The 141,377-nt window shown below is 34.3% G+C and overlaps 19 protein-coding genes and 1 pseudogene across 26 annotated transcripts in view; 11 read left to right on the plus strand and 9 right to left on the minus strand.

Annotated features, from left to right (window-relative positions):
* The first annotated feature begins 1,489 nt into the window (after positions 1-1,489).
* Positions 1,490-1,900, plus strand: LOC108220099 (uncharacterized). Its single transcript, XM_017393769.2, has one exon. The coding sequence runs from the start codon at positions 1,490-1,492 to the stop codon at positions 1,898-1,900; it is 411 nt and encodes a 136-aa protein (XP_017249258.2).
* Positions 1,901-3,792: 1,892 nt separating this feature from the next.
* LOC108220100 (uncharacterized) lies at positions 3,793-6,209 on the minus strand. Its single transcript, XM_017393770.2, has 3 exons — positions 6,050-6,209; positions 5,812-5,931; positions 3,793-4,048 (listed from the first exon to the last, which is right to left on the minus strand). Exons 1-3 carry the CDS (start codon positions 6,068-6,070, stop codon positions 3,932-3,934), a joined length of 258 nt encoding a protein of 85 aa, XP_017249259.1. The 5' UTR covers positions 6,071-6,209; the 3' UTR covers positions 3,793-3,931.
* Positions 6,210-7,944: 1,735 nt separating this feature from the next.
* Positions 7,945-15,709, plus strand: LOC108223692 (protein disulfide isomerase-like 1-4). The gene is made up of 12 exons (XM_017398070.2): positions 7,945-8,638; positions 9,398-9,527; positions 12,170-12,335; positions 12,420-12,538; positions 12,642-12,722; positions 13,668-13,754; positions 13,861-13,935; positions 14,060-14,128; positions 14,217-14,297; positions 14,401-14,535; positions 14,883-14,939; positions 15,035-15,709. Exons 1-12 carry the CDS (start codon positions 8,067-8,069, stop codon positions 15,206-15,208), a joined length of 1,746 nt encoding a protein of 581 aa, XP_017253559.1. The 5' UTR covers positions 7,945-8,066; the 3' UTR covers positions 15,209-15,709.
* An 815-nt stretch (positions 15,710-16,524) lies between these two features.
* On the minus strand, positions 16,525-21,792 carry LOC108223962 (uncharacterized). The gene is made up of 9 exons (XM_017398446.2): positions 21,651-21,792; positions 21,448-21,556; positions 19,372-20,022; positions 18,827-18,986; positions 17,886-18,183; positions 17,662-17,746; positions 17,491-17,587; positions 17,265-17,344; positions 16,525-17,096 (listed from the first exon to the last, which is right to left on the minus strand). The coding sequence occupies exons 2-9, from the start codon at positions 21,532-21,534 to the stop codon at positions 16,968-16,970; spliced, it is 1,587 nt and encodes a 528-aa protein (XP_017253935.1). The 5' UTR covers positions 21,535-21,556; positions 21,651-21,792; the 3' UTR covers positions 16,525-16,967.
* Positions 21,793-29,869: 8,077 nt separating this feature from the next.
* LOC108223498 (zinc finger CCCH domain-containing protein 24) lies at positions 29,870-40,481 on the minus strand. 3 transcript variants are annotated; one of them, XM_017397797.2, is made up of 14 exons: positions 39,894-40,481; positions 35,988-36,080; positions 35,599-35,910; positions 35,381-35,453; positions 34,977-35,109; positions 34,751-34,904; positions 34,160-34,243; positions 33,782-33,904; positions 33,027-33,200; positions 32,812-32,946; positions 32,250-32,345; positions 31,439-31,744; positions 30,849-30,892; positions 29,870-30,250 (listed from the first exon to the last, which is right to left on the minus strand). In XM_017397797.2, the coding sequence occupies exons 1-14, from the start codon at positions 40,389-40,391 to the stop codon at positions 30,004-30,006; spliced, it is 2,472 nt and encodes an 823-aa protein (XP_017253286.1). In that variant the 5' UTR covers positions 40,392-40,481; the 3' UTR covers positions 29,870-30,003. The 3 variants fall into 3 exon arrangements, with proteins under 3 accessions (XP_017253286.1, XP_063949564.1, XP_063949565.1); XM_064093494.1 differs by having other exon boundaries at positions 33,782-33,937; XM_064093495.1 differs by having other exon boundaries at positions 33,782-33,937; positions 35,988-36,076; positions 39,890-40,481.
* Positions 40,482-43,579: 3,098 nt separating this feature from the next.
* On the plus strand, positions 43,580-45,742 carry LOC108223811 (uncharacterized). The gene has a single exon (XM_017398236.2). It carries the CDS (start codon positions 44,114-44,116, stop codon positions 45,524-45,526), a length of 1,413 nt encoding a protein of 470 aa, XP_017253725.1. The 5' UTR covers positions 43,580-44,113; the 3' UTR covers positions 45,527-45,742.
* A 4,731-nt stretch (positions 45,743-50,473) lies between these two features.
* Positions 50,474-52,388, minus strand: LOC108223897 (F-box/kelch-repeat protein At5g60570). Of its 2 annotated transcripts, XM_017398350.2 has the most exons (3): positions 52,222-52,388; positions 52,023-52,081; positions 50,474-51,925 (listed from the first exon to the last, which is right to left on the minus strand). In XM_017398350.2, the coding sequence occupies exon 3, from the start codon at positions 51,778-51,780 to the stop codon at positions 50,590-50,592; it is 1,191 nt and encodes a 396-aa protein (XP_017253839.1). In that variant the 5' UTR covers positions 51,781-51,925; positions 52,023-52,081; positions 52,222-52,388; the 3' UTR covers positions 50,474-50,589. The 2 variants fall into 2 exon arrangements, with proteins under 2 accessions (XP_017253839.1, XP_017253840.1); XM_017398351.2 differs by lacking the exon at positions 52,023-52,081.
* Positions 52,389-54,608: 2,220 nt separating this feature from the next.
* LOC108223899 (uncharacterized) lies at positions 54,609-56,216 on the plus strand. Its single transcript, XM_017398352.2, has 2 exons — positions 54,609-55,268; positions 55,355-56,216. Exons 1-2 carry the CDS (start codon positions 54,824-54,826, stop codon positions 56,071-56,073), a joined length of 1,164 nt encoding a protein of 387 aa, XP_017253841.1. The 5' UTR covers positions 54,609-54,823; the 3' UTR covers positions 56,074-56,216.
* A 3,654-nt stretch (positions 56,217-59,870) lies between these two features.
* On the plus strand, positions 59,871-61,283 carry LOC108221734 (uncharacterized; annotated as a pseudogene).
* Positions 61,284-64,641: 3,358 nt separating this feature from the next.
* On the plus strand, positions 64,642-69,566 carry LOC108220900 (DNA polymerase II subunit B3-1). The gene is made up of 4 exons (XM_017394786.2): positions 64,642-65,260; positions 66,738-66,822; positions 68,264-68,305; positions 69,202-69,566. The coding sequence occupies exons 1-4, from the start codon at positions 64,718-64,720 to the stop codon at positions 69,255-69,257; spliced, it is 726 nt and encodes a 241-aa protein (XP_017250275.1). The 5' UTR covers positions 64,642-64,717; the 3' UTR covers positions 69,258-69,566.
* Positions 69,567-70,420: 854 nt separating this feature from the next.
* LOC108220897 (fasciclin-like arabinogalactan protein 12) lies at positions 70,421-71,383 on the plus strand. Its single transcript, XM_017394781.2, has one exon. The coding sequence runs from the start codon at positions 70,499-70,501 to the stop codon at positions 71,219-71,221; it is 723 nt and encodes a 240-aa protein (XP_017250270.1). The 5' UTR covers positions 70,421-70,498; the 3' UTR covers positions 71,222-71,383.
* A 2,915-nt stretch (positions 71,384-74,298) lies between these two features.
* LOC108220096 (zinc finger protein BALDIBIS) lies at positions 74,299-76,419 on the minus strand. Its single transcript, XM_017393762.2, has 3 exons — positions 76,053-76,419; positions 75,548-75,944; positions 74,299-75,323 (listed from the first exon to the last, which is right to left on the minus strand). Exons 1-3 carry the CDS (start codon positions 76,177-76,179, stop codon positions 74,603-74,605), a joined length of 1,245 nt encoding a protein of 414 aa, XP_017249251.1. The 5' UTR covers positions 76,180-76,419; the 3' UTR covers positions 74,299-74,602.
* A 1,889-nt stretch (positions 76,420-78,308) lies between these two features.
* LOC108220019 (syntaxin-71) lies at positions 78,309-81,284 on the minus strand. Of its 2 annotated transcripts, XM_064094407.1 has the most exons (9): positions 80,667-81,281; positions 79,909-80,034; positions 79,479-79,641; positions 79,251-79,361; positions 79,132-79,193; positions 78,991-79,035; positions 78,825-78,887; positions 78,673-78,749; positions 78,309-78,525 (listed from the first exon to the last, which is right to left on the minus strand). In XM_064094407.1, exons 1-9 carry the CDS (start codon positions 80,820-80,822, stop codon positions 78,513-78,515), a joined length of 816 nt encoding a protein of 271 aa, XP_063950477.1. In that variant the 5' UTR covers positions 80,823-81,281; the 3' UTR covers positions 78,309-78,512. The 2 variants fall into 2 exon arrangements, with proteins under 2 accessions (XP_063950477.1, XP_063950476.1); XM_064094406.1 differs by lacking the exon at positions 78,309-78,525 and having other exon boundaries at positions 78,669-78,749; positions 79,132-79,204; positions 79,280-79,361; positions 80,667-81,284.
* Positions 81,285-82,424: 1,140 nt separating this feature from the next.
* On the plus strand, positions 82,425-85,435 carry LOC108220017 (disease resistance protein RPP13). Its single transcript, XM_017393649.2, has one exon. The coding sequence runs from the start codon at positions 82,592-82,594 to the stop codon at positions 85,187-85,189; it is 2,598 nt and encodes an 865-aa protein (XP_017249138.1). The 5' UTR covers positions 82,425-82,591; the 3' UTR covers positions 85,190-85,435.
* Positions 85,436-87,097: 1,662 nt separating this feature from the next.
* On the minus strand, positions 87,098-93,971 carry LOC108220018 (rab GTPase-activating protein 22). Of its 2 annotated transcripts, XR_010292258.1 has the most exons (6): positions 93,746-93,971; positions 90,583-90,718; positions 90,454-90,503; positions 89,245-89,298; positions 87,480-88,863; positions 87,098-87,227 (listed from the first exon to the last, which is right to left on the minus strand). XR_010292258.1 is itself a non-coding variant. In XM_017393651.2 (5 exons), the coding sequence occupies exons 1-5, from the start codon at positions 93,874-93,876 to the stop codon at positions 87,648-87,650; spliced, it is 1,587 nt and encodes a 528-aa protein (XP_017249140.1). In that variant the 5' UTR covers positions 93,877-93,971; the 3' UTR covers positions 87,265-87,647. The 2 variants fall into 2 exon arrangements, 1 of the variants encoding a protein (XP_017249140.1); XM_017393651.2 differs by lacking the exon at positions 87,098-87,227 and having other exon boundaries at positions 87,265-88,863.
* An 11,213-nt stretch (positions 93,972-105,184) lies between these two features.
* On the plus strand, positions 105,185-111,654 carry LOC108219737 (auxin response factor 4). The gene is made up of 12 exons (XM_017393241.2): positions 105,185-105,940; positions 106,057-106,119; positions 106,857-107,042; positions 107,118-107,202; positions 107,271-107,361; positions 107,842-108,006; positions 108,619-108,738; positions 108,830-108,905; positions 109,818-109,974; positions 110,134-110,873; positions 110,962-111,152; positions 111,269-111,654. Exons 1-12 carry the CDS (start codon positions 105,617-105,619, stop codon positions 111,372-111,374), a joined length of 2,304 nt encoding a protein of 767 aa, XP_017248730.1. The 5' UTR covers positions 105,185-105,616; the 3' UTR covers positions 111,375-111,654.
* Positions 111,655-112,637: 983 nt separating this feature from the next.
* Positions 112,638-117,609, minus strand: LOC108224062 (uncharacterized). The gene is made up of 7 exons (XM_017398610.2): positions 117,290-117,609; positions 116,281-116,336; positions 115,280-116,196; positions 114,141-114,339; positions 113,691-113,876; positions 113,243-113,619; positions 112,638-113,096 (listed from the first exon to the last, which is right to left on the minus strand). The coding sequence occupies exons 1-7, from the start codon at positions 117,439-117,441 to the stop codon at positions 112,956-112,958; spliced, it is 2,028 nt and encodes a 675-aa protein (XP_017254099.1). The 5' UTR covers positions 117,442-117,609; the 3' UTR covers positions 112,638-112,955.
* A 1,809-nt stretch (positions 117,610-119,418) lies between these two features.
* LOC108223750 (E3 SUMO-protein ligase SIZ1) lies at positions 119,419-136,556 on the minus strand. Of its 2 annotated transcripts, none has more exons than XM_017398153.2 (17): positions 136,420-136,556; positions 136,067-136,201; positions 135,828-135,908; positions 134,927-134,969; positions 131,318-131,375; positions 129,333-129,489; positions 128,050-128,183; positions 126,994-127,062; positions 126,019-126,106; positions 125,861-125,936; positions 125,628-125,701; positions 125,315-125,422; positions 123,415-123,576; positions 122,184-122,288; positions 122,010-122,090; positions 120,781-121,930; positions 119,419-119,891 (listed from the first exon to the last, which is right to left on the minus strand). In XM_017398153.2, exons 2-17 carry the CDS (start codon positions 136,088-136,090, stop codon positions 119,722-119,724), a joined length of 2,580 nt encoding a protein of 859 aa, XP_017253642.1. In that variant the 5' UTR covers positions 136,091-136,201; positions 136,420-136,556; the 3' UTR covers positions 119,419-119,721. The 2 variants fall into 2 exon arrangements, with proteins under 2 accessions (XP_017253642.1, XP_017253641.1); XM_017398152.2 differs by having other exon boundaries at positions 131,318-131,378.
* A 962-nt stretch (positions 136,557-137,518) lies between these two features.
* LOC108222990 (pentatricopeptide repeat-containing protein At2g27800, mitochondrial) lies at positions 137,519-140,681 on the plus strand. 2 transcript variants are annotated; one of them, XM_017397014.2, is made up of 4 exons: positions 137,519-138,967; positions 139,644-139,723; positions 140,242-140,312; positions 140,437-140,681. In XM_017397014.2, the coding sequence occupies exon 1, from the start codon at positions 137,684-137,686 to the stop codon at positions 138,947-138,949; it is 1,266 nt and encodes a 421-aa protein (XP_017252503.1). In that variant the 5' UTR covers positions 137,519-137,683; the 3' UTR covers positions 138,950-138,967; positions 139,644-139,723; positions 140,242-140,312; positions 140,437-140,681. The 2 variants fall into 2 exon arrangements, with proteins under 2 accessions (XP_017252503.1, XP_017252502.1); XM_017397013.2 differs by lacking the exon at positions 140,242-140,312.
* A 526-nt stretch (positions 140,682-141,207) lies between these two features.
* LOC108222989 (magnesium transporter MRS2-I-like) overlaps positions 141,208-141,377 on the plus strand; it is a 2,777-nt gene continuing 2,607 nt past the window's right edge. Inside the window, exon 1 of the mRNA XM_017397011.2 lies at positions 141,208-141,377. This exon is cut by the window's right edge and continues 221 nt beyond it. Within this exon, the coding sequence (XP_017252500.2) occupies positions 141,350-141,377 (28 nt within the window). The 5' untranslated portion in view covers positions 141,208-141,349.

The raw sequence follows: 141,377 nt of genomic DNA on the forward strand, positions 1-141,377 counted from the left end.
ACTACTTTCCTCCACTATCCCAAATCTATTATTAAAAATAAATGGGTCCCACCACTTTACCTACTTTTCATCTAACTTTACTCATTTCTTACCATTTTTCTTGGTCTCCGTGTCCCAACCATTTGTATACAAATGATTGGGACGGAGGGAGTACAAGAACCACAGTTAATGAAAATCTAATACGTTTCTCAAGTATTCACAACCCTTCTGGATCAAGAGGTGCAACATAATAGTATCACGAATATTTATCAAGGCTTAATAACGGAACTCAAGCTTCTTGTGCAAACTTGAGGCATGACGAGAAGGGCATGATCATAATTAAAGTACAGAGAAGAAGAGGAGTGCATTGATTTCAGCTAAGCTTCAGCACGCGCTCGAGACTCTGATGATAATTGCAATTCATAAAAGACTGCAACAAAACTACTAGTATAACAATATCACTACACTCCCCATCACATGACTTGTTACTACCATTATGACAACTTTGCTGCCCCTTCAAGCTTAAGCTAAACCCCATAAAGCTTCCCCCCTTCTTTTTAATTCCCTGAATTAATATCATCATCACTTCGAAATGTAATTATGCACACATAAATATATATTATCACTAACTAATTGCACACATATAACACGTATATTGGTTCATCGCCTTGTTAATCTATATGATTGATGATTTACTTAACATAATCCAGATGCCCTACTCACTCAATTATCCATTTCACTAAATACTCAAGTTGGGAGCAGATCTGGGAACAATGCCATTCATGATTCATCATACCTGTTTAATTTACAAATATACCCTCTTCTATTTGCGATATTATAACTCTAAACATATACTCCCTCCGTCCTTCTCATTTTTATACACTTTCCTTTTTTGGATGTCCTACTCAATTCTATATATTTCAAAACCTTCCCAAATTGGTAACCTTTTATAATATAAAAATCTCAACCACCCACTACTTTCATCCACTTTTACTAATTTATCAATTATATATTGATGGGTCCCACCACTTTACTCACTTTTCCTTCTCTTTCCTCTCATTTTATATTATTTTATACATTTTTCTTAATCTCCGTGTCCCATCCAAACGTATACATATCAAAGGGACGGAGGAAGTACTCTATCAGTTTCTATAGGTTTTCACCCAAGAATGACTTGATTACTCTATCAATGAACCTGCTAAACTCAGGTATCATTTCCATGCAGTAGCAGTTATTCATTTCAGGATAACACTCACATATGTAAATTAAGTTGACCTCAGGGGCAAATTGGGTAAAACATATTAACCTGCAATGTTGTAGAGCATAAGTGCATAACCCCATAATTGTGTTCCTTCTAAAAAGATAATGTCATCACCAGAATTGAGGACCAAGCAACAAGTAAAAAAGCAAAACACACCTCCTACGGGCCTATAAAACGCAGTTCAAGACATCCCAAATGATTCAAGACAAAACATATATCACTCACCAACTCTTAAATAGCACAGCACTGATGTCTCCTCTTCTCCTACTCATCGGCTTTGCCTTACTGTCCATCACTATAGCTCAAGATCAATCAAGATCCCCTCATGGTCTCACTTACTCCAGCCCAGAAGCCTTCTCCCCAGCTGCATTTGAATTTTTCCACCCGAACAATCATCAGCATCCTAGCATTGAAAACCCATGCGCTGCATCAGGTTGCCCCCCACTGCACTTATCAGCGACTGTGCAGTCAAGCCTGGCATATGACAGCAGATTCACACCAGATCATTACAGCCGTGGCAGACGATTAACTGCTGCTGGCATTGCTGGAATAATCTTTGGCTTCGTATGTGTTGTGATCCTGGCAATGGGTATCTACTATGTCATGACCAAGCGACAAGCTAATATGAGTAAGAGTAACACCGCTCAAGCTGAAGCTTGATATGCTGCCAAAAGTCTCAAACCCAGGCTAGAAATTCCTGCAGAGTCGTCCTATTTCTGATATGTGTGTATTATTAGTATCGGAAACACAGAAGCTGGAACATGTTTGATGCATATCTACTGTCCCACTCTTCTTATTTAGATGGTTCAAATATTTATAATTTTCTAGACAGACAAATTATTTAACTTAGAGAAACAAACTCAATGCTTGTACGAATTGTTATCAAGTGTAAGGATTGTATACACCACCAAATATGTTTGTCCAGTCCTAATGTCATGTGATGGTGTTACAAGTCCAATTCATACTTCACTGGTATTCAATTCATACTTCATAAGTATTAGATCTGCAGAACCCCCACAGTTTGGTCTTTTAATATAGACAAGTCGCATTATATGACCTACTTGTTTCGTGCTAGTTTGAAGTTTTGCCACATTGCGGCTCCGCGACACTAAAGGACCTTCACGCCGCAGCAGGACCTTCAGAATGATAGATCAATGCGGCATCTACTAGGGCGTCCTGTGTAGCAACTACTGACTACCATGAAGACCCGTATTTTGCCAGTGAAGTTACACAGTCAAAAACCATATACCGATTTACATACATCAATGTATAATATTGCGCATGTTAGTTATAAACAAATTTTGCAAACTTTGTTAAACAGAAAATACAAGATTAACAATTTCTCTACAGGCTGGTAACCACGAATCGGAATTTAGATGGTTGTAAACCATTAACCAACTCTGAATCATAATTATTATTTACAGACTAAACAATAAAACATAGTGATATAATGAGAGAAATAAAAGTTATATATTTTTATTCTATACAATATAAACTTACCATGCATATAATACATCACAGACACACACATATACACATACTAATTGGATCACTATTACACACACGCATATATATATTTGCTAGATCATCTCTATTAAGATTAAGTTCAGTGTAAGATCAATTTGTAGGCAATTCTAAGATTTGTTGAACAATTTGATCCAGAAAGATGTGTGGAACAGGTGACAACAATTGGTCTCACGTGTTCTCACACAAACTGCTTCTGTTCTTATTTGAACAGGAGCCTAAACTAATAATACTCCTTCCATCCCAGAAAAATTTGCAACAATTAAGACTTCTTTATATACGTGAAATCTTCAAATGGGACATGTAATTTGGGATGAAGCAAATACTATTTAAGCAATTACTTAAATGCAATCTATAGTTTTGATAATATATTATATAAGAAAAGAGAGTCACCGGAAGAAGAGAGTTCATCACAACAAAAAGAACACACAACTCTTAGTGACCCAAAAAGAATGGAGCAGTGTAAACATGAGGGAAGAAAAAAAGAGATTGTTGTGGGTTCGATCTGAACTGGAGAATAATATTGAATTGCAGACAAAAGAGAGCTAGATTAGAGGTGCAGGAGCTGCAGGTAGGATTATCATAGTCTGTTTATTTTTTAAATCGCCTCATCTTGTAACCCTTTATGTTTGATAAAAAAATAAAATAAAATAAAATCAATTACCCTGTTTGGTCTGAAGAGGGTAGCACTTGTAGGGTGAGGCATAGGTAGGTGCTATAAGGCGTCAATAGCGGATCGCAGTGGGGCCTCAACGACCGCATCCTTATAGAAACTTCAATGCCATATTTTCATGGCATTTCCACAACCCCAAAAAAAGCATATGAAGAAGAAAGAACAAAGTGCACCAGGAATAAAAGCTCAGTTATTTTCCTGAGTGTTGAATAAAAACTGAATTCATCAGATTAATAAAATGCAATACGTCGAACACTAGCCACTTCTAGAACTTAAAATATTTGACACAAACAGTGGTTGCCAAGTGTATAGATCATATAAAGAGTAAAGGGTTTGAGTATTACATTACAACATCTGAGTTTTAAATTGACGTTATTTGTGAAGAAGAGAAAATTAGCAATTCCTTACCTCAAAAAACCAAATCAGGCAAGGAAATATATTACAATCCACAGAAAGGAAAGGGACATACAGCTCACTGAAATTTAATTATAGTTCTACTTTCCACGTGAGCTAAGAGACTCGATCACAGGTCCAAATGTATGATCCACTGCTTTGTTCCATAGGTGTGCAAACTCCAAACGAGAGCGTTTTTCAAAAATGGGCTCTTTTGTCTGAAAAGATAAGCACGGAGACTATCCGGTCAATCATTATAAAAAAAATGAGAGTGATCAACCTGAAAATTTCATGTTTCCAGAACATTCGAGTGCAAAGAACCTTAATAAACTCCGGCTAGTTCAAAACAAAAAATTGATAATATGTATCTAAAGTAGGCAAATTGCCTGTTCAATTAAAAAAGGAGTCAGAAATCAACAGCAGGCATAAGTGCTCAACATCAACCTGTAAACTGCAGATAAAGATGGTTGAATATTTCTCTGGTTTACATAAAAGGAACTTTCTATAAAATATAAACAATGTGTCGTATCTTTGGCAAATAAATTTTCTTTAAAGCACGCAGTAATAGAGATTGCAGCAAAGACCAACAAACAATTGTACACCACTTCAATTTAAGAGCAAAAAATTCAAATTCATGCCAGTTTCTGCATGAATCTTCTGATTGTTGTCGAAAATAGACAATTGCAAATTTTCAATAGATTAGAGAAATTTTCTACTACTCAGACTTGCAGCTAATATCTGATGCTAAAGATTTTACTTTTATTTCTCTAATAATCCCATTTGTAACCCCGTACTTATATAAGAAATCCTTAAAGAACTGATTCAGAAGTTGTACCTTCTTCTCTTCCAATTTATTCCTCAGTAAAGTTATTAAGAGGAAGGCCCCAGATGTTTTCATGTTAAACGATTCATCCCAGCATTTTTCATTTTAATGGTATAAATGTACTTGGGTACACATAGAAAGCCTTAAATACTATACATGATTCACAGAGATATAAGTAATTCTTTACTTGTGAAGCTATCATCCTCATTCTCTACCTATATATGATTTAAGTATACAAGTATATTGAACAAATAAATAACCTGATAAAAAAAAGTGCCAATATGAGGCAAAAAGAGGTTTCAGTGACTCAACTTAACTTTCAATCAATAAAATTCTAAGGAGGTTTCTGTAATTGCTATCACAAAATAATTTGTTTGTGAAAAAGAAAGTCCAGATCTGTCAGAGGGGAACTGAAAGCACTAAAGTAAAACTGGTTCATGCAGAAGTGAGGGAAGACGATATTGTTGAAGGACAATTTGAATATGCAAAGAGTGATAACTTCTGAAGTGTCAAATTGCAATGTTCGATGCCAAAAATGATATTTTAAAAACAGAGAAGAAGATTGATGGATATAACTTCATTACATACTGAATACATAGAGCTTAATACTCCACAGCACAGTATGCGAATTCAGAATGTTTCAATTAATGGTCTTAGGTGTCACGAATTTAAATCTCTTCAGAACAACATATCTTTAGTTCAGAAAAGTTTATTCAGCTCCTCGAAGAAAACTTACAAATCCAAAGCACTATATATAGCTACAAAATGGTTATACTGATAAAAATATGTCTACATGACACTCAATCATTTGGAATTTGGTTTTACCGTTTTAAGGGCCCTATGTCGAGTTGCGCATTCCCACATCATAGAGGATCCTACAGGCAATTTCTGGTCACACTCGTTACGAAATAGTACAATACAAATGCATACAAATTGGAACCAAAACCCTGTGTTAATACTAATTAGTAAAACAGTTAATTCTATTCCTTGGGCAAATGAATGCCATACACTTGGCTCCGGAATTGTCAAATTCATCACAACAAATAAGCACGCATTCATACTGGGAGAAAAAAATACAAACAGAGACACTCGTTTAATCATTCCTGAATAAATATTAACTTTCATATCAAATATAGCAAATAATAATGGATAACATACCTGAGTAAGAGAGGCAAATTGAGCTTCATTCTCCGAAATAGACTTATAAATACGTCGCCGTTGCTCGAACACGAGAGCTCCGGTAAAAAGAGCTCCGAGTGCAGCGCCAAGCAAGCGCTCCTGCGTAACCCTAATTCTCATCACATTCTCCCCAAATAACAAACACGTACATATGTGTGTGTGTGTGTGTATGTGAACATAGAGAAGAAGGAAATGAAGATGTAAAATGTTGAGGAACCTGATTGATAACGCTGATCATTTTCGCCCTTGCCTCCCAAACTTCCGATTGATCTTATTATCGGGAATTGCTCAAATCTTACCCGATCTTGATTTCTTTTGATTTTACAGTTGGCTTCGGTTAGTAATTGTTACTCCCTCCATCCCAATGAATTGTATACGGTTTCCTTTTTGGGACGTCCCATCAATTGTATACATTCCAAAAGTAGTAAATTTTTATAATATAAAATATCATTACACCAACTACTTTTCTCCACTATCTCCATTTTATAATAATATAAACACTATTACACCCACTACTTCCTTCCACTATCTCAAATCTATTATTAAATATAAATGGGTCCCACCACTATACCTACTTTTCATCTAACTTTACTCATTTCTTACATCATTTCTTGTCATTTCTTACATCATTTCTTGGTCTCCGGAGGGAGTAATTTTTCCAATTCTTGACTAGAAAAATGCTAGTAACAAAATTTTTTTCTATAATAATATATGATATATGCTGAGCTTGCGCAATTTGATCAAGGCATGTGATTCTAATTATTTAGTTAACATGGAAATGTTAATATGTATTTGGAAACAACTTGTTAAGATATTTTGTTTTTTTATTACATTTGAAAATTTTAAAATAAAAAAAAATTAATTCTAATATTCCTGAATTATTGACATTTTCTTTTAATGTCTCTCAATTATAAATAAAATGAAAAAGTAATTGAGTTTTTGAATTTTTCCTTTCGCATGCCTTTCGTCACATTTTTGTAAACATTCATTAGACAATTTATTTTTTTAGAAAATAATATATATATATATATATATATATATTATTTTCATGTCAACCTACTTCACAACACAACTCAATCAAAACTCATTTACATTTATCATTTTTATCCTCCCCGCTGGTGCGATTGAGACACATGTGACCGTCGAGCTCGCCAGGTCTGACAAAACTCCGACCATCAGTCCCTTGTACAATCCCACTCGACCTCCTATCCTCTCTGATGATTTTCCATGTTAGGTAATAAGTCGTCGTCGCAGTTGTAGGCTTGTAGCCATCAGACAATGCCACCGCGACTTACCTTTAAATCCCCACCGAAAGACACGATAAACCGACTGGGTATTCGATCTCTAGTTTCAGCCAAACCATACCAGGATATGACAATTTGCATATAAACACAACGTAACCAAATTTTGTTTCAATCGATTGATTTCTATGTATTCTTTTCTTCCCCAATTATCCAAGTCCTAATTTTCTGTTGCCTACCTCTGATCCCTTTTTATATTTGTTTTTTTGCCTTGTCAAATCGATTATATTCGCTTTTGTTAAATCATGTGATTTTTCGGAAGTAAACATGTAATTTGAAATAGAGAGAGTCAGATTTAGATATCAAATTTGTATGGAAGGGGAGGGGTGCTTTCGATTCTTTTAAATATTACTCCCTCCGTCCCCTCCATTTATATACACTTTCTTTTTTGGGTTGTCCTATCCAATTCTTTATATTTTAAAAATTATCAAAAGTAGTCAATGGGTTCCGCCACTTTTCCACTTTCGTTTCTTTTCACACTACTTTTATTCCACTATATTATTTTTAAACATTAAAAATAAATTGGTCTCACCACTTCACCCATTTTTTTTCCCACTACTTTATTAATATTTTTTAACCTCCGTGCCTAACCATTCGATAAAAAATGAGAGGGACGGAGGGAGCATCGTTAAACATTCCACTATAATCATTTTTTCTGAATGAACAAAACAGAGCCGAGAAAATACATTCCAAAAAGAAAACAAAAAACAAAAAGAAATAGCGGCAGTGTTCTATGACATGACCTGATAATTAGCTGCGGCCAAAGCATTGAAATCATGACCGCGCGCGATTAGTGCGTCAACTTGACCCAAACGACATCGTCTAACGCTGACTTTCCTCCCTTTCTAAAAAATAAAACAAGCCCTCTTTTAAACCCTACTCCACTGAGCTCAGATCTCAACTCGCTCTGTCTCTCTCTACCTCACCTCCCCAATGGCGAGTCGACTCGTTCTCGTCTCTCTCATCTCTCTCCTCCTCTTCTCTCTTCTCGTCTCACCTTCCCTCTCTAAATCTCCCGCCGGCGACGACACTGACGACGACGAAGACCTCACATTCCTCGAAGATGACGCCGGCGAAGATGACGCCGCGTCTCATGACGACTCCCACTTCTCAGATCCAGAGCATTCAGACGCCGAGTTCGACGACGACTTCAACTACGACGACTTCGACTCGCCGGCCGGATCGGAGTTCGACGAGTACGGATCGAGCGCCGAGTTTGACGAATCGGACGTTGTTGTTTTGAACGGAGGCAATTTCAGTGAGTTCATCGAGAAGAATAGGTATGTGTTGGTGGAGTTTTATGCGCCGTGGTGTGGTCATTGTCAGGCATTGGCACCGGAGTATGCGGCTGCAGCAACAGAGCTGAAAGGAGAGAAAGTTGTGCTTGCGAAAGTCGAAGCGACAGAGGAGAGTGAATTGGCGGAGAAATATGAAGTTCAAGGATTTCCGACTATTTATTTCTTCGTCGATGGCGTTCATAAGGTGTATGCTGGCCAAAGAACCAAGTAAGCTAGTTATATTTTGCCTTACGTGCAGTTCAAATCAATAATATGGGATCCAGAGAATTATAATAATTATGGGTGGTTATTAATTAGTTGAGAATTGAGATAAAACCTGTAACTTACGAAATGTATATCTTTTACTGATCGAATACTGTATAGTCTGTATTTGTGTGTGCACTTTCTAACGAGTCTAATTGAATAAATGTTTAGAGTGTGGAGATATAGTGTTGTCTCCTTATTTGAATCATTTTAGGATGGAGATCTTGAATATACGTGCTAGATTAATAATCTGTACATGATCTTACACATTTATCCCACTTATTTATGCCTACTACCTTTGTTTTGCTGATAATTTCATTCAGTGTGCTGTTTCTATTGATATATTTGTGATATGTGATAATGCTCTGGTCCTATTCAAAATGCAACATAACTCATAGCCAGATTTCTTAAAAGTCACCTATTAATGTTCTTAATCTTTACTTTAAGGATGTAGTTACTGCCAGGTATACAGTAGATAATCAATAATCAAGTATTTATATTTTCCTACTTACCTGAATTATTAGTTTTATATTTAAAGTCTTCTTTAGTCAGATCAGTCCTGATGTTTTTGACACTGTATTTAGCAAATGAAACACTGTTGTAAAATGAGACATCTGAAAGACAGGAAAAGTAGCTGCCATATGACCTCCAGTTTTTTTTTTACTTTTTCTGTTTATGCGGAGTGACTCCTTGGTCAACTAATAAGCTGTATTTACAATGCAGAGATGGTATTGTAACTTGGATCAAGAAGAAGGTAGGACCTGGTATCTACAACATAACCACTACAGAGGATGCAGAACGCATATTAACATCCGAGGATAAAATTGTTCTGGGATACCTTAACTCGTTGGTGGTATTTACTCATTACCTTCAATCTATTCCATAGTGGTTATTTATTTAGTTTATTGTTGCCAAAGGCACTGCAATGTGTTCTAAATAGTATACTTGTATGTTGAGAGTGCAACATTTTTATCTAAATCATCTGTGTTTTTCTATCCAGGATTAGAAGCTTAGCTTGGTCACACAGCTAATGCCTTACTTAATATTAAGTCAAGTATATTATCTCCTAATATTTAGAACTGTAGAAAAAGGTTGCTTGTTTTACTATCAACTAAATTAGACCAACAATCAATTAAAAGTAAGGATTTAACGTTTTAGAAAATAATTTAAGAACAAGGGTTCTTGTTTTGCTGAATGTCCAATTTATGTAATAACTAAGCCCTTTCTAAAAATGATCCTTCTAGTGTACAGGTGCTGTTTGGCTAACCTTCCCCCCCCAGAAATAAGCCCTATTTTTTTTTTTGTCAAATCACAATGTGAAGCACCTCTTTAACATTTATATCTTAAAAAATATATAAAAAGATGCATTCTAAAAAAAATAAGGACTTATTTTTTAAAAGTAGAGGTTGCCAAAACATGCCCACAATGTAATACAATATAATGCCTAAAACTATATGTTGAATATTACTCCGATGATCAATCAATATAGAATTGCAAACCATTAAGACCCAAGATTCAGTTGTTTCATAACCCTCATATCAATCTCCCATTAACCTTCATATCAATCTCCCAGTCAAATACTTGAATTACGTCTATTACATCATGTACTAATATTGTAAATCCTCTCTTGAATCTTCACAATTCTTATTAATTACAACTTAGGGTTCGCGAATCCCTTAATTGTGTTAAGCCCTCAATAATATAATAGCTAAAGCAAGATAATCACATATAATCAATCAAACAATCATGCTAATCAATGAATACTACCCAATTACCGGATTGCTGAATTAGCTACTCATAATGTATGAAGAAAAAAAGAATATATTAATAATTAAACCATGTTTACAAGATTTTAGAGTGTAGAATCTCTATTTAATACTCGGATGGGCTTTTACAAATAATTTACATGGTGTAGAAAGCCTGATTAAAATGAAATAAAAATGTTGGAAACTAGTAATTTTGGTCCCGTTCAAGGCTTGAGCTTGTGCTCACAACCCCCTGAATGTGTGCTCTACTCTGCAGTCAGGACCCCTGAACATGCTCCCTAAGCCCGGACATGCTCCTAAGGCCCTGAGTAAGGGGCTGTTTTGCTCAGGGGCCTTGATTTAAAAACTCAAGGTCCTTAGCTCCTTCTTAATTCCCTATCATATATAAAAAATCACCACTTCAGCAAGCATCCAAGCTAAATTACTACTAGTAGTCTAAATATAGGATCAAAACATTGTAAAATTAGGATACCACGAAGTAGAATATTGTGCAAAAATTATATGGATCAACCATGCATCAGATATGCAAATGTTTGGGAACTTGGTCGGGTTTTAGTGAACATCTTGCTGCTAGGATTTCATATAGAACTGACAATCATAAGAAACATAAGTAAAGAAACACTTGTATATATGTATATCAGTTTTGTTTTAAATGTTATCTTTTGCTCATTTTCTCTAAGTTGATTTTGTGAAGTTATATAACCTTTTATGGAGTAGGACAAGGGAGACATGATAAAAATGCTCGGGGTTCTCCTTGATTAAATTCCAACACTTTAGGACCTAAATAGAGTTTGATGATGAATGTTATTGTATTATGTTTACATAAAATGTTCTTTTGTGGCCTTGACAAAAGTTTTTTGTCTTTGTACAAAGGTCCTACTTCTTAACATGTCAAAAAGAATGAGAAAAATGTTTTTAATTATCACTGTTGTAAAAATATGTGACTGTACTGGTCTGAGTACTTGTTTATAAGGTTCGAGCCGACTTATACTTGTTAAGTTCAGAATTCAATCTTTATAGAACTTGGTCGAACTGCTAAATACTCAGATTCCTCATTTTTAGCTTATTCAATTATTCAATTTTATTTTTAGTGTTGTCACACTATATATAGCTGATCATCATAACTTGCAAGAATTATCAACCAAGCAGGCGGTATTGATTTTTGAACATTATGTTGCTAATGCATTGTTAAAAATATTAAGTAGAATATTGGTATTTATATTAGGTTATTAGTGAATAGCAAAAAACTTTTTGCTTTTAAGATTTGTACGTCTAAGAATATGATAGGTTAATTTAATATTTGAATTAAATTTCACAAATAATACCCGATCGATTCTCGAAGTACTCATTTGAGTACTCCCTATTTTTTCATATAGTGATTTCTTCGAAACTAAACTGAGTTTAACTGATTTTCAATTTTTTCAACTCGGCTAAATTTAGATGTATAAGAATGTGATAGTTGTCAAGTATGCGGTGAGGTGTACCAGTGTGAAGCACATATGTTGGTGTTAAGGGGAGTAATGGGCACCTCAATTAAACCGTAAATATTGTGATTTGATTGAAACAGTGTCCTTTATGGACCAGAGATGCTGCCAAAATATCATTTTGCTGAAGCTATTTTTAATCTTCCTGCTCTCATTAATTATTCAGAGTCATGATTCATACCATAATTTGGGATACTTGGATAAAATACAACTATGGTTTTTAATTAATTGCTTTTGTCCTGCAGGGTCCTGAAAGTGATGAGCTTGCAGCTGCTTCAGTACTTGAAGATGATGTTAACTTCTATCAAACTGTGAATCCCAGTGTAGCTAAGCTTTTCAAACTTGAAGATAATGTTAAGCTTCCTGCTCTAGTCTTGCTGAAGAAGGAGGCTGAGAAAGTGAGCCATTATGGTTAGTTGCTAGATTTGCATGTGCTCCTCAAAAGATTTGTTTTGCCAAGGAACATTTTTCTCATCCCAGATTTTGTATCTGCAGATGGTCCTTTTGTCAAGTCAGCAATAGCTGAATTTGTTTTTGAAAACAAGCTTCCTCTTGTCACCACATTTACTAGAGAAGCTGCTTCTTTAATATTCGAAAGCACCATTAAGAAACAAGTATTTTTCACAACCATTACCCTTTATAGTATATTTGAACTCTGCGTATACTGGTACCAAGATTTACTGGATAAGCTTTTGATATACCCTTAATTTTTGTCAGCTTTTGCTTTTCGCCACATTAAATGATACAGAGAAGGTTCTACCCATATTTCAAGAAGCCGCAAAACATTTCAAGGGGAAGGTGAGTTGATTTTTCCTCCTATCAAATTTGATCCACTCCTTTAGTTTTTATAATCTTTTAGATAACTTGGTTGATATCAGTTGGATTTTCTGCCAATTGCTACCATCTCCTCTATCATGTTCTTAAGTTTTTTCTTTTAGTTTCTTTATGGTGTACACAACTGTATATCCTTGACTGCAGCTTTCATAAATTATACATGGATCAGATATTTTTGTCATTGTTGTGGAGTACTATTAAAATTAACTTGATAATCAAAGAAGTCTTTCTGTCTCTTTTAATTCTCTCCGACTCGTGACTTCTGGCCGCCATACTGATGGGAGGTGTCGACACGATGTGATACAGACCCAACAAGATTTGGCTGTCAAAAGTCAGGCATGAGTCGCACAATGGGAAAAATGGAGTAGCGGAGAAGATGAAGTTCCCATTGTTGTAGCACATCAAGTCAATTAAAATAAAGTCTGGTTGTGGTGGGAAGTGGAGTAGAAGGAACCCTAGGCTTCATTCGCGCTGCTTCTAAAATTTTTATAAGCCCAGATTTCATTAATTGTATTTGGGATGTTTTTTATATACTATGAATAATACAATTTATTTGACAGCTGATAAATTGAAATAAGTTATAAATTTTAGAAGTGATTTCATTTACAAAAAAAGTTATAATGTTTTCGTGAAGTATTCAAGCTGATTAATTAATATTACTGATTTCATTTCAAGTGTATCGTTTTATTTAAAGAAAATTGTCCTGTGCTGCTAATTCTTGCAAATCTTAAATTCGGCATTCAGATCTTATTCTTGCTCAACACTCTGAGAAATTAGGTTTTGCTTGCTATGCTTTAGATGTTAAGTTTTTGTATACAAATGTAATAAGTTATAATAAGAGCTCGTAATTATCAGAAATAAAGTGCTACAATTAAGGCTAATATTATGTTTATTGGTTATTATATCCAGCTTATTTGTGTATATGTGCAAATGGACAATGAAGATGTTGGAAAGCCTGTCTCAGATTATTTTGGTATTACCGGAGATGCTCCTCAAGTATGTTTTATGTTCAATTTTCATTAATGTTTATTAATACATTCATGGAATGACAACATCTTCTTTGATATTAAGAGAGTTCAGCTATTATTCCATTTTTGTGCAGATTCTTGGATATACAGGTAACGATGATGCTAGGAAGTTCTTTCTGTCTGGAGAAGTAACTGTAGAAAATATTAAGGTATGTTTTTATGTTTCAATCTGCTTTAACAGTCTGCCATATCCGGTTTTTTTGCCTTCTTACTAATTTGAGAAAAAATGTAATTTCATCTATCAGTTGAATATTTTATTTATCTCTACTTCAGGCTTTTGGGGAAGACTTTGTGGAAGACAAGCTTAAACCATTTTATAAGTCAGATCCAATTCCGGAGACTGTGAGTTGTGGTTACTATTTTCCAAGTAAATTTTATAGTAATTTATTGTATGTCATCCAACTTTCCTTCCACGTTTTAATCAACACAGAATGACGGTGACGTGAAAATAGTAGTTGGAAACAATTTTGATGAACTTGTGCTGGATGAGTCAAAAGATGTCCTTCTTGAGGTACCATTTGAATTAATAAATAATGCTTCATGGTATTTTTTCCCTTCATTCTCCTGTCTGTGGCATTTCTTCCCCATTCGTCAAACCTATGGCTTTGATACAGATCTATGCACCATGGTGTGGACATTGTCAATCTCTTGAACCAACATACAACAAGCTCGCGAAACACTTGCGGAGTGTCGAGTCTCTGGTGATTGCTAAGATGGATGGTACCACAAATGAGCATCCTAGGGCAAAGGTAATAATAGGATCCTAGTAGTGACTACTGACTCATAAACTTGATAGATCTTGCTACCTCTATCTGCCCATATACCTGGGACCTGTTAAACTTCGAATTGTCACTTTTGTTGCTCAAATAGTCAAATGGGTTCTATCTGCTATGTTAGAGCTTAGGTCATGTAAGTTATCCTACTGCCAATTCTCGTCCATCTCACACATGTATCACCAGACAAATTTCTAATCGGCATTAATCTGAACTACTTCTATTACCAAGAACATTGGCATATTTGCTACTTTATATTTTATGGACAATAGCATGCTTATATCAGTATCTTATGTGTGGGGGTTCCTTTGTTATTTATGCAGTCTGATGGATTCCCAACGCTGCTCTTCTTCCCAGCAGGAAACAAAAGCTTTGATCCAGTATGTAAATCGTTCATCTTCACTTGTCACCGCAATATTATTTTATGTAATTGGAGTAATGAAGTATATTAACCTTCTTTTTTGTGCTGTATCAGATTACTGTAGATGTTGATCGAACAGTGGTTGCATTTTACAAATTCCTTAAGAAACATGCATCTGTTCCATTTAAGCTCCAGAAACCGGCCACAACTCCAACATCCCCGGACGCGGAGCCTGAGGCCAAGGAAAGTACAGAAGCCAAGCCCAAGAATCTGAAGGATGAATTATAAGTACTGTAACATTCCATATTTTTGTAACACTAAGCTGTTTAGAATTTACCTGAAATGAGATAGAACAACAGATGGACAAAAGTATATAATCTGAGGAAAAGAATCCAAATATAAATTATATCTAGCATGTTACTCAGGTTCAACTCTAAATGGTCAGATGTCCAAAAACCATGTACAAGCTAATAACAACTCTTGTTCCTGAGTCTTAGATACATTTTTTTCCTCACCCCCATATGAGTATTATGAGATTTAAACAGAGTTCATCAAACTGAGTTTCTTATCGTCTGGAGCAGGGCATAGGATATCTGAGACTGTTCTGGTATTGTATTAGCTTCCATGATAGTCTATGGCTTTTAAGTTATGGGAGTCGAATGGTGCATGTCTATTTTTGACTTGCTCCTCAGCAAGGAACTGTAAAAAAATTAAGTTCCTCCAGATTTTTGTATGGTTAGTTGACTCCTATAAATTCGGAACTAGATATGTCAACTTTGTTGCTTCTGGTGTTCGTTTCTTCTTTTCCTTTTAATCGTCCCACTGATCGTGGTGCGCTAATGTGCTATTTGCCTATTTACCAAACATTGCTTGCTCGGTCGGTAATAGATAATGGACGCTCCGTTATTTGTGATTATAGTTGCACTTTGTTTATAGAGTTAGTGTAGACAGTCATCACTAATTGTCTAACTTTAGCCGAGGCGTGAGGAATAAAATTTGTGCCTTGAATTTCAGAAATTATAAATTATCTTTCATTACAGATTCATTTCACTAACAAACAATAATTCAAAATTATCTCTATATGTGATATATCGATTTCAAATATACCACATATACTTTATATAAATTATTAACAACTAAGGGTATTCCCAGCGAAAAATTGACGATATTATTATTGACATGCGCAATAATATATTATTATTTTAAGTTGATATAATAAAATATACTATGTTAATATGATAGTAATCCATATGGAAAGATGAAAAGGTTAAATAAAATTATAGAAAATGATATTATTCTCCTGGAGTACTCAATTTTTATAAATTTTAGTTTTATTAATGCTAGCCAGATATTTTGCTAAAGAGTTTCTGATGGATCGGAGATGCTCTTCAGTACCGTTGCAAGAGAAATCATCTAGCCACAAGCACAAGCACAAGTTGCAGCATTCAACAGTCTATTGACTACAATATTTACATGTAAGTTAAGTAAATCAAACAAATTTTGTTTATTTATGAACATTCTCAATCACACTCGAGCACAACGAAAACATTAAGATATACAAGAGGAGTACTTCAGTTTCACATTCGGAATGTAATATGGCAAAATAGCGGAACAGTCGAGCTTCGACTAATCAAACCAAATCAAACATATTTGTCATCGACGAGCATTAAATATACAGAAATTACCCAAACTTCAACGAATAGAGTGTAGTTTCCCTGACTTGAGAAAAAAATCTCATCGCAGGCTTAAGCAGCACCTTACACTCTTCACTCACTAAACAAATGTTCCTAACAGTATAAGGTCGTAGGAAACTTGGAACTTACAAGCCTAAATCATCTCAACCTCGCACTCTATAGTAAAACACTTATATCCTTAATCTGTCTGATAATATAGCGGACAGTGAACTCCAGCTGCAATAACACTCGTTCTATCAGAGGCTGATTAGTTCGAAAAACACGAATTGAGACTTTTATCTATGTAACACCATCCTCTTTACAGTTTCTAAAATTTCTGTCCGTTTTCTTTTTTCAGAGAGAATATCGTGGGGCTAATTTGACGAGACGTGCAACCTCCTTCTCCATTTGAGGAGCTCGAAAAAAATAATGCTACCCCCCATTGCAACACCAAATCCGGCAAATGTTGCTAGAATAATCAACAGAATGGGTTCCTTATGCACCTATATATCAACAAAACAGAAGAGGAAAGAATTATAAGCTGCTACGTGATTTCTCCGTTACAACATATTCAATAATGTTGCCAGTTTTAATAACAACTAACGCTAAGGATTTCTATTAGTTTACATTGTCATCTCCTCGTGGCAATAGGAGAGCAGATTAACTCTTACCATGAAGAAGAAAAGGTGTGCAAATATAACTACGAGCGAGAATTGCATTGCTGCGTAAAGCCAAACAAATCTTCCCTTGACTGTGCCAATATTCAGAGGTCATAGGTTTAGACACAGCACAAAAATTAGAGTCCGTCAAAAGAATTTCAGATAAAGTAACATGTGCTTGATCACATATATTTATATGTAAATAGTACTACTTCTTTGAATTATTATTGCTGCGTACCCATGGTTGAAGAGGTCATGGCAGCAAGGAATCCGAGTATACAAGAAAATGGAATAGATAGAGCTACTGAACCCATGCCCATATCTGTGGTTTCTACCTGCGAATAAGAAGATGACATATTAGAGAAAAACGGTGGCATATGTGATTGTCAATTGTATGTGATAATCTTACCAGGAGTTCTTCAAGAAAACAAAAGTACAGAAGTATGCTGACGATGACAAGAATTGGCACCTCTTGCCAAACCCTGTAGAATTCACTGCAAGCAGGATACTTAAGATGTTAACGCATCGCGTATAAATTTCTTGAGATGCGGAAATCTACCATTATTCATGGGTAATGTGTATCAGTGTCATTTGACTTGTTTATGAAAACAAAAACTTAAATTTATATATTACCTGAATCCATTAACTTCCATGTAGGGGGCTCCAATTGCTCCAGTATTTCGGTTTTGGACACTTTGAACCCGTAGGAGCTTGACTGGTAGATTTTTAACTTCATGTTTGCATACTTCACAGGTTTTGCAACCTTTTATGCTAAACCATTTTATTGCGCATTCCTTGTGAGCCAAAGCAAGTTCACCTTTGCAATTGCATTCCAACTTGAGGGTCTCTCCCCCTTCACATACTTCGACTAGGCAGATCCTGCAAACAGCCTCTTCTTCTGGTATATCTTCGCCATCAGTCTCGTAATTCTCTGAACAACAGCATATTATAATTATTATTATTATTAGTTACAAGAAACGTGAAGCTCATGCCAAAGAACAATATCATGGATTACATGGGGAAGTTTCAGGTAAAACTGGAGTGTACAACTTCTGAACACCAGAATATTGTTGCACCTGTCACTTATCTGGTTGGAGAAAAGACAGAACTCTGTTTAAACAATATTCTTTGTTACTCAAAATAATCCCATTTACCAATTCAGTTTAGGCCTTTATTTTTATATATGTTATCATGTGTGCTTCTAGAGAAAGGAGCTTTCAGTAAATTGTATGCATCTAGGTGGCTTTCTCCTGACAAATGACAATTAAACTACAGCACCAAATGTTGACGAAATCATGTCATTCTGTAAACCATCAACTGGAATAGGGTCTTTTTGGGGAATAATGTCTAGTTATGGAAGAGTAAAAGTGGAATCATATGGAGAACGAGTCTGGTATCTGACTCACAAGGTAAGGAAAGTGCTAGTGCCTTGCCCTGAAGGACTTTAATTTACTGGTAAAGTTGGTAAAGGTCGATCTCCTTTCGGCAGTCAATATAATGAACCACTGAAGTTTATATAAAGAACACGGAAAACATGATTTGATGCGTAAGACATTACAAATACAGCTGCGTACCATCATCTTCTGCTGCGGCTGTAGTTGAAGTCTGATTTCTGTCTCTCGTCCGAGGTGATGGAATTACACGGATAAATGAATCCATTTTCCTAGTGCTTGTTAACTTGTTTAAAGAAGGAACTGAAAGCGACCGAGCTATGTGACTGTGAGCTCCTTTGGTCTACAAAAAAAGTGAAACAAGTTAGTATACCATGGAACTGGACTTAATCCTGAACCAAAAACCCGAAGCAAACAATATGAACAGCTAAATACTAATCAACATATATGGAAAAGGGAATCTGTCTGTGATTTTACAAACAAACTTATTCACTTATGCTTACTACCAGGTAAATGTTAAACAAGCGTAATGTGAAGACAAGTAACTTTACAATTCCTTTCTTATATAATACTAGCAACAATTACCTTTTGAATGATAATGGACAGATTACAGAGTAAACTTAAGTATTTAACAAGAACATAAATATGCCAAGGAGATGACTTAAACCGACCTAGTAAAAATCATAGCGAATGAACAAACACAGAGCAGTTGTAATATGATCACTTACATTCTGTGTACCAGTAAAGTTGGATCCATATATGGTTTCTGAGTTTGCACGAGATATTGGATTTGCAGGTAGCAAGTTTCCCTCACGCGTGGTTTCTGAGTTTGCATGAGGAACTGTAGCTACAGGTGCAAAGTTTTCTCCACATATAGATTCTGAGTTTGCACGAAGGACTGAACTTACCGGTAGTAAGTTTCCTCCACATATGGTTTCTGAATTTGCACGAGCAATTGGAGGTAGAGGTAGAGACGATGTCCTATTCATCTTTGGAGTAAATATTTTCGAAAGTGACCAAGATCTTAATATAGAAGGTTTATCAGATGGTTCACCTGGACCTAGACTGGCAGCCTTCTCCATATCTGAGCTAGAAACTTTGTACTTAACGCTCCGCTTTGGAAGAATATGCTTGGTGGATGTTTTAGCTTTGGGCAAGGATGGACCAGGAGATGTATTCGTTTTGGCATTAGAAGGACTAGGCTTTGGGATAATATTAACTTTCTTAAGGCTGGAAGTAGGAGAGGGTGGCATTTTTATTTGGACGAAATCCTGAGAGGAGATATCCTGGTTTCTTGCTCCCATCTCAGATAAAAGATATGGCTTCCTTAACTGCTTAGTATTTGGCGTGTCTTGACTCGATCCAGCTGACGAGTTAAGCTGAAATAGAATACAACACATGAGAATTACCAACTGTAAAATGATATATAGAACAGACAGATAATTAACATTTAATAGCAGAGAATTTAGTTGCAACTTAATACAGCATCTAAGTATAAGGATAGTTCTAGCACACATTATGATGTTAGGTCATGTTGCGTTTTAGCACCAAGTCTTAAACAATAACATGAAGGACCATATTATCATGTTTCCATAAAACTGTTCTTCCTTGTCTTTAAACAAATGACAAGCATCAACTTTATACAAGCATATTTTCATCTAGGGGTCAAGTCGGTATATATAAACTAGTATAGTAGGCTTGTAGCAATATCCAATATACAGAGAATATATATGCAGGAACTCTGGTAATAATTCAATATCTATTATCTTAGTTAATTTGTCTATATGACTACATTATTCCCTAAACAACTATTAGTATCTGCGTCCCAATAAATTCGAAGATCAAATATTGATTACAGTATATATGGTGTATTATTGTCTTAGATCTTTATCAGTTCACCAACATACGAACTCAGAACAAAACAATCCGTAAATGAATATGGGCACAATCCGATGTCAGCTCAACAGGTATCCCGAGGTCTCTCGATGCCTTTTGGCAATTCTTAGGGATCAAAAAGATGTATATTGTACTTGATCTAGTTACTAAGCTTTCAAGCAAAGATTTGTTTCTTTCCTCTTTTCTTCAAACTGTTTTTAAGTTCACTTCCCAGAAAGTGCTCATTCATTTTTTATAATTGTCCCACTTAATAATGTATACGACAAAATAACAGATTAACTTAATATATGCAATTGTGTCTTCCACCGTGAAGATTAAGTAATGTCTACACAAGTATTCTCATATCACGTAAAGACATGTATACCTTACATAAATCGACCTATTAATCCCAGACTCTTCATAAAGTTATGATCAATTGTAATTGGAGAAAGGTTAAAGAAGCTGAGTGTATGACTAGAGTTAACATAACAATTCTTACAAGTGACACAAGATTTACCAGAACTCCGCCAAACTAAGACTATTTCATAAAACATGTCAGTACTCTCTGTGGGGTTGAATCCGAAGCCTGGAAACATCTTAAAGTTTCATACATAGTGGAATTCTTACAAAAATCTCCAGAGGACCAGAACGAAAGAAATATCAGTTCTTGTTGTGTAATACTCGTATTAATTAGAGATGAGCTAATTCTTTACGGATGAAAAATTCGGAACTCTTGAGAGACTATATCTACAGGCCTTAGAGTCATATTTATTCAACAAAAAGCATTTTTGCCCAGATCTTACACATATGCTTTGAACACACATAATTAAAACCGAAAAACAATATATACCAACAACAACAACAAAAAATCTATCTGAAAGATCAAACTCATCACAAGTAATAAAAGGGATATCAAGAAAATTTTGTACCATATGGAGTGGGATGAAAATCTCCTTTTGACATGCATTCCCATCATTCGGGTGATCACCTAAAGTCTTGTTCTCATGAGTTTTCATCTTGTCATGCAGCAAAAGCCTTCTGTTATATCCAATGATTCATAAATAATCAAAACAACAACGTTGTCCAAGTCTTTTACAAGTCACAGTGGATATAGCAAATATAAGTAGAATACCTATAATGATGAAGGTTATGGGCACTAGTTGAAATAAGCTAGTTGCAACTACCAGAAAGATGGAAAGGGGGGAAATAGTTGGCATTAACGTCAATATTTATAGTACTTGAAAGCTGCATTCCTACTGCTGGACTTGCCACTCCCATGTGTCGTGCCTAAAATGTACTTTGAAATAATATCAAGGCCCCGTCCATCCTGTATTCACATAAAAATCACGCATCAGACATATCACGTATCGATTCTCTAGTTCATCTTGTATTCACGTAAAAATCACGTATCATGTATCTTTAAATTAGTTCCTAAAAAATTGTGTGAAGCCATGGAATGACATGATCCCTACGTTCATATAAAATCTTGTATTAATTTTTTTTAATAATAAAATTGTGAATAAATGGAGAGGTATAACAGTAGCATACCAGAGATGAAGAATATAAAAGTTTCACGTGGCTCTTTAATCAGTTGGGTCCTAATTTCATAAGAAAGTGGCATTGCACTTAGCTGGTATCAACCACATGTGTCAAATCCGTTATTTTTTACTTGTTTCTCTTTCATTACTATTTCTTCCAAGATCTGATACAGGAAAAAAGGGTTAAGTGGCAGAATTATTGAAACATCTAAGAGCAAAAAATACCAAATCTGTGTTGTTTATTCAGATTTAAAAGCATGAAGATGCGTGTAATCCACTAGCATGTATGTACACTTGTTTCAATCTATGTGATCCCTGCTTAATTCTACCGAACTAAATCAGTTATTTTTACTATAAAAATCTTCAATTTCACCTTTCAAATTTTATTTTAACAGTATAGTTTACATAAATGCATCAAAAAATTAGTTAATCTCATCTATGGGTTCTTGACATTTTGGTATCAACCTCATCCTCTTTATGTTAAGAAATTCGGCTTTTTCAGAGACAAGATAAGCGTGTAAGTATGATTAATCACGAATAACACAATTTTCCAAAAATTTTATAGCTGATATGAGCTAAAAAATTCATTCTTTGGCTTCTCATATCTAACGCATATCTAAAAATACCAATATAACTTACGAGTTCCTGACATATCATGTTAACAGTATACATTCAGCGACAAAATAAGCTCGATAGTTTAATTCAAACTTTTTGATGTATATGAAAGAGTGTTACAGTATCATTGAGCAAAAAATGTCTAACACTAAATTTTTTTTCGTTTTTTCCTGTCAGATTATACTAATAGTTAACATAAGTATATTTTGGACCATCCGACTAAACTAAGGGGGTGTTTGGTTGATGGTTAATGTGCTCGGTTAATGGGAATCGGAACCTCAATCCCATGCATAGGTGTTTAGTTATTTGGTGGTATGAAATGGGAACTCCAATCTTACGTGGTTAAATCATATCCTTCCTATCACTTGGGTTTCTATATCATTCTCATTCCCGTTAACCTCATTCCCGATTCCAATTCCCAACCTTAATCCAAACGGCCCCTAAGACACTAACATGTGTCGTTTATCTTATCGACAAAATTAAAGAAAAAACAAGATTGCAGGTTACAGAAGCAATGTATGGTGTCCAATGATGCTGATATGACTGTTGTGATAATCATAAATACTTTCCCCATACGACAACAATAAGATTTCACCGTTCATGCATCATGTCTCATCTTTAACTGGATTATCCATCGTTTCAACAACATTTAATCAGTTCTTTTGGACGCAACTTCAACCGCCACTCCTATTCTGTGATAAAGATTCTACTTTCTGGTTCTGCATATTGTTCGTATTTCTAATCACGCCAATTTTATGTTTATCGAAAGTTTGGAACTCAATTCAGGTCGATCGCATATAAAACTCTTATTTGTTCACTTGAATGGAACGAGTAGAGAATGATATGAAATTTATATTTTAAATTAGAAGTGATCATAATAATTTTCATTCGTTCAATAATTTCATTCTAACTAGTTATTTGAACTAAAAATATAATCCACATATTTCGGAAAAAGTTCTCATTCCACTTCACCACATGTTTCCTGCCGCTGCAATCTTCGTCATTGAAAATTTAGACTTATTCATATTGATTTTTCATACTTTCCAACCTCTTGGATGGACACTCCTCTTTCTTCATAATTTTTCTTTTTATAATTTTTCATTTTATTTTCTTCTCATTCAAATCCATCCAAATGGACACAATAATATTAATTATTACTAATGTTTAGCATCATGACCAAGTGTTTATTTACCATCGTATATGTTATATATTCCAAATCCGAAAAATATAATAAAATTACGTGCATCCATAACTTCCCAAAAAATTGAACTGCTTTGCAAATCCTTCTAAAGCTTAAGAGCATCTCCAAGAGACTCCTTGTTGGCTCCTAAATATAATATAAACAATGTGACTCTTAGCAATTTAGTACAAAGTTAAGAGTGTACACTCTAACAATGCTCTCTATATCTCTTCTCTATTTCATATTTTATTCATGTTGGGCTCCACTATATTGGGAAACAAAACAAAAAGAGAGGGAAAGATGAAGGTGAATTGGAGGGAAGGATTTTTTTATTGTGAAAAAATAAGTTAGGAGGCATGTGGTGGCTCTTAACTTTGAGGAGAGAGGAGAGAGAAACAAGAGGCTCTTAGTGATTTAAGAGCCACTTAAGAGTCTCTTGGAGCAACATGTTGCATGTCCCTCCTCAAATCTCAAGTTAGGAGTCTAAATGAAGAGTCTGTTGAAGATGCTCTAAAGCTGAAACATGAGTTAAGTGATAATTCTAAGTATAAAAGAAAGCTGATTCAGCTCAAAAGTAATAACTAAGACGAAAGTGAAATAAATAAGTGCAGGTAGAGTGTGAGTAGCGTATGAGCAAGGAAAGCCACAAATATAAACGTGAAGTCATACATATATCTATCAACTTTTGCCACATAAACACAACTCACTTTCTTGTCACCATCTCTCTTTAAATGCAAATCTCCCATCGAAAACCTGTGGGGGATAATCCCCAGCTACAGAGCTAGCTACTGCCACTTCCACTTCGATAAAAATACAATTTCTTACGTTTGTGGAAGTGTCGGCCTCGATACACAAATATATAATCGAATTTCATGAAGAACCATTTAGACAAGAGAATATGTGCATGAGTAATTTTTCTTATTCAAAATTTTATTCTCAATCTTTATTTGGAATATATTCCAAATTTCATTCTCAATTTTTTATTTAAATAACGTGACAGATGATCAATTAAATGAATAATTAATGTGTATACCGGGAGTCTTGTTATTATTAATCTGAATGAGAACAAATTTGAAAACATTTTTTAAATATCTAATATTTTTTTATATAGGAAGGACTCAGTTTTAATGTTTATATTCATGTTTGTTACATTCAATATAATTTTTGTGGAGGGCATAATTTAATTATAATTTATGAAAGTTTGACATATTAGGACTGTAGAGTAGCAGATAACGCTCATCACCATTTTTGCAATTTAATTATCGAATATAATACATGTTGGAAGATCGAGTAGATTCTATAGATGGATATAAAGTGACAGTATGACTGGATCTCGAATAATAATGGAATATCCAACTGTAATGAAAATGGTGGTCAAATCTTTCAAAGTAGTGGAACTATACATCACCTTGGAACATAAGAGATGTCGATTTCAGGTAAACGCAAATTTAAACACTTTGTATTCGAAAGTGTTGGATAACGTTCACAATTGAGAAAGAGCTAAATAACGAGAAAATTAATGCCTTGTATGTGATATACGCAATTTCGAATTTACACCGACTCGAATCCTTAATAATTCAGTGGAGAGATAAAATATATAATTCGATACCTGAGCTCAGATCTCACCCTTTTGCTAGCCAAGATATAATGTTAAAAGGTTAATAATTTATGCGTCCAATATTAAATTGATCGCTAAAATAAAAGCACATATCATTTGAGCAATCGATTTTAATAACAAAAGTATCCATTGAATCATTAAAATCATCTTTATGTTGGAAAATAAAAATAAACTTTTGAGTTTTTCTCATATTTTCTTGCATGCTACACAATCGATCAATAAAATAAATTATATTTGTGTTCAAATTAAAAAACAATATTATCATTTGCATGCATTTAAAATATCAAACCTAGAAAAACTCTAGTTTCTTTTTCACGTTACCATCTATTAACAAAATCTATCGATAATTCAATTATCCATTATATTTTTAGATTTTATTAATTTTGAATTGTATTTTTACTCATTTTTTTTATTTCTAACGTGCATTTTTTATTTATGGCGCATACTTTTTCATTTACAATGTGCCAATAATATATATATTAATTCAATTAAAATAAGAACTCGGATCAAATTTTCAAAAAAAAAAAAAAAAAACTCTGATCAAAATTACTTGCAATCTCCACTTCGGTGATCGGTTTAATTTTAACCCACTTATTTAAAATGTAGCGATCTAGAAAATAATTTTGATTTTCGGTACAAGTGAATCATTTTTTCTTTCAAATAAAGGTAACAGTTAAGTATAATGTTACAACATTCATGCAATTTTACTAGTAGCAAGAGAAAGTAGTAGGAGAAAAGCAGCAACAAAGAAAAAGGAGAAGACAAGAGAAAATGTGGTTCAACAAAAAGAAGAATTCTAAAGCTTTAAAACTCAAGAGTTGTAAAAGTGACTTTGTTGAAACGACATAATTAGGTTAATACAAAGATGGGTCGAGTTTAGGTCTACTGTTACGACAGAAACGACGGGTAAGCCGGTAAGGTATAGCGATAGACACACTTGCACGAAATCAGAATCAGTATATATTGGAGCGCATGCACGTGGCATCGAAAATACTACAGTACTTTTACATGTAATCTATATATACTACTCCCTCCGTCCCAGTCATTTGTATACAAATGACTGGGACACGGAGACCAAGAAATTGTGTAAGAAATGAGTAAAGTTAGATGAAAAGTGGGTATAGTGGTGGAACCCATTTATATTTAATTATATATTTGAGATAGTGGAGGAAATTAGTGGGTGTAATAGTGTTTATATTAGTATAGAATGGAGATAGTGGAAGAAAGTAGTTGGTGTAATGATTTTTTATATTATAAAAGTTTACTACTTTTGGAATGTATATAATTGATGGGACGTCCCAAAAAGGAAACTGTATACAAATTCATTGGGACGGAGGGAGTATATTATTTCAAGAGTACGGCCCCCTTCCAGCGGGAGAAATGGTTACTCCCTCCGTCCCAATCATTTATATACAAATAGTTTGGACACGGAGACCAAGAAAAAGTGTAAAAAAGTGAGTAAAGTTAGAGGAAAAGTGGGTAAAGTGGTGGGACCCATTCATATTTCATGATAGATTTGAGATAGTGGAGGAAAGTAGTGGGTGTAATAATGTTTATATTATTATAGAATGAAGATAGTTGAAGAAAGTAGTAGGTGTAATGGTGTTTTATATTATTAAAAGTTACTATTTTTAAAATGTATAGAAATGATGGACGTCCCAAAAAGGAAACTGTATAGAATTGACTGAGATGGAGGGAGTATATACTTATCCTAATTCCTAGCAGATTATTTGCATTAATTAATTACATTTTTTTGAGACACCATAACTATAATAAGAGTAAATTTCAGAGTTGTGATCAAAGTTTACATCGATTTTCAAAACGTTGGCTAGAGTTTAAAATTCTCAAAAAAATGGCCAAACTTTGGCTTCACTTTTTAAAAGTGTGGCTCCCGTTAAATGTTACTAACGAGAGCCTAACGGAAGCCACATATTTAAAAAGCCACTTTTCTGAGAATTTGAAACTCAGTTTTACCTTTCTGTTCGTTCCAAATTCTCAGAAAATTGACCAAATTTTGGTCCGCTTTTAAAAAATGTGGCATCGTTAGACTCCCGTTAGTGACATTTAACGGGAGCCACACTTTTAAAAAAACGAAACCAAAATTTGACTATCTTTTTTAGAATTTGGAACTCTGACCAACTTTTCAAAATCAGTGTAAACTTTGACCACAATTTTGAAGTTTACTCTTATAATAATAGAAAACACAGATGAAATTATTGTTGTAGTTATCATTCTATATATAATCCTTATTTTTAGGAATCAAATTATTGGTTATATATTCAGAAAACCTCACTCGATAGGTATGAAGATACTCTTGTGACAAATTCATTTGACCAGAATATAAATTTTTCTTTTGTGCCCACTCAGCCCCGCAGGCCTGGGCACTAAACAATAAACTTATAAACACCGCTATAAATCTATACCATGCCCGACTGGCTGACTGTATCTCACATCATCTAATATCTATATATAAAATCTTGTCTACTTTTGAACTTTAGTACTTTAAGACTTTAATTTAGTGTAGACTAACAATTGGATCAACTCCTTGTATTGTGCAAGAAAGTTGATCATTAATCTGTGAAAAACAACCATATCCTTCACAACTTTATACGTCACCAGCAAATTAAATTATATTTAACACAGAAGATGTATCACAAAGCCTAGACTAGACTATCATCTCTTCGCATACTCTAGATTAGTAAAAAAATTGCATTTAATTCAAATTCGTATAAGAATAAACTACAAGAGGGCGTAAAACGGATTTAAGGATCAAAGCGATTATTATCAGCCTAATCCATAAGTTCTGAAAGCTAGATGTCACAAAAAGCAAGATGTCTCCCCACTTTAGCTCTACACAGTGCTTTTAAGTTCTCCAAAAGCAAAGACAAGGCTGAGGCTCTTAGTTTGTGTATCTCATGTACCCCTAGTACATGTTCATGGTTTGTGCAGTTATTTGAAAGTGCAGGCACCATCTATCAATCTTTCTTTGTTAATATCTTAGGTATATTATTATTGTGCCAGCTCTATCTGAAATATAACTAATGCTAGCATAAAAGTTATCAACAGCCTACCAGATAACAGGTTTAACAACAGTACCGTATTAGTTGTAACACGTAACGAATCAAGAACACTGACATTATAGTCTGCAACATCTAAAGTATTTTCTGCAGCCCAAATCAAGATAAGATATGTTGTGGTAATCTACTAGCATCAACGCTCGAAGTAAACCAGTGGAAACATAATCTCCAACTATGAGCAAAAATATGTAGTACCGTGAAAGAGTCAAAAAAAAAAACACAAGCACTCCAAGGACAGCTTACAGCTGACTCATTCAATTCCTTTACCTTAAAAGTATCAAATCGCTGGATAGTGGCAAGAGCACCTGTCGTGCAATTTCAGAGAGATAATCTACTAATTTGTCAAGTGCATGATGTGCATCTAAAAGTGCTGAAATATTTCTTCCAAATTACTCCAATCATCATAAGTTATAGTGGGGCATCTAGTCTGCTAATAAGTGCACCTTTCTTTGCATAAAGAACATTATACTTCAATAATTAAGAGCACTAGACAGTTAGTTACCCCACCCGGAATTTAAGATGCACTAACTCCAAATTTTCAAATAATACTTAAACAGCAACTATCTAAAGATAACTGCATAAAATTAGTATTGCACTAAACAAAGACATACGAGAAACTGGTACCACTTTTTCACATAAAGATAAAAAATTCATTTCTAATCTTTAACAAACACGCAAGAAAATGTGTATCTTACTCACAGCAATAGGCGTGCAAACTTATAAGGTCATCTATTGATGCCCAGTCCCAAGAAGAGAATGTGCAGTTTAATTGTATATATTTCAGCAAATTGCATATTATGTCCCCTAGGATTGGATAACTTTGAGAAACTTTCGTCAATTATGAAATGGTGGGATTTTCTCTTAAGTTCAAAGGTTTTTCATTTATATCCAGAATTACAATTATCATGTCAAGAAATCCAGAAGTGCATTGAATTTGAAACTAAACACTAAAGTGCAGGGTTTGTTATGTAAACATACTATAGGCATTGGATTGAAAACTTGCTACATTAGAGAGTGAACCACCTAAGAAAGTACTCAAACATACTATGGACAAGCATAAAAGATAGTCTTTGGAGGAACAACCATAATTATTGACTTGTAGGCATGTATAAACTGGAAGGTGTCCAGTACAGCCATAGGAACAATAGACACTAAAGCACTGGTACCACTTCATGGACAGCAGTCGTTATCTGTCATTGGGAGTTTTAGAACATACTACACAGGTTCAAAAATGATGTTGGCACTGCCAACGAATAACTTACTACATCACCATTATACTTCTCCGAACATCAAAATTTCTAAAATTCATTACAGAAAGTGGAGTTATTTTACGCATGAAGGAATAAATTTTCATTATAATAAAATATTATAGCAACATTTTAACAAATAAACAATTATTGGTTCTGCATCCAAACTCTATCAAAAATCTGCCACATAACATAGCTTATGAGTGTATCTTACCTCTCCAAAAGCATAACCAGCTCACAATGCGGAGTATGAGGGAAAAGATCAACCGCCATTGCTTTTATTGGCTGGAAAGGCTCTGAATTGGGCATAGATTTGGCACGATGGCGTGCCAAACCAGCACTGCTCATATTTCTCCAACCTCTATTATTTTTATTCCCCTTTTCAGTTTTATCAAAAGATGGTGTGCATAGCTCAATAGCATTGGCCACTAAACTTTCAGGATTGCAAGATATGTATCTGCAAAAATATTATATGAAGGTTTAGGTTAGAGAGAAATAATACAAGTGGAACATAGAAGGGCTTAGAGACAGCAACTGATTAGAAGAAGCTAAATATATCAAGTAGGTTATCTTGAAAAGAGAGTCTTGATGTGTTCATCATAGTAAGAATCTACATTGTCATTACTAACAGCATTTTTTGGGGAATTTTTATGGAGATTGTTTGCTCGTGAGACTGCGTTCAAAACTCACTGTCTATATATACAACTTCCATAGTAATAGGCCAATAACTTCTGATCATGAATCCATAGTAAGTTTTGTGAAAGGCCTTTGGCTATCTCTTTCAGTCTTTCCTTTCTTTAACCGATGTAATACAGAATTACAGATATAGCAAAGAGTTCTAAGATTAGCGCATATTATGCGAGTCGACACTTGTAAAAAAAACCAAAAATTTTTTAAAACCAAACTAGTGAAATTCCTTTTTTTTATATACATAAATCATAAAATAATGCAACAGAGTCACATTCATCTCCCATTTCGAAAAGCTAATATTCAGATAATTGATATTTAATCAAATAAAAAAGCAAGAACACAACTTATTCAAGGTCAAAACTTACACAAGCCTCCGTAAATGTGGATGAGTTCTCAAAGCTTTAATCACCTGCAAAAACAAAGTTCAATAACTAACTGCAACAAATTCATTGTAGTGATTGACTTGAAAGAAGTCCTCCAAAATTTTTTGAATGAAACCAGATATATCTAAAAGAAAGAAGCACATAGTTATTATGAACATGAAGTTCAATAACTATGGATAAATCCACAGACATGTTATATTCAACCAACCTAATTCGGAATCATTACAGTATGCTATCTCAATTATGGTCATCCCTCAAATATCTACCTATCTCAAGCGCGCCCAAGAGAAAGAACTCTAACCTCAAACAAAATTCCATGGGACAGTGACAAATTATTTTTTTCAGATGCTTATGGACCTACATTTACAAATAGTGTTCAGGATATATCTTTGGTAACAAAGACAATTTAAATATGAGGGAGGCCCAACAGCAACACATCTGGTCCCAAAATTATAATTGTGCCCTAAGTATATTTTCTAAGAATCTTAATAACCACTGTTCTGGTGGATCTTCAACTTTAGCAGTAGAATTTATCTAGAATGTGGCTACATAAATTTGAGGTTGCTACTTACGGTAGGATGAAGTCCAACACGCGGAGGATCAACAATAGCAACAACATTCTTAAAATACTGCACAGGTTTAGCAGTTGCTGAACTGCAACTCTGTTGTGAATCACTTTTCTGGCCTCCATTTGTGTCACACTTGGGGGCACCATCACAATTTTCTAGCTCAATGATCAAGTTCTCTTTTGTGTCTGTTGCATTCTCAGTATGAGTAACTTCCCCATGAACTGTAACATCATCAATTTGTGGAACATCGACGGGTTTCTGATGCATTTTTAAATACTCTTTCAAAAGAGACCCCAGCGCGTCTTCTGCCTGTCACTCATGAATTGCTTTGATTAATTTAAACAGGCAAATCAGGAAAAAAATATTTCAAGAACAGATACACATACAATTTAACAAACTAAAAACAAAATACATTAATCATCATAATAATATAATATTACCAAATCTGTTACAAAATGGATAGAAAAGTTCTTATGAGAGGCACTGTAATTTAAAATAATATTATCAAAAGAGTTCCTTCTCTCCTACAAAATTCTCATCAAATATGAAAGAGATTATTGAATTTTCAACATTATTACTGGAATGGGGATATCGGTGGTAACAGTATGGAGGAAAATTTTAGGCTCTTCTTACTTTTATATTGATTGGAAGCTAACACTCTGGAAATCAGATCACGATTCCCCGGTTTTCCCCACAGAAATCACTCTATATTATATAGAAGGTACAAATGATTCTGAAGGCATTTTTTCCCAGCAAAAATATGTCCAAACACAATTTAGGCACTTTAGCAATATATGACAGCCAGTTATCACACCTTCGAACAGACAAATCTGCAGTTCTTTATCCCATTAATCTCAGCATTGCGAATAGCATCTGAAACAGCTGAGGCATTCATCTCAATCCCCACAACCTAACAAGATGCCAAAGTTTAGAACAGCATTATCATCTGTGGAAAGCCAAAAATGATAATAACAGAAAACGGGATGTAAAATCGATAGTGAGACTTGTGGTGTTAAATTGTTGATATTAATCATTTTATTGTCCTTATATGCAAAAGAAGTATTTTTGTAATTGGGAATACAGAAACCAAATACCAGCGAGACAAAAAAAGAATTGATCATAACTGACATATACAGGGTGAAACCTTTAAACCGAGTATTTCACAATCACTTTTTCCAGTCATCCTAATCTCTTATTCCCATCATATTAATCTCAATTTGCAATCACGTTAATAAACATAATTATAGCCCTGACTAAGAACCCTCAGCAAATGCCCATTTTATTTACAAAGCCTCAAGTTCTTTGCAATCATCTGAAATTGAAATTAATCCTGAATGAAAAGAAGAAATTTTGCAAAAGTTCATTAAAAACATTACCATACCAACACGATGAGCTAATGTTAGGCCAATGGTACCCGTGCCACAGCAGATATCAAAGAGCAAGGTATCAGGACCCAGACCAGCCCAATCCCCAGCAAGAGAATAGAGCTTCTCTGCCGCAAGGGTGTTCACCTATGACATTCGAACTTCTTAAGATTTTTTATGTATTTAAAAAATCAAGACATCTAGATTTTAGAAACAAGGAAAAGAACCTGGAAAAAAGCTGTTGCAGATATACAAAACTGAAGATTGCTAATATAATCATGAATCCTTGCTTCCACAACATCTTTCACATCGTCTTGTCTAGTTTCACTCTTTTCATTTGGAATAGTTAAAGAGCGCAATGGCGCATCCGCTGGAGCTACGTTTGATATTCCGGTATGATCCTGTACGACAACAGAACACCAAATAGAACAATTATGGTCTGTTTGAGGAACTTAATAAATTTACTTTTGACTTCAAGGAACATAATGTCAAAAGTGGAATTTTAGTCTCAAGTCTCGGATAATTTTATTGTTATGTGTAATTAATGACTTATTAAAAATAGTTTTTAAATTTTTTTTGAGTTGTACATGGGAGTAACAGTATTACCTTTTATCAAATAAAATTACAAAAATATAATTGAGTCATTCGCATTTGCCTACCACTAATATATATGAGGAGCTGTGTGCTTTTAACTTTATACCCCCGTTACTACTAAACAATCTGCACTGTGTAACGAATCATTGACCATATATCAGACTGGAGTCCCTCAGTGACTCCTATTTCATCATCCATGTCAAGCAAGTAGATGAAGCACAAGTCCAGTGTAAATTTATGGAATTGGAAATTACAAATTCACCTATATTCATTTTATTATCTATGTTCATTTATTAGTCAAGCCCACTAAGACGAGCAACAAACCCAGGCACCTCAAACTACTTGTAAGTAGGTAAACACTGATACATGACTAGTAGTTAATAAGTACCTGAATTAACAAAGCAGTTAGAGGCAATGGAGGAGTATTCGCTGAAGCTCCTGTAGCAAATGCATTAGTCATCTTCTCGAATTCACCATTTACCATTCCATCATCAAATCCTGCTGTGGAAACCTGAAAACTCACACACAAGACAAGAAAACAGATCTGAACAGAACTATACAAGGTCTGAAATATATATATATATATATATATATATATATATATATATATATATATATATATATATATATGAACATCAAGACCTCCCTGGGAATACGAACTACTATAATTTTTGCTTCTACAGCACAAAGTAAAGTTCGTAATGCCAGTGTAATAAAATTTAGATGGAGGATAAACATTTACTAAATCCACTTAATAAAAAAAAACCTGAACCATGAGCAAGACTTCCGCAATATGGGCTTCAGAATCTTCAACTTCAGTGCTCTGCCCAGGCTTCCTGCCTTCTCGGACCTAATAAGTAATGTTATAGAACAGACAGGCAAGTTCATTAAGACATTTGGCGCTGTATGACAGAACTAAGGAATCCAAGGGTGAACCGGGGCGCGGTGGAAGGCGCTCGCCTGGATGGCCATTCACGTTCAAACTTTTTTGGGCATATGTTCATATGTATAAATTATTTGATTATTTTTTTTTATTTTTTCATTTGATTTTTAAATGTTAATTATATTAATCTTGATTGTTCTAATAATTAAAACTAACAATATTGTAAACAACTAAAGCACATTCAAATTATATATTAAGAACATAATCAAGATGTAGCTGAACACGTAGGCGGCACCTACAATCCAATAGGAGTTGACTACCCAACTAAGATCAATACAACTGATCACAATTCCGCTCAGGCGTTGCCAATGCCATGACAACTATCAATGACTTCGACCTTAGTTTTGACTTAAGTGATTCTGTACCGAATGATAACAATAATTTGACCATCATACTAGTAGTTTGAAAACTTACAGTGAGCTGACGCCAAAATCCAGTGTTATTTAATCTGTTCCAGATTGGTAACTCCGAATGCTGCAGAAATTCTTGAAATATGGCGGCATATTTACAGGCAATTTTTGAAACATTTGGACAATTCAGAGGTTCTTCAACTGCTATCACACCCTCCCTAGAAGAATTTTAAGACTCTTACCAAAATAACATAATTAAAATTGAAAAAGCTTGAACTTATTCCAAATACCTGAAATTTCCAAGCGAAAATCCAACAGTAACTTTAGCCTGTAAAGAATAGCCAACAGAGAATTCACACTTGTTTCGGTAACCACTAACAAGTGGTGATTCAACTATACCTTCAAGCTTGCATGCAAGGCCACCTACAAAATTAATAAAGACCAACAACATTACTATTTGCCAGGTTGGTTCATATCATTAATTACATTCCTGTATGAAGTATGTTTATGATGGTATATTTGTGTGAACAAGAAATATGTTTCAGTAACGTGAATTCTAACATACAGTCCCGCTATCAAATTGTTCAAGCATAATTGCCTCCCAACAAACTCATAACACACACACATATAACAGATTGATTGTCAAAATAAAACAAAAAAAACATCTCAGTTTCTCAGACTAGTAAGAGCTGACCGATTTCCCTAGAATTAAGAATCCATTCTGGAAGTGAAACGCCATTTGGACATGCTTTACGTGCATTTCGAGTCTGCACATGGACAACAGGTGGGGGGTTTCATGTCAGCTCATGATAAACAGGAGGCAAATAACTTTCAAACTACACATATAACATATCAAAAAAAAAAAATCTGAGTTCCTAAATGAATTGAAAAACTTAAAAGAAGAATCATAACTAGTTTCTTAAGCATTTGAGTTAAAGAACTCTTCTTGTGCTCCAGCTGATCAACATAGGACATGTGAGCAAGTGGTGTCACTGAGTCACGTGCACTTCTACTCTTCGAGACTGTACTCTCCACAGTCATATTGTCATCATTAGAGTCAGTGTTATCAACACCAATAGAAGATTTGGGGGCGTCCGAGTTTTCAGAAGTATTTTGAGTACTCTGTGGGAGAGAAATTTCCCCTGCTTTCCTTTTCTCATAGGCCCTCGGGGTGGCATCTACAATCTTCAGATCCTTGTTCCCAATGGATTTGCCATTCAACTCCTGTAACAATATAAATGAGAAAAAAAAAAGCTACTACAAGTACGCTAGAGATGTTATTAACACGCCATTAGTTATACCTCAACTGCACTTTTCACTTGTTCAGCGGTCTCAAAACTCACAAATCCAACAAGCATGCCCTTCCTCTTCTTGGCTGATTTAAAGTGAACTCCCTGATATATATCAAATTTTATTAGTCTAATAGAACCTGAGTCTCTGTAATAGCTTACAGCTACTGAATGTCTGGATATAAGATTCGACAAACTACAGCAAATATTACATTTAGAGAAATGACTAAAGTAGCCAATCAGATGTACCGTAAAGGAAATATATACTCAAAACTTTATGTATCAGGGTATACCACAATGACTGCCGCTATTTAGCAAGTCCAGAAAGTTAATCCTTCATTTAGACAAATGATTGAGCTGATATCATTCTTAGAAAGTATCTATTTCGTAGATTGCACAACCTAAATCATTGGAAAAATAATTTAAAGTTCTTTGCGGAAGACTCAAAAATGCACTGGGCCAACAGCCAAATAATATTGTTTTACTCTATTGTGATAAATGCATCACATCAAATCTGTGTTACTTTCTTATATGTGGTATGGCCTTCAACAGCCTATTATTATAATTAAATATGACATGGCCAGTAGGATTAGTATTATCTCCTTGCATAACAGGACGGTAACTATGAGAAAAAGTACATCTTTCATACATGATCCCCTGAACTACTAAGAACTGACGAGAATTGAAAAAGTTCAATTGTACTTGGTTCCAGTTCCTGTTTTGACTTTCATGATAACATCACAAGTTTGAAGGGCCATATGTCTCAAAGGCAGACATTGATCCATATATTTAAAGAAAAAGTCTTCTTCATATAGGGTGCATATATGTAAATATGCACTTCTTTTTTCTTTTATTATTACACTAATTACAAGAGTATGGAACTAAACGAGAATATATATTTTAGACAGATTATTTCTTCCTTCATGGCCTTCAAAATTATTCCCTCGTAAAGTGCTTACTATGCCCTCTTTTACTATCATAAAATAGTTAGAACAATGTGATAACCTAAACAGAGCATCACAAACCGCATGCATCTTTAAGTCTGAAAACACCGTAAGAAAAGGAGTTCAAACTGACTCACAACTTGAATTTGAAAAGTAGTAATGAAATACTCCTTTTAGTTATTTTAGGGCCCCCGTCTAATTTACGTAATATATTTCCCACATTTTCCACTGCTTGCTTGGGCTACAAATTAACTGATTAAATCAACAGAGAATCTTAGCAGTCAACTACAAAAAAAGGATACGACAAAGATAGTTGAATTTGGGAAAATGCTCTAGTGCCATACTCCATCATCTCTTTGTCCTCCCTCCGCCGTCCACTTCCGCATTACTAATCCAAGTGAACAAATATCTCAGTCCCGTAACTGTTGTCACCTATGGCGCCAAATTTTGTCTGTATTCTCCTGACTTCTAATAGACTGGAACCAATTTTATCTAAATTCTAGAAAGAATCGAAATTGAGTAAGTCTGCACGATGGTGATAATGGCTGGTGTTCTGTTGTTCTATTTGGAGTAGCCACTGGAAGGACTACTTAATTGAGAAGAGGTGGTACTGAGAGTAAAATAAACAATGTAATATAGGAGCTTGGGTCTTGAGGGAGAGTCTTGGGCAACTAGTATGTATGAAGACCTGTCAATCATATCATGTCGTCCTTTCGTGTTTCGTGTACTTGAAGGTGAAACCCATATCCGACCCGTTTAGGATTCATGTACCTAATCTCAACCCCTTATCCATTTCGAAACGTATCATGTACTTTTCGTGTTCATTTAATATAAATATATTAATAAAATTTATTCAAAATACTTTTTTATGTAGTATTTTATGGAATATATATTAAATATTTATATTTGCAAATAATTTGTACAAATTTAAAGATGTATCATGTATATGGCCATGGTTGTCACGTCGACAAGTCGAGTCAAGTCGATATAGGTCCAGCTTGTCGACTAGTCGGCTAGTCGTAGACTAGTCGAAAAGTTAATATAAATTAAATAAATATTATATATTAATTAAATAAATATTATATATATTAATATATATCTTATATAAATGGTTTCCTACAACAAAATTATACCACTCCAATTCTCATATGTATATCAATCACAAAATAGATATGCTAATTACAAACATGTCTTTTTTTCCCCTTTCATGTACACACATTAACATACTGACTTATGCATACATAAAACATACACAAAGATCTATAAACTTAAATTAACATGTTCATTATTGTTGATTTTGAGCAAGTTTATAATTATTTATTTTTTCATTTTAATTTTTGATTGAATTTTGCACTTGTCGACCGACTAGTCGACCAAGTCGACCGACTAGTCGACAATTCGCAAGTCGACCTCTCCAGTCGATTTTCTTTACCCGACTAGTCGACTAGTCGCGACTAGTCGAGCGCCGTGACAACAATGTATATGGCATTATATATATGTATGTGTGTGTGTGTAAATATATTTTTACATAACATATTTCTTACATAATAAATATACTTATTTATTTAAAAATATATTTAAATCTATGCAATAAACATATTACATTAATTATTGTAAGTTATTACGGTGTTTGGAAAAGAAGTAGAAATTGTAAAAAAAAAGCCAGCATTTTCTAAGTTATGCTCCGATAAAAATATTAATTATAGCCATAAATATTAATTCATAAAGACAGAATTCATGGTCTTTAGTAGCAATTCATAGAAATCCCATATAAAGAATGTATCCATATTTAATGTCAGGTTAGGATCTGGTAATGGGTTAGACTCACTGTCTCTTGATCAAAATTCAATATGAGCATATACATAAAAATAACCCAAGTCTCTCCCTCGTGCCCCTTCATATACCACCTCTTTCCGCTTCCTGGTAATCGCCACCAGCCTACCATCATTGTTGACTTACTCAAATTTGTCACTATTCAAAAGATCAAAGAATTGACTCCAACCTAGCACATAATAAGAAGCTACTGAAGAAATTGGTGCCATGCTATAAACAATTATGTTTAATATAGGTGAGATATTTTTTCCCCAACGTTAGAACTAGTTCAGTCGTCGTCATGGTCGAAGATTACAAAGTATTTTACTATTTTACCCCATCTTAATGAGTTGGTCTTTTATTATTATTTAAAAGTTGATTATATAAACATCTTGTAATCGTTGTAAGGTTTATGCCTCCTAGAATGAGAAGTAGTTCATTATGATGAAGTCGTATCAATGTAGATATACTACCGGTACTCTTTTTATTATCCGGATCAATTCTTTCTCCATGTCAAGATTTCAAATGCATTCACACATTTCTCTCCATATATTACGTAATTCATCAAAATAAAACAGTCCTGTAGCATCATAGGTTTCCTAGATATACAATAAGTATTCAATTTTAAGTAAGTTAGAACGTTATATTGAATAATAACTCCATCAACTATCCCTGTTGATGGACCCTATGATTATAATATTAAATTTGAAAGGAAAATAATGTGAAAAAGGTGCAAAAGAGTGTGAATAAAGAGGAATCTAAACATTTCATTGTTAAAATCAAAATGAGGAATGGTTAGCCATTGCTTAAAAATAAGAAAAGGAGTGAGTATCCTAACGTTTCAAAGAATGGTTAGGATCCTATTGAAGTAATGTTTTACATCATACTACTAAAAATTATAACTTAGGAAATCGTAATGCTAATCTCTTGGAGATGCTCTCATAGCAATACTTATGAACAACTTTTTGATAAAAAAATAAAAAGTTCTAAGCATATTAATTTAGATATTAATAAATTTGAAATATTCAAAAAATTTAACGAACAATAATATATACAAATCCAAGTCATGCTCAGACTACAACTTATAAATTAAACATACACTACATACTATATTGTTATATGCATTAATTCAAAAGTAATACGGAGAAACATATTCACTTACATTATCAGTAAGGAAGCTGCGTAAATTATCAGAACTCCACCTCATCGGCAAATTAATTAAACACTTCTCCAACACATTGTCAGAACAGCAATCCTCTCCAATCGCCTCGGTAATCGAAACCTCATCAGTTCCTCTCTTGACCTCTACACTCTCCCCGTTCTCAACCTTCATCTTCTTCCCCCTCTCGGATGTCGGGTCCCACGTGTTATCCGGCCGTTGTCTCAGCTCCTCTTCGCTATGCGCATATCGACACGTCTCGCCGTGGCTACACTCACCACCTGTTCGACGAAAGTACGAGCACAAACTCGTTTTCCACAGCGGGTGCTTTGACTTTTCCGGCGGTGGTGGGGTCGGGGCGGAGTCGGGTTCGGGTTGTTTGCGCTTCTCGCCGGGTTCGGGTACGGGGGCGGGTGGTTGGGTGGACTCGGGTTCGGGTTGTGCCGGCGGTGCTGGTGGGGAGACAATTGGTTGGTCGGAGATGGAATCCTGGCCGTCCATTGGAGACTTAGGGTTTAGAGTTTGAGATGGGAGAGCAAGGGCGGAGACTGGCGTCAGGTTACGGGGGTTTATGGTTTTGGAGATTACGCATGTATCCTGTTATTTACTTATTTAATTACATTAATATATCATTAAATTATTGTTTTAATAAAATACAGCGTTTGTCTAACCTGTGCCCTCAAGGCACATTTATTGTATTTTGTTTTTATGCACAGGGCACTAGTACCATTGTTAATGTATTAATTACTGATTAGAAAATTCAAATGTTCACATCTATCAAGAAAACTTGATAAGTACTTATTTCATTTACTTTTGTATTGTATTATATTTTTATTATTTATATTATTTAATAATATTAAAATAATAAAAAAAATCATACATTTGCTATTAAATATAAAATTGGTTGATTTAGTTAGGAGGCTGATTTTAATTAGAAAATTAATGTATATGCAGGGGGGCTTGTTATTATTTGTGGGTTGAGATCAATTAAAATTTGTTTTATACTCGATTAAAATTTAATAAAAAAATTATCTTATAATCCCCACATTTTTTGAAATAAAATAATATTTTGTCATAAGTATAAAATTTGAAAGATAAGTTATAAATAGATATATAATTAGTATATATACACATAGACTGATACTTATGCAAGTCAAAAGAATATTTAATGATGATAATTATGACTTGTCCTGTGCCCTGAGGGCGTTAGACATTCCGTAAAATATATACTTACATAATTGTAGATTATTGATTTTTGGGACAAAAAATACAAGGATGGAGATTGTGATAAAAAAATGTATAATCTTCATAATAAAAGTTGAGTAACAAAAGTTAAATTATATTGTAACATTATAATTTTGGTTCATTAAATCATATCATAATATATATAGTTATGAAAACTAATTAGGATAGACAAAATTTATACATATGCATGTATATAACTTCTTTAGAATAGTTGATAATATAACCATTGTATCAATTAATAATTAATTATATCATTGATATTATATTCTAACAATATAATTTAGTGAAGTTATTGTAATTGTGACGATTAGTCGATTATTTGAGTATTGGTCATTCAAAAAGACGTATCTTAGAGATAACGTGAACTCAGATTATAATGAATTTGTGGTCGTATAATGACGGATGATATACATATTGAGACTGACGTACGTTCAGTGTTCTATTTTCAAGAAAGTAAAAGAACGACGATCATGATATTACTTGATTTTTGATAAATCCGATTGGCAACGATATATAAAAACGATCAAGTCAGGAGTATAAAATAAGTCAAACAATATCATTATCTGATAAAGCTGATTGACAATAATATATTAGAATAAATGGTTGAGTTAGGGACTCAATTGTATAAAATGGATCAAATGTTGATGTTTTTCTTATGTACAAGTAAATGCACATATATGTTTTGTCAAGAAGCAAGTACACATATAGTTATAATACACTTATGCACAGTAGATCCGTTATATTAGCTTATATGTCTTATAAATTAGCATCTATTCTAATAATTTTCGGGATGAGTCAGAGTCGAACTCGGGTGTCTCAGAACAACAGAAGATAAACCCACTATTGGGTTATCCAATGCGTGTAAGATCTTAAAATGATCATAAATAAAAGTATTTTGATTATGAGCCACAGTGTTATGATCATGTACATAGTGAAAGATCAATGTAATGTGATTATTAAAAAATTTAAACTTTAAAATTTCAAGTTGTCCGAATTCAATCCGACAATTGTTGAAGTGGATATTTGGATTTAAATATTTTTGAATCTGGGAAAAATAAAAATCTGAACGTAGATTTGATTTGAATTCGGACCAACATGCCTGACCCGATTGTTACACGTACTTTATAACAGCAGAGTGCACAATAATGGGATGGCAGTTTTACCCGACCCGATGGATACCCGACCAGTTCCGACCCGATTGCGTCGACCCGAACCCGATTTTTTTGGATTTGGATCCGGATCTGGATCTTATTTTTGGACCCGAAAAAGTTTTGGATCTGAATCTGGATCTCAGATATTCCGAACCGAGACCCGACCCGAAACCCGATTTAAACCCGATTCGAACCCGAACCCGATACAAAATAATATATACATATATATATAGAGAGAGAGAGAGAGAGAGAGTTAAGTTCTATGGAGTACAAAAAAATTGGAGTATTGGAGTACAAAGTTTGATAAAATGTAATCTAGTCATCTAAATTTCAATTTTTTTTGTCCAATAATATTTGTAAATATTTGACAACCTGCACATTATGTTCTGCGACATAAACATCGTGATCAAATGGTAAAATAATTACTTTTATAAATCATAGGACTCTATGTTCTGCAATAAATTGCAGAACAATAATCTTAATACTTGTTAAAATTGAAAGATATTAATGATTAATTGACAATTATGTGCAAGACAACTTATAAATGATAGATTATATCAAAATTTAGATAATCAAATATATTATATAGGATCAAACTAAAAAATTATGATCTGTACTCCAATACTCCAATGTTTTTATGTACTCCATAGAACTTAACACTATATATATATACATATATGTTAATAGTAAAGTATATATATTGAAATATTATGAATTATTATGTATGAATATTAACGTTTTACTTGATTTTATATTTTTAATATAGAATTTATATTTATTTCATCAATATTTTATTATTCTCAATTATTGCGCATTAAAAAATCTAAATACAATAAAAAAAATAAAATATAAATGATAAGTTGAATGATTGCATGCAATTGAGTTAACATGTTTCACATGTTTATTGTAATAAATGAAGCCTGTAATATCTTTTTTTATATTTCAAAAGTAAAAAAAAAAATCCATAATCACATTTTTTATAGATATATAATTTTTAATTTATATTTAATTTTATTTTTTTAAATACCCGAATTTGATCCGAACCCGAAAATACCCGGCGGATCGGATCTGGATCTTCATTTTTCGGTCCCAGACCCGGATCCGGACCCGACCCAAAATATTATGAATCGGGTCTGGATCTTAGGAAACCCGACCGATCTGACCCGTTGCCATCCTTGTGCTGGAGTCAACGGTAATGGTTTTGATCACAACCGAGTCCAACTGAGTCAACAATCTCAATAATACCGAGTTCAACTAAATCTACCCGCCCTCCACGAACTCGCCACGTGTCCAAAATAAGTCAGCAATTAATCCACGCACTCTTACCCCATGTTCTTCATTAAACCCCTCCCCATATCACCCGCTCCTCAACTCACAAGTCACAACTCTCTATCTTCAGATCTAATCTCCATCTTCAAATATACTCTAACTCTAATTTACTCACACCCATGTAAAATTTCCCAATTAATTCCATCCAATTGTGTTTGTGATAATGTAGGGTTCTTGATTTGGGTTTGCTGGTCGGGTCAGAAATGGATCCGAATTTGTTGAAGTGGAGAAGGGTTCCAAAAAAAGCGTGGTTAGGGGGTCAAAATTCAATGGGGTTGCTCGTGGGTGGGAATCACACCTCCTCCAGGTTTTGTACTCGTTAGTTTGTGATTTGTATGTATTTTGTGTGTATATTCAGCTGATTCTCGTGGTAAAAATTGAATCTTGATCACTGTTTTTAAGTATACTGGGATAAAAATTGAATCTTGATTACTATTTTTGAGTATATTGTGTTGGGTTTTGGAGGGTTTAAGAGATTTGGGGTATTGGGAAGTGGGGATGGATTTTAAGGTTTTGCAATGGCAGATTCTTCGTGGGTCGTTGGCGAAAAGGTTGTTTATGAGGGCTTTGTTGTTTACATTAGCTATGGGAATCATTTCGTTTGTTCAAATGAGTAATGATATTCGAAAAGGGGGGCTGGTTTTGTTGGAATCTGGTGATTGTGAATTGGATGTTGGTGTATCGGATTTGGATGTGGATGTAACTGGGTATTGGAAGCCTGGGTTTTCAACTATGTTTGAGTTTTTTGGGGGTTCAGTGAGGAAGAAAGAGCGTAAGGATTTGAGCAGGAGTGTGTTTAAGGAGTTGATGGCGAAGAAGATGTTGGATACTCGTGCTAGAGCGCTTTGCGTTGGGGAGGGATCGGATTTGACTGCCTTATTATTGCAAGAAATGGGACTCTCTGATGCGGTGGGTGTTCATAGCCACCCATTCTTCTCATTGTGGAAGAAAAGATTTGTGTATGAGCTTGGTTTTGAAGATAATTCTTTCGATTTTGTATTCTCGAGAGATGTCGATAGGGTATCTGTTCCAGCTCTTCTCGTGCTAGAGATTGAGCGTGTTTTACGTCCAGGTGGTATTGGCGCAATGCTCATTGGTACGTCAGCTTCCTATTCGGGTAGCTCAGTACGGTCTGCTACACCTGTCTCGTCATTTTTAAAGAGCTCTAGTATTGTGAGTGTATGTGGAATTGGCTCATTTAAACTTGTCACATTTAAGAAAAGATTTGACAATGTTGCTCTATTCGAGCATTACCGGCTTCCTAACAAGTGCCCGTCAATTACAAATAACAAACCGTTTATGAAGTACATGGAGCCTCTAGCAATCAACCAATTGGGACAGCTAGAAAGTGAAATATCGTACTTATCTAAATTCATGAATGTTTCCTCAAGAAAGAGAGTGGTCTATATTAATGTTGGGGCCGGGGAGTTGGTCAACTCTAGTATAACAGAAATCTTAGAGCCAAATTACCATGTTCCGCTGCAAACTGTAGAAATGTACGTTCTTGATCACAATGCTTCCGCTCTCTCATTATATGTGCAGAAGGCGGGTATTACTTTTGTTTACCATCCGGATCTTGTTGGTTATACAGTTCCTCAACTTGTATCAGATGAAGAATTGAGTGCACCTCATGAGGTAGATGAATTTGAATTTATTCGTTGGTTCAAAGAAACGATAACAGAAGATGACTTTGTGATCCTTATGATGACTGCACAAGCGGCAGAACTGAAAATTCTCTTCGAATTGTTTGAAAGCGGAGCAATATGCCATGTTGATGAACTCTTTATTCAATGCTCTGATACTGCAGACTGCAAAGATAGTGTATGTGGGGACTGCAGAAGCCTCTTTAGAGGTCTCAGAAATGGGGGTGTCTTTTCCCATCAGTGGTGGGAGCCTGAAACTCTCTTCTAAAGGAAACGGTGCCTTGGGGGAGCCTAAAACTCTCTTCTGAATAAAATGGTTTGTGCGCGTGTATGTTTCTAGTTTACATTTTCGTGAATAAATTGAGGTGGATTGCATTGACACTCTAGTCTCTAGCAGTACACCGTTGTAAAACTTTTACTTGCTTCATGTGTTATTGAGTCCTTCTCAAAGGTCTGAAAATAGCATCTATATATGTGTTTACTATATTGCAATCAGGTGCAATCGGGCAATAGTCCTATCTTTTGTTTACGGGAATTTACCAAAAATACCGTATTTTTTAAAACTTTTTTGCAGTTTTTGTCAAGCCTTTTTTCGGAATATAAAATAGTTGTCCCAATGTATTTTTTTTTTTTTTTTTGTCAGATTGTCCCAATGTAAATTAATCGGAGGGAAAGATAGAATATTTTTTTAAAAACATTTATAAAAATAGTGTGCATCTCAGATTTGTAATCAAAAGCAAACCAAATAAAATATTTCGGGAAAAAATGGAATTGCTGATTGAATTAGATGGTGATTCTGGTTGTATTGTTTGCAACACAGTAAATCTACAATTTTTTTAAAAAAATAGTAGTATATTTACAATTTTTTAAAAATGAAAATATCTCTGTGAAAATTGAAAAATGGCACTGCTCTTGTTGAGCTAAGATGGCGTTGCAAAATCAGCCTTGCTCTCTTGATTACTGCCTCCTCAGTTGTGTTATGCTGCACCTTTTCCGATCATTACTCCCTGCGAGAAGTTGATCAGCTTCTTCATCCGAAGCTACAAAACTCTCCGGCTACATGATTTGCACTCATTTCAGGTTTAACCATCGACAACAAACCAGTTATATTGGTTAATGATATCAGCCCAGGTATTAATTACACGGCCTTGACTATCAACTCTGGAGGAGAGGTAAAAAAAAAGGGCCTCATTGCCATTTACACGTACTCTATCTCAGTTAACTGTGGCCAACATTTCTCAGCTTTAACACTATCAATTTTACAGCCCTGCCCTTATATACCCCAAAGAGATTGTTCAAAGTTTGAGCTGTCTAATAGCAAGCAGGCATTTCACGTCGAGCACTAGATTTGGTTATCCAAGCCACCGCTGAACAAAGGTTGATAATATAAACAGAGGGACTACTTTGGTGCAAGATTTTTAACAGGGACTAAATTTTTTGAATTCACTTTAACTATATGAATTTTCATGTTACCACGTAATTTTTCACAACTGACGGTTAAACCGCAAAGTCGCAAACAAATTTTCTGAAAAAGTGACTGTAATTGTTATTGTAACTGATTTTTCTTTAAAAAAATTTCTTTTGTAATCTTGACATGGAAGCTGGGCTTTGTAAATACTCCTGGACTAAAACATATATTTACATGCATATGCAACTTATTGTTTTTTCCGAAACCACTGTCGTAGAAATTGAGAATCAAACTTAATTAATGAAGACATACGATAAAAATTAATCAGAAATTAATTAGATTGATCAGATATTAATCAAATGAATCAGAGATTTAATCAGTTCGATAAATTACGAAACATGAATTAATCGACAATTAATCATAATAATCACCGACTTTTACACCAATATGCGAGTGACAAAACATAACTACTGTCTCTTACAAAAAGAAAAGGGCGAATTTTCTGAAAACGTGTTTGCTGCAATGAGCACAGTAATTAGTTGCTGTAAATTGATGAAACCAGTCCTTTCATAAAGACAGACGAAAAGAGAAAAGGCCCTTAAATGAGTTGGGTACAGAAAAAGATGCAGATGACCACTTGTACAAGAGTAACCTTTTGACCAAATTTCACAACACCACCCAAGCAGTAACTAGTTGCCAAAAATAACAAGAAGATTGTTGTAAACTGGTGGGGCTTCAGTTATCCCCATTCACATGTTCTTCTGCAATCTTCAACTCTATCATTGCCCCCAGTCCCACACCCAGCCATCACTTAACCCTACCCACGTCTCATTCCTACACTATTGCTTTTTTGGTATATCCAGCTCAAGCCATATTCTTCAGCAAACTAGCATGATGGGTCGAAAGATAATACTTCATTTTCAGTTCTCTCTCATTACTTCATGTCGGCAGATGACTCGGATTTAAATAGTGTTTTCAAAGATATTCGTGTCATTTTTATATTTTCTCGTATAATTCATGTTGACAATGAGTCATATCATTTTCGATATAAATTATGTGGTTAATGAGTCAGATTAATATTGTGTGTCGAAACGCGTCAGGAGCTCAAGTGATTTATTCTGGATCATTTAAGTCCAATAAATCTTGCCAGCAGTGGAGATGTGATCTACACTAAAAGCAAATTTGGCTTGGTCTGCTTGGATGCTTCAAAGATGAACAAAATGGGAATCTGTTACGAAACTAACATGTTAATCTTGCACTGGCATGATTGAGCCACAAAAGCAAGCAAATTTTGTCTGCCATTTCTTAAAAACCAGCAAGAGTAAAGTTAAAGAAACACAATGTTCCTGCCAGGTTTTTCCAACTCAAGGACAAGTTTACACATAAAAACAGGTTTTCCCCCCAAACCTTTAATCCTTATATAACCCCGTGTTTTACGTTACCTGGTAAAGAATATTGTGGAGTAGAAACTGGTTCTCACTAATTCTCGGAGCAACAGAGGATAAACACACCACATGGCAGGGACGAAGCCAGGGGGGCCAAAAAAATTTCTTCAACACAGTGAAATTTTTCGTCGACACAGTAAAATATTCAATATAAAATAAATACAAAAATACTAGTAAAAAATTTATAATAGAACCTTGCGCTCTTTTAAACGAGGAAATCAAATATATAGTTGTGTCAATTAAAATATTTAGCTATTTCTCTTTAGATATATAAGAGTATAAAATATCAGGAAACTCATCATAATAACTCTAAATTATACGATAATCTTTAATTAGCAAGTAACACACATTAAATGAAATTGTGCTTCAAAAAAATGATATTGTATTTTAAACAAGAGTAAGTAAATTTTTTACAATATCTCAAAAACTAAATATTATGCATATTAACCTTACAAAAAAAAATATTATACTTATTTAGAAGATGACAAACTATAGTTTAAACAAGTTATAAAAATATTACCTGGATGATGAAATTTGAATTGACAATGAGTAGACAAATATTAATATTAATTAAAAAAACTGATAATGCATGAGAACTAACTCTATTCTACGAAAATGAAGGAGTGGGATATAAGTTTCTCGGATAAGAAAGATCTCCACCAAAAATTTCTTATTTTTGTAAAAGAATTATATTGACGGTTTACTTTTATCACATATCACATTTCACGATCTTTTTCTTAAATAATATAATTGTATATATATCCATATTTTTGTTTATTTTTATTTATAAATTTGGTCTAGTGCATAAATTAGCAAAATCTAAAAATCAACACTTCATCTTACAATGTTAATTATCTCTTAAGAGCGAACAAATTTTTTTTAGGGGGGCCAAACTTTTATATTTATATAAATATACAGATAAAATACAATTTTTTTCAAAATTATATAACATAAATTATAATATTATAGAAACCCTGGGGTTTCTGGCCCCTATGTAGCTTCGTCCCTGCCACATGGGCTATCTACTTACTTTCTTACATTATTTAGATTTTGCACCTTAACAGTCTGCATTCTTCCATCTTTGATCACTATCTCTACAATTTCGATTTTCTTCAGAATTTATATTTTCATTTTACCTCCTTCCCTAGTTCCATACCTTTTAATTACACATGGCATAAGAGTTCTAACCTCAGTTTACTCTGGTTCTGCAACTACAGTTCTGAATCTTGAAAAGAAGTTCTAAAAATTAATGTGTGTTCAAGAGGATCTCATACTAATCCATATACATGCCCGAGATACCAAAATATCCTCACCAGAGAGAGTAAGAGATCGAGTCTATCACTTATCAACTTGCCCTTTATATATGATACCATAACACTGAGAGTTTGATGTATAAAATGAGCTGCAAGCCGCAAATAAGATATCTAATACCTAATATATATGAATTTTTGTATAGGTCTGAATGACAAGGTAAGCAGTAATTATATATTATATTTGTGCACACGATGTTAAACTAAACGATGAAAGAAAAAAGAAAACATATGACACAGCAATGAAGTAAACTCACTCTACAGTGTACAAACAAGTTGTTGATATGTCACAGTTGGCTCGGCTGGTACTTTGGCGCCAGTAACACAACTCGGAATAATATGAAACAATAAACTACCAGATTCTCTTGAAAACCGAGGCTAAGAAAAACTGATGTGAGGAACACTCAGCACCGGAATGTTACAAAAAAGTTGTGTATTCTCCAGTGTTCTAAAAATCGGTCTAGGCGGCCGCCTAGGCGGTGCCTAGGCGCTAGGCGGCCCCGAAACGCCCCGATTCGGTGCTAGGCGGTGAATTAGGCGTTTTTTTACAAAAATCGGTCCTAGGCGGTCCACATACCGCCTAGGCGGTCCAGGCGGCCAATAACAAAAAAAAAAGATTTTTAATAAATAAAATCGAAAATTATGATTTTATTATAAAAAATTAAGTATTTACTTGTACTTAACTTAATATCCTATAAAACAAGTAAAATGATTAATTTTATTTAATATTTCTTACATTATTTATAAGATAGTGGTTGGTATATATTTGTTTAATCAATGATTTTGTATTACATGTATCAAGTATTTAATTTCAATATATGATATTATATTGTTTACCGGCTAGTAGTGAAAAGTAGATAAAATCATTAAATTATGTTTAATTATAATAATTTAAAAATAATATATGTCCGATTAATGCTCCGATTAATCTTTCCGATTAATCCCCGATTTCCCGATTAATCGCTAGAAGGTACCCCGACCGCCCTGGGACGCCTAGCGATTTCTGGAACATTGGTATTCTCAGATAGAGAAAATTTATGCCAACAAGAATAGAACAACTTGTAAACAATCAAATAATTGTGCCTTCAAACATTTCAAGGCCATTTCAAATTGAAAAGAAAAACTGTTTTTGTGCGTGAATCAAAGAGTCAACCTACAAAACAAATCTTTAACAACCCATGACAGCACAATTGTAAACAAACACCCCTACTTTTTCCTTCACGCCAAGCACCTTCCAATCCAAAGTTCCATTCTTGACCCCTGATTTTGGGCACCAAGAATTTAACACAATAGCTTCACCTTCTTGGCTCCTTTGGCCGCCTACCACTAGAAGTTGCTTCCCATAGGCTTTGAAAGCCAGCCCCCAACCATTTGAATAATCAGCTCTAACCGGAAGTCTACCCAACACATCCCACTTGTTCTTCTCCTTGTCATACTTAATTACTTCGTTGGACAAGTACTCAACTGCATATAATTCGTTCTCAACAACAGCAACAAGAGGGGGGGCCTGGGCAGCTTTACTAACATTTGGATACATCCCTTCAATTCTCCTCCATTTTCGCGTCTTAAGATCGAACTCCTCCCCGCAAGTTAATGAATCAGTGTGACTTGTCATCCCTCCTATCACGAAAAACTTTTCATTCATAAAAAAACCGCTAGATAATTTACGCGGTGAGTGCATGTTTGGCAACATTTCCCATCTACCAGTTGATGAATCATAAAGCTCAGCCGATTTTAGGATATTCCCATTCTTGTCACTCCCTCCTGCGACAATGGCAATTGATCCTAGACTACCTGAAGCAAATAAACAACGAGGACGATTTATTCCTTCACACTTCAACCAACTATTTTGAATCAAGCTATACTTCCACGTCGCAAATCCAAATAGCTCACGCCCAAAAACTAACAATTCACTGCCTACAGCCAATGACTCCTTATCGGCATGATTAAAACACTCATCACATGGAATTTTAGGCAATTTAACCCACTTATTCCTCATTGCGTCGAATGCCTCCCACCCTCTTGGATCACAAACCATATAGACCCAATGCTCCACAATCTTTAATTTCTTGCGCAGCTCATATAAGTACCCACTCCTCACTAATTTATTAAACCCCGTATTAAGACAAGATAACGAACAATAATCCGATCTACTAGCCCAAGCAAGACAATTCAACGCAACATCATCGTGAAGACCAGGAATTAAAGAATCCTCCAAACCAATCCTCAAACCACCATCACAATCTCCTCCATGTAGTCTCCTATCCACAACACCTCTAACCCCTCCTTCCTCCAATAACTCATTGTCATTAGTCCTCGAAGTGGAACAACAAAACTTCTTCTTCGACTTAAAATCCATTACTACCTAAACTCCCCGTTCAACACGAAACAAAGTCAAACCAATCACACAACCAAAAAAAAAAAAGTCTCAATTTTTGCATGCCATCATACTCCAACATTCATCCACCCATCAATGATCCATCCACTACATCAAACCTTTAAACCTAACAAAATTAATCAAACTTTTCACAAATTATATAAAAATCAAAACTTTAAATCAATTCAACCAAAACTAGTCAAAATCTCAAGCAAAGATTCAACCTTTCAATCAAACAACACAAATTCCCAAACAAATCCAATCACGAAGCTACAAAAATCATCTGCATATCATACATATACACACAAAGTTCAGATAAAAACACTAAAGACTAGGTCAATACAGCTGAAGAACATATACATACAGCAACAATTATGTATGTATATATAACAGAGATAGAGGTTTAGAGTATGAGATGAATACCGGAAAGTGAACTCATCGCCGAGAAGTGACGAAGGCCGATCAAAATTAATTACATGGCCGGAAATATTTAATCGGCGACGCGTGCGAATATTAAGTAGATGGATGTATGTATAGGTTGGTTGTTTGTGCGTTAAAAATGAATGGAAACAACTTGAAACTGAAATTTCTAAAAGCAGAAACAAATCAAACAATAAATGTTTTCTTTTGTGTATTTGCAATCAAGCCCTTCATTTTATTTAATTCTTTTGTTGCAAGGACATTACTTTATTAGTTAACTGAGGGGACGAAACCGAAAATGCCCAAATTTTTACACGAGGACTAAGTTACAAATTATAATTTAGTGTATATTTTTAGTTGGAAATAAAAGTATTTAAAAATAATAATTCTAATTATACGATTAAAAGATCTTGAAGTGAAACTAAATGATTTATGTAAAAAATGGAGGTATTATAATTCTTTAATTCAATCTAGTTTTACATAAGAATAGTTAAAAATTTTAGTGTTGTCTTTTACGATTATGTTGATAAAATTAAATCAAAATTATTGTTTAAAAAGATTAAAAATAATTTGACATTTTGGAATGATTACATGAATAACTAGAAATGAGGACGAAAAATTGAATTATAATGACAACCGAAATCACAACTAACTTTGATATTTGACCTTCTATCGGTTGTTCGGTACTCAATGCAAATTTATGCTATTGAATTTGTAATCGGGCTATTACAGGATGTTCAACCATCACAATGAATCACATGTATGAGATATCCTCGTCTAGTCACCTTATAATTGAAGTCTTTGCAACTCTGCGAGTCATTGCTTATGCTACTAATCCATTTACAAGTTGCGACATTCACGCTAACAATGCACTGTAAATAATGATAATTATTATTATTTCAATACCTTTTTTTTCCAGATTATGTCACTACTCTAAACAGAGATGTGAGTGAAAATCCAAGTGGGGGTGTGAGGGGTACCATACAAATAACAATTCAACAGTGTGGGAGTGTTCCACTGACAAATGTTTGATGGCCACCATGAGGATTCAGGAGGACCAAAGACAAGACATTTACACAACTTCAATTTCCATTCATTGTTTTTGTTTCCATAGGCCTCGATTCACAACTTAGAGGAGACACCACTTAATCAATACATTCAACTTCAATCACAAATACAACCAGGCCCTTCTCTTGTTTAAGTCCGCGTTTTGCCTGGTCAATCTCGGATTCACACATTGGGCCTCAGCTCTCATGCAGAGAATAAATCGATACACTATAATTGTACATTTCCTTATGTTGAGAAAGATGTGCACATGCAGCTGATCAGGAGATCGAAATGCTTTTTCTGTGGAGTGTGAATTAAATAAGGAGAATAGAGTATAATTTGAAACTTGTTTAACAAGGTACAACGACCGCGAAAATAGCTAAGCTATGGCATTTTCACTTTGCTGAGAACTTAGAAGTACTTTGCAATCAACTCTCAGCTAAAGAGCGTTCAGGTTCCGTGTAACAGAACATTGAACAGCTTAAGTTCCAAGCAAAGTGAGAATAATGACCCTTATTACCTTATTCCGCACTTGTAACTGTTCTGAAATTCTCCTGGCTCTGGAGGCATTACCTTGACATAGTAACTTATTATTAATGAAGGCATCTACATCGGAGGATGTTCCCCGTATCATTTTCCTAAATATATTTGTCTTGAATGCCGCAATTCAAATATTTAACCTTTTTACCAGGGTACAAACCTTCGCATCCTATTGAGAACTGCATGTATGAACAAAAAGATTACTTAAGAGTAATAGACTGGAAAATAAGATTTACAAAACGATGCTTTCTTTCCAACATTCCCGGCCTGATAGGCAGAAAGCTAGTGGATACCATGACTGCAAATTCAGCAAAGCTAATATTCCCATGCGACGTCGGTTTATGGCCTTCTGCTGCTTCTGTACTTCAAGATATATATACCTAATAAATTGGATATCAACACTTATATTTTAGATAATCAAGACAATTAACCAGAAACTCAATTAATTAAAAGATACTTACTCGAATTCCACTTGTATGATTGATCATGGTTTGTTACTGCACTTAGTATTTGGTCGAATCTAGTCTTATATTGTGAACAAAGTGTGGAGCATGTTGCAAATTTAAAGTTGTATTAATATGAGACCTGAGTGTGCCTGGTAAAAGTATATATAAATGACTTTTAAGTTTTTCAACAGATATATTTGTGTTGGTAATTCAGTCTCCAGTTGAAGAGTTATAACAACAGCTTGTTATAATTTACTAGAGTTTCTAAAATAAGACTGTTCCTTCTCATCTACTCAAAGATGAACTACAATTATAAATCCAGTTCCTTCAGAAGTCAAACTCAAGAAGCCACATGCATTAGTAAACTTACCTGGCTCTCTGCTGGTTGATTACCCTCAGAAGGTATCTTAGCAAGAATGGAGCCTTAATACAAGGCTTAGCTACTTGCCATGCAACTATAAAAGCCCCTTTCGACCTCTTTGTGTATTCATATTCTCTTCATAACAACAATCAAAAGAAAGTCACAATACTCAAACAGATAGAGGTGCATATTAAACAATCCGAGTGGCAAGATGGATAGAAGAAAGGCATTCATTGTAGTAGCCATTCTTCTAGTTTTCATCTCTATGGAAGCTGCCACTGTTCTAGGTCAAGGCAAAGGTAATGACGATGGAAACAAAGGAAAGGTCAGTGGAAATGGAAATGGAAATGGCAACGGAAATGGCAACGGAGATGACAAAGGAAAAGGCAAGGGAGATGACAAAGGAAAGGGGAAGGATAAAGAGGACAAAGGTAAAGGTAATGACAAAAAGGATAAAGATGATGATAACAAATATGACAAAAAGGATCCAGTACCAGGGACTGGACAGGAACGAGGGCGATGCAAAAATAAAGGTGCATGTTACAACACGACCCTGACCTGTCCATCTCAGTGCCCTGAGAGGAAGCCCAAAAAGAACAAGAAGAACAAGGGATGCTTCATCAACTGCGGTAGCAAGTGTGAAGCCACTTGCAAATGTAAGCATATTGATCTCATCTTTTCATCTCTTTGATATATGTTTAAACTGAATACTGAAAGCTAACAAGTAAATTTCTTTTAACAGATAGGAAACCTAAGTGTGATGGATATGGCTCTCTGTGCTACGATCCTAGGTTTGTTGGTGGCGATGGAGTCATGTTTTACTTCCATGGAGCAAAGGGAAGCGACTTTGCAGTTGTTTCAGACAGCAATTTGCAGATTAATGCTCACTTCATTGGCACTCGCCCTGAAGGAAGGACACGGGACTATACATGGGTTCAAGCTCTCTCAATCATGTTCGACAGCCACACTCTTGTCCTTGCAGCAAAAAGAGTTTCACAGTGGGACGACAAGGTTGAGTCTCTTGCTGTGAGGTGGGACGGGGAGGAAATTAGCATCCCCACTGATGGAGAGGCCGAGTGGAGGATCGATAGCGAACAGAGAGAAGTTGTTATCGAAAGAACTGATGACACTAACACAGTAAAAGTCACTGTTACTGGACTGGTAGAAATGGATGTAAAGGTGACCCCGATAGGAGAAAAAGAAAACAAGGTCCACAACTACCAGATACCATCCAATGATGCTTTTGCTCACTTGGAGACACAATTCAAGTTCTCCAACCTATCTGATCTTGTTGAGGGAATCCTGGGAAAGACTTTCAGGCCAGGCTATGTCAGCCCTGTAAAGAGAGGAGTGCCCATGCCACTTATGGGTGGGGAGGACAAGTACCAAACTCCGTCTCTTTACTCTCCCGTCTGCAAAGTCTGCAGGTTTGAGAGACAATCTTCTGTTGCTACAATGTAGTTTTCCTATATGCTGATAACAATCATGTTATCTTCTACATAATGTGAATAAGGGCCACAAATGTTTGCCCAAGCATTATCATGTAATCTTACTTATTGTGTTTTATTAAAGGGTTCTGAGAAATGAATTGATTTTTTAATTCATTAGTAGCTTTTGATAACAGGTAATATATTAAAAGCCTCCACAATAATACATTTATCAGTAACTCTACAATTATCATTTGCTTTTAAAGTAAGGTGATCCCATCCAGGTTCATGAGCAGTTTAGCGATGCAAGTGTTTAGTCCTGTGCCGTGGTTCCATACATAAGAACTATTCACTATTGTACCCATTCTCTTCATTCTGACATACTAATAGGATCCTAAAAACCGCAACTTATTGTGCCAGCTTTTCGAAATAATAAAATTCACAGAGGATGATCAGGGTATACTTCGGGTTCACTAGAACTTGCAGTACTCTATAGATAGACATTCTAGTGGAAAACTGAAATTTGTGATATTCGGGACAATTATACCGGTCTCATTGCATTGTGTACTATAATTAAATGGAAATAAATTATAAACAGATTTGATTATAACTTACAATGTTCATCCGTAGCAGTATCATAATCATAGCCGTTAAATAAACGATCCACCAGAAGACCGGCTAAAGTTGTTACTTTTCCCTGATAGGATATATAGAGAAAAACTTGATATGCACACAACAACTGAGTGATATCTCATCATCTGACATCTAAAGCAGATTCCTCTACAGCCAGAAGGAGTTCATCGCTTTAGGGTTTGGGCCACTGGGGTATAGACAAAACGACGTCGGGATCATCCGCGTTTACTCCAATAACGGCTATATATGTTCCTAATCCTGTCTATTGCTCCGAGTTCTTTTTTTGAGAATGATTGCTCCAAGTTGTTCAGAACCCGCGCGTTGCGGCGGCTTATAAAAATTATATTAATGGTTCAATATTAATATTTGTAGAATAAAATAATTTTGTGGATGTTTATAAAAAGTATATTAATGTTTCAAAATTAATATTTGTAGGATAAAATAAATAAATTTATATTATAAAAATCTTGATGTAATACCAATACTAATATAGAAAATTGCAAAATTGGACTACAATTCACGGTGAAAAAATGAAAGTAAATTTATACACGTAATTAACAATTTGAAGCATGACGAATTTTAATTTTATTTGTTTTTTTAAAAGTAATCATGTTCTTATTGTCACCTTCTTCCAATTTTTTTGGATTGATTGTGCACAAAAACATCTAACTTAAATTTATGAGATAGCGCATAGCGGTCTATAACTGCCCTTGCTTGTAACCACCCTTATTTTTTAATACTGTATAAACAACCTTTACTTAAAAGTTGCTTGAAGGAGCAAACAGATAATGCATGAATAATTTTTTATTGTATACAAAGTAAATCATATAAAAATTAACAACAACAAACATGTCCGATGAATAAAACAAATATTATAAAAGAATAACCAACAAACATACATAACTAATAATTAATTTATCGATATCAACCATCAACATCATGTTAAGACTATATTCTTTTCCCGTGTTTGGATTTGTCGACTTCAATATAGCGGTCTATAACTACCTTTGCTTGCAACAACCTTTATTTTTTCAATACTGTATAAATAACCTTCACTTATCGTCGTTGCAGAAGAACGGCACCTCCGAGTTAAAAATCGAGCAAGAGAACTATCAATACAGAGGTAGGATTGTGGTATTGAGAGAGAGGAGATTGTGTTTAGATAATACAAAATCCTACAATCTACAGGGGTATTTATAGGTGCAGAGAGACTTGTGTGCTACTCTTTCCCATATTTAAATAATCTAAAACAAAATCAGATTAAAATTTTCAAGCTATTATATTCCATAAATAATTTGTCTTTTCCATAATTAAATAATCTGAAACAAAATCAGATTGAAACTTTCAAGCTACTATATTCCATAAATAATTTCAAACAAAATCAGATTCTGAAACTTGCTTCTAATATACCTGAAACTAAAAAAGGTAGTTCTAATTTTTGATATTTTTCATCCTAAAATTCCGAAAAAATAGAAAAATAGAACGGAGCGATGTGAGAGGCGCCACCTACACGCCCCTCGCTTCTCCTTTATATAAGTATATTGATTTTGATATTTTTCATCCTAAAATTCCGAAAAAATAGAAAAATAGAACGGAGCGATGTGAGAGGCGCCACCTACACGCCCCTCGCTTCTCCTTTATATAAGTATATTGATTATAAGTAAAAGAAATTTGGTAAATAGATATTCGTAAATTTTGATAAATATTTATTAAGAATATTTTGACACGAGAAAAGTTCTATGCAGAACACTATTTCATCGGAAACCTTGAAGACCATTTATATTTTGCAATTAAAACACTACAAAATTTATTATTTTGCGAAGTACATACTATAAATATCACTATTTAATTGAAAATGTTGAAAATTATTTATGCTAAACAAGCATAACATTATGTTATGCAATATCAACAAATGTTCTGCACACTAAATATAATTTTGTAAAATAATATGTTTTTAATGTTTTATTTGTCAAATGTATAAAATTTGCAAAATTGTCAATAAAATGATGATCTTTGTAGAACATGATTCGAAAAATAATATGTTTTGCAATGTTTTTATGGAATATTTTAGTTGCAGTACATGGTATTCAAATCTCCAATGAAAAAGTGATTTCCATAGAACTTATTACACAAATCTTTAAAAGTTATTTCTTCTTTCAATCTCTACGCAACTTACTCCATTCTAAATTATTAACATATTATTATATATAAGGAATTTTTTTGGGGGATATATTAGAAATATAAAGAGATAGTATAATTCAATTATGATCGTACAAATTGTCTAATTCCAGAATCATAACTAAAAATCCATATGAAAAATTATTTAATATTTTTAGTATTGACAGTAAGATCTATAACAGAAATATGTAAACATTATTTTTCTAAAAACAATTTTTGAGCTAAAATCTATTATCTTAATAAATTATTTTAAATTAATCAATTAGCTTTTTACGTAATATTCATAAAAAATTATTGTTGCCGGTCAAACCAAGCTTACAAGTATTACAAAAACAATACCACCGATAAATTGTTCTTTCCAACACTCCCGGCCTGATAGGCAGAAAGTGAATACCATGACTGCAAATTCAGCAAAGCTTGATTTACAGCTAATATTCCCATGGCGACGTTGGGGCCTTCTGCTGCTTCTGTACTTCAACATATATCTACCAAATTGAATATCAAACCAGAGACTCCATTAGATACTTACTCAGACTTGCTCATAATTCCACTTGTATGATTTATCATGGTTCATTAATGCACTTGGTATTTGATCGAATCTACTCTTATATTGTGAACAAAGTGTGCCAAAGTTGTATTAATATGAGTCCTGAACGTTCCTGGTAAAAGTATTATATATGACTTTCAAGTTTTTCAACAGATATATTTTGTTGGTAATTCAATCACCATTTAAAGAGTTATTACAAGAACTTGTTATAATTTAGTAGCGTTTCCAAAATAAGACTGTTCCTTCTCATCTACTCAAAGATAAACTGCAATTATGTATCCAGTTCCTTCAGAAGTCAAAATCAAGAAGCCACATGCATTAGTAAACTTAGCTGGCTCTCTGCTGGTTGATTACGCTCAGAAGGTACCTTAGCAAGAATGGAGCCTTAATACAAGGCTTTAGCTACTTGCCATGCAACTATAAAAGCCCCTTTCGACCTCTTTGTGATATCATATTTTCTTCATAACACAAGCAAAAGAAAGTCACAAAGTAATACGTAAACAGATAGAGCGTGCATAGTAAACAATCCGAGTGGCAAGATGGATAGAAGAAAGGCATTCATTGTAGTAGCCATTCTTCTAGTTTTTATCTCGATGGAAGCTGCCACTGTTCTAGGTCAAGGCAAAGGTAATGATGATGGAAACAAAGGAAAGGTCAGTGGAAATGGAAATGGCAACGGAGATGACAAAGGAAAAGGCAAGGGAGATGACAAAGGAAAGGGGAAGGATAAAGAGGACAAAGGTAAAGGTAATGACAAAAAGGATAAAGATGATGATAACAAATATGACAAAAAGGATCCAGTACCAGGGACTGGACAGGAACGAGGGCGATGCAAAAATAAAGGTGCATGTTACAACACGACCCTGACCTGTCCATCTCAGTGCCCTGAGAGGAAGCCCAAAAAGAACAAGAAGAACAAGGGATGCTTCATCAACTGCGGTAGCAAGTGTGAAGCCACTTGCAAATGTAAGCATATTGATCTCATCTTTTCATCTCTTTGATATATGTTTAAACTGAATACTGAAAGCTAACAAGTAAATTTCTTTTAACAGATAGGAAACCTAAGTGTGATGGATATGGCTCTCTGTGCTACGATCCTAGGTTTGTTGGTGGCGATGGAGTCATGTTTTACTTCCATGGAGCAAAGGGAAGCGACTTTGCAGTTGTTTCAGACAGCAATTTGCAGATTAATGCTCACTTCATTGGCACTCGCCCTGAAGGAAGGACACGGAAGGACACGGGACTATACATGGGTTCAAGCTCTCTCAATCATGTTCGACAGCCACACTCTTGTCCTTGCAGCAAAAAGAGTTTCACAGTGGGACGACAAGGTTGAGTCTCTTGCTGTGAGGTGGGATGGGGAGGAAATTAGCATCCCCACTGATGGAGAGGCCGAGTGGAGGATCGATAGCGAACAGAGAGAAGTTGTTATTGAAAGAACTGATGACACTAACACAGTAAAAGTGACTGTAACTGGACTGGTAGAACTGGATGTAAAGGTGACCCCAATTGGAGAAAAAGAAAACAAGGTCCACAACTACCAGATACCATCCAATGATGCTTTTGCTCACTTGGAGACACAATTCAAGTTCTCCAACCTATCTGATCTTGTTGAGGGAATCCTGGGAAAGACTTTCAGGCCAGGCTATGTCAGCCCTGTAAAGAGAGGAGTGCCCATGCCACTTATGGGTGGGGAGGACAAGTACCAAACACCGTCTCTTTACTCCCCCGTGTGCAAAGTCTGCAGGTTCGAGAGACAATCTTCTGTTGCTACAATGTAGTTTTCCTATATGCTGATAACAATCACATTATCTTCTACATAATGTGAATAAGGGCCACAAATATTTGCCCAAGCATTTTCATGTAATTTTACTTATTGTGTTTTATTAAAGGGTTCTGAGAAATAAATTGATTTTTTTACTTCACTAGTAGCTTTTGACGACAGGTTATATATTTAAAGCCTCCTCCACAATGATATATTTATCAGTAACTATTCAATTATCACTTCCTTTTAAAGTAAGGTGATCCCATCCAGGTTCATGAGTAGTTCAGCAATGCAAGGGTTTAATCCTGTGCCGCAGTACCAGCTCCAGGGGGAGCTGGCCTAGGCTGGTATCTAGGGCCTCATTATTATTCTATATATTTTAAGTGGTTATTTGGATGAATAGATACTTGAGGCCCAAAAGTAATAATTGATTATATTTGGGCCTCAAGTATCTATTCACCCAAGTATTTTACTCTATTAAAAATCAATCAAGTATTACTTTTGGGCTTTTATTGATAAAAAACTACCATCGATCAACTATGTTACCATAGAGGTTAAATGGTTTGGCTATGTTATCTATAGAGAAGAAAATGGAAGCTCAATATTTGACTCGATCTTTTGCGCATCAAAAAACAAGAAGAATTATTTAGGGGCCTCAATATTTTTTTTTGCATAAGGCCTCCAGTACGCTGGAGCCGCCTCTGCTGTGCCGTGGTTCCATACATAAGAACAATTCACTATTGTATCCATTCTATTCATTGTGACATACTAATAGGATCCTAGAAACTGCAACTTATTGTGCCAGTTTTTTAAAATAATAAAATTCACAGAGGATGATGAGGGTATAATTTTTGGGTTCACTAGGACTTCCAGTATTCTAAAGATAGACATTCTACTGGAAAATTGAAAATTGTGAGATATGGAACAATTATACCGGTCTCATTGCATTGTGTACTAGAATTACATGGTATTAAAAATATGAACATATACGATAAAAACTTACAATGTGCATCGATAGGATTGTCATAATCATAGCAGTTAGATAAACGATCCACCAGAAGACCGGCTAAAGCTGTTACCTCCCTGGTAGCTTCATAAGAATAAAAAACACCTCATTATTAGTCGGCGTATGATTTGAGTCTTAATCTTAAGGGTATTGGTTTGATGATAAAAGCTCCTAGCATAAATGCAAGGTCTGCAACAGGTCTATGCAGAATGGCACCAAGTGCAAGAGACCTACATAATCCAAGTGACAAAGAGGTAACGTTTTAGTGGCAGCAATTAACTTTTATTGCACTTGACTAAGCAAAATATGATTTTCATCCCCTCCAATTTTCAGTATACATTTTTTTCCCCAGTAAATATATGTTTTACACGGATAGGATATATAGAAAAACTTGATATGCCTACAACTAAGTGATACCTCGTCTTCTAAAGCAGATCCCTCCACAGCCAGAAGAAGTTCATCGCTGTCCGGTTCGGGCCACTGAGGTATACGCAAAAACGACGTCGGAATCATTCGCGTTCCCATGGATACTCCAACATGATCAACATCCTATATGTTCCTGTGGCGGATAACATAATTATGTTTTGCAGGAGTATTAAAATTTGTGAGTTTCTGATTATTTGTAAATAATCAGAGGGCTAAAATATGGGTGCTAATTACTGGTCATTCACCGACCTATTATACATTTGTCGCTTTGAAGAGTTAAAAGTGTCGGTAAAAGAAATATTATTATAAAAATCAAATACAGTTTGTCAATTTATTAGTATTTTCAAATTTTGAATTTAGTACACAAAACAATTTTTTGGTAACTTTTGATCGTGAAATCTGTGACAGTTTTACACAAAAATTAAAAAATAAATTTTTCCAAAACTACAGAGATTGTTTTTCCTAAAAGCAATTTTTGAGTTAAAAATTATTGATGAAAAAAAAATTAATTTTAGATTTATCAAACAATTTTTCACAACTATTATTATCTGTAATAATAATGACAAACGATGTCTTACTCATGGGATCTTTTACTTTCATATAAGTACAATTATTTTAAATGTCAATGATAAGAAATAAACGCATGTATATTCCAAAAATAAGCGATCATATCTTTGTTATCTTAATCCAACACTGAAATGTTAGTATGAGTTGAATTATTCACTTATATATTCCAAAAATAAGCGAGCATATCTTTATTATCTTAATCCAATACTAAAATGTTAGTATGAGTTGAATCATTCATGAGTCTGTATACTAGCATTTTTTATTATGTCAATACTAGCGGCTTTTAAACAGTCATTCAGGAAATAAGGTGCAGAGTATTCTATTACAATATGAAATTGGATTATGTATGAATCTAGGTATTTCATCGTTGGAAGAAATATTGAAGGATGGATTGATAATGAGAATGAGGATGCTAGTTTAAAAACTTTGAAAACATGATATTTGTCAAGTAAAATACTTATGTCCATTTCTTGTTGAAATACTTTCAATACCAAAAATATTATTTATACAAAGACGATTCTTACAGATCTAAGACGTTGTTGATTAAATGAGAATTTGGTATCTTCTTTTAAACATTAATCATAAAAGATTGTGAAAGATATCATTATAAATATGCTAATAGTAAGTTTGAGATTTTGTTGGAGGATAAATATGGAATCGCAAGTAGATTTTATTGATATTTTTAAATTAATTTGGTATCATCTTTTAAACATTAATCATAAAAGGTTGTGAAAGATATTATTATAAATATGTTAATAGTAAGTTTGAGATTTTGTTGGAGGATAAATATGAAATCGCAAGTAGATTTTGTTGATATTTTGAAATTTTATGCGAATTTAAGATTTTGAGACATTACTTAAAAAGTATGTCATTTAGATCGTTATAAACACGATATCCATAAGTCTTTCGAAACCAATAAATATGATTACGGTATTCTTGGGAATGCCGTTAGAAAATGTCGTGTTTTTAGAAAAAGTGTTGTCATAAAAATTAATTAGTACTCAAAATTATATTTATTTCTTATTGATTTCAAGTAATGCTCTTTTTGTTTAGTTATATATAATTGTTTGATTATTTTTTTATTAAATGATTATAATATTAAATAATAATATTTTTGATAAGGTCTGGTAATGAAATTTATAATAGTTTTCCGTAAAAAGTAAATATCAGTTTTATTTTTTTGTAAAGACAATTTTGAGTTAAAAACATCTATTCAGAAAAGTTTTTTTTTTGAAAATAATCTATTCAGAAAAGTTGTTTTAAATTTACTAAATAATTTTTTACATATTCGACTAAATTTTGTTGCATAAAAAACAATACCAACAATAAATTACAGCCCTGGGCCAAGAGCCCAAAATCCAACCTAAGTAATTGACTACCGTGATCCTGGGCTCAAACGAACAAAATGAGCCCAAATTACTCGCACCCCTGGCCCGTGCTCTAGTATTCTAATCTGCGCTTCTATATAAACCAACCGAAAATCCCACCCAATTGCAAACACTTTCAAAATACAAAACTCCATCATACACACTCCTGTTCTATCACCAGTCTCAGAAATGGCGAAAAAAACCCTAGAATCTAACCCTAAGAGAAAGGCCGAAATAGAGCATGTTGACCTAACCGGAGACGAAGTTCTCAGCTCCCTCACCACAAAGAAGAAGAAAATCGACACCACCGGTTCAAACAAAAAGCCTAAACCGACCAAAAAACCGGAGAATTCGAACAAAGTTGCGAAGACGAACAAAAAAACCGGAGATTCGAGCCGGAAAGTCGATGCATCGAACAGAACTGCTAAGACGAGCAAGAAAACCGGAGATTCGAGCCGGAAAGTAGATGAATCAAAGAAGAAAGAGAAGGCGGCGAAAAAACCGGAGAAGAAAGTGAAATTCGAGAGTCCGGTGAAAACATCTGGTAAAAAAGAAGAGGCGGAGGAGAAAAAAGTGAAGAAAAGTAAGCCGAAGAAGGAGGAGGTTGTAGAGGAGGAAGGGAATGGTCCGCTGTATGCTTTTCCGATGAATCGTGTAACTCGGATTGTTAAGAGTGAGAGTTCTGATGTGAAGCTGTCTGCAGAGGCTGCTTTTCTGTTCAACAAAGCTTCGGTATGGTGCCTGTTTCTCGATTTTGTTTAATTCTGTTACTAGTGATTGTTAATTTGGGTTTGATGATTGGTGAATTGTTTGTTTGTAATGTCATGTGTTTGTTTAAATGTGCTTTCTTTATTTTTGTGAGTTTCGCGGTAGTGATAATTTATTTTTTCTTACCAAAATAGGTTGGCATTAGTATCTAGGGTTTACATGATGCAGTGGTGCCTGTTTTTCGATTTTGTCTGATTCTGTTACTAGTGATTGTTAATTTGTGTTTGATGATTGGTCAATTGTTTGTTTGTAAAGTCATGTGTTTGTTTAGATGTGCTTTCTTGATTTTTGTGAGTTTCGCGGTAATGATAATCTATTTTTTCTTACCAAAATAGGTTGGCATTAGTATCTAGGGTTTACATGATGCAGGGGGTGTATGCAATCAGGATTTTCCTGGATTTTTTTAATTCATGAAATCCCGATATATTAAATTCGGTTTTGAAAAATACATCGGAACCTAGGGGTATTCGGTGAAGATTTTAATTATCTTTGAAAATACGGTGGTATTTAATCGGGGATTTGATTTTAAATTAAGCTTAAAAATCCGGTGATATTCAATTGAGTTTTTTTTTTATAAATCCATCAAACTCTAATGGTATATAAAAGTTGATGAGTTTTTTTGGACTTTATAATATGATGAATTATGTGGGATTGTTACTGTAATTTATGTTTTTAGAGATCTCTATACAATCCATGATATTTTAAGGGATTGTGTTTAAATCCTAAAGACTTTGCAGTAACTCTACCACATCCTACATATTTCACCTCCACTATGCTATGCTTTGGTGTAGAACCAAAATCAACTACAATCTATTATAATCTCTAAATTATTATTAACCTGTTAAAATCTGATTAAATACACCCCCGTATTCTTTGTTGCCTAAGATTCTGTTCAAATCTTGTGTAAATACTCAAATGAGAGCGCTTTTTGAAATGTTCTTCGCTTTATTAAAGCCAAGCCTACAGCATGTGCTTCGCTGCGGTATGACCACTCCTTGAATAACGGTGCTAAGTAACATATAGTTTGAAATTTCTTTATATGCATCTCTGTTTAGAACTATGTGTTACTAACTTATTGGCTTTTATTGATTCGTATATAATCTTTCCAATTATTTTTGGTTTTATATTGTATTCCATTTTGAGCAAGCATGAGGTCTATGTTGACAAAATCGATCTCTCATTGGTAGGATTTACTAGATTGCCCGTCTTTATATACACTAGATACTCATGCCACTGTAGAAAGAAGTGTCCCTTCGTTATTTATGATTACTTAAAATGTTTATTAATTAATATGATATCTCTTGATGACATTTTTGGAGAACTGTAAAATGGACTGATTTCAGTTAGGACTATACATCACAGTCCCTGTGTTTCATTAGATCTATTTACTCATATGATTTTTGTTGTTGTATGTTTTCTAATATATTCTTGTTCATTTCAGGAGAAGTTTCTTGAGCTATTCTCTAAGGAGGCTTATTCTTGTGCTTTTAAGGACGGGAAGAAAAAAATTGAGTATCAACACCTATGTAATATCTCTTTCCTACTTAATACATTACTAGAAATTAGTTTTGTTCTAATCTGATCTAGGTATAGTTGCAAATTTTAAGTGATTTTTTTTATTGCATCATGTTGGAGGTCATAGACCTTCCTTATTTAGTTTCATTTTTATAAAGTATTTTTTACAAATGAAATGGATAAATAGACATTACTTAGCACCAGATTACTGCAGCAGTATAAGAAATTGTCCTTTGAAACCTGCTTCTTTATAAAATTTGTCACTAAACTTGATTTCAGAGTCGTCAAGGGATTTGACCACCTATTCTCTTCCCTTGATTGGAAATGGAGATTGGTAGCCTCTTCAATTACATGGTCAGTCATATAAGTTTCTTTAGTTCAGGTGCTGCGGCCATTTCTATATGCACAACACTTTCATCCAACTTTTAAGGGAAATGATGGGAATCTATAATAGGCTGCAAACATATAGTAAAGTATACATTTTGTCCATCTATATTTTTCATTCTCTAATCTATATTGATATCTAGGGTCTAGGTCCCAGGTAATCAATACTGTCCCAGGTAATCAATACTAGTGAGCTCTATTGTGGCCAGCTGATTCTCCTCCATTAGATCAACTTTTGGACTGTTAAGTTTGAAATTAAGAAAACCTTCCCTTTTATATTATATGCGGAGCTGCTTTCCTTGGCTGTCTGCCCAAAAAGGGAAGGAAAGCCAATAATTGCCAAAAACCTAAATCTGAGTCCCGCTTAGAATAAGAAGTGGTGCTTTTCGTTTAGAAGGAACTTGGTGCAAATTTTGAGAGAAGTGGGAGATCTTCTACGCACCTGTATGGATGTATCTCAACTAATACATGCGGACAATATGTAGTTTTGCCCCCACCCCCAGTCTCTCCTCTATATAGAAGTAGAAAACTGAACCAGGAGTCACTTGCCTAATTCATTTGTTCGCACACTGATGTGTGCTGTATATTAATGATGAATTAAATTTTATTAGGTGAATTCACAATATTACTCAGACAAAGTAATTTACTATATGTCGTTTAGGAATCTGTGTTATTGATAATTTTATTGAAAGGGGGACATTTTTGCGTATTTTAATGGTACTTATAATTACATCTCTCTTGTAGACCTTGTGAATAGATAGTCTACAAGATAAGATTGTTACACAGTATATGCAGTACATATTAAATACATGGTATTGATTTGCTGGATCAGATTCCAAGGGTTATAGCTAAAAAACTTAATCTATACATCTTTCAGAAACTACCATCAAACCTACAAAACAATCTTATCAGTTATCACAGTTTGATTTTATAGCCTGAAGGTTAACTAATCTGGAAAATCTCTTGGGGTGACAGTATCTCAAATTTTGGCTGATCATTGTACCATGGTCTTTTCTTACTCTTTTCATTTGATTGGTTATCTAATATGCTTCTTTTGTTATGTTTCAGCTTCACTAGTTCCTGAAAGCAAAAGATTTGACTTCCTTGCAGGTACCTTTTTCCTCTTTAGTTTAAGGTTTTAGTTCTTTTTTGTCAATAATTTTAGTGCTTGCCTGCTTGCTACTAGTTTTTTGTTCTTTTCCGAATAATATTTCACACACGTACCCACACCCACACTGCACAGGCACCCCACCCATACATATTGTGCACACCCTGCAAATACTCTATTAATGCAACAAGTTGGGTCGCACAAATTGGGAAGTATGCTGAGTAGAGTATCGTATCCACATGAAATAAACAATATAAGTACCGATTTTTAGTATGATATCTTTTATTATTTATTTCAAGTATGATATCTTTTATAACTTTGAAGTTTGGAATAATTGGGTGGGAGTTTTAGTTATCAACGAAATTCTTTATTAAGCAAGCAGAAGTACCAATTAACAATGAAAAAAAGTAATCCAAAGAATTAGGTTTCTTAAATGGGGCAATCATCAATCCAAGAATTTGGGTATCATGAATGTCTATTATGTGTCTTTTGTTTTACTAAATACAATTCTTTTAATGTTAGCCCTATCTGGTGTTTACAAATTAACCCTCGAACCCCATAGTCAATTAAAATATATCTATTGTTTATTCCTTCTCTATATAGTGCGGCTCTCTGATAATTATATATAACATGTTATGTATAATGTGTAAAACCCTATTTTATAGAAGCTTAATACTTGCCTGTAATTAAAATTGGACTTTAAATGTTTATCTCAGAGTCTTAACTTCCAATCACCCACTACTCTACTGCTGTAAAATTTTGAGTCTTACTTCCAAACACGCACTGCACCCACACACACACATCACACACACTGCTGTACTGCTGAAGCAATTTATTGTTTTATTGTTCCTTTCGGCCAAGTATTGATTCCTCATTGGTTGCGTGTTTGTATACATAGATTTCGTTCCTCCCAAAGTCAAGGTTGCAGATGCCTTGAAAGAGAGTCGATCATGAGACTTAGCTATGCTGGAACCGGGATGACAAGATGCTGAAAGCTTCAGATGATGTTGTAGCCTGGTTAAAAATCTGTTTGCCTTGAGACAATGTTTCACCCTGCATCCAGAAGCCTGAGTAGCCAGCAGCCAGCTCTTGCATTTTTGCTGGCTCTATAGGTTCTCCTGTTTGATGATGTAGCCTAGTTTGTGTTTTTGCTCATTAGACTATAGCTATACATGCTGCTGCTGTTTCTTTTTATTTTATAAAAATCTTTCAAACTAATTTTTCATATTAAAATTGAAAGTATATCATATTTATACTAGTTAACATTATTAAGCATCAAAATTCTACGCGTGGGTGGAACCAAGGCTAGAGTGCTGAGGTAGTACTATAAAATACAACGTTGATTTTAATGAATATTTAATCAGATATTTCAAAGGTGGTTAATATTTCCCCAACAAAGAAAGAAAAGGAACACATTCCCACAAGCCTATGTCTTTGTTTTCTTTTCTCAAGTAAATAAGTAATGTATGTATCTGCTTCAGACAATAAGATACCTATGTTGCGGTTGTCCAATGGATCAGATCAGTTTATGATGATCAGAAGGAAAAAAATATGTTGTGTTTCGTTGTGTTGAATGAAAATCAAAAGGAATAGTATGAAATTTGAATTATAACCATGGGTTCTCCTCTATCTTGGTACTGATAACCAAAACTGGCTGAATTAGTTTGCACAACTATCTTGAAGAGCTGTATATTCTAACTTAGTGATCATGACATTGAGACTAGAACCCAGAAGCACGCATTGATCTGATAATGATATGGGGTCCTAAGAAGTTTGATTCTGAAGCTAGACCAATCAATAATGTCCCTCTAGAATATATATGCAACAAGTTGTTAAGTAAATTCAATGATGCACACCCAACCTTTTTTGTTCACCTCAACCACTTGAGAATCCCCTCTGTTTTTCCTTCTTCCCAAAGCAAATCATCAGTTGTAATATTCACATGTAAACACTCACTAATTGAGATGTACAACAGGTCTTCTAACAAATATTGTTACTTCTTACCAACTTAATTAATTCATTTGATTTGATCCTCCTTGTCTTTTCACTTTCCTCAACATTTCCATTTTACCAAACATAGATTTAGATCTCTCCTCTACTTTATAAAAACCTTGGTTTCTCCTCTCTTAAAGGACATCATTCCTACTTCAACACATTCTCATTCCCTCAATACAACACTTAAACAGAATTTCACTATGTCTTTTCCTCTCACATTTGCCATTCTACTCCTCCTCCAATGCAGTACCACAATCCTAGCTCAACCAGCCGCGGCTCCTGCCCCTGCTGGTCCGACAAACGTCACCAAGATCCTTGAAAAAGCAGGCCAATACACGACACTCATACGCCTCCTAAAAATCACACAAGTAGGTGATCAGATCAATACTCAGCTCAACAATTCAAACCAAGGCATGACTATATTTGCACCAACAGATAATGCCTTCTCAGCTCTAAAATCCGGAACCTTAAACTCCCTCAATGATCAAGAAAAAGTCCAATTAATCCAGTTCCATGTTTTACCAACTGTTCTTTCCACCTCACAGTTTCAAACTGTCAGCAACCCTTTAAGAACACAGGCTGGAAACAGCAATGGTGGACAGTTTCCGCTGAATGTGACTACTTCAGGAAACAGCGTAAATATATCCACTGGAGTAAACAATGCAACAGTTGCCAACACAGTTTACACTGATAGTACCCTTGCAGTGTACCAGGTTGACAATGTGCTTCTTCCCCTGGCCATGTTTGGTCCCAAAGCACCAGCCCCTGCACCAGGGCTTGCTAAGAAACCCGAGAAAAAGTCCGGTGCAACGGATGGTCCAAGCTCTGATGAGGGCACAGCTGATGCATCAGGCACAAGTGAGCTAAGAGCTAAAGGTTTGGTTGTGGGATTTGTTGCTTTGGTTGCTGGAAGTTTTTTGTAACATGCAATTGATGTTAGTGATTGCTGGAGTGAGGTTGGTTTGCTTGGCGGAGTGGTTGTTAATAATTTCATGTTTTGTTTCTGTGAAATTGGTTACTCTTTTGTAATGAAATTTAGGGAAATTTGGTCCCTTTGAATGGAATTCAAGTTTTTACGGTTGTAATGTAACAGTTCATGATGTATGTACCTATTTTTTAGATGTTACGTTATTTGATAAGTTTCATGTTTAATTCCATTACGTGTAGTTACATGTACCTGGTGAAGTTCAACACTGTACTTGATTATAAATTTGCGTTGCCGAGTTCATATGATTTATCATTATTGTGTCCTGAGTTCATATGATTTTATGTTGTTGAGGTGCTGCAGATTTTATAAAATTATAGTTTTATCTGATATTCTGTTCTTTGCCAAGTAGAATCTTCATCTGTTGCTATTTTAGTCATCAGGAGCACACACTTCTGATGAACTTCATATTTTACAAAGCATTTGCACTTGGTTTATTTTACAAAGCATTTTACAAAGCACATACACACTTACCTTCCATCTTTTACATGGGGCTGTATTGTAATGACTCACTTTTTGTCACTGTAGATGCCATTTCATGCACTAAAACGTGATACCTGGTCTATTTGAGCACTCGAAAAATGTATCTTAGACTCTGCAGTTTTGTCAATGTGGACTAACAAAGTTTCCGGTCAAGTTCTTTACTCTGCAGTTCATTCAATTTTCTGAATTTTGGCTAAACTACTAAATTTGTTCGCAGCCAGATCTGAACCTGCATCTTAGACTGAATGCGGCTTCATCTTAAATTTCTGATATTGTTCAAAGTGCTTTATTCCCTGACGCTGGCTTGGAAAGTGGACTTGGTCATGCTAGAGAAGTGGGAGGGCTTGTAATAGTTCGGAATCTTTGACCTCTTCTTGGAGAATTTTGTATTTTATTTGTAAATTATGAAGGAGAATTAGTAGTGGCCAAAGTTTGGATTTTTTTGTAAATTTTTAATATTTATTATATTTGATTTAGTTACTACTAATTTGTGTAATGAAATGTGAAGTATGCTATTGACATGAAATTAATCCATTTGTCTATTTGATTTATAAAATCTGGAAGTTAAAATTTTATATGAAAAAATTTGATAAAAAAAATAATTAATTACCATTCCATTCCTTTGAGTAACCAAACAACTCAAATGAATGGAATCGTTCATTCCATTCCAATTATAAAAAAAATGAACCAAACAAGAGTTTTGAATTGATCATTCCATTCAACCTTCTTTCCATTCTCTCACCATTCCATTCCTAATCTCATTCCATTCTTAACAAATTTTATTCCTCCCAACCAAACACAACATAAGATTAAACAAGTCACAAGAGTAGGGCTGAATTAGGTGGCGGAGGATGGAGGATCTGGAAATCGATAAACGGGGTCTAATCAATTTTTAAAAACATAAAGATATTGATATTTTTTGATTGTCAAATATAAAAACATATATATTAAATTTATTATAAAATGTTATTAACTTTTTAGGAATTTATTAAATTTTATTTATTTTTGGGTCTGGGTGCGCCGGTTGAATGGATGGGAAACACATTCTTATTCTGCTTCTCTTTTTTCTTGCTTAATTATGCTGAACAAGATATGAGAAATCTTAGTTTATAGATTATTGTACCCAAAATCATAAACTATCATACAAGTATATAGCACTAATAAGTAATATCCATGGCCTTGTAATTTTTATATCGTTCAAATGAATTATCCATTTAGGAAAGAATACTATGAAAAAATATTTATAAAATACACACATGTCTTGTACGGAACATAATTATTATCATGTTAATAAAATTCATAATATTATTCATTAAATATTGACATGTTATGAAATTTAGTAGGCCGAAGTTATTAATGAGTTAAATGCTCTACATATTTTACCAATGGGTCTTGCTATTGGGCTCTGAACTCTGAAGTCCATTAAAATTGAAATTTGAGACCGAATAAAAAAGTCACAGAGAATATGGCATTATAATAGAATACTGTTATACAGATCGAGAGTGTTACGTAATCGAAATTAATATCGGATATATTTTGTGACGGCCAATAATATTTACCGGATAATTTAAAGTAGACGCTATTTTGTTGATCTACCAGTAGTATCGTATGATATGAATTATTTTTGTCATATACTCGCTCAATTTTCAGATGGGTGACATTTGACTGTGTGACATATCGTTTTAAATGTATTGATTGTATAATTATATCTATTAATTTTCATTTTTTGTGTATGTTAAAGTATAGATTTTATTATTTTTGTTCAAGAGAAGATAATTTTATAGATAACAGTTTTAGATATACGATTGATGTTTTAAAAATATTATGAAAAAAATAGTCAAGCCTGAATACTTAAATAACTTTAACATAAATATTAAAAATTATTTCATCTAAACTCAAAAAAGATTTGAAAAATAAAAGGGTTAATTATCAACTTGATCACTGAAGTGGGCTTAATGTATCAAGTTGGTCACTGAACTCAAAACGGTATCAAGATGGTCACTGAAGTGGCCATAAATATCAAACAAGTACCTTGAAATATGAGTTCAAGCACTAAAAATATTATTTATAAAGTTTTACACATTATTTTTGAATGTTACCAAAACCAAGTAAAATGTTATGACTTCTAATATTTATGACAAAAAATTTAGATTTTATCAAGTTTATTTATTATTTATTTTTAATTAAAACAAAGAAATAACTATATAATAAAATATAAATAATAAATAAACTTGATAAAATCTAAATTTTTTGTCATAAATATTAGAAATCATAACCTTTTACTTGGTTTTGGTAACATTCAAAAATAATGTGTAAAACTTTATAAATAATATTTTTAGTGCTTGAACTCATATTTCAAGGTACTTGTTTGATATTTATGGCCACTTCAGTGACCAACTTGATACCGTTTTGAGTTCAGTGACCAACTTGATACATTAAGCCCACTTTAGTGACCAACTTGATAATTAACCCAAAAATAAAATGTCCACCAGTTAGCTGTAATCACTGACGCAGACTGACTATAGTCTATAGTGCATAAATTATCTTCCAAGAAGATAAAAATAAATATATATAAACATGAATGTAGCGCGAAGTAAGAATAGAGTAAGATAGATGGCCCTATCTATCCCTTTATATTATTTCCTGAGCTTGTGATTGGCATGTTCCTTGCTGCTGTCAAGTCTCTTCTTGTTTCCGACATGCAGCAGCCTCATGGTCCCTCTCCTTTCCTCACATTTCATTTCAACCTCTTCTCTTTCCTCTTGTGTAGTAGTCATGATCACAGTTTCATCTTCTATTTCCTCATCCCTCCATTATTCACTTGCAATTCATTCATTCATTCTTCTCCATTCGTACCAGTAACACTGTACTGCCTCGTGTCCATGTCCGAACCCAACTTACCAACCTCTTGCTGTAATAAAACCCTACTATACTTATTATAACTTCCATTATTATTACTACCTCCGACTCCGAGAAAGTCTCGGGTCATGTTTCCTTTGTCACAACTCAGTAATTTCCCATGCAGATCACTCTCAATATTGTGGTTACTTTCTGTGATATCCATCATTTGATTATCGGAATCTAGTAATTCATCCAAGGTGTTGGAGTTCATGAAAACGAGGCCGTTGGCGAACATCCCAGCCGAATGGCTCCTTGTAGATCCCATGGTTGTTGCTTTTTGCAGCAATGCTGTGGCTGACAGGTGCGATTTGCTTGTTTCCTTGTTGTAATACATCGAATTCGTCAGGCTCTTGATATTGCTGCTTTCTAATTCTTCTGCCTTGAGTGGTCTTGCTTTAGTGTTTGAGGATTGAATGATTTCTGACAAGGCGGTAGAACCATTTAACTGATCAAAAGTGGCGAGATCATCCTGTCCCAACATTGCGGGGAATAATGGGGTCATGTCTCCGGGGGTTTGAGGAGCATTCAGTTGCAAGGAGCTGTTGATTAGTTCATTACTAAAGTTTAAAGTGGGTGGTGGAGCTGGTGTGTTGAATTTTGAACTTTCATCTGTTAATGCATCACAGAAAGCCCTGTGAGTGATAAAGCTGTCCTTCCTGTTACATATACAAACAAATTTAAGACACAATGGTATTGAAAATTGTGTCTAGTCTCGAATTATGATCTATTAGATAAGTTCTGCGCACATCTTACCTTCTCTGATTGTCTAGATTCAATTGTAGAGTGCAACAACATGTATGTGTTTATAAAAATATTTGTACACAAATATAATTACGAGCATTTAATTAATCACCAAAAAAAAAGAGATGAGGTCGAATACCTGCAAAATAGTGTTCCACACTGGCATTTATACTCTCGAGTCCCACATATCTTACTATGGGCCTTCCAATCCGACTGAACAGCATACTTCTTGGAGCACTTGTCGCACTTCCATTTCTTCTCTCCGTGTTTTCTGAAGAAATGCTTCTTGATCCCGGTGAGGTCTCCCAAGGCTCTCGAAGGATCGTGATGAACACAGCTCTCCTCGGGACACAAGTACACTTTCTTCTTCAACTCTTTGTTTGCTCTTTGCTTCAGTTTCCACGGAAGATTGTGGCCTCTTCTGTGCAGCTGCAAGTTCTGGTCTCTCTGGAAACCCTTGTTGCATATCTCACACATAAACCGATTAGTCGCCGTTAGAGACTTGGGTGACAGTGCTATCACTTCTGCATCCGGATCTTCTCCAATAAAAACAAAAATTTTAAAAAAATAAAAATTACCATGAAAAAATGGTGCAACTAGAATATATATATAATTCAAAACTAGCACTCAAATATTATTATTACCTGGTGTGCCTGCGAGATTTCTCTTTCGTTTACCAGATGGTTTGGAAGTAGGGCCGTTAGGGTTTGAATTCGGCTTCGGTTCTCGAACGAACTCTACAGATGAAGAAAGGCCATCAGGGGACATCATTTCGGAGCTGAAGTTGATGAAAACAGGAGAGAATTTCGGAGCTGAAGAATTATGTGTGCGAGGCTAAACGGTGTTACAAGTGTTGAAAGTTTTATGTGAAGAAGAAAGGAAGAGCAGAAAAAAAGAAGACAAGTTGGGATCTATCATCCATCACTATTGCACTAGCCTAGTCTACCGACCAGCTTCTCATCTCAATTATTCTCTCTTCAAAAGTCTTCCCCTCACTTTTATTTGAATCTTGAAAAAAATAGTCTTTCAAAGTTAGCTAAAATGGAATTTCGTTTACTCCATCTTTCTTTTCCTGTTTCTCACGCATGTTCCATTCGTCTTCCTCATCTATTTACGTATTTTTTTATTTGTTTATTTTTTAAACAAATATTTAAACTATATATAACATATAATTTTATAAATTATTTTAAATTCTTTTAATAAATATTTAATAAATTATAAATTTAAAAAAACCTATGAACCACACTTTATAAGAATTTTAAAATGGACGTCAAGCCTCTGTCTATCAAAATAAACTACATAGAGAACATTGAAGTATTATTTAAACGACCGAATATTCGATGATTGACATTTTGTATTAATTTCTGAAAATCACGCTTTTCCATGTGTATGAAATATTTCAGTGTTACCTGAGTAATAATTTATGTGGTTTCTGCATCTATTTTGTTGCACAATTTTCGTATTTTGCATTAGTAAACGTGACGTGTATTTATGTATAGATCAACAGCTTCGCTTACTCACTGGGCTCTCTTCCAAAGTCGATCAACCATATTTATCTCCTTTTTTATACGGATCACGTATACATAATCATGGTGTCGTTAATAATTCACTTGTTTAAGAATTAATTAAAATGTGTAAACATAAATTTTAAGTCTGTTATATTCTTTTAATTTAACATTATAAAAATCAAAATAACCAATAAATAAGTAAAAGTACTATACAACATGTGATGATAAAACATGTTAAAAAATATACAGTGTAGTTATCTAAATTTTAGATATAAAAAATTACAATTGATCCAAAAAAATGATGCCTTTTATTATTAACTCTTTTTTCTAAAAAAATAAATCCCTATTTAAACCAAATAATGGGGGCCGGCCAAACATGCCAAACTCATCTGTTTTTCCAAGAGAGTTTTACCCGCAAGTGGTAAGTGAAACTTCTTTGTCAAAAGGGGAAATAAGTAAAAACTGAGAGTGATGGCCTTTAGTGTTGTTCTTTGTTGTTAAATTTGCTCAATTTTAGTAGTGTGTTGGGTTAATATATAACACATTATTATAGGTGTATTGATTTCAAACGAGTTACACTCGTGTATAATCAAGTGGGGTTAAAATGAAACACTGTAAACAATGATAAAAGTAAAAGAGAAGATAGAATCTAAGCTCGATCCCGAAAGGTCACGAAACAACAAAAGTTTTATGACTTTACAGCCATGCACCATGACCAGGCATCTATAATTGCTGTAACTAGCTTGTACTAGTAACAATCATGTAGATGTATTCAGTTATCCACAGAGAACTGGTCTGGACCTTTGAAAATCAGAATAAACTACGATAATTTAAGTAAATCCGCAATGAAACACTTTGAATGTGAAAATTACACAATTAGCTATGTGATATTCGCAAAATGAAATATCACGAGTAACAAACGGGAAAATATTTGGGTCATTTCAATATGGCGAAATCTCAACTTTCTTCGAATATAGTTATTGTTCTTAATTATCTTACTGGACGAAATCTTCCGCATCTCAAAAAAAATTTATTCGTTTGAACACGAAACGAGTTAGAGTTGCATTTGATGACAAAATCTCTTCTATCTTAAAATTTTCTACCAATTTGAAATAGGAACGAGTTGGGAGTTAGGTAAAACCAAGACGAAGATGAGGTGTTCGTAATATTATCTTGAATATCTTCAATATTATCTTGAATATCTTCCTATCTTAATGTTTATTTATTTTTTCCAAAGTAAACTCTTATTTTCGTCATTTAAAGCAAAAAAGACATGCTCAATGACCGAAACATGTACGTGAACTTTCTTCCGGTATATATACTCCTATGTAACATGAAAATTGAAATGATATACTGTAATTAATAGAGTCCGAGTTAAAAAATTATGCAACGGAACCTCAAGTTAATTATGCTTATCAGTTGAAATCCAGTACAAGCGTGCTTCAACATACTGTTTACTTGCAATATAACAAACAACAAGAGACCAGCTTGCTTCTGAGCATAAAGATTAAAAACTCGGCTGCTCTGTCAAAACATTGTAAAAGCAGCATAGAGGAAGAACCAGCGGAGAGTGCAGTCATCACGAGTAGCCAGCGCTTAGCTCAATATGCTGCAGTTCATTTCAAAAATTTATTTTATAAGAGTCTTGAGATACGTGCCGCGTCGAAACGTATACAAATGGTCGGGACAGAGGAATATGGTCGGGACAGAGGGAATAATAAATAAAGAGAATGATGTGACTTGTGAGCGAGCTTACTCGTACAGGTAGCTTGCAATTCCCAGAATGACACATAACAGAATTATGTCCATGCAAAAGTTTCGGCTAGATCTTAGCTGAAAAGTTCATCACAATTAACAAATTAGCATTCATATTCACAAGAACTCACAAAACAATTCCACTCTACTTACTTGATCAAGTTGTTCCTTCAGCCTGACATTAGTACTTTTCAAGGCCGCGGAGTTTTGATCCACCTGAAACAAACACAATGATGCACATCAGTATATAATCTGTTTCGCAGATCATATTTTCAGCCAGAGATAAAAACAAAGTTGTAAAAAGGTGAGAATTTTGGACCTTGGTTTCGATATCATCGATCAGTGGAACTTGTTTATCCAATTCCTGCTCAAGATGCAATACTATTCTGTTAGTTCAGTTGTTCAAAATACAAGGCAAAGATAGAAAACCGAAGGGGTTTAATTTAAGTATTTAACCAACCTCGTTCATGTCATTGGCCAGATTTTTTAATGTGTCTAAACCCTCAGATATAACATCCAAACCTTCATCCTGCAGTACATATCAGTAACCAAAAAGAGGAGAGCACTGATCGGATAGACTATAAAAATAAGGAGAGTAAATTTCCTGTTTCTTTTTCCTCGTCTCATATTCATTTCGAAATTGGCTTGATTCTTCACTCTCAGCAAAATATCCTTCAGTAAAGTTTCCATCTGCGAGAATGTGGCAATCATAGATGATATAAGTACTGAAACAACAATCTAACATGAAGAAAGAAAATTCTCTTTCAATTATGACAAGAGAGTTGACATATGTATATCAAGAAGCACCTGTTTCAAAATTGATGTTGTTCTTATTAGATGATGTAACCCGGCCTCCACTTTTACTGGCTGCGGCGGCACCAGTTCCATCAGGAATTGCTTGTATTCTCTCGGGCATTGCCAACACCAGATCACTGCGCCCAGCTAAATCGTCTTTCGAAAGCCCTTTAACCTATTGGTTACATACTTGCTTTGTAATCAAACTACCCTCAGAAACTTAGCATGGCCATGTTAATACCACAGACTACATGGATCATGTACACCATTCTATTTAACAGTTCCGAAGTATGTCTTCTAAACTTTAACACCAAAAGACTACCAATAATATTTAGCAAAAATGGAAAAAGAAAAATCACTGTTGGCAATTGTAGATAGTGAACATATTCCTTTATTATAATAAACACGAATATTGAAGAAAAAAACTGAGGGGGAAACGGACCTTCTTTTGTGACAATTTAGCCAATTTGGGAACTTCATCGAGTAAGCGTGCCTTTGTTCGACGAATCTCAGCATTCATTGCTACAGATTTAGCCCTGTTTGTTTCCATACTCGCCATCTCAGCTTTCTGAGATATCGATCCAAATTAACATAAGCCACACTATCACCACATTTACATACCAGCATCATATGTACAAGTCATCTTCACAAACAGCTATAAATTAATCACCTGGTTTAGGTCTTAATCTCATTGTTTCGATGACTAGTTTCTTCCGAAGTTTACCTTGATAGTTATCTTTTTGTTTCTAAGCTGATTAAGTAGTTTCTTTCCTTTTTCTAGTTGCTTAATACTTAATAGATACCTTCTTAATTTTGCCTTAAATCATACCAATAATTTACGAATGTCTATGTGAACCTTGTAGGATAGTTAAAATAGATACCTGGAAATTCGAAATAAATGAACTTATTATATCTGGTTCAAATTATTATTCAGGTCATAGTACTGCAAAGCAGAGCAATGCACTTGTGACGGTACTACAAATTACCCTTTTCAGTAACGTAAATGAACATAATTTTATTTTCATTCTAATTCAATATGTACCCTCATAGTTACCGACTTAAGGAACTGTATTTCACCGTCTCAGTACTACAAATCACTCGGCTCACTAATACAAATCGACAACAGCTATATATATATGTGCTAAATTAGATTGTATTCAAATCAACACACATGTTTATACAATGAACATGAAAAGGAACCTGGATAGTGGAGTCAATTTGATCTTCGAAGGTGGCGTAAAGGCGAGCAAAGGCATCGTCACCATGGGCGTTGAGCTCTCGTTGTTTGTCAATGTCATACTTGTCGTACTTCTTACAAATTTCATCGATTCTGAATATAATATCAAACAGACTCATTTTTTATTCTCCAGGACAGTATGCATTTTGTAAATTTCTCTTTCATCATTTGATTTGTCTTACAAAAAACTAAGCGTCATCCGTGCATACAGGAAAATGGAACAAGTCTTGGCGGGAGTCATTATAGGAACTAACGACTTTACTGTCCTTATGTTTATTTATATTATGTAATAATATTATTTTAAGATTTACACTAGTTTTGTAATTTATTTTCAGAAAGACGCCACTGATATATATCTACCAGTACAAACTTCTTACTGTACCAACGTACAAACCAATGATTATCACAACTCTCTCTCTCTCAACCACCCACCACCACCACCAATGCCAGCAGCTCTCTCTCTGGTTGTTTGTCTTCACTGAGCAATGCTATACATGCACACGATATCACCACTGCTTTTCTCCTCACCCTCAATCGTGTCTCTCTCTCTCAATCGTGTTTCTAGCACTGCAGCCGTGTTGGCGTCGCGGCTGCTGCCGGCCGCGCTGCATCACCACGCGGCTACGCCGTCCCCTCCCCTTATCTCTCCATCAGACCCGCCTGGTAGATTTAGTGATTCCATTCAAACATTTAGTGATTATGTTTAACACATTTAGTGATTGTTTGTATATTTGTACGATAAGGAGTTTGTATTTGAGCACTTGTCTATATATATATAACTAAATGATAATGCATTAAATTGTTTTGTTATTAGGATAAAGAGCTCCTACTTGATGGGATTGGGAATCACTATTTAATAATTTTTTTACACATTCCATGTGGAATAAAAATTCACATAAAAATAAATATATATAATTTATAACATTATTTATAAAACTAAATGAAAATTATTATTTCGATATTTTAAATTGTATATATTTTGAAGTACTTTTATTATTATTTTTATTCATAATTTAATATCTTATAACATATAATATCTAAGTTATTATATACACAAATTATTAAGTACTTTCCTCATCTGTATAACTAAATTTATAATAACATTGTTGAATATATTTTTAAAATCACTTAACTATATAAATAATCTATAATAATATATTATATTATTTCTTAACAAGCCCTTGCTGCGTGATAAAAAAATAAAATCTTCTTTATACAAATTACTCAATACTCGATCATTATATTAATAAAATTTATTTAGTATATATATCAAGATATAAGTTGATGTTAGAGTAATGATTAATAAAATTATAATTTCAACCAATTATTACACATATTTTCTTTTCTTCTATAAATTTCATTATTATTATATACATGTTTTCTTCTATGAACTTCATTACGTACAAAATTTTGGGTTTAGTAGTCTTCCAGGATTTTAACAAAAAAAACATGGGAGAAAGCTTTCTGTACGATGCAGCAACTTGCTAGTAATTATTTTACTTAAAAAATTTAACTATTTTTACAGCTATTTTGACATCTTTGTATAGATAAATTAATAATGAGTAAAACAACTAGCCGACTACATGGTTTCAATAATTGAATTTGTTAATATAAATGAACAAAATCAATGACTAATGATCAAAAAACGCTTATTTGTCATCATCACTTTATGAAAAAATTGTTAGGCATGAATATTTTAGATGCCATGATGTTCACACGGAAAGTGGACGAGGTTATTGTTACTAAAAGTCTAAGTTCATCGACCTTTGGTAATATTGTATTCATGGTAGGAGCTGTGCTTTACTATATAAAATGACACAAAGTCTAACAAATAAACCAACATTAAGAAGTTCTTTGAACTAGTATCCTGTTCCCTAAAGAATCAAGAATGGTTGATGCGATTGTATCCGTTGCAATTCAAAAACTTGATGATTTTGTTACCCAACAAGTCCACATCAGGACAGGAGTTACCAATGGAGTAGAGTGGCTCAGAGCTGAACTGACATTCCTTCTAGCTTCCGCAAGATGTGCAGAAGCAAGGCAAGAAGAGGAACTAATCCGCTTATGGATAAACAGCATCAATGATGCAGCTAATGAAGCTGTGCTTATCCTTGATAGGTTTGATTCCCAACAAAAAGAAAATGCAGGCTCGCATCAAGGCTTTCTTGATCGGATGCGGAGCTGTGTCTGCATCTGCAAGAAAGAAGCTAATCTTTATGATATAGGCAAGGACCTCGAGTCACTCAAGGAAAGAGTCGTCCTGATCAAGAACAGACGAGACGAGTATGGTATTGGAAACATATTAGCCATTCCCAATGTGCAACGGAGAAAGAGATCTTTACTAAGAGCAACCTCCTTTGAAAATTATGTGGAGGTTGTTGGTTTTAAGGACGATGTTCAGACTCTGATGGCTCAGCTTCGTAAAAAGGGTACCCTTGGCATGATTTCCATCCATGGGATGGGGGGACTGGGTAAGTCTACACTTGCCAGTAAGTTGTACCACTCTAGAGAGTTAAGAAATTTTACAAGGCGTGCTTGGGTTTGTGTTTCAGAGGATTATAGCATCGAAAATGTTCTCAGAAAGATAATAAAATGTTTCAACGAACATGAGAAGGACTCGTTGCACAACATGGAGGAGGAAGACTTGCTACGCCATCTGCGGGAAGTACTACAAGCTAGTGGTTGTTATCTGGTAGTGATTGATGATATATGGGATCTGAAGGTTTGGGAAAAGATTAAAAATGCTTTTCCCCACAATGAAGGTTGCAGGGTTATCATAACCACGCGTGATAAAAAAGTTGCTGAGGGAGTCGACGACCAATGTTTTGTACATAAACTCCGTTTTTTGAGTGAAGATGAGAGCTGGCAATTATTTTGTAAGAGAGCGAAACCAACTCAGAATTTAGAGGAGATAGGAAAAGATATGGTTGGTAAATGTCGAGGTTTACCACTTGCAATCGTAGTTCTGAGTGGACTACTTTTGCATCAGAAAAGCTACACGGATTGGTCAAGGGTAAAAGACCATATTTGGAGACGGCTGAAGGATGATTCCCTCGAAATTCAAGAAATTCTAAGCTTGAGTTATGAAGATTTGCCGTTCAAGATGAGACAATGTTTTCTATATCTTGCAAGGTTCCCGGAAGACCATATATTTGAAGTTGACCGATTGATGCAGTTATGGATTGCAGAGGATTTCATATCTGAAGCTGATGAAGGAGATGGAGTATTCATGGAGGATGTGGCTGAGTATTATCTGAGTGAGCTGATCAACCGCAATATGATTGAGACAGCAAGATTCCGATTTGATGGAGTAGTTTTTAGTTGCAGAATCCATGATCTTGTCCGTGATCTCGCCATGCAAAAGGCCAGGGAGCAGGGGTTGCTGGATATCTTCGACACCAGTAAACAACTTCTAAATCCCAGTTCACTACGTGAAAAACGGCGACATGTGGTTTACAATGGAATTGGTGAGTACCTTCTACTTGAGCCTAGTTCTGATGATTCAAAGTTACGTTCAGTAGCACTAATTAACAAAATTGATAGTTATGTCAAAATAGAAGTAATCAAGTTGACGTATGTCAGATTTAAATACCTCAAAGTGCTTGATTTAACCCACGTAGAATCAGATCAGATGCCAGAAGAAGTAGGAGATTTAGTTCTGCTAAAGTTCTTAGGCTTAATGGCCAGTCCTGATTATAGAGAACCTTTAGTGATTCCACCATCTATAGGGAAGCTGACAAAACTACAAACGTTGCGTGGTTCCGACGGTTCCAGTTACGAAGCTCCCAGAGAAATATGTGAACTTAAAGAGTTGAGACATCTCAGTTCTCTACGATGTATGCCGGAACCAGAGGGAGGGGGTTTAAACATTGGTAGTAACCAGACCAAGCTTCAGACTTTAGATATTTGGTGGCACGTGAACTGGATACACATTGAAACCACCAAATTGACCAACCTCCAAGCTCTGTCTATACAAGACGAATCACCAGATGAGCACCCTTTGGACTCTATATCTGATTTAACAGGTCTCCAAACATTCTACATCAATTTTGCTTGTGCTAATGTTGTTCCAACAATCAAACCTCTTTCGTCTTGCAAACGTCTCAACAGCGTCTTCTTGAGATGTACGATAAATGACCCATCAGAATTAAAATTTTTGCCAGATTCAGTCACGATTTTATCGCTGACGCATAGTGAGTTTAGAGAAGATCCGATGCCCGTATTGGGAAGTTTGCCAAATCTTGCAACTCTTTTCTTGGTTGAAGCGCACAAGGAGAAGGAAATGGTCTGCAGTCCTAATTCATTTCCAAATCTTCAATTCTTAGTGTTATCATATCTCTCAGTTTTAGAAAAATGGCGAGTTGAAGAAGGGGCTCTCACCTCTCTCCAAGGGCTTGATGTACATCGTTGTAAAAATCTTACAATGATTCCTCCACAAGTAGAAAGGATTCCTCGCGTGCCTGCTACGTTTAATTATATGGAATAGGAGGTAAAGATGTTCCAAAATATCTCTTAAATTATCAACTAGCTAAAGAAGTTGTAGAAGACATGCAAAAGATCTGGAGATATTTTGTCTTGTACCATTGTGTAGAAATGTATTCGAATTTTTACATAAAAATTTCATGCTTGTATAGTCATTTTACAGTACTATTACATATTTCCCTTCCAAAACAGATGATTGAAGGCCTTTGATCAATCATAGGATATAGTGCCATACCAAAAAGGAACTACGAATCCCCACTTAATAGCAAATATATTTTAATGCTCTTTGCCATGTATTTTAAATTTATGCACCAAGCATAAGAGCTGATAATTGTCCTCAAAATATTTGATCAAGAAATTGAAATTGAGCCATATAATCCAAGCAGAGTGGGGAATTTAGTGAAAAGTTCTCCAAAGCTGAAACATGCACTCTCCTCTTTTATTCATTGGATACACAGTCTGCTGACCTTTTAGAGAATCGGACAGATGCATGTTCAGGAAGTTGGAACTGGTAGCTTAATAACTGAATAGAGTTTCAACACATGGTCCAATGTCCAATATTCATGTTACATTAATGTTTTTAATTAATCAAAAATTGATGAAGGTAAACAGGAACCTTAATAAAACTTATAAATTATGAGAGCGTTTGGTTCATGGTTAATGAACCCGGTTAACGAAAATCGGAACCTCTAACCCATGTTGTGTTGGTGTTTGAATTAGTATGAAATAGGAACCTCGTTCCCACTTGACGGGTAAATCATTCCTTCCACAGTCATTGGAATATTCATTCTCATGCTCTTCATTCTCATACCCCACTTTCTCATTCCCATCTACCATCCAAACGCCACTGATTTCAATAATTATAATTATAATATAGAGTAACTATTATTATTATTATTATTATTATTATTATTATTATTATTATTATATAAATATCCATGCAAATAAATATACAACTAAAGTTCCAACAAAGTAGAGTTGTATCCCCGTATTCGTATTATTAGTTAAACTTCCTAATTTCTTTATCAAGCTATTTAAGTTTAAGAACTCCAACCCATGTACAACTCATTTTTGAAACATTCCAGGGATTCCTAGTTGCAGAATAACGGATGTGGATGCAGCAGGCAGTGGCCTTGATGGTATCACACAGGCATGCGATGCTTACTGCTTACTGCAACCACAGTAGCGTTGAGCTTATTGCACAGAGAAAAGAGAGAAAGGGAACAAGAAAAGGAGCAAATAATATAGAAAATGAAAATAGAGTCTCCTAATTCAGTGCACTTGGCAGAACAAACGAGTGAAAGAAAGCTTGTCAGATAAATATCTAGCCACGTTCTTGCAGTGGAGTAGGAGCTTCGAAGACAAAAATGAGAAATAGCGAGCTGTGGTAAGATTTAAAAACATGTATAGTAACTGGTGAATAACATAACATTGTTTTCATTTGTGGTGTTAACTTGATCGAGTTCTGTAATCTATGTAAATATAGCCATGTGAACAAACGTACCTGTCAGGAAGGATTTCATAACCAGAGAAGTCATTGCCCAGCCTGATGATTCCTTATGATTCATGACTGATATATAGTAAACCTTCGTTGAATCCCCTAAATATTAAATCTCCATTACTATAACAATTATGTAATATCGAATATAGTGGTATGGGGATTGGTTCAATCGTGTAGTTCTTGCTCCAATAAGCACATTCTTCATGAAAGAAATAAATATCCACTGACCTTGAAGCAGAACTATCGCGATGACAATCGATCCGTTTATGTCACCATAACCCTATTTATGTGCATTTCATCCAAAATTTATGTGCATCATTATCAAACATAAATGGAATGCATTTTAAATCACCGCCAACCAAACGACACCTAAGTATATACTACTAATTGGTATTATTAACTTAACACATCTTGATCAGAAACATTGATAGATAGTCTCTTCTCATCCCCGGTTTTGGGTTTTCTCATCCCGAGATTTATATAGCTTGCCTACTCATCCGAACACAAAAGTATCTGCTTCAGCACTAGTATTGGACTAAATCTGAGAACGATCATGTGTGTCAATACGAGGACATAGGTTTCAATAAATAAATGCTGGATATATAATTTCAATGTTAAGTGTCTTATCAGAGTAAGAGATTAAACTACATCTATAATACACAAATATAATTACGATATATTATACTAAATCGGTTTTCCTAGATTTGTGATGAAAGTATTTGGGAAACAAGGAGCACTATCAAGTGGACACCACGCAGCAACGCAAGGACTAAAAAAGTAGCATATAGTGTACCGTGTTTATCTTTCAGTGGTTGACATGATGTAATATCACCCATAACTCCTGAGAAACAAGGGCCCAAGATTGAAAAGTCCGTACAACTCGTGCTCTAGGGTATTGCCACTTCTTGCATCAAGTTGATAAAATTTAGGCATATTTCCAGCTTCAGCCATCAAAAGGGAGTTAAGGAGTTTCAACTTTATCATGGAGACTGAACACCAAGTTATGAGCATCATCTAAGAGCTTCCATACATCAAGATGTCCTGCCATGCTGTTGCACTCCCTCATTATCTCGTCCATACTACAGTATCTTTCTATTATTAGTTTCCTTCTCTGCAGTATAGATGCTGCTATGGCATAAAGCAACAAATCTTCTGTTGGCAGAGCCAAGTGCCTTATTCTGCTCCACACAGAATTCCTAATACCAGCCCTAATAGCTGCCTGATCTGCCCACATTACCTCCCAGAGACAGATTGTTTGCTCAAACGTCAACTCCCTCCTGAAGAGAACCACCACCATCCTATACACAAAAAAACAATCCTCTGCCTGAAGCATCTCTAAGTGCTTAAAGAGTTGAGAATCTTTGCACTTAATGATCATGGATACTTTACTCAGTTGTCGTCTAATCCCCACCTCGTCAAGCTTAAAATTATACCGAGCCTTCTTCATAAAACCAACAAAACACCAAAAAGCTTCATCGTCCTCTGTCATCACTGTTATTATTGGAGAAAGTAGATCACTCATTCCCTGACAATATCCAACTTCAGGGTCATATAGGCAATAAGCTTCAAGAAGAGCAACAAGTCGAGCAGCATGAAAGATCATGCATGGCTCAAGGTTAGAGTAGTCCTTTAGCCCAACAGCCTCGGCAAAACCCCGTGCCCTTTCATCTGATACTGCGGCCAGTGCTGGAGAATATGATATCCATTCTCTGTTAGCACGAATTGCATCTACACGAATGATCTGCTGCCAAGTAATGAAATCTTCTTTTTTAGTTAATTTTATTTGGGCTTCTGTAGTAGAAATATTCTCGTTGGATGTCACTTCAGAACCTTTCTCCTTGTTGTTCTCTGTTGAGGTAAATGGTCGACTCTCTTCAACAGAGGAGTCAGAGTTTAAGTCTGTAGTAGAAGTATTAACATCTGTGGCTGTTCTCGAGGACAGATCCTTTTTCAGCAAGGCGCTTGTGGGGTCATCTGAGTATTCAGCAGAAGGATTCACCTCATTTCTAGGAGACTCCCTGCCACTGTCTTCTTCAGTGTCAGCAGAACCTGTGACATTATTATTATTGTTCTCATCTTTTCCACTCTTATTGGCTACACCGACTTCATTGACTTTCAAATTGTTATTGAACTCTATTATTTGTTGACACCGTCTCCTTAGTTTATCATATTCCCCTCTGCAAATAGAACTGTATATAAGATGCATTTTCATCTAAAAAGCAAAATGAAAAGAATAGATCCACCTATGCTAGTAATAAGTATATATTATCCATTTGAGCTGTCATACTTCCATGCGATTTCAAAACTTGATCAAATAACGGGAAATAACTATGGACTGCTTTACTAGTACTCCTTGGTAGTTCATTCAACTTTAAAATTGCCTAGTCTATCTACTTCAATGATTGATTTATTATTGTATATGGCAATATTAGTAGCTTCCAACAATCAATGCAAATATTAGGTAACTGTGAACAAAGAGTACTACCATAAGATAAAACCAGTTTTCGAATTACTGAAAATTTAACTTAAAATGAAGGAAAATAGAGTTTGATGTTTACCTCTTCTTAATTCTTAATTTACATCTGTCGTCTTCGGAACTATTTAATTCATAGCTGCAATAGAGGAAAAATAATAGAAACTATTAGCTTAATCATCAAAGTCTCAGTTCTTTATTTTGTGCTTCTTTAAATATAACAAGACCATATATTGGTACTAATGCACAGAGCATAGGGCACTAGCAGATATAAGCAAATACATCCACTTTAATCGTTTCTTGGCTTTTCTGTAGACTTGTTTTAAACATCAACTTCTGGGTATCAAAAAATATTACACGCGTGAAAGTGAAAAAGAAAAACACTTTCAGCAGTAATAAATATATCCGAAAGCGACACAAAATAGAGAATGAAAAAATATATAATAAAAATCTAATGTTACAAGGACTTTTAATATCCCGCACTTTTTGGTCGCAACAAGGTATAGATGGTCACATTAGTCTCAACGGTCAGCACCCAGCAAATTGTGGATAATTGATATCAAACTTTATGCCTGACAGTCTATTTCAGAAAGTAAAGCACAAGCCTGTAGAAGGCTTGGCAATAAAATGTTTTTTAATCATTGCTTGCAGCCGAACATTGACACAGACACTTGACTACACCACGGCAAGAACCTTGGTTTAAACTTTATTTTGATAAATATATTTTAGAATGTAACGCACACAACTGCAAAAGGCTTAGCATGGAACTGGGTCCAAATTTTTGCTCATGGCACGTTTAAACTTGACCACACTGAGGCACTGAAAGCTTTTTAATGTAATACTGTTAACACTACTCAATCATCTATTTAACAGGCCCCTCATTTACGAACAGAGAAAAACAGACTGGTAATGCAGGAAATTTTTCAGATTATTAGGGAAATAAATGTATAATTAACTTATATGACTATGAGACATACAATAATATCTTACTTCACAAAGAAAAAAATACCAAGAAATTGACATATTCAAGTTGTTTTAATGAAAATAAGATGACTCGATAGAATTCCTTTCTGAAAGCACAATGAAGGAAAACATGCTAATTATAAAGGGACTTCATTTTTGACTGCAAGTTTACACTTATCTGGGCATTGGGCAACTTCAAAATTTTATGGCTTGCATGAAATACCAGGAGTTGATAAGCCCCACGTAGTTATATGTATACTTTTGGATACAATTTAAAATTTTTAATTAAAATTGCCAAATTTGTAAATAAAATCAAGGGAATATTGCTTACACGCCAAGCAAGAACGGCCAGACCTCGGCCCTGATACTAGGAGCAACACCCTACAACACAATCCATGTTGTAAGTTTAGCAGTCAACTAGACAAAGAGGAAAATAAATGCAAAATTATAATGCAATTACCTCACTGCGGACCTTTTTCAAAAACCTAACTCCGCCATCATGAAATCTTCCCTCCAGTGTAAACAGAAGTCTCCATTGCTCAGGTGACAGGGCCTGCCTTCTTTTCGAAAGAGCCCATGGAGATTTAAGATGGCCTCTGATATTGAATAATAACCACACTCAAACAAGATTCTCAAGGAACAATTATATTACAAGTACTTGACAATCAAGGTATTTATGTGAAACTTAAAGGCAAGCACTGCATGCTATACACGACACAGGCAACTTGAAACCCATTTACAATTATCAGACATAGTATATGGCAATAAATAAGTGATCTTAGTGTTTTAAATTAAATGGACGTCTTTTTAACGAAGTTATCCCCCTTCTATGTATGTGTTCAAGTGCTTGCATCTAGCTGGATGCTAAATCATAATCTACATTATTAATCCTTCTTTTGACATACAGAGCAACTATAAGAACTACCTACTAAACAGTTATGGCTGACTAGAAGTTTGAGGACAGAAATTTTCTCCAGATAAAGAATACCTATAGTCCTACCACACTTAAAAACGTTTAATAAATATAAAAATATGTGTGTGTGTGTGTGTGTCTCTTAAAGGAATGTAGATCTGATATGCAGACACCTAACCGATTTTCAAGAAATTAACACATATATTATCTAACAAGCTCCCACGTGCTTTTTTTGACCTCAAATAACTGAGAATTTACAACTGTAAGGGATGATAATTGAATGAAGCACATTTCAAGGAATCCCCCTAATTTACATGGTGGCAAATGATAAATTAGAACACAGGGAATATGAACGAATTAATCCCTAATTTAATATTTTCCATAAACTTCAGTAACTACCAAATTGCATAAGACATTCATAAACTCTATGGTCGGCATTCTTGGCTTAAAGTAATCCAAGGACCATAACAAACAGATTGCAACAACTCGTATGTTATGTGCATTTTCTGCATAAACCTAAAAGTTTAATCATTTTCTGTCAAGTACTGTGGCACTTTGGACACTAATGAAATGAATAAAGTAGCCTGAATAGGATCCCCCCTATCTTCATCCCCAAAATATCAAAGATACATCTCTTTCTTTATTATAGGTTTAATGGTTTATCTCTATGTTAGTATATGACTATATTCTTTTGACCACTCAATTCTACCACATCTTCTGGACATAAAAGCACATTCCTCTAATCTTTGTGTGGTTACCTATAACATATAATGCATATATCGTAGCTATGCTCTTGTGTTGGCCTGAGTTGCCATTCCAACTCAAAGGAGATGTGCATATGAAAGAAGAGAACGGTAATGAGACGATGAAGATGAAGTGCATGAGGAAAATAATGGTGCTTATGAAGGTATAAAGCATTGTGTTTGGTTGGTTGGAAGAAGTCATTAATATAGATTTGTCCGGTGTTTCACTCTACAACCACAAGTTTAAATGAGAGTCCATCCATTCTGGTTTCTTCATCCCACTCATATTCTTCGCATATCTTATAATATAAAATAAAATAAAACTATACTCTAATTGCTCTATTCACCCACATCATCCATCCTATCCACTTCTGATGATCTTTGTATATATCAATTAACTCCAATTTCCACTTCATTTACCTGAACCTGACCAGATGGAGAGTAGGCTTTCCTGGTGGACAAAAGCTGATCTATGTAGTGACCTCTGCGAACACGTGCCCCATAAAAACAAAGGTTAACACTTATTTATTACTGAATTATGGTATAAATGTGTATTTTATGAAGTGCCCCTACTGGGCACTGAAAAAGGTTAACTGGTTAAGTGCCCCTATGGTAATTAGTCCTAACTTGAGTTGTTTTCTTGTTTTATTTATAGTCACATGATCATAAGTTGGAGAATAAATGGTTGAAGTACTTAATTTTTAGCACTTAAATAGCAAAATGTATAAATCTACATTAAATTATGATAACCGAACATAAGGATAATTTGTAGTAGTTAGGTTATATATTTTTGGTCATCCTAAATATCTTTTTCTGTTTTAAGAAAGAATAAAATTATATAAACAACAAGAGACGGACCACCATGTCTGTTCTTAATTTTAACGTGCTCTACTCCAAGACAAACACGAACCATCATGTAACTCTTCTCAACTCACACGAACCATCATGTAACTCTTCTTAACTCTAACGTGCTCTACTTCAAGATAAACCAAGAAGTCAATACAAAACAAATAATATCATTTTCTTTACAAATGAAGAAATAAGAAATATGAAATATATGATTTATAATTAATCAAAAAAAAACACTAACACATAAAGTATTAATATTAGGAAAACGTTTACAAATAGATGATAAAAATATTTATTGCTTCTACTATACATTTATAATAGAAAAACATTGAAAATCTAAATCTCTAAAGCTAAATCTCTAAGAGAAAATATAATCAGTCGGTTAATAACATTTAATCAAAATTTAATACATTATCATAAAATTTCTTATGTAAAAAATGTGGGCAATCCAACAATACTAAACCACTAATAAAATGATGTGAAAATTTAAATTATGAATGACAAATTTCAAATTAAATACTCATCCGTCCTTGGCACGATTTAAGGTTAGTACAAACTTTTTGTTGCGATAGTTTTGATTAAACTTCAAACCACAGATACTGATATTAAGACATGAGAACCAGTAGAGAAGGGTTGTAATCCAGCCATTAGTGATTCAGTACGAAGCCCACAAAATGCAAAACATAATTGTTAAACATCAGCCATATAGCTGGTCTAAATCTTAAAATTACTGTATTAAAGTTGTAAGTATAACTGTCTGGCACTTGAATTATTGTATAGTGTCCCAATCTTTTACCTTGTTGCCTTATTTTCTTCCAAAATAAAGTGTCTTCTGCTGATTCTTAAACCAATGTAACTAAATGAAGTTAATAAGTCTTATCATCTCAAACTAATTACAAATAATTTTTGCCCCAGCTATTTCACAACCCTGGTTGCATCCGTCACATACATATATCAGAGCATTTCAATAATTTCCAAGATTAATTCGACGAAGATTAAATTCGCCGCGAACATTTCATCGTTACGTAGTTACTAATTGATCAAATGACAAAAAGCCTAGGGTGAAGAAATTGTTCACAAATGCATACACATATTTTATATATGCGATAGTTTCGTACCTGCTATTGTAGAAGACGGCGGCGGCAATGACAATTCCGACGACAGCAGTGAAAGCGACAACTAATCTGGCGTCAGCACTAACGCCGGAGAGGATGTCGGAAAATTTAACGGTGAGGTATTTTAACGACATTAGCGCCGGAGGTGAAGAAGATGAGAGAGAGCATCACGTGTTGTTTTCTTCGAGATGAAAGAGGAGGATAGTTTGTGAGTGAGATTACTAATCATTTTTATTAATTAAATTAATAATCGCGATTTAACTAATCATGAATACACTCTTTAAAATTGAGTGCAATATGAAAAAATAGACAGTGATATACAAATAAATGAAAATACCAAATCATAACATTAATATTTTTAATTAACACAGTGCATTTTCATAGAGATTTTATTTTAGGTGTTGAGAGATTTTATTAGAAATCTTCAGAATTTCAATAAATATAGTTATTATAAAGAGATTAGTTAAAATTATAAATAAAAAACATTAAATTTTATTTTTTTTACATTATTTCTACTCCTAGTATCTTTTAATAATTTTTAATTAAATTTTTTTATATAAATAGAAACATTCCTATCGGATCAAATTAATAATATTTTCCCAAATTTAAGTCAAATCAATCTTTTTTGAGTACATGATTAATACGAGTAATATTTCCCAAAATTTAAGTAAAGTCAATCTTTTTTCGGTACATGATTCGTCTAGGTCCGTGGACCGAATCAAATCTGGATTATGTTTTTTGGATTAACTTTTCCCTGATTTTTCTCAAATTGGACATGTTTCTGAATTCGGTTCTTGAGTGGGGCTGAGTCCTGGGAGGGTCAGAAAACAAATAATACTCCCTGGCAGGCGAGTGGGTGATGTATTGTGTTAATCAAACAACAGTGCGCAATTGGTAACTAGTGTCAAGGTAGACAAGTTTGGCAGCATGAATTTCGAGGGCTTTCTTTTCTTTTGTTTGAATGTGGCAGTATCTGCATGTATCACTTTATACAAATGTGGGTACATATTTAGATAACTGCTGTTGTCAGTGATTGTTATAGTAAAGTCGCTCTTGCTATTTTTTCCTCTATGGTGACATCTCAATCTCATACTCCCTCCGTCCAGGCCAATTCTTTACGTTTGGTTTGGGCACGGAGGTTAAGAAATATGTATAAAGTAGTAGGAAAGAGAATGAAAAGTGGGTGAAGTGGCGGGACCCATTAATTTTTAATGTATAAAAGAGAGTTAGTGGAGTAAAAGTAGTGTGAAAAGGAAGTAAAAGTAGTGTGAAAAGGGAGGAAAAGTTGGGAAGTGGTAGGATCCATTTACTATTTTTGGTAAGTTTTGAAATGTAAAGAATTGGATGGGACATCCCAAAGAGGAAACTGTAAAGAATCTGCTGGGACAGAGGGAATACTTATCATATCATGGTCTTAACATTGACAGTGTCTTCGTATCATCCTGCTATAAATTTTTTTGCAACATACTCCTTCCGTCCCTCCCATTTCTTATCGTTTGGGTTGGGCACGGAGGTTAAGAAACATGTATAAAGTAGTACTCCCTCTGTCCCTCTCATTTGTTTACAGTTACTATTTTGGGATGTCCCTCTCAATTCTTTACATTACCATAAATAGTAAGTTTTCTCATCATTACACCCACTATCTTCCCCCACTATCTCATATTTAACAATAAAAACTACTATTACACCCACTATTTTCCTCCACTATCTCAAATCTATTATTAAATATTGATAGGTCCCACCACTTTACCCACTTTTCATCTAACTTTACTCATTTTTCATACATTGTCTTGGTCTCCGTGTCCCCCTCCAATGTAAACAATTGAGGGGGACGGAGGGAGTAGAAAAGAGAAGGAAAAGTGGGTGAAATGGTGGGACCCATTGTTTTTTAATGTGTAGAAAGAAGATAGTGGAGTAAAAGTAGTGTGAAAAGGAAAGAAAAGTGGAGAAGTGGTGAGACCCATTGACTATTTTGGATAAGTTTTGAAATGTAAAGAATTGAATGGGACACCCAAAAAGGAAAGTGTAAAGAAATAGAGAGAACGGAGGGAGTAACGTGGTAGAAATAGAATTAATAAAACTTAACGTTTGGGGTTGTTGCAGCAACAACAGTTTCTTGAACACCCAAACGTTTGGGGTGGTTGTGATTTGTGAATACTAGTCTTTACTTCAAATTTTGGTTCAAAAAGTGATGTGACTTTGTAATTTTTTGCAAAGAAAACACTGTTTTTTCAGTTTTTGTGATTTGGGGGATGCTGATAGAGATTTTACTATTTAACTTCATAAAAATTGTTATTATATTTATACTATACCTCAAAGTATATTAATTTTAAACATATTATCAAATAATTATAACATTTCTACAACACACTTCTTTTAACATCACAATAATTTTAAATAACAATGTAATAGAATATAACCTGAAAATAAAATGGAGGGAGAAACAAAATGATGTGAAAAGATAAACCTATCATTCAGCTTGCCTTAGACACAATATTATAGGAAATGAAATTGAAGTCGGTTGGTGAGACATAATTATCAGATACTTGGGATTTAACGGGAATAGTTAACTAAACCATTAATCAGGCTTGTAAATATCGATATACATCCAATCACACATAAATAAGAATTTATCATTAATTTATAAATAATTTTTCACTTATAAGTAATAAGTACCTTTAAATTAAGTCAAATTACCCCATACATCATTTTTAACTTTTCTTTAATAATTTAATTCAATATTCAAATTTCCTTTTTTTTAATTGATCAATTATATTGATTAATACTTGATCAGAATTTTTAAAAAAAATAAAAATTGACACGTTTAATACATGATCGAGACATTATCCCGTCCGAACAACGATTAACCAGCAGTTGAATTCCAGAAAATAGCCTAGTTCTATGTTAGTTCTATATTTGATCCGAGGGAAATTCTAACATTAACAATTTCAAAGACAGGACAAAGTGTGGTTACATAACGTTTTCATTAAATAATATATGATGATAAGTATACTTGGTACCATTTTTTTAATTGATGATTGGCTTTTTAACACGTATATTGAGGTGTAAAAAAATAAAATTTATTTTTAATAAAAAGTTTACTTTTTTTATTCAAATAAAAATTTAGATTCTAAATTTTATTTTATATAAATTTTATAAAAAATAAATGGTTAGATGTAATTTTTCTAACATCTTTAAATATGTGCAGAAAAATAAAAAATAGTTAAAATGTGTTGGAGAGAGTATTATATAAACTCTTAGTGGAGTTTATAAATTAATATTACTAATCTTGTATTATTTTTTTTAGAAGTCACATATTTGATTTTATTACATAAAATTCATAAATTTTAATACTTATCATATGCTTTTCGGCCCTAAATCCTACTCTTTCCGTCTCTTATTAGTTTTCCTATTTGTTTTGACACGTTTGACAACGCACACAATATTTTTAGTTTCATATTAATATTAAATATAAAACTTTTATCGTATTAAAATACTCATAAATACGAATTAAACAAAATCACTCCTAATTATATTTGATTTTATAAATTTAACGTAAATTAGTCATTTATCTTATGCTATGAATTTCCTTTCGAGTGATACAGTCTGTACAGATCTGCGTTAAAACTTAACGCATAAAATGTGTACTCATCAGTCATGACTCATGAACTTAATTAATACAGTACTACATAATATCATTGATGTATTTAAAATACAGTGATATAGAGTATAAGAGTATATACTAGTTGTATTATTTTGACTTTAGGTTACATTTGTAAATGAGAATCCGTAACTGATGTATGTGCAGGCTCTGGCGCTCTGCTATCGAGCACCTACCTATAAAAACCGTAACATCTGTATTTAAAACTCAGAAAGTACATATATTCCTGGGAACATTTCTGCCAAACTAACAGTACATTTTATTCAATGAAATAGTAGGGGTCTAATAATGGAGTGTTTTTTTTGCTCATATTTTTAAGTAGACTGTTTGAAAAGGAGAAAAATTCTTGCAAGAGTAACTATCGAAGTGATGGTTAAATACTCCCTCCATCTCCATGAGTTGTATATATTGGGGAACGGAGAATATAGTTGTGCAATCTATTTTTAAAATTTTTCTTTTCTGAATTAAAATTTGGATATTATATTTTTATACAGAAAAAGAAAATCTCAAAAATAAGTTACGGAACTATATTTTATAAGAGCATTGAAATGCGTGTCGAGCAGTTAAAAGAAACGTATAGAATTAAATGGACAGAGGGAGTATGCAATAAGGCTCGACAAAGTGACACTGTCGCTGTGCGCTAGGTCTAGGCCGTTTGGGTGAGCTTAAAATAAGTGCTTATTGCTTAAAGTAAAAAAGTGAAGTAAAAATTAGAAGCAAGTTAAGATGATAGAAGTGTTTGGGAAATAAGTATAAGTCGTGAGACAAAAGCTAGTATTTGTAGCTTTTTTTAAATACTTCTGGACTTCTTACACAAACGATACAAATAAGTGCTTTTAACTTATAATTACAGAAGCCGGGTTATAAGCCCGTGCCAAACACCCATCAAATGTTTTTTCTAAAAATAAGTAATTTGAGATTAATTTTCGTAATAAAATAATTCTATTGAAGGTTGTTATCTCCGCTACGTATATACTATCTCCTCGATATTGATATTGTCGTGTAAAGAGACAATGCATATTTATCTTCTTTCTTTTTTGTTGTCATAACGCATATTTATCTTAAAATAGCGGAGTCCCTATCTTTTTTATGCATATTTATGAACGATCCTTCATGCTTATCTTTTCTTATTTATCATTTCTAATATATCATTTAGACTTAATTAAATTAAACAATATACATTCTACATCATTTAGAATAAAAATAAAATTGCGACAAATTTTGAAATACATAATATTACTCATTCATAAATCAATAATATTAGTGAAATGCGTCGGTGTCCTTACTCATATCTGATATTGAGATTGAAAGGAATGTATTTAAAAAAATTCAGTTAAATCTCATCAAATTCTTAAATAATCTCAAATCTACTTATTCAAATGTCACAATTCGACTATTTGACAAATCCATCATAAGCAAACCAAAAGATTATAATTTATTATTAATATTCTATTACATTTATTTGTACACTGAACTATAATATTCTCTCAGTCGGGGCTGGATTAATGTTACTTTCTAGATCAAGATTCATAGTTTAGCACTTAAGTAACTAACACTGTCCATGACGCTATTCTATAAATGATCGATGCGTACAAATTTTCTAAATATGTGGGCGCTAACTCCGCTCCGGTGCACTGTGTTGTTGTGTTGGAGTGCAAAGGACATAAACAACGATTTGACCAACCATAAGAGGCCTTCAGTCGATATTTATGTTTGGATAAAGACAAGTGAAGCTTAAATTTTTATTCGATATTTTCCTTCATAGTATGTAACTGTAATCAACATTTACTTTATCGCGCATGGTAGTTTAAAAGTTAAAACCACCGAATCAAACAAACTAAGGGCTCTGGTTGATACTTCCCCCCGACCCTCCGGAATATATACATTCGTATTGAACACGAAGATTAAAAAAAATTATAAAATAACGTAAAGCAGCGAGAAAGAGAAAGAAAAGTAGTGGTGAGACCCATTAATATTTAAGTGATAGATTTGGAAAGGCAGATGAAGTTAGTAGATGGGATTTTATATTATACTCCCTCCGTCCTAAAATACATGTCACTTTGACTTTTTCACGTAATTTGAGATGCAAAAATAATATACTTCTGCATATTATTTTTCAAAATTTCATTTTCTGAATAAAAATTTAACATCGATATTTTTATTCAGAAAAGGAAATTTTGAAAAATAATATGTAGAAGTATATTATTTTTGCATCTCAAATCACGTGAAAAAAGTCAAAGAGACATGTATTTTGGGACGGAGGGAGTAAAAGTTTACTACTTTGGGAAACTTTTGAAAAGTATAGAATTGAACGAGACATCCCGAAAAGAAAAATGCATAGAAATCAAAGAAATGGAGGGAGTATTTGATATTGCTGCTAGTTTAAGCTATGCCTTACAATTTGACACGTAACACGCTAACACGAAACGAAACGACACGAAAAAAATGGATATAAGTTTTGATTTTCGATACACGAAACACGAAAGTACACGAACACGAAATTACACAATAAATTTCGTGTCGGATATGGGTTTTCATTTGGGGTACACAAATATACGAAATATTTGAACATAATATTTATTATATATATGTTATGATATATTAAATATATAATTGTGTATAAAATATATATTTATATGTATGTGTGGATATATATTGTAGATTCATTAACAAATTTATAGAGAATTGTATACAAGTACAAATAATTATTCACATTTAATAAAATTATAAAGGAAAATATATATTAAATTTATTTTTTGATTAAAAAATATACTAATATTTTTATATATAATATTAAAAAAAACACGAAATGTTTCGGATCAGCTACAGATTTTAAATTAAGTACATGAAATTAATAACAGGCGAATACGAGTTTCACTACACGAAATACGAAAATATATGAAACGAAACGATTGTGACCGGCTGTTTAAGCCCAAAGAGGTGGGGCACGTACTGCGTACATAGTTAACAGAGTGATGAGACTGGAGTGGTTTTTAACCGTGAGTCAGTTTCTGACCATAGGACTTCTTTTACCTTTGACCAGAGACACGTACAGGACTCCCTTTGTACGGTTGTTTACGTTCGCATGTATTTTGTGTTTTTATATATAATTGTATAACATTATTTTAATTAATATTTTTTATAAAATTTTAAACATCAAATTTTTATTTAAAAAAATTAAAAAAAATTATGAAATTATATTTTATAGAAATCTCAAAATACGTTTCAAAAAATTATGTAAAAATCTGCTGAAATAAAGGGAGTAATGCTTTTTCAAATACATCTTCAAAACAACCGTTAAGTAGTACTAAATTTTTATATGCGTAATTAGTTTAATTGAATTTTACTTTTCAATAATAATGAACTTTTATATACTATAAAAACTATCAATCAATATATATATATAAAGGAGGATGCGGGTGTCTCCAGAATTGTTCGATTGAGTCTTCTTATTTTTCCTAAATTTCGGATAGAAAAAATATAATTATAATTCAAAAAATCAGGTTCAAGAATTCTAAAAGTAATACAACTCTTTTCTTATCCGATTCTGAAGATAATACAATTCTTTTCTTATTTACAAATCTTAAAAGCAATAAAATTATATTTATTCAAACTAACAATCATAAATAAAATACAATTTAAAATTTGTAATGTACTTGCCCTCCTTCTCTCCACCCCCTCATCCCCGTCATAATCTTTCTTACTGTTAGTAGTATTCTTCTTCCCGCTGTCCAATTTCTCCATTATACCACACTCTCAGACCTCCCTCTAATCTTCAGTCCTCTACTTTGCCCGGAAGTTCAATGTTTGAAGGCAGTAAGCATACAAGAACGCAAAAAAGACTGTAAATTATATATAATATAATAAAAAGAGATAAACATCTCTCTTTTCTCTCCCGTTTGCTTTCTCTCCTCTCTCGCAATCTCTCTTCTCTCGATCATCTCTCTTCCTCCTCTCGACCTCTCTCTCTCCCTCCTCACCTGAGAAAATAGCTAAAAGATAGTAATCGGTTGAGATATAAAATAAAAATCTTAACAAAAATATAATAACTAAAATTTGTGAAATTCTGATTAGTTAACAAATAGAAATCTTACAAGAAAAGAAAGATAATTCTAAACAATTAAAAAATAAAATCTATGAAAATGGATATATTTATCCAATTATAATTATAATTTTATCATAATATAAATGATTCTTGAGAGGATATGCAGGTTATAAAAGAAAAGAGATAATTTTAAACAATTAAAAAATAAAATATATGAAAATGGATATATTTATCCAATTATAATTATAATTTTATCATAATGTAAATGATTCTTGTAAGGATGCGCAGGTTATGTGGAGTTTTTAGAAATTTTTCATTTAATTTTTTTAATAGGTGAGTTAGCTAAAAAATAGTAATCGTAAAAGAGATATAATTCTAAGTAGTTAAGAAATAGGAATTTTAACAAAAATATAATAGTTAAAATTTATGAAATTCTAAGTAGTTAGTAGAATAGGAATACTAAAAGAAAAAAGAGATAATTCTAAACAATTAAGAAATAGGAATCTTATAGAAAAAAATAATAGCTAAAATCTATGAAATTGGATATATTTATCCAATTATAATTATAATTTTATCATAATGTAAATGATTCTTGATTATTATTGTGTTTGAGGGGAGGGCGGCTCAAATTAATTTTTATCTAAATAATAATAAATTTTCTATTAGTGTTATGTTTGACGGGAAATCGGCTAAAATAATTTTTATTATCTAAATTATAATATATATATTTTTAAATAAAACAGGACCACAACTTAAAATAATTTTTATCCAATTATAATCTTTAACTTTATTATAATTATAATAATTTTTATTAGTATTGTGTACGGTCAGGCGACTCAAACTAATATCTATATTAAAATATTTTGTTATTAGTATTGTGTTTGATAAGAGAGTGGCTCAAACTGATTTTTATCTATATTATTATATTTAATTTTATCATAATTATAATAATTATACATTAATATTGTCTTTGATGGGAGGGCGGGCCAAACAATTTTTTTTATTAGTATTGTGTTTGACAGGAGGGCCACTTAAGCAAAATTTTATATTAATTATAATATTTTTTATTAATTATATGTTTAACAGGAACATGACTCAAAATAAAGTTTATGCAATTATAATATTAATTCGTATCAAAATTTCTAAAAAAGATTCTTGATTAATATTATGTTTAAGGGGAGGGCGGCCCAAATTAATTTTTATCTTAATAATAATAAATTTTCTAGTAGTATTATGTTTGACGGGAAAGTGACTAAAACAAGCTTTTATCTAAGTTAGTATTTTTTTATTAAAACGGGACCATGGCTTAAAATAATTTTTATTCAAATATAATATTTAACTTTATCATAATTATAATAATTTTTTATTAGTATTGTGTTTGATGGTAGGACGACTCAAACTAATATCTTTGTTATATTTTTTTGTTATTAGAATTGTGTTTGACAAGAGAGCGGCTCAAACTAATTATTATCTATTTTACTATATTTAATTTTATAATAATTATTGATTAATATTATCTTTGATGGGAGGACGGTCCAAACAATTTTTTTTAATAGTATTGTGTTTGATAGAAGGACCACTTAAACAAATTTTTATATTAATTATAATATTTTTTTATTAATGATATGTTTAACGGGAACATGACTCAAAATAACTTTTATGCAATTATAATATTAATTCGTATCAAAATTTATAGAAAAATTCATAACGCCGCCGCGAAGCGCGACTTTATTCACTAGTTCCAACTAAAATGAGTTATTTACACAAAATTAGCGCACATTAAACAATCCTATATAATATATGTTTTTTTTTACCGCCACCGTTCTCCTTTCATATTTTCAGTATCATCATCACTGTCACTACCTACTGCTCCAAGTTTCATTATACGAATGTTCGTGAATACTCGAACGCGCCAGTTGATATCTATTGACAAGTATCCTGCTTGTTCGAATTAGATATGTTCGACTATTATTCGTTTTATGTGACAAATCGCCCCTTCCTTTCTACTCCTTGTTATGTTCGTATGAGACGATTGAAGTCCGATTTCGGTATCCTTATACTGATATTGAATTTATGGGACATCAATATTATCAGACAACTTAATTCGATTTTTTGTCGATATTAAACTAAATTTGAGAATTCATAATTTCAGAAGCAAATGTCCCAGCTAGTTACATTATTTACTTTTAGTTCAGTTTATATGAGAAAAGATACTCTTGCATGGATATTGGTCACGTATTTAACGAAGTTACATAAAATATATAATATAAAGAGTGAAATTTTCACGTTGTTGGTCAAAAATTTCAAAATTTTATAAAATAATAGTTGAAATTTTAAAACAACTATCATCGGATTTTTTCTTCATTTTCGAAAGAGATAATTGCTGTCAATTCAGATCAATGATATGTCGTTAAAGATTAAAAATTAAGGGATAAATTTTAAGATGATGGTTAAAATTTTCATAAAATATTGACCAATTACCAACAAATTTTTATCTCCATCTTCAAAATACTTTTTAATTTTTAATCTTTAACGATGTATATTAACGTAAACTTACGTTAATATACATCGTATATACACCACATCGTATCATTTCTTAACACCACATCATATAGGGTTAAAATGTTATTAGAATTGTGTTGGGTAATCTAATTTCATCTAACGCTATATCGAATAACATTTTACAACAGAAAAAATGTTACACAAAATATTTTTAGATTGTCACACCCTAGTTTTACCTTGTTGTCATACTCTGTGCACATAGATTTTAACCTCACGCACTTGCTTACAAAAGAGTTAGTTGTTAAATGATTGATGATGAGTACTTGAGGAGGGGATAATCAGTCAGAGGATTTGTAAAGAGGCGATTGCTCATTAGTTCTTGACAAGGGGAAATGCTACATGAAGTAGTGTTAAGTTGCTTTTAAAACCTACGATGCTACATAGTGTAACGTTCTATATTTAAAAAAAACCACGTTAGTGAATAGTATTGAGTGTCATTCTTGCAACTCTGTTATTTTGCAAATTACTTGTACATTTTGTGATATTTAGGGTCTTTTCCTCGACTAATGCCCAAAATAATAGAGTTAAAAGAAAGATCTCAACTATCATTTATTAACATCAAATAATCTGATATTTTGATTTCAGTAGAAAATACAAGATCATGTTGCGTTTTAGGAACATCCTACAAAATGTTACAAAACGTTACATCATCGTTTTAAAAACAAAACGCAATATGAAATAGTCTTTAAAGTTTCAAAATACTTGATCGTGTAGCGTTACAAAGAAAAAGAGGATAAACATAATATTTTGAATTATAAAATGATAACTCACGGTCATATTCTGCAACATTGATATTTGAGACATTTTCTTGAAAATTATGATAAATTATGATAGTCCGGATAAACACAACATTCACGTCAACCGCTTACTTACACCATTTAAAACTAAATTTGAATAACTAACAAATATCTAAAGCATTTGTAAAAAAAAAAAAAAGTTACCATCTCTTAAATTTGAATAACTTAAAAAAAAAAAAAAAAAACCCTAAACCATTTGCAAGGGGAAAAATAAACTTTTACCATCTGTTTGGAGCAGGGGGCTCAGTATGAATGATATTAGCAAGAAATGTTGGTGAAGCATGAGGAGAGTATAATTAAAGGAGAAATGCATATGATAAAAGGCATGACAAAGCAAAGTAGCCAACAAGTGTGTGTGTGTGTAAACTGTCCCCCACATACTCATATATCTCCATCTCTCTTGTACATTTTTCATGAGTCCAAAAAGCCACTGCCCATTGTCTTTTCTTTCACTATCTCCTCTTCAATAAATACCATGTACATTTCTTAGAACTCTCTTGTTTATGCTCTCACTTGTGCAAATGGGTTAGCAAAGATTCATACTTTAAGCCTCTCTCTTTTTATTCACTCATCTTTTTGGCCTTCTGGGCTTCTTTCCAAACATGACTTTTTCTTCTTGAATTCACTACCCTTCTTTTTATTCACTGTACCCATGTCATCATGTTTGAATACATGTAAGTCTTGTGCCAAGAATTGACTTTATTCTTGATAAAAATCCAATCTTTCTGCATTTGCTTCTTTTTGTGCATCACTTGTTTGATATTCCATCTGGGTGAAAAAAAACACACACAAAAAACAAGTGTGTGTTTATGGACATTGATTTGAACCATGTTGTGAGTGAGGTGGAGGAGGCTGCAGTTTGCTGTTTGTCCTCTTTAACTTCTTTAAGCTCTTCTACTATTTCAACTACAATGACTGATGGTGGTGCTGCTGCTGCTCCAATGTTCATGGAGCTTTGGCATGCTTGTGCTGGCCCTTTGATCACACTTCCCAAGAGAGGAGATTTAGTTGTTTATTTCCCACAAGGCCATTTGGAACAAGCTGCCTCTGACTTGAGTTTCCCACACATTGAAGCTTCTAACTTTGGCCTCAGCCCTCAGATTTTTTGCAAGATTATGGATGTTCAGCTACTGGTTGATATATTTTGTGCTTTCTTGCAATGAACACATTGTTTTTCACTTGATTAGCTATATGGTATTGTGTTCATTCTCACATTATGGCTTGATATTTTGGATTTTTGTTGAAACAGGCAAATAAAGATAATGATGAGGTCTACACACAGCTAACTCTCCTTCAGGTTCCAGAACCAGAGGTATATTTGTCACTTGCTTGTCAATTTATCATTAAATTATATGGAAATATCTAGTCTTTGTTACTACTTTTTATAATCTGCATTGTTGGAAACTTCTATAATCCGCATTATTGGATAATTTATTTTTCTTATGTTCAGCCTTTTTTGTTGCAATGTTTTGTCCTTGTTTTGGAAGATTTAGCTCCCTCTTCACAATTGATACACTTGTTTGTTCTTTTTTCTGAAGATGAGATTTATGTGTTTGTAGCTTCTCAGGTTTTCTCCATTCATATATATCATTAGAGTTATCTTGTTAACGTTATGTCCACTCGAATGTTTTTTCTATTTCTTAGGAGGCTTAAAAGCATTTATACACCCTGTTCATCTACATTTTGCGTACATTGAATGCACCTTGTTTAGTCCGAACTAGAACTTTTATAGTGTGTTTGGAACAAAACCTCTGCAGACCAACTACTTTCTGGGTTAACTACCGAAGCAAGAAGATTAACAAGCTACGTGCATTAGTATGAAAATTAGATTCCAAAGATACACATACAGAATGCGAGTGAACTTGTATTGTAATACACTATGAGTGGTTGGCAGGAGAGGTAGAAAATAGAATGATGAATTGATAAGTTTAATTAAGAATTCAAAAATGAAAACTACAGACAAACTCCATGTTTGTTGCTTACTACCTCTTTCTGGACTTATATGCAATGATAAGATCCTAATGGTGACACATTTTGGTACATTCTTAGTTTCCGGCAACAAATTCAGACGAAAAGCAAAATGAATACCTTGGGTTGGACAATGAGGAGCGTGGTGCTACACCCACAAAAACAACCCCTCACATGTTCTGCAAGACCTTGACTGCATCTGATACCAGCACCCATGGAGGATTTTCTGTTCCGCGTAGAGCTGCTGAAGACTGTTTTGCACCTCTGGTATTACCCTTTTTCCTACCCTTTTTCTAGACCAATTCATAATAATTCAAACGTGTTGCACATGTCATGTTGCAGGATTACACACAACAGAGGCCCTCTCAGGAGCTTGTTGCCAAGGATTTGCATGGAGTGGAGTGGAGGTTCCGTCACATTTACAGAGGTTGTTGCTGGACATTTCACTGTGGATTATAGAAGAAGGGCTTTTTATTCAGTAAACTGTTGTTTCAGGTCAGCCAAGGCGACATCTGCTAACAACTGGGTGGACTAATTTTGTAAGCCAGAAGAATCTTGTTTCTGGAGATGCAGTCCTCTTTCTAAGGTATATATATCATACATCTATATCAATATGGCTGCATCTGATGCCAACGTGTTTAATCTGTTGTTTTCCATCAACAACCAGAAAAGAAGTCAAGGTTACATTTGTTAGAGAAAACATGTGACCGTGAATATGAAATTTTAATAACCACAAATATGAAATTCTAATAATCACCTAGATGTCAGGACAGATTCAATGATAAAAAACAAACAAAATGATGACTATCAGCTGACAGGAGTGTCTGATAGCAGAGGGCCAGAGTTTACTTGATTACTTTTTGATAATGTTTGGCTTAGCATTGTAATATATTACATAATTAACAACTTTAGTTTCTGTCGAAAAAGTTATAATGTTCGACTAGTAGCAATGACTTGCTATTCAAGAACATCTGGAAAATATCAAACTATGGTTTTAAAATGACTAATATCTCTTCGCCCAGCTTACACTATGGAGACTTAATTTGTTTACTACATTTTTATGTAGGGGTGAAAATGGAGAGCTACGATTGGGAATCAGAAGGACTGTACGACCTAGAAACGAGCTTCCAGACTCAGTTCTTGGAAACCAGAAATCTTATCACACTGTTCTTTCCTCAGTAGCTAATGCTATATCCACTAATAGCCCCTTTCACGTTTTCTACAACCCAAGGTACTACATTTATCTTTGTTTACTGAACTAAAAGAACTCTATTGATTGTTTCTTTGTCCAGCAACAGTCTCTTTGTTCTAGGCACTTCACCAATAAGTAAATAACTCGCAAACCGAAGTAGCGCAGGGAATTCATATCAAATTGACTTCTAGTTCTTAGAGTACTGCATCAATAGTTCTCAGACATAACTTTACTTCATATTGCTTTGTAAGTTGTATCACACAATAATTTTTTTTTGTGGATTTTATTTTTTCCAATAAGTCGGAAGTGTAGTGATTGATTTTAAGAAACTGATATAGATGTAGTCTTACCATATGGGCACATGCCTTAAAAGGAGGGTTTTGATCGCTGTAAGCTGAAACACTCAAACTCTAAGCATAGGGTAATGATTGCATATAAGCACTACCTTCAGCCTCTCACCAGTAAGGTACCTTCTTCAGAAGAAAAAAATTTATAAAAGTGTGGAATAATTTACACTCATGCAACCGAAACACACTGGTGTCGGCCAATCTTCTTTTTGCATAAAAGGAACACAACCATGATGAGTTTGTTGGCAAGCTTTTTCACGGTAAAGAAAAAAAATTGTTATGCGTATTTCCATATGCATTGCAGGGCTAGTCATGCTAAATTTGTGGTGAGCTATCAGGATTATGTTAAAAGCATCGCGAGTCAAATTCCCATAGGTGCAAGATTTAAGAAAAAGTTTGTTAAGGATGATTCCTCAGAAAGAAGGTTATCATCACATATATTTTCTCCTATCATATGTTTATGGTTATAGTCCATACGAAAATATTCTTCTAAGAAGATTTTAATTCTCTTGCAGGTTCGGGGGTGTGGTTTATGGTATTCAGGATCTAGATCCATACAAATGGCCCAACTCAAAGTGGAGATGCTTACTGGTACACTCTACATTCCACCTATATCCCTTTTTGTTCAAGTTTCTTAGAGCTAATTAATACTAAATATATTATTTCTGCTCAAACTTTTTTGTTGTGGTAACTAAATGTGACAATTTGCATCAACCCAGATGCACCCTGGGTATATCTGAGTAATTAGATCCTGCCATAGAACAGGCCTGCTGAAGTGTAGGCACACTTAGAAGTAGAGATGAACCTATATGAATTATCAGAATCTGGTGCAATATGAAAAATATAATATATACCCCTTGGAATGCACGATGCTATCCACTTAAATTATAGCTATTGACTATTGTGGATACCAGGCTTTTGATTTGGCAGAGTTCCTGTTTAATACTGGTGACATTAAGTTGAAAGGATGATGGCTTTGAAAGTTTTAACTTGCTGAAGATCTTTTAAATGATTGAAAAGAAGGCTAATATATACATGATTACCTCCTAGACTGTGTTGTAAAAAGCGTGAATCGGAATTGATCGGTGGAGGCACCGATTAGCGATTAATTGGAAATCGGCAATTAATTTAATATTACTTATAATTAAAACATATATAAGTATGTTTAAAATTTTAAATTTTTTTCCAAATTTTAATATTCCAGCCAATTTTTGACCGAGTAATCACCAATTTAACTGATTTTTGCAAATCGCATCAGAATTCATCTGATTATCGGTTAATTGGTTAATCGGCTAATTTGTAGGACACCTAGATTAAAATAGGTTCTTATGTAATTATGTAAATACACATATGGTATAATTGTAAATGTAGTGGGTGGACTCTCGATTTACAAAACTACCATTAACATTTAATTGTTATAGCATATAAGAAAGCAAGTCGAATTATTTGATATGTTGCATATCTTGCGCTTGTCAAGTCAAACAGTGTAATGACATCCAACAGGTCAGGTGGGATGAGAAGGGTACAACTGGTTGTCAAAATCGGGTGTCTCCATGGGAGGTAGATCTTTATGTTTCACCCCCATCCCTGAGCATTCCGTCCTCTCCAGGGCTGAAGAATTATCGGAGCCAGGCAACTCCACAAGCGAACATTATTTCTGGTACATAACTCTAGTCTTATCGTTAAAAATCTAGAAATTTATATCTCCAACTCTTACTGTGCTATATAAGTCATGAACGAAAACATTCATACCTTTTCTCCTTATTTTAAAACAAATCATATAACTCCCCAATTCTTCAACTGAGATTTTTTGTGGCAGCAAGGAATGGGTTCCTAGACTTTGAGGGATCTTCAATATCCTCTAAGGTCTTGCAAGGTCAAGAAATAGGTTTAGTATCACCTTTTAATGGATGTGATAAACTAAACTACCCACATGATATTGAGATGCAATCCATAATGCATCAAAGTATTGCATCACATTGGATGGGAAACACAGATTCACATGAATTTGCAAGGGCTCAGCCATCCAGTACTTACACAGGCTTTTTGGGATCCAATAAAATTCCAACGGTCTTGCAAGGTCAAGAAATTTGCTCATTGAAATTCCTGTCTGGAAAATCTAATGTCAAGCTTAGTGCTTGGGGTAAAGCAATTGGTTATGATGTCCTCGACATGCATCAAAGATCAAAAACCAATTTCTACCCACTAGCTTCAGAAGGTACTCGAAACATTTATTTTCCTCATAATGATGCCCATAAAGCTGTTGACAATTATAACATGGGCGCATATACCAACTATGCAAATGAAAATGTTCTATTGAACCCTTATTGCCATCAAACTGGGGTCACCAACCATGAAGCTGAAAAGTTAAATTCATCAAAGGAACCTCGGTCAGAGTGTATCATATCTTCATCTCCCAAATATAAGGCGAACTCTAAAATCGAGAAAGATGGCAGCTTACAAAGCACGGTGACAGATTGCAAACTATTCGGTTTCTCCTTGACCGGAGAAACATCAACTGCAAACTCCCAATTTTCATGCAAGAGGATTTGCACGAAGGTAAGCATTAAAATTCAGCAGTTAACACCACATTTTTTTTGTGCTAGACTACTTTCCTTGGTCTTCTGACTATAAATATTGATTGTAGGTCCATAAAGAAGGAAACTTGGTTGGAAGATCCATTGATCTCTCAAAGCTGAATGGTTATAATGACCTACTCATTGAACTAGAATCGCTCTTTAGCATGGAAGGCCTCTTAACAGATCCTTCAAAAGGATGGTGTGTTCTGTCCAGTGATAATGAGAACGGCATAATGGCTGTTGGTGATGATCCTTGGAAGTAAGTACTTTACATGTATCAAGTAATTTCTTTTTTGATTGCCAGATAAATTACTTCCTAATTAAATATTTGAATGATTCGAATTATTCTGCATTCTGTTTCGTAATTTGTTGCAGCAATTTCTGTGAAATGGTATCCAAGATACATATATACACCCAAGAAGAAGTGGCGAAAATGATGGGTGGGATGATCAGTGACGACACTCCGGAAGCACTACAGTAATGGATGCTATAGTATTCCTCGGTTAGGCAGCAATTTTTTCTGCAGTTCAATAATCTTCACAGGCCAGCCAGACTAATTACTTCCTCTACACTAATCCAGTGTTAGAGTGTAGTAAGCTTGATGAGAATTTCAAATTATCAGTCTTGTTAATTTAGCCACAGACCCAAATCTTATGCAATATGTTTAATGTCTGTATTTGAATTTGAAGGTGCAGTTTATTCAAAAGTGTGCTGTGTAACATGTACTACGATGCATTAACCTATGAATAGTTCCTTTATTAGATGGTTTTGTGGAAACATCAGATTTTGTTACTTGGTAATGTTGGCACAAAACTTTATAAGTATTCGGTCCACGCAGGGACCGATATAGAATTTTAAGCTCTTTGGGTGGGGGTTGTTTATGTACAATCTTCTCTCAAGTAATGAAGTGATAAAAATTTTAGGTGTCAAATATATCACATGCTCTAATGTATTTGGAACATCTCAAGTGGAGTTCGTTAAAATGATTAGTTAAATATAATAAAAAATTATTAATTATGTAAAATTTATGGGACTAGATGTATTGATTGATTTGAAGTAATATATTTTAAATAAGATATATCACTTGATTATGATAAGAAATGATAGTTGATTATTGAGGATGTTCGAAAATATTGTCCAGCATCGGAAAATTGACTTAAGCTATGGATGAGAAAACCACGTTGGAGTTGATTTATTTTTACTTAATTTCTATATTTTTTTTATCAATAATATATATATTAATTATTTTTAGCTACATGTTCCGTGCGGCCGGAGATGTCTTAATCTCAAAAGAGGGGAAAATAATCCCATTCTTTCGTAAATGTATGTTTTGCTATCGACCTCCTCAAGTATGTTGTTCTATTCGAAAAAGTAGAATATATCAATCATTGTATATCTATTTTATAGGCATAACAATAAAAAGTATATTCTAGAGACCACGGTGACGTGAAAAAGACCCGGAATCGCTTATAATAAGTGGAAAGGGAGGCTGATCAGTTTAGAAAGATTGAAACTTTTTAATTCCACTTCCAAGACTTTGCAGCAACTAGAACATTACAAAAGAAGAAATGAAAGACCACAACTTTTTCTATTTTGAAACTTGAAAGACCACAGCTTACACGCGGAACACTTAAAAATCTTTTTCAATCTCAATAGATACATCTAAAACAATCATGTTAGAGATTTTATTGGATTTAATTTCTCCTTCATTAATTAAAGTAACAAACTAAAAGTGCATGTAAAATGTTCCAAGGTTCTAGCCATCCTTGTGGGCAAATTTATTATTCTTAGCAATTAATCGTACCTAAAAGAAAGTTAATTACTAGTCTGAGATTGTCAGACCATGTTTTTTCACAATATGCAGCTTTTGATTTACTATCATTAGTTGCAACCAGATTTATCTATTACCTACTATTGTTGCTTGTTAATTAAGAGATCGTACAACAATAAAATTTAATTTTCCTCGACAAATTTACCTAAAATTAGTGTGTCCAGTGACTATTATGGACTCTGCCAGCACTTGTCCCTGCGGCAGATTTCCTGTCTTCGAGGCTTAAATGATTCAGTTTTCGTCATCCTCATCAAGAATGGGAAGAATGTCCAATGCTGAAGAACCAAGGTGCACTCCTCGAACAATCCCTCCATATGCAATCTTAATCCTGTGGCATAGAAGCAACATAGAATCCCACATGGCTGATCTTCCCTGAAACAGAATGCCAGTGTGTTTCAGATAATGGTACAATACACGGCAGCATATTCTAAAAAGAAAAAACTAAGGCCAAGTACCAATTAATTTCAAATAATTTGCAAATCAGATGAGGAGACAAGCATATGTTCAAAATAACTTGCCTGTAGAGAGAATTGTGCCTTTTTATCCCAATATAAGGCAAATATTGGAGGACTTTGCTTTCCAACAGCCAAAAGAGAAGCTCCTGGATGAAGTACAGAAGGAACACCAGACACCACAGCCAAGTATTTTTCAGGGAATCTTTCCTTTGGAGGCAGAATACCAAGAAATAAAGGGTTCTTGCTAGATTGTGCACCAGCATAAGGTGTAGGATCTACATGAAGCATCCAATTAGGATGTTCTAAGAACGCACAAAACAAATATAACAGCAAGTGAGAATCAGTAGGAAGCTCAAGGGTCCACTTCTTATTCACTTTGTCATAAACCTCCCCGCTCCCCAAATACTCGTAGTTCTTCACACAGCTTCCTTCAGCAAGCTCTATATATATAACATATTATGATGAAAAGTTAGAACTACTCGTACTCAAGGATACACATAATTAAAATTACCTTTTATCCTTTGAACAACGTAATCTGCTCGGACACTGCTGTGCGGTAGCAGACCTTTAACCCACTCTCCTCTCATCAAGGCATGAAGCCGTTGGTGCTCAGTGATGGCGTCAATACACTCCTGTAATATTGGTATTGAAGAATTCTGCTGTGGTGACTGTTGGAAATTGCCTATTGGCAGCTTAGCTGCAAATGAAGAAAATTTTAATGACATATAACAAGGCTCAAGCTCAACTTGAACCATTTAATCTTTGAGGTCCTGTCTTTTTACTTATAATGAATCTTTAAGATGGATGCTTGGATTAAGTGGGTGGGAACTAAATACTAATGCATGGACAACAAATGAAGTAGATCAGAACTATTCAGAAGTATGAAGGTTAACCTGATCAAATGTAAGATCCTACTAATTCTTTCAGTATGCATGGTGCCAGAAGATATGAGAATACTTACGCATCGAAGCATCAAGAGCTTGAACAAGAGCAGCACGAAGTTGATGCAAAAGGCCTTCTTCGTCAACACTTAATGCTGGCTGCCAGTCATTAGTCCTCTTTATTGGAGAGGCAGCGGTGGTTGTTCCAGAACTTGGCAGATCAGTTCCAACTTGACTAATAGTAACTGATATATTAAGTTTTGCAGCAGCTTGCATAACCTGATACCAAATAAAGTTATCTGTCAAAACTTGTTTCAGATTCTTACTAAGTTATAATTAGTTGTAAGACATAATCTCAACCATCTATGGTGCATTTTATAAAGCCTGACCCAATAAACAGTAGAAATATTGCATCACACTACCCTAGAGCAATAATCAGTCAATATAGAAGTGTGCAACTCAAGAAGTATAGAAGTCCCGTCTGAAGATCTAGCATGTAATAAAATAATACTTTGTTCTTAATTAATTTGGTGGAGTGGCAAACAAATGCAATTACAACCACCTGTCTCAGTTACAACCACATACAGGTCATAACAGAATTTTGTCCACTTTCAGGTATAGTCTAATAGTAAACTAAATAAATAAGAATCTACCACCGTTTGCTGATAGAAGATTTGCCACTAAAGAGGTCCTCATATATCAACTTTTGCCTGAGATGAATTTCTAGGAATAGATCACTGCTTTTGGTGATCTGTACTTCTAAAATTACTGCATGTCTACCAAAGATCAGTGAGAACTCCTTCCTCGTATAACATCCTGCCTATGGGGAATATATTGGATTGTGTATGGCATATTTCATTTACCCATATTCTCTATTGGAAGGAAGGATAGAGATAAGTGCTTAAGATAATCAATCTTGCTAATATTCCTTGAGAAAGGGTATAGTGATGCACAGAAAAGAAATAATTAGGAGTTACATAAGTCATACCCTGACAAAATGGTATTCATGATAACATATTACAAGTCATTCTCAGTTTTTTTGCAGTAAACAATTTAAATTTAATAAATATCAAACAAAACAAACTTAATATTCAAAGGTCCAATTCGGACATTATTTGTGGGAAGGAAGTAACTAGGATGTTTATAACAAAGCAAAGTCAATTTTTCCAGATGTATATTTCATGAAGTTAAAACTTACATTACAACTGATAAAACTTACCTTTATGTGACTGTTCTCAATCTTTGAAAGTAAAGGATTCAGTAGGACTGAAGAAAACCACTGCCTAAGGCGATCACGCCACTCCTCAATCTGAGGATATATGCCAAGATGCTCATACGCTTGGATGGATTCTTCCATAGACATGGGTGGTGGAAGATCACCTTCTCCTTTCTTTGGGGGAGTACTAAACTTCTGGGAACCAGGGGACATTCTGACAGGCCTCAAAGGCGTACTTCTAGTAGTTCCAGAAGTATTAGTTGAACTGGATATTGTATTAGGAGTTGCTACGCCAAAACCACTGCTTGTGGGCGGAGGAGTTGCCAATTTACTAGCTGATTCCGAAATCTTCTCATCGATATCAGCTAAAAACTGTTCAAACTCTTCTTCTGTTGTAATCTCTTTCGTAGAAGATGCTCGCTTATTTGACCAAGGGGATGCGACTAGTTGATCCGGACCAGGTGAATTACTTACTGATAGTGACTGTGTCGGTGTTGTAGGTACATTCATAAGAAATAAAGATTGAGAAGCTGTTGATTTGGTTGGAGTGCTAAAAGAATGAAATTTGCTCCCACCACTGCTATTTGATTTATCACTGCTGCCTCGAGATAAACGACTGGAACTGACCATTGGCTGATGCAGCGGGATGAGGGGACTTGAAGGAGGTACTGTACTGGACTTAGTTTTTGAAAGTTTCTTAGAAGACTCTGATGCAACCTGCTCACTCCTTGGCCTTATTCCCAATAGCCCTAATTGACGATTTGTAAGGTGCATCTGCTCATCTAGTCCTTTAGATGGAGAATTGACTGTAACACCTGTAGTAATTTTTATTCTCCACAATGAAACAGCTTTGGCGAGAGCAATCATTGCTCCCATTAATATTAAACCCAACACAATCTGTATCGCTTTCGTGAAGAGATCTGAGAAGAGGAAAAAAAAAATAAAAAATAAGTTGGAGCAGTTCGAAAGACGAGTCTACACAGAAAAGAGATTGATTTACTAACAGGCAACCCCTTGGGAGAAAAATCCAAGCTTCAAACCGTCAATAATCCCATTTTCCCTGATACAATAAAATATAAAAATTAAGCAAACAAATCGGGCATCTGAAACCAAACATCTTGCAAAATGATCTTACTCTACAATTTGTATTTGATTTTTAGAATTACTGAAAATAAACAAAAAGCATACAGTAACAACTAACGTATTATGTTGCTTAAGTATATCATATTAAAACCTATAAAAACAGCATTATTCGATTCTACAACATTGTGATGACGATGATCTCCAATTTGCGCCAAGGCATAGCCAACCAACTAATAGAGCTTACTATGAATGCTTAAGAGTCAAGACACTCCAAAACCTCTATAACATACAAATTTCAATGATAAGGCATTGATCTTTAATCAATTACATCAGATTTACACCCCTGTTGGTCGTCATCAAATTACATTTCTTACACTGATTGATATATATAAATGCAATGGAATCGTGTCCTCTGTAGTTGGCTACCAACTAATAATACTACAAGCAAATATGCAAACAAGTGACTCTAATTTATAAAATTAAAAGAGTAAATATATAAGAACACTTAAAATTCTGCTACTCAATCTCAGCCATAACTCATACAGTAGCACACAAATATTGAGCAAATAGAAACCCTAGGTTCTATAACAGAGCTGCTGCTACAACATAGCAAGATACACACAGATTAATATACAAACAATGTGATTAGCTGCTGTGTCTGCTAATAATATATAAACATACAAATACACCTTGAATTCCTCTACTTAATGTATATCATACCACACAATAGAAACCCTAGCTTGTATATATAATTTTGCTACATAGTGGTATAAAGAAATAAACAGATCACAATTCTATATAGAGAGATATGGAAGAGAGACAGAGAGGGGGAGGGGGAGAGACAAAGATGGGGAGGGGATATAGAAAGATAGACAGAGAGGGAGGGAGAGGGGGAGAGGGAGAGAGAGGGAGAGAGAGAGAGAGATGTACCTGGTAATGAGAGTGAGGAGAGAGAAGGCAGAGGCAGTGGAGAGAGAGAGTATGACTAGAAAAGCATATTTCGAAGGACGAAGACTGGTGGTATCGAGTGCGGCGGAGAGAGCAGGGTTCCGATACACCGCGAACTTCACTCCCTTCTCCATTCCCTTTCCCCTCACTTTTCACACTCTCAGTATCCTTTTCTCAATAAACGAGTGTATCTATAATAATAACTTGTATACAACAGTATATAAGTAGTCTTATTCCGCCATAGATGAGCCTGCATAAACACAATTTTTATCGTCTCTCTCTGTTGGAGAGGTAGCGATACTAGTATTAGGGCTAGTTTCTTTCACCTTATAATCAAGCTCCACGACCAACGGCCAGGCCACATTGATGTTTTTAAATTTCGAATGGACGTCAAAAAATTTAAAAAGTCGTTTTTTAAAATTCAATTTTGTTTCAGTTTCAAAAAAAAAAATTTCAATTTTGTTTATTTGAGATTGTTTATATAAATTATTTTATTAGTTTTTAATCAATAAAACAATATTGTAAGATAAATTTAAAAGAAAGATTCTAAGACGTGTGTCTATGTTTTGGTTTAAATTTTCAGTTATGAGATCATATATAAATCAGACATTAATTGTTTATCTGTGTATATAAGAAAATATGTATATTTTATAACATTCCCGTCCATCAACTCCAATCGATTATTATCATTTAATAACAAATATTAACTATTATTCAACTCTTAGTTTAAGAAAAACTATTATTTAACTCATTGTATATGAGTTGTAATCAAAATAATAAATTCATCTCAACAAATTAATAAATTTTTATTAGCTAGTCAAATTATTAGTTATTCTATCAATTTTCTATGAAATTAACATTTTCTATTATATATTAGTCGGCAGGGACGTCTCTAGGATTTTGTACTTATGGAGGCAGAATACTTAGGATTTCAAACTCATGGGGAAAATTAGAGGTTACAAAAAAAAATCTTAATGATTTGTGGTTCTTTTGCTTGAAGGGTGAAGTGTTTATTTCCTAAAAATACATGAAAAGGACATCCGGACATGAGCTTCAGTTTTGTTTTTTATTTAGTTATGCTGCTCTGCTGTAACCGGACAACAGAAGCCTGGGAGTTGTGGTTCTTTTGCTTAGGGTGAAGTGTTTATTTTCTAAAAATACATGAAAAGGACATCCGGACATAAGCTTCTGTTTTGCTTTTTATTTAGTTATGCTGCTCTGCTGTAACCGGACAACAGAAGCCTAGGAGTGAGCGCTTTACTTCAAAAAAAAAAGGTCACAAAAAAGAAAAATATAGGAATTGAACCATGGTTGTTTCCATAACAAACTCCAACCTCAACCATAGGGGCAAGGATGTTAGCTTTAAAAATGCTATACTGAAACATAGTAAACACTAAACAAGATACTGGGGGCAAGTACTCCCACTGCCCCCGGTGTGAATCCGTCCATATTAGTCGGTGCATATCTCCGACAAGATATGTATTTTTGATTATATACATATTTTCGCATATAATCGATCAAATTTGTTGTATGATCCAAGTATCATGCAATGTGATATCTCATCCAAAAATCTTTGTTTTTGCAAGAACATGCAAATTAAAAGGCAAGATTTTTGTTATTATAATGTGATAATTCTTAGACTTGGATGCTTAGGGAAAAAAATAATCATATTTGTATACATACAAATGTGTTCAGTAAAATAGACATCTTAAAATGACATTTTTGAGAGACATTTCACATTTTCGATCTGTAGAAGATACCGAAGTCCCCCGAATGCATGCAAAGTGGTTCTCATTTGAAGCTCAGCAAATAATGTACTAAAACTAAAGAGTGATAACTGAAATTTTCAACCGAAAGAAGAGGACTCATTGTAGTGTCTACAATGTAAACTGGATCATGAAAAGGGAGTAACAAGAGTGCTGAGGTTACATAGGGGGTGTTTATGTTTTGCTTAAAAACATTTAGTACTTAAAGGGATCTAACATATAATAATATATAAACAATCCCATACTTAGATTTCTTTGAGAATGCCTCAAATGAAAAACCAGCTAGCATGAATAAAAGGAAAAGGAGAATTTTTGTGACTCGACCTGCAGAGGTGTAAGCACGGAGATAACAAGATACCTGTACATATACAAAATTAAAAAGATTAAATAGGTTAAAAGCTCACAATAAAATACATTTGCTTGGGCTCTACCTATCTTGATAACTGCAGATATTTTCATAGTTCTACTTTGCCCAATTCCTTTTCAGGCCTCTCATTGACAAATTTAAAATCTTTTCAGGCTTGAACATTACAAGTCATCGGACAGTCCAACTGCTAACTCTAGTTATATCACAATATTAGCAGCCCAGGGGTTGTAACATATCAAAAGGCAGCGGTGAGAAAATTTGTTGCACATTGACAGAGCGCTTTACTCGGATTCCGACTCAACAGAATGATAGAGTCTCTGTCTTACAGAACGCCGTTGTCGAGGAAATGTGAATGGGTCACCTGATTCTTGCCTACTTGTCTTTGCGGGCGTACTGCCATTTGTAGGGAGGTTAGAAGATCTATTGTCATTCGTATCAGAAAGCAAAGAGGCTGCAGAAACATACGGGAAAAATTAGAAACATGCATGTCTCAAATTTTTGTAGGGAGTGGGAAAGATGGAAGTTAAGCTAAACAGTATCATAGGAATATAGGATGCGAAATGATATTAACATTAGATAATGAAAAAAAAATTATACCTAAATAACATACAAGTTCACCTATTTATCCAAAAATTATTCAGAAGAATACAGAATATCTGGAAAAGACTTGATGAAAAGTTTAATTTTGACCCATCTTCAAACAAAATATTAGCAGTGACAAATACATTTTTCGTAGGCTACCATTTGGGGTGTAAGCGAATCAAACCAAAGAGGCACACACTGCCAAGCTCGTTGAGCTCGACTTAAAACATTTGGGATCGAGTTCTGGACCAAGCCTTGAATTTCAAGCTTGAAACTCATCTCATCAATAGTTTGTAATGTTCGAACTAGGGTCAAAAGCTCATGATACAAGAACCATGTGAAGTGAAGCTCAAGCTCGGCTCGATAAAGTATTCGAATCCAGCTCGAGTTCGCTAGATTATTTACTAATATTCTTTAAACTCAGGTGACTGCCTGAGGGTGACTTCAGGGCCAGCAACCCCCCGACCCCCACCCACACACAGATATATAATAGAAGCTCGATAAAGCTCATGACGCGAGAAACAAGTAAAGTGAAGCTCAAACTCGGCTCGATAAAGTATTCGAATAGCTGGAGCTCGAGTTCGGCTAGATTATTATCTAACCAAATTCAAATATTTTAAGAAAGGAAGTGAAGGGCTTACAAACATATTTGACTCGTTTTATAGCACATACAGTAGCTGTTTATAGCACATACAAAATCCAGGAGAACAAACAAAACACAGAAAAGTAACCAAGATGACAAATAAAAAAGCCCATACCTGTGTTGGCCAATGAAGCCAAAGCACCTTCTTTAGAGTGTAACTGCTTCTGTGAACTTGATCCAATTACAGGTGGAGGTTCATCATAAACTCTGCCGCGACAATTCCCTACCCTCAGGGAAATCCAATCCTCAGTAGGAATATTATTGGACATTATTGGTTGGTCATTCATACCAGCCTGTACTGCCGAATCTGCAGGCCTTGAACTATGCAATTGAAGAGAAGGATCATCGTTACCAAACACTAAAGGATTATCGACCAGGCTATCATTTAAATCAGCTCTAGAATTATGAAGAGAAGAGTCGGGGAGAATAGAAGATGAACCCGATGCAGTTTCAGCATTCAGTGAGTAGCAATCCATCATTGGAAGCGAATCACGCGGCAGATCAAGCATGGCATCTGAGATATCTGGTTCAGGTCCAAATAACTGATCAGCAGAGAGTAAAGGCAGCCCGAATTCATCGTCATTATTACTGAAATATCCCAGATGTGAACCTCCGTCAGGGCCAAGGGCAGAATTTTCGAGATAAGAATCAGGAACTGCCTGTGCAGGAATTTCATATGTAAATCCAGCATTTGTCCCGGTGCTCTTAGATATTGGGACAGAAGAGATAATGGGTTCGTTTTCTTCTTCCGAATCACTGAGGATAATAACATCTGCATCCCCTGCTGGTGCATTCTGAATTTGGCCTGTGAATTCATATATTGGCCCAACATTGGCAGGAACAGAGTCTAGCTCAATTCCATTATTTGTCGAGCCCCCTTCCTGATTAACACTGGCATCTTCACCATCCCTACCACTACCAGTGATACTGCTGCTCATAATAATATGACCAATGTTTTCTATGTTATCTTGTCGTCTACTCACAGAGGAGTCATTAGTTTTGCTGACTTCCCAGATGCCATTTTTGTTCTTCTTGATTCCAAGCTTTAAACCAATATGGCCTCCTGAAGGGCATTCCTCTTTGACTTGTTTAATTATTTCAGACTTAGAGATAGCTTCCTCAACTGTCTCCAGGCAGAGACTGCCGTCAGGAAAGTGCCATTGTTTAAGATCCCCAAGACACCTTCGGTCATTTACTGGCTTCACACGCCAAGAACCATCAGGCTTCACTTCAATCTCTGTTACCTCTTCTCCACAAGTTTGCATCTTCAATCAGGAAAAACAAACATTACAATGATGTGTTACAAATTATAACCTAACACATTCAGGCAGAGTACTGATTTACCTTTGAAGTAATGCGATTAAAATATGGGTCAATAATGATATTCTCCAGAGAATAATTCTTAAGACAAATGGGGCATTGCCACTGCAGACATAAAATGCTTGCTTAATTAACCACTACTAACATAAGAGACAACTGACCTGAGAATATAGAATATTATAACTCATATATGCTTGCCTTTCTAGTTCGTTGGTTCATTTCCACAAAAACATTCAGATCAAAGCATCCCATGTGCAAACAAGGTTTAAATCTTCCGGCGACCTTCATCCTTAAGCCACTCATCTGTGCCACATGCATCAATCAATGTGAGACGTTACGTAATACATCACAGTTATGGAATAACTTAAACAAAGACCCCTTGTTATTCTTAGCAAAAAGAACCCCTTGTTATTCTCAGTAAAAAGGACCCCTTGCTGCAATAATTTATTTTCACTGCACACTTATACCAAATGTAGACATTATTTTCATGCATGTTAAAATGAGTGCTATAAAGCGGTTAAAATGTGCAGATGTATAGAATTCATAATAATAACTAATACAGTAGAAATTTCCGGAACAATGACATATTCCAGCTGCTGGCAAAGTTTTAGATGAATATAAACAATCACGAGGAAATTAAGGGCCATTCCCCATCCATTAGCATTCAGGTAATATTGTAAAAATATATATCATAAATAGGAAATAGGAAAGCGGCACATGACGAAAGTGACTTAATATTTTAATGCAACTAGAATATTCTAAACACATTTAACAAGCACCCTTCCGTTCTAGCATTTTAGGTAAGCATAAACAGAGTGTTTCACAACTCACATATTTATGTCATAATATACCTCACAAATATTTATAAACACAAACAGAATAAGGCTAACTGTACAAATCAAGGATTGACATTTTAATCCAGGAACTAAAGTGTATGCATATATACTATGTTGCCCCAACTTTTACTTTCACGTCGTGTAGCCATGCTACAGACTCAAACTCGAAAGTGGGTATGGACCCTTAGTCTCTTTATTTTAAGCGAAAAGCATGCCATAATTATCAAAATATAAATATAAAAGAAGCAAAACAATGGTTACACAATTATCGACAAAAAAACATTTCAGAGATACAGGGACATAACGAGGACACTTGTACAATTTATTATTAGTTGAAATTATACACAAGCACCTGGGCAAATTTTCCCTTAAGACTCTTTAATTCATAGTTACTCCATATGACGGCAGGAACTTTAGAGATCAAGGCATGAAACCTTTAAACAAAAGCAAATACAGAATAGCAAGTGTATCTGCCTCAATAAGAGGCTGTAATAAAAATAATGGAAATAAATATGAGAAAGGCGATCATAAGTACAAGCCCCGAAAACAACTTCTTACAGATTTAGCAAAAAGAAAAAACAAATACTACTTACAGGGCAGCACAGCTTCACCAGTATAGAATCAGCAACAACTTCAATATCACTGTCACTATCAGCATTCTCTGTGGCAGCTCCTCCACCAACGCATTGACGAACACGGGCAAGAGAATCCTCAAATCGCTCACCGTCACATTCCTTTGGAATCAGACTGAGAATCTGTTAAACCATTTAAGAAAAAAAATAAGATAAACACAAGATGCAGATAGACGGGCAGATGTCCACAAGAAAGAGCATTATCTACCACCGGAGCTAGAAAGCTCGAAGAATTCTGATTGTCGGCATTATGGCAACAAAAATTATGAGGGAAATGATTTGTTGAACATAATATGCATACTAGTAGCAACATTGAATTTATATAGTAATATAATATATATGAAGCGGTACTGGAACGGAAAGTGCATATATTGGCAAGAAATGAAACCACAACCAAAGAATCACTGCCAGAGCAGAATAAAACAATCAGCAGTCGCTTAGCAAAAATAAAAATAAAATTCAACAGTCAGACATTGACGATTTATAAAGGACATCAAAAGTTGTAAAACGTTGCCAAATACGATGACAAGCATAACCATCATATGCAAGTACCAATATGTATGAGTGCAAAGTACTAGCTATGAGGTGGCTCCCCAGGCCACTCCCATATGCTGCAGCTTCCAATACTTCGAAAATGATATGCTAATCCATACAAATTAAGAGATGTTTTTTATACATAAATAATATGTTAATATTGTTAACCTGCTGACAAGCATCCTATGGGCAACTTGGAGAGTGTTAAATGATCCCACATCTACTGGTTATCCTATGGGCTAACTTGTGGGGTTAAGATCAGCCAAGTAGGCTCCCAGTCCCATATCAGCCTAGGTAAAGCCGTCAGCCGCTACTTGAAATGGATCTGATAAGCGAATCGGGCGATTGCTGGTTTATACATCATCTTTATTCAAGGGCCAAGGAGCTAAGTGCAAAAAAAGTCCTCATCTCACGAGTCAAATTTTTGGGGTTAACATAGACTCAATAACACCATAACAAAGAGGCTTGATGCCACGTGAACTTTTGAATGAGAGATTAACGCTAATAATCTTCCCAATCTCAGAAGATCACTGCATGCAAGCCTACACATCACTTCTGTGGACTGTGACATATAGGCAAGGTAACTTCGGGGACAGCTAGATGACATACTGGTAGTTATTTGTACAACCTGACGGCATATAACAGCACATCAAATATACAATATATGATAACACTGTTCCCTCTATTCCAAAACCGATGGTCCTGGTTACATTGCCAGCCATATAAATTTATATGGATTTATCTCATTCCAAATAGTTCTAATCTACTTGAAAACAACTCTTGCACTTGGCCTATTATGTCAATTTCACATGAGTACATGAGTACGTATATTAAATGTACTCGAACTTTGGCTGAAATACCACTCATTTATCTCAGCTAATTATATGAGAATTTTACCATCAAATTCGTGTTTGAATGACTAAGACTGTATTCCACATGTTTGACCAGACCCAGACTAACATTAGTTAAAAAATGATGGAAACGCCCGTATGAAGTTAACTAACAAGAAGCGCAGTAATGTAGTAAAGTGTGAAGTTTGGTTTGCAAGTGATGGTTTCAAAGGTGAAGTATTAAAAGGAATATGTTGGAAAAAAATACAAATACACAATCTAAGTAGCTTTTTAAAACTTGCAATTTTGGTATTGCATCTGAGAGTTTGTAATGAGGACACATAGAACTAATATGTTTCCAACATCTTGTATCACTTAAAGCATTAGGTACTTAATGAATATAATGATTATACACGCCGAGCCCAATTCTTCTAGCTGAACACTTTATGCATGGAGCTGCAATGAACTTTTCACATTTATGAAAGAGACAAGCCTACCTGTTGAACCGTACGTCTCCTTGCAATTCTGACGCCCATACAAAACAGTCGAGCGTCACATCCTGTTAAGGAAATCTTATTAACTCCGTCTTTGGTGCAAGGAGTTATCTGGCAGAAAAAGAAGTCGCTAACATAGTTAAAAAAAGGAGTTGCACGTTGTTGTCCAAGGAAGTTAAAATGATTGTGATGTATTGAGGGCAAGCACTGCTCTCACTGATGAAACAAAGGCCAATACACAAAGGAATGGCACACCCAGCAATTATGGGAATTATAGGATCCAAGATTATGCAATATGAAAAGGTGGAAAACTTACAACAGGGCCATCATCACGACCATTGGCCCCTAACAATTGCGAGCCTGGTCTATTTATTACTCGCACGGGCACACCTATTAGGCCATGAAGAACGAAGAATTACTGAGAAGATAGCAATAAGGTGTAGAAATAATGACACATTTAAGCCCACATATACAAATACTTCAGCTATAAGTAGGCTGTTTAAGGAAAACATCAAACAACAGGACTTATGAAGTTTGCAGAGTCCATACCATTAACCTGCAGATCTGCATATTGTGGCCATTGAAGTCTAAATGAAACCTTGTCATTAAGAAGAATACACCATGCCTACAAATTGATGACAACTACCATAAGAAAATGGATTAATACAAAAACAGATATCTTGAGTAAGTTGGCAAGAAAGATCAACCTGAACATCATACTCTGGCTTTGCCAACAAGTCTTTGTCCGCTCTTGTGAGTTGAAATGTTTTTTCAATGCTCTGAACTGGATTGGTACTGAAAAATCATTTTAGCAGTTGGATCATAGGGTAAATCAATCTCATGTTCACCATCACTAAGCAATTATGCAGAGAAGATACTCAAATGTAACGACCAGAAAGATGATCCTTAGATGACCAGACATGTCTTTGTCAAACAAAATCTTTACAGAACAATATATATTATCGTTATCCCTCAGTACGGAAATAAATATTTGAAAAATACATTTGTCTTGATCGTTCCCTGGTACTGAAGTTTTTCTTTTGACACATGGAAAATTGCTTCTGAAATGACTCTTATACTTATACATGATTATTTTTTTGTTACTGAAAAAAATTGTTTTAACTGTGCAACTTGCAAAGTCAATAATCTCATCAGGTTACAAGTCAACAAATCAAAAAAAAGATCATCTACAAACAAAGCAGCATCTATACGTTTAGGTTTGCGCTTCTAATCATTGACAATACATTTTTAAGGTATGTTACTTGGTTTTCAATGCATTACTTGGTACATAAATAGAGAGTGAGGATTTCAACTTATAACCTTCATTAACGGAGGAGGGGGGAAGGAGCACTGTTACTAAACTATTCTAAAGACATATATGCAACAACGCTACTCCCTAGTACAAGCACAAAAAAAGTATCGACTACGGCACAAAAAAACGCATGTCTGTCATTTTATTGAGTGTTTACAAGTCTTTAATAGTGGAGGTAATAAAGATTACTTGAGTTTAAGATGAATTAGTAGATTTCTTTCTGTCGTTGCTTTTTGGAACTCCTTAGTCCTTACATTAACGAATCCCCTCCGGCAAGTCATACCGAATAAATCACAGGTCTTCACAATAGAAGTACACTATACATGATGCAATAACACATGAAACTATTAACAAGAAATAATTTGCTCACCCGTCAGTTGGAAAATTTGAAGTATTCAATTTCACAGGATATAAAGGATGTGCAACTGTCACCCAGAATCTGCAAGGAAAATTATTCATAAGATCACAACTGATGGTATTTGTTGCCTTGAAATAGGAGTACGAAGAAAGACTGGTCTGCCCAAGTTAGGTGACAACCAGCATAAAACTCTCCTTGTGACCTGGACATCTAAAAGAAGTGTCACAAGACGAAGTCAACAGATGTAGGCACATATCATCCTGATATTTTTTTTCCTCAATCTGTCGTATTTTGTATTTTTGTTGGATGACATTAACATAATTAATGAGATTACAGCAGAAACTAACTCTAAGATGTTAATGTGGAAACAATATAAATTCAAGTACTGCACATTTAGTCAGTAAAACATACAAAATCTAAGTTCACCTAAGCAAGAAAATCAACATCATTTTGTGAATGATATACATAATACATGTGCATGAGATGAATGTTTTCTTAGAAATATTGGAATTCATTAGTCTTGATAGACTGTGAAATAAATCAGGGTGTTCAACACTACTGAAATCTAATCCAAGTGAAAGAGAACATTTTCTAGAACATCAAAATATACTCTCATCATTGTACTATTAATTATTCAGAATATAAATGGATTAGTTGAAAAGAATGGGACAAAAAAATTTCCCCTCGCATCAAGAACCTTCCCCATTAAAACTGACAGATAAAAATCAATACTCAATAGTTACTTATATTATACTGTTAGAATTGCACAAGGCTTCAAGATACTGTAGATCCCTACAGATACAGAAAAGAAAGCCAACAAGACACAACTAAATTAATACACAACATAAACAGAAATGCAAAATCTGACAAATTAACAATAAAATTAAGCATATACAACTTTGAAGAAATCCAATATTAGGTTAGACAAGTCAATTAAAAAATACAGTAAATTACAGCCAAATCAGTATAAAATCCACATAAAAATTGTCAGATTTATATACCTGGAAAGTGGCAACCATAATTTAACACACACACACGCACATATCAAAGTCTATTTAATTCACTTACGGGTCCGCACGACTTAGTCTACAGAGTTCACAGTAGAAGGTCTCTGGTGGAACTGGTACAACACCTTCCATAGATTTCTCCGGAATAATGACGCAGCCTAGATGCTGCCATATATTGCATCTTGAGTCCACACACTGCAAAAAAAAGTACACTGGATCAAGAGAGGCATAACCGTAGAAGACAAAAGAATACAGATCATGTGTGCTTGGCAGAGCTGCTGGCTAGCACAGCAGACAATACATCCCCGTGAGACGATAAAATAAGTACCAATAATCATCATGCTCTAATAAATACCTGGTAATTTAAATTAATGTAGTATAGATTAAAAGTTCTACACAGTGGCCGCATCAGGAACTGTTAGGGAAGATCTAGCCCACATCAGGAAGGTTTAGAAAAGGTCCGTTAGAAACCCACGCAAAGTTACTCTGATTTTAAAGGATACTGCATCCAGAGGATGGACACCATGCCAAACATTGTCTCACATTCCAGTATATAGTACTACTATAAAATACCAATCCAACAAGATCCCCCCCCCCCCTCTCCCACAACCATCTTTGCTTTCTGCCACCAATAGGTAATTTGGAACAAATCTAGCTGAAGTCATCCTCATAGAAGTTGGAAACTATGCACTGCACAAAATCCTTCCCCTCAAATAAAAAATCCTGATCATTTACCAGATTCTCATTGAAAGATCATGAACTTGTTAAAAACTACAAGGACCATCCAAAAAGTCACTTATGATTCCATGGTCATTTAGTAGATTCTCACTGAAAGATCATGAACTTGTTGCAAACTACACGACCATCCAAAAGTCACTTACAATTCCATGATTCCCTTCTTTGGTCCCAACAAAAGATTCTCATTTCCAAAAAGCTCAAGGATAACCACCAAGTCTTTGTAATTATTTCTTATTCTTTTAAAGAAATTCTTGAACAAAAAAGAAAGTAACAGGGAAGAATAGCCACTCACATTAAGAGAGCTCAAGTGTAAGACAATCAGATTTCTACCAGTATAATAACTGTCAATGACCATTGTACATAATTCTTATCGATTCACAAATCAGAGGACCAACATGTCCAAGTCAGCTCATACATGGCTGAAGAGAGACAAAGATGAAAGCTATGTTACCATCGTCCAAGTAAAATTCACAAAAAAAGTAATGGAGAAAGACATTCTAACACATGTGTTCTGTCTGACTGTGTTTGTGTATATACATACACATCAATAGTAACCATAGGAGAGCGGGTTAATAGTAAAATAGAACAAGAAACTATTTATGTAACCTGAATCAATGAATTCCGCAATGAGCTACCACAGGGACAGCGAATCTTCTCTATCTGATGATTATCCTCAGGTTCTTTACGCTTCACACTACTGCTATCCGAAATAGCCGTCCCTTTCGACTCTAAATCGGTTGTTGCACTAGACACCTGCATTTTTCTGGGGAAAGCACCAAAAGTAGTACAATGACATTAAAATATTATAGCAAATAAATAGATGTGTATCCAATAATTATATGAAGAAAAAAAATCAAATCTGAAGGAACGTAAAAACAAACAAGATACTGCTATGAAAAGCTTTGACATCCACAAATCCATTTCAAAGGGAAGTGGAGATAAAAACCTATAAGCAAGCAGAGATCTACTAGATCCCCAAAGATTTCGGTAACCAGGTAAACCACCTTATACAATAACTAAGCTGTTGCCATTGAACATTCAATCATTTACTTTAGAAGGAAGGCAACAGACTACTGTGCAATTAGCAAAATCTTATCACACGGATCTGCTTTGTTTGAACACAATTAGCAGCAATTACTGATTTATTGTGCTACTTCACCACAAAATTAATTTCCAAGATTCTTTGTAATATGTTATACGAGACCAAGTCCCCAAATCAACAAGAATGGTAATCTGGGGAATTGCGTTTATATATAAAGGGAGATTGTGCATAAGACCATAGTTGTTAAAAGCTCGCTTAAGCCCAAAGCGGAGTGAAGCCCATTTTTTGGGCTTCATTTTAAAAAAAAAGTGAAGCTCGTTTCAATAAGTGAAGCTTAACTCAAAAAGCCCAACAGTGAAAAGGCCCACAAAAAGCGGGCTTCTGTAAAGAAGCATAAAATAATTAAACATTTACTAACCTTCCTAGGTACAAACTATATTACCATATGGGCTTGGCCTAATATGACTTTTGTAAGAAAAATAGTGACTTTTTGTGCCTCATATACATCAAAGCCGCCAAGAAACTAGGGTTTCTCAAAGAAGAAGAAAAAGAGAAGAAGACTCCGTTGTCGCTCCTTTAATTCACAATCAACTTTAGGAGTACCATGAAATATTATCATCTAGTAGGCGTCCAGTTGATGAAGATGATAAGTATTTAAAGGATATTGAAGCTTTGGAGAAAGACCATCCAAATTTAGGCTAATAGGCTATGATGATAATTTTGAGATATCTTGCGAGGAGGAGGATGCCTAAATATCTTAACTTAGTTCCACTATTATAAGTATTTCTAATATTGACTTTAAGCTTTTTGAACTACTATGGGTTCAATTATGTTAAAATATCTATTATCCTCCAAATATATATTAATTCAAATATTTTGTGCGCTTCGCTTTTCGTTTTTCGCTTAAGCCCCAGGACCCCCTTTGTGCTGCGGTGCGCTTTTTGCTTTTCACAACTATGGAAGGCCAAAGCTAAATCAGACACAAAAGCTTTTACAGACAAGAAGACAAATACAATACTCCGAATTTAAGCTAGGAGGATGTGACTTCATAAAATGAAGTGAGACCCTTATGTCAAATGCAGACAGGAGCTAGTATTATAATTATTGCCACCTTACTAAGTCAAGACCAGCCTATTTCTAGTGGTAGAACTTCCCGATCGTAACTGTACTCCTGGAACTTATTGCACCAGAGGCTTTCATGGACGCATTGCTAATAGTAGCAAAAAATTATGCTATCTATATTTTCTTTATTTCACTATCTCAACCATTTATTCGCTTTCCACAGAAATAATATAACCTACTATATAAACTAAATAAACCAGATCACTACCCTTAATTTATTGCATAACAAAACAATCAATGTTGTGTACTAGCAATTATAATCAGTTTTGTCTTCTTGCCAAACAATTTAAGCTGGACAGTAAGCATCATGTTTACATATATAACAAACAACCACATAATAGAAGTATTGAAATAACCACAATTACAGAAACATCAAAGCATTGTGCAGCAGACTAATGTTGTCGTCATGTTTTTAACATATGCACACCTGTAAGTGTCATCTATAAGTTTTGTTACCACCTCCTTCCTGGCCAGCATTCCGGGAACTGCTATTGGCAAACAAAACCAGATTCAAACGAGTACTATAAAGGTCTAAACCTTGAACATTGAATGATTAACACATTAGACTACTAAAGAGGAATTCTAAATTTTTTAAAAGCTACAATAGAAAATAACAACAACAGCTACTTATTTGAAGGTTATCAAGAGTCCACATATATTATAATTTTATGTCATAAAAGTATCTTTGTCTTCACACATCATACATGTAGTTATCTACTCATCTCTCCCTTTTAGTCTAAATTCTAATTCTTTTAAATATATATAGCATGAAGGATGAAGGGAGGAGTTCTGTAGGTGGGAAATTATTTTATCAAAGTGGAAATAATTGGTTGACATGAATGTCAAAAGAAAATTCAGATTAGAGGTAAAATCTAATCCCCGAAGCTTTGTTCAACATGGAATATAAGTAACCATGCCGACCAAATTTTATGTTGGGGTTGCAATACAAGGAATGCGGATGTAGGAAGTAGGAACATCAACAAAGAAACAAATTTTTTTGATCAGTCAAAAACTCTGGCAATTGGATCCCAGCCGATTCACTAACCCAAAAAAGAAATGAGTACTAAAAGGTAGAGTCAACTTAAGAGAACTAGAAAGAGAATGGAGAGAACTAAGATTCTAAAAGTAATTCTGATGCAAAAAGTATTTACTTCCATACAATATGTAACATCCCACATCGATTAGTTAAAGAGTATTTGAGCCCTTTATAAGTACAAGCAAATAACTAATGTATACCAATTTGCTAGCACTTTTGAGCCGACCTGTGGTGGGTTGTGGGTCCGGTATGCTTCTAGTTGTGGGCTTGGGATGTTATAAATGGTATCAGAGCTCTACCCGGCCGGAAGTGCAGAGGCACTGCCGGGTTTCGTAAGTTTGATTGTGGGCTCGACGAGGACGTCGAGCATATAAGAGGGGGTGTTTGTAACATCCCACATCGATTAGTTAAAGAGTATTTAAGCCCTTTATAAGTACAAGCAAATAAACCAATTTGCTAGCACTTTTGGACCGACCTGTGGTGGGTCGTGGTATATTCTAGTTGTGGGCTTCCTGACTTTATGGTTGTGCTTAGTATCTAATTTAAAGATAACGTGTTTGATATCCTAACATCGGATTGGTAACATTGATTTTAGATTAATAAGGAGTGACTTATAGCTACGTGTCTCATTTCGAGATTTCTTGATATTAGTGAGACACTTCGCAATTTAATTAAGGTACGGATTCTATTTCTTTCTAACCTTTTATTTAAATAATAAATATTTATTATATTTATTATCGTGACATCCTTAAAATCTCTTTTGTTAATGCACGCTACTCTTTTCACTTAGCCTTCATGTATTTAAGTTATTGTTGCCTTGGCTCAGATTTAATTGTTTCCCTTTGCACTATGATTGCATCATTGTACTTATTTGTTTCTTGAGTCGGCAACTTTTGTAATTGTTTGGGCTCTGAAACTTATCCGTGTGGGTAAGTCACGGACAATGTTCATATGGAGTTCGTAGTAAAGGTGAACTAGACACCAACTCGTATCGGTGACTTAAGCATACAAGCACGTTTCTGGGGTATGAGACGTGAGAAGATCATGATCGTTATTGTTTTGTGGAATGTTTTATCCATTTTTTATTTCTTCTTGTGGATATCCGAAGAATAAATCATTGTTCAGTATTTGCTCGGTGATTGGAGTTGAGCAATTACAGTTTTGTGTAAAACACCCGTATTGTGTCATTTATTCACCATTGAGCCTTATTTGTAGTCCATTGTTTATCTCGATTATTGTGACTAAAGGTACTTGTACCAATTTATTGTAATCATTGTTTCGAGATTATTGATACTCCTTGCACCTACATTACTTTTATATTCGTACTGGGCATTGGCTCACTCTCGTTTGTTTTCTTTTCGCAGGTAATCAGGGGTAGCGGGGAGAGTGATGAGTGACACCCACTCTAGTTGCTTTCTTTGTTAGGGGCTATATTAAGACTTTAGAGCTTATATTTATGTTGATTTATGACTTTGTTGGATTTATCATTTTGGAGTTTCAGACTTTATTATCCATTATGATTTTTGGTTTGTTAAATTATTATTATTTCCGAATGAATTTAGAATCATTTAATTGTTTGGCCCTATTATTAAAGTGGGGTGTTGCACAATATATCCAAATTTACATCTCAACTATCTTTGTTATATTAAATATTTATAATTAAAAAAAGATAGTTATTGGCTCTCTAAATAAGCCGCGATGCATTTGAATCTTTGGTTCGACAAAAATCAGTTCAAAATTGATTAAGTTCACGGAAGAGTTTAAGATTTGTTTAATAAACAAGCTGAGCTTAATCATAGAATATTTCGACTCAACAGCATCATAGAATATTTCGGCTCAACAGCTCGTGAACAGGCTTGATAAGGGAATGATCCTTGTCAATAAAAAGGATCATAGGAAATTTCAATAACTAGGCTTGTGAGCAAATTCGATTAGTCAGTGAACACTGAACATAAACAAACTTGATAATTAGTTTATGTGCTCTTCAATACAGGTTCGATTATTATAGACATTAATCTAGAAATTAAAATATATGTTGATATTATTAAGAAGTAATCTTATTAATTTATTTATATAATAGTATATGTTACACTGAAGACTATATGTAATAGACGAATTTAGCTAGTATACTATTAAGTTACACTTAGGTAACTCAGTTTGCAAATTTTATATTAAGTTTCAGTTACAAAAATTAAAATTAAAATTAACATCCTAAGCAAAAGAAAAAACAAACAAATCGCTCTATAATACTCTTTATAGTGACCTAGAATATTATAATATATTATAATTGCCTCTATTTCCAAATAATAGCAGAAGATCAATATATATATATATATATATATATATATATATATATATATATATACATATATATATATATATGTTAGTATTTTAATTTCGTGTTGCACATCACGATAAACCCTCGATAGTTAGGCCAAACAAGTTGAGTTACAATAATATAAGACCAGAATAATAACAAAGGAGACTAACAATTATACAGGTATAACTAAATCAAGGCCTGCTAACAAACTTCTCAAACAAATTGCCACATGTCAAAATATTTTAAATATTTTCGTTGCCACATCTCTCCTCAATTATACTATAAGCATTTCACTAATTCTCTTTCGCTGCTTTTCTCATCATCTTTTTTATTCCAATTCTTAAATTTTTTCAGCATATTATTTGCACATCTTAACTCATAGTATGTTCATTAAATTTAAACATTAATACTAAATATTTTTAGATTAACTATTTTATGGAAAAAAACAAGATAATAAGTTGATAACAATTATAGCTGTAAGAATTTAAACTATAACTAAAAGTAAAGAGCTACTACTTTAAAAACTATAACGTCAAGTACATTTTAAATAAACTATACTTGTTCAACTAAAATAAGATTTTACAAGTTATAACTCATAAAATGGCAACAAGACTTCTCATATAACTCAGAGTGACTTCTTATATAATGCATCACACAACTGATTTAAGAGAATGACTTACCTTGTTCGTCGGAGATAGTTGTCAATATCCTGTCAAGTAGGTCCTACAATATAAGCATGCAACAAATCAGAAGAATGATTTACCTTGACAATCCAAACACAATACATTACATGGACTAGAAATTTGTAAAAAATAAATTAATTAATTCCATGAATTTAATAAGCTAAGGATGGAACTAAAATAAGAAATAAGAAAGTACTCTACAATCTTCAATAGTTACTGAACAGATATCATTAAAATAGGACAAGTTTGACCCTGACCATGTAGCCCTTGGCACCCTTACACAGTTAAACTTCATAAGGACAAATATAGAAACTTCAAAGCCTTAATGAGCAATTGCGAATGTGAGCCTAATATTACACAGTTGAAGACCAAGCACTGGCATCTATCTAAAACTAACAAGTACAACTGATTATTTTATAAAAATTTTGAAACAGGTATCAGAGGCCAAACTGTGTGACTGGATACCATTTTATAGCAAACATAGCAATTTTGAGAATCTGTAAGTGTAAAAAAGAAAGAAACATGGAAGTCTCCTGAAGTTAACGATTCCAACTATTGCTGCTTACTATCACAATCAACCAGGTTCGTGTGGAGTCAACAAGGAGGTTTAAGTTGTGTTTACCTACTACCGATTCAGCTAGTATTATATTCAACCCCGAAAGTCCAGAACTACAAAGAGAGAGTTTATTTCCAAACCATGTTTATCTATCATTGTTGACAAGTACAAACAACAACAATGAGCTAGGGAGATAAATCAGTTAAAGCACAGAATGGTTAATATCACACAACCATTCAACAGAACCGTATGGTCCCATCAACTATATCAGCGAGAAATTTTCCTTAATCAACTTGTTGAGGAAAATGAAGGCAATATGAACAAAAATTTCAAACACCTAACCTGCTTCCTTCCTTGCTTGGATAAACCGAGATGCGTCAAAACATCCTTGAGCTCTTTTACCCGAAAATATGCTAATTTATCCTGCAGCAGAGAAAACTAATCAAAATAGCTTAAAAGAAATGTGCAAACAAGCAATTACAATTAATAATCATAACTATAACGAATAAAATGAGCACAGGCTCGAGCATTTCACTTCCATGCAATAAAACATAAAAATGACCAAAACGAGGGAACAATACCTTGGAACTTAACTCGAAATCCATATCCGTTTCGAAAATGCGAAAAAAAAAAGCCCCTTGCCTCCGCCCAACCGGATTACAATCGGCAACCAATCCAATCAAAACAGGCAATCACCGCTCCGAAACATAATCAATCTAATCAACAAACAATCAAACCGCAAAACAAACGCTGATCAAAACCAACATTCACACCAATGCAAACAAAAACACACACAAACACACACCACTTCCCTTGGAACATAATCATTACATTACATACATATATGTGTAACAGCAATTAATGAATTACAGCGAGAGTGTGCTTATATGTATATAAATATATGAATGTAGAGTCGGTTAAGGTGGGAGCTTACTGATGAGTGCGTGGCGTGTCGCTTGGAGGGTTTTACAAGTGAAATAAGAATATATATGTTGGCGAGGTTTTGCTGCTGCGAAACGGACGTGCGGGCGATTATAAAATAGGGTTTAATGTAGGCAACCACATCCGGGTTCTGATTGTCTGTTTGCTATGCTGTGTGTATCTTTAGCGTAGATTAAAATTTTGGAATTTGTTCAAAATTCTCCTAAGATAGAAAGACAATTTAAATTTATTACTATCAAAAAAACAAAACGGCCCCGAGTGCTGGTTTGTCCGGTTTAAATCTTCGTGCCACCGGTCTTATGATATTTTTTTGGATTTATATTATATTTTATTTTGTAGTGCAATCTTAAATATTTTTTGTCATTTTAGTAACCATATTAACTGATTATTAGTAAAAGAATAATAATATTTTAATAAGTAGCCGATATTTTCTCATGAATCACTGATTTAACGTTGGACGTAAAATAAAACATAAGATGCACAAAATGTCTGCATTCGAGAATTTATCTCCATCGGGCTTGGAAAAATTCGGAGAAGTTCGGTCCAGTCTAGGTCTGTCAGGGCACACTGCTGGTCTAGAGTCTTTCAGGAACACATATTTTTGTATAAAATTGGGTTTGATATGATAAAAAGCGGCTAGAACTTCATGAAAATTTTTATTGTTCGATTTATTTTACGGGTCTAAAGAGTTTAACTATTTTGCATTTTACGAAATCCCAGATCAGGCAGAGTCAACACTGATTTTCAACTATAAAAACTCGATTTTTAAAGCCCGCTTAAAAAGCGTCTTGATGACAATTTTATGCATATGTAATGTAATTTAAGTGGTTTTCTGATCCCCTAGTGGATGGTATCACGTGAGATTTTTCCTTTCCTTTATATTTGAAAAAATTTCTCTGGACATATAATTTTAAATAATATGATGTTTGTTTTTGTTAAATTCTCACCAACATTTTCTGAATTTGACCCTTAAAAATTTGAAGCCATCTACCCGGCAAAGGAAGATGGGCCCTGATACAAAACGTGAAATATATATTTAGGTCCAGCAACGCTCCTGCCCAACTATACGGCTTACGCGGCCCATACAAAAAATGAAAACAATCACAAACCAAACACAGAGTCTGAATAATCAAACCAAACAGGGTCTTAGTTTTAGCTGGCTTTCTCACCCCCTCATCACCATTTCCCAAAGGTTCGTTCTTTTGCATCCTATTTTAATCGCTATTTTCAATCCCTTGTTCTAATTACACATCAAAATGATATTAAATCGTAGATATCTACTGCAACAACTAAAAAAAATCTCACCTTTTCAACTCCATTGTTTAGTACCAGTTCTTGATTACTCTACTAGTACTTGTTATCTTGATTTTGTATGCAATCCAATGAGTTGTACACACAATTTTACTCTGACCCAGATGGCTAGAAATGCTAAAAAACCTGTTAGTGTTTGTGGGTACTCGTTTTATTCATCATACAGTAGACCCCCTACGAGGGCCTTAAGGAAAAGAATCAGTAAGAGGAACAGAGCTGCTTCGAAACCGGTTCTTGATGAATCCCGGTTTCAGAATGCGGTTTCACAGCTGCTACCAAGATTTAGCCCTGAAGAACTTTGCAATGTCATTACTATGCAGGATGATCCTTTAGTGTGCTTAGAGCTTTTTAATTATGCGGCGCAGCAGCCTAGGTTTAGGCATAATGTGTCGTCGTTTCATATTACGATAAAGAAACTTGGTGCTGCGAGAATGTATGAAGAAATGGATGTTATTGTTAATCAAGTGCTTGCTATTCGGTCAATTGGTTCAGAGGCGCTTTATAATACAATGATATATTATTTTACGGAAGCGAGGAAGTTGAATAGAGCTGTTAATATATTTATGCATATGAGAAGTAATATGAAGTTGAGCTGTAGGCCATCGATAAGAACTTACAATCTTCTCTTTGCGGCACTTGTTGGTAGGGAAGGGAATTCTTATGTGAACCATTTGTATATGCAGTCTATTAGAGGTCTTTTTAAGCTCATGGTAAATGACGGGGTTGAACCAGATATTTTCTCATTAAACACTATGATAAAGGGGTACGCGCTGTCGCTTCACCTTAACGAAGCCCTGAGGATATTTCATCAGATGGAAGTGGTTTATAACTGTCCACCTAATTCGTTTTCCTATGATTATTTAATTCATGGATTGTGTGCTCAAGGCCGGACAAACAATGCTAGGGAGCTGTGTGACCAAATGAAAGAGAAAGGCTTTGTGCCTAGTAATAAATCATACAACTCTCTTGTAAATGCCCTGGCCCTTGGTGGAGAAATTGATGAAGCTGTAAAATATCTGTGGGAGATGATTGCAGAAAGAAGGTTGGCTGATTTTATAACCTATAGGACACTCCTTGGTGAGATCCGCAGGCACCAAAGATCAGAAGACGGTATGAATTTGCTTAAAGATTTGCAAGCGAAGGGCATAGTGGATGGGCACACTTACATAAAGCTTCAGAATGAACTGAAAGACAACTTTAGGAGATTATAGTGATAGAAACAACTTGAGGTACTAGTAGCTTCAGATGAATATCACTAGTGATGTTTCCTAGAACTTATACATTGTTTCAGCCTTCAGGAGTCTGTTATTAATACTTGAGAGATAGTTAAGATTGAATTTTTCTTCCTTCAGTATTCAGATAATAAATGTTTGCACTGAATGTAGCAATGGTTTATTCTGTGTCCAGCTGTTTACAGGCAAACAAAAAACCCTGAAATTACATTGGTAATTTCTACAGAGTCAACTTCATATGCATAAATGCTCAGTCAAAGCTCTCCTGATATTTTCCTTTAGCATTTATCCACTTGGGAGTTATCTGCTTTGTAATACTGTTCTCTACTTGTTAAATATATAAACTTTAGTAAATTGTATGAAATAAAGTCATAGAAAAAATGGTATAATTGCGTTCATTGTGTATTGGAGTGATGTTCATCTCTTAGAGCATTCCTTCAAGTTTGAGCAAAAACCTATCTTAAATGCATTATTTTGGCAGAGGATACTAGTCGGGACCAATAAAAAGTTTATATATAATATTCAGAATATTCTATATTTTGCATCTTAAAATTCAGAACGATGAATAAAATTGACGAAATCAAGATGTTTTTATGGATATTGATCACACATGTGTTTCTGATCACCAAAATCCATCAGCAATCTGTATGTAGTCCTGTTCTGTCTTGTGCAGGTCATGTCAGCAAAATAGGATAGCTCTTTTGAGTTGGCTAGAAAGCTGCAGGTAGAAGTGCAAATGAAAGGGTGCAAGAGGTAATCTGAACTCATCCTTGGAGATAATTTTTAGTATGTACATGTAAGGTTGTGACTGAACACTTGATTGCAATATGATGCCAATTTTAAATAACTTTGCTAGCATTTATTCCCTTCTCCAGGGAACAAAGTAATTTTCCTGTCCTTTTTTCTCTGGGATGCGAGGGGTGTTTGTTTGAGGTTAAATGAAATGTAAAACTAGGGACATGTTTTTTTATGGGAAAGTTTTGGGCATATGGCCACACTGAGTATTTCATGTTTTCTAGGCACGTGGAGGTCTTGTACCAATTTTATATCTACTAAGACTTACTATTTTGAGCAGAAGTTCCTTAGGAGATCACTAACTTAAGTTACCTTTGGCTCTTCCCAACCTCTTCCTGTTATCGAGGGATGATGTTCCCTTTGCTTAATGAATCTAAATGTGTGATTATATTTTATGTAATATAGGAGTGTATTAATGGTTTCTGACTTCTTTCCACAGTGTATATAACTATTGTGTTTGATTCTGTTCTGTCTAGATTTTATCCAGAGCTTCTCAATATGCTGGACTAGGTGCCTTGTGAACATGTAATTTATGCAGAATTTATGGGTGATATGTGCTTTATCTTTTTCTTACTGAACATTATGTTCATGTGGCCAGCCTTGTTTACCATAATAATTGCGAGTTTAGGCTTTTGAGCCATTGTGTAACATCCTTGTTTATCCTTATACAGAGACTCGGAATCTTAATCCAGGCTATACAGGGGTCAGGGAGTGAGAGAATATATATCTATTTGAAGATCAAAAACAGCACCGGAACCATCTCTTTAGTACCATAGAAATCATGTGCACTCTTAAAACTATAAGAGCAATGCTAGGGACGAGAAATGGTTCCTGAATTTATTCATGAATGTAAATGCAAGTGACCTGATTTCATCATATTATTCATATATGTGGCCAATTTTAGTTTATTTTATTTTAGTTGAGAAATGTAATTAATCAACTTGGGACACATATTTAGGGCCTTTTTGAACAACTTCTGGGCTTGCGGCAGTGAAATGTATATATTTTTAGAAGCGATACACAAATTACACGGCACATCCTGGAAGATTCATTTATAGTTGAATGCTTCAATACTGGGTTCAATGCAGTACTCAACTGCAATACTATATTTGAGAAATGGTTAGCAAATTCAACGTAATCAAGTGGTTTATACAAAGGCTTGACAAAACAGAAGTGGTTTACACAAACACACACCCCAACTAGTGGTTTACAAATAATAATCCAATATTTATAGCTATATATAAAAATGTATGAGGTATAAAAAAAAATGAAAATTTCATATATTTTTCCGATCTTTTCATTTTGAATATTTTTTTATATCTGAAAATCCGTGCAACATACGAATTATGAATGCGAAAACACATGACACATATGTACAACACTTGACAGTTGACACTATGTCAGAGACCACTCATCAGCAGTCCCACTCCCATGCATAAACCTCAGCTATTTATCATTTGTTATTATCCTTCTCTATTATTACCACATATCTGCTCTCTCCTTGTGTATTTTCCCAGCCCCCTTATTCTTTCTTCTTTATATCTGCATAAATTTCAGTTCTTGCAAGTTCAAGAGGCCCAAAGAATGAGCAAAAGACAGGAGGGGTTTATTG

This window comes from Daucus carota, chromosome 5, assembly GCF_001625215.2.
Source record: "Daucus carota subsp. sativus chromosome 5, DH1 v3.0, whole genome shotgun sequence".
In the NCBI taxonomy this organism is placed as follows: Eukaryota; Viridiplantae; Streptophyta; class Magnoliopsida; order Apiales; family Apiaceae; genus Daucus; species Daucus carota.

Bases quoted from the DNA above. Each gene is read 5' to 3' on its own strand.
- LOC108220099 (XM_017393769.2), top strand. From the start codon at position 1,490: ATGTCTCCTCTTCTCCTACTCATCGGCTTTGCCTTACTGTCCATCACT.
- LOC108220100 (XM_017393770.2), bottom strand. From the start codon at position 6,070: ATGATCAGCGTTATCAATCAG. The intron at 5,932-6,049 runs GTTCCTCAACAT...AGGGTTACGCAG, and splicing joins TGATCAGCGTTATCAATCAG to GAGCGCTTGCTTGGCGCTGC. The intron at 4,049-5,811 runs GTATGTTATCCA...TTATCTTTTCAG, and splicing joins AATTTGCCTCTCTTACTCAG to ACAAAAGAGCCCATTTTTGA.
- LOC108223692 (XM_017398070.2), top strand. From the start codon at position 8,067: ATGGCGAGTCGACTCGTTCTCGTCTCTCTCATCTCTCTCCTCCTCTTC. The intron at 8,639-9,397 runs GTAAGCTAGTTA...TTTACAATGCAG, and splicing joins TATGCTGGCCAAAGAACCAA to AGATGGTATTGTAACTTGGA. The intron at 14,940-15,034 runs GTATGTAAATCG...GTGCTGTATCAG, and splicing joins GAAACAAAAGCTTTGATCCA to ATTACTGTAGATGTTGATCG.
- LOC108223962 (XM_017398446.2), bottom strand. From the start codon at position 21,534: ATGAAAACTCATGAGAACAAGACTTTAGGTGATCACCCGAATGATGGG. The intron at 18,184-18,826 runs GTACGCAGCTGT...GCTGTTGTTCAG, and splicing joins AGCCGCAGCAGAAGATGATG to AGAATTACGAGACTGATGGC. The intron at 17,747-17,885 runs GTAATATATAAA...TCCTGCTTGCAG, and splicing joins ATGGAAGTTAATGGATTCAG to TGAATTCTACAGGGTTTGGC.
- LOC108223498 (XM_064093494.1), bottom strand. From the start codon at position 40,391: ATGGACGGCCAGGATTCCATCTCCGACCAACCAATTGTCTCCCCACCA. The intron at 35,454-35,598 runs GTTATGATTCTT...GTCCATGTGCAG, and splicing joins CTCAAATGCTTAAGAAACTA to ACTCGAAATGCACGTAAAGC. The intron at 33,201-33,781 runs GTACTTATTAAC...GTTGTCGTACAG, and splicing joins TAACTGCTTTGTTAATTCAG to GATCATACCGGAATATCAAA.
- LOC108223811 (XM_017398236.2), top strand. From the start codon at position 44,114: ATGGATTTTAAGGTTTTGCAATGGCAGATTCTTCGTGGGTCGTTGGCG.
- LOC108223897 (XM_017398351.2), bottom strand. From the start codon at position 51,780: ATGGATTTTAAGTCGAAGAAGAAGTTTTGTTGTTCCACTTCGAGGACT.
- LOC108223899 (XM_017398352.2), top strand. From the start codon at position 54,824: ATGGATAGAAGAAAGGCATTCATTGTAGTAGCCATTCTTCTAGTTTTC. The intron at 55,269-55,354 runs GTAAGCATATTG...TTCTTTTAACAG, and splicing joins GTGTGAAGCCACTTGCAAAT to ATAGGAAACCTAAGTGTGAT.
- LOC108220900 (XM_017394786.2), top strand. From the start codon at position 64,718: ATGGCGAAAAAAACCCTAGAATCTAACCCTAAGAGAAAGGCCGAAATA. The intron at 66,823-68,263 runs GTAATATCTCTT...GTTATGTTTCAG, and splicing joins AATTGAGTATCAACACCTAT to CTTCACTAGTTCCTGAAAGC. The intron at 68,306-69,201 runs GTACCTTTTTCC...TTGTATACATAG, and splicing joins AAGATTTGACTTCCTTGCAG to ATTTCGTTCCTCCCAAAGTC.
- LOC108220897 (XM_017394781.2), top strand. From the start codon at position 70,499: ATGTCTTTTCCTCTCACATTTGCCATTCTACTCCTCCTCCAATGCAGT.
- LOC108220096 (XM_017393762.2), bottom strand. From the start codon at position 76,179: ATGATGTCCCCTGATGGCCTTTCTTCATCTGTAGAGTTCGTTCGAGAA. The intron at 75,945-76,052 runs GTAATAATAATA...TTATTGGAGAAG, and splicing joins AAATCTCGCAGGCACACCAG to ATCCGGATGCAGAAGTGATA. The intron at 75,324-75,547 runs GTATTCGACCTC...TATATGTAACAG, and splicing joins TGTGGAACACTATTTTGCAG to GAAGGACAGCTTTATCACTC.
- LOC108220019 (XM_064094407.1), bottom strand. From the start codon at position 80,822: ATGAGTCTGTTTGATATTATATTCAGAATCGATGAAATTTGTAAGAAG. The intron at 79,642-79,908 runs GTCCGTTTCCCC...TGTAACCAATAG, and splicing joins CTAAATTGTCACAAAAGAAG to GTTAAAGGGCTTTCGAAAGA. The intron at 79,194-79,250 runs GTCTATCCGATC...TGCAGGATGAAG, and splicing joins TTACTCTCCTTATTTTTATA to GTTTGGATGTTATATCTGAG.
- LOC108220017 (XM_017393649.2), top strand. From the start codon at position 82,592: ATGGTTGATGCGATTGTATCCGTTGCAATTCAAAAACTTGATGATTTT.
- LOC108220018 (XM_017393651.2), bottom strand. From the start codon at position 93,876: ATGTCGTTAAAATACCTCACCGTTAAATTTTCCGACATCCTCTCCGGC. The intron at 90,719-93,745 runs GTACGAAACTAT...ATTCAATATCAG, and splicing joins GCCGTCTTCTACAATAGCAG to AGGCCATCTTAAATCTCCAT. The intron at 90,504-90,582 runs GTAATTGCATTA...ATTGTGTTGTAG, and splicing joins TGAAAAAGGTCCGCAGTGAG to GGTGTTGCTCCTAGTATCAG.
- LOC108219737 (XM_017393241.2), top strand. From the start codon at position 105,617: ATGGACATTGATTTGAACCATGTTGTGAGTGAGGTGGAGGAGGCTGCA. The intron at 106,120-106,856 runs GTATATTTGTCA...GTACATTCTTAG, and splicing joins TTCAGGTTCCAGAACCAGAG to TTTCCGGCAACAAATTCAGA. The intron at 108,739-108,829 runs GTTATCATCACA...ATTCTCTTGCAG, and splicing joins GATGATTCCTCAGAAAGAAG to GTTCGGGGGTGTGGTTTATG.
- LOC108224062 (XM_017398610.2), bottom strand. From the start codon at position 117,441: ATGGAGAAGGGAGTGAAGTTCGCGGTGTATCGGAACCCTGCTCTCTCC. The intron at 116,337-117,289 runs GTACATCTCTCT...TTATTGTATCAG, and splicing joins CTCCTCACTCTCATTACCAG to GGAAAATGGGATTATTGACG. The intron at 116,197-116,280 runs GTTAGTAAATCA...TCCTCTTCTCAG, and splicing joins TTTCTCCCAAGGGGTTGCCT to ATCTCTTCACGAAAGCGATA.
- LOC108223750 (XM_017398152.2), bottom strand. From the start codon at position 136,090: ATGGATTTCGAGTTAAGTTCCAAG. The intron at 135,909-136,066 runs GTATTGTTCCCT...TCTCTGCTGCAG, and splicing joins ATTTCGAGTTAAGTTCCAAG to GATAAATTAGCATATTTTCG. The intron at 125,423-125,627 runs GTAAGTTTTCCA...TTTTTCTGCCAG, and splicing joins GTCGTGATGATGGCCCTGTT to ATAACTCCTTGCACCAAAGA.
- LOC108222990 (XM_017397014.2), top strand. From the start codon at position 137,684: ATGATATTAAATCGTAGATATCTACTGCAACAACTAAAAAAAATCTCA.